General features: G+C 40.5%; 1 protein-coding gene across 1 annotated transcript; it reads right to left on the reverse strand.

The window, feature by feature from the left end:
• Positions 1 to 12,567: 12,567 nt before the first annotated feature.
• LOC136881906 (putative inorganic phosphate cotransporter) lies at positions 12,568 to 119,496 on the reverse strand. The gene is made up of 10 exons (XM_067154349.2): positions 119,352 to 119,496; positions 63,377 to 63,510; positions 55,051 to 55,281; positions 51,304 to 51,391; positions 40,481 to 40,710; positions 35,853 to 36,002; positions 30,397 to 30,529; positions 26,056 to 26,294; positions 18,973 to 19,099; positions 12,568 to 14,867 (listed from the first exon to the last, which is right to left on the reverse strand). The coding sequence occupies exons 1-10, from the start codon at positions 119,428 to 119,430 to the stop codon at positions 14,815 to 14,817; spliced, it is 1,464 nt and encodes a 487-aa protein (XP_067010450.1). The 5' UTR covers positions 119,431 to 119,496; the 3' UTR covers positions 12,568 to 14,814.
• Positions 119,497 to 144,179: the final 24,683 nt, after the last annotated feature.

Below are 144,179 nucleotides of genomic sequence, written 5' to 3' on the forward strand. Positions count from 1 at the left end.
GGCTCCTGGATCGATACTGAAACAGCTGCAAACAGCAGACACCTACGGAGGAAACTTATTGCCCGGTGTGCTTTACACAGGATCAGTGATGTAGTGTCACTGGAGCACTCCAGCACTGCTCTTCATGTATGGAATGGTGCTCGTGCACTGCAGTTTGTTAGAAACTGAAGTTGAACAGCTTTGCTACAGATTTAAAGTAAACTCCAGAAAGTTGAATGCTTATCGAAATTGAAAAAAAAAAAAAAAAAAAAAGTTTCCTGAGGACTTGATTCACTTAATAAATTGCCCACAACTTATCCCATGTAGTCCTGGAGAATGTGAATATATATTCAGCCGCATGAATCTGATTATATCTCCAACCAGGACACAGATTTTGATTTTGCAAGTTTCCTCATATTTTTTTAAATTTCAGGGGCCATTTTTAAGAGACTGCGATACAGCACCATATGTAATATTATCTTGGTTAACAAGTAAGCAAGCAGAAGACACAGGAACTTTGGTGACAAGAAATTTTCAGATGACAGCCAGCCAGCCATAAGACATCTACCGTAGAGCCTAAAACAGTGGTGTTTTGCCCTTCTGTGTCACTGGACTCTTCATTGGACTAATACACATTCAACAATATATTAGCCAGTGTCTTTGGAAATGCACTATTCTAACTGAAGAACCTTCATTGGTCTAATGGAGGTACTCTATCTCACGACAAGCCACATTCGAACAGATTTCAGGTACAGTGCCGGGTGTAGATGACCAGCTGTTAAACAGTTATACATGGACAGAATCGATCCATTTTCAGATAACTTTAACATTCCTGCAGTTAGTTATTTTATGCCCCTGTGTCCTTGTGCAGGCATATTTAACAGAATGTGGATTGTGGCATTCTGTAATTATTATATTTTACTTCCATCAGAATTATTTCATTAATAGTTTTGTATGTTGATAGTTGGGATGTACAGTATAGGTCCCTGAAATTTCTGCAGACTTCCTTTGATTCTCGACCAGGGTATTTTTCCATGACAGTTCTTTTTCCGTTCTTCTCTAATGTTTGTCACCACTTAAAGGTAAATTTTCCATCGTAGTCTCGTGAAAAAGTTTTTGACTGGATAATGAACACACAAAAACGCCAGGCCAAATTATAGGTTTACAAGCAAAGCACATTAAGTGAAAAATCTTACTTCTGAGAAAAACATATGAAAGCTTTCAGTAGTTTTTATTACCAGTTTCTCTGTTACCCCTTTCATTGACCTGTCTGTCTTGAGTGATGCTAGTAATGCCACAGTGGCGGCTCATGGCTGAAAAGTATGATGAAGAGCTATAACTCGTTCTGTTTCGAGTGACAGATTTAGGAACTAAGTGTTGTTTCTGGTTGTTTTGTACTCGTACCTGTGACTGGCGGAGGGTCCAGCACGTGACCAAAAAATATATACAGACCGGAGCGCTGTGTAACGTCATAGCACGGCAACCATGTGGCTGCCTTTGCTCTACAGTGCAAAGTACAGATAAGATCTGACCGGAAGACTAACAATTACGGAAGTGCGGCACCCTTGGGAAGAGCTGGACACTTAGTCATGTTTTCATTTACAACGCACAGCTGTTTACTGACCCTAGAAACCGAAAAAGTTATATTACCAACTGAAGGAAAAGCCTATTTAAATGTACATTTTCATTGAACTGTACAATATACAGGGCATCAGATATCGTATTTTGGTTTCTTCCCAAAGTCTTCAAATCTAGCTGGCATTTTATATGTTCTGCAGAGTCTGAGTGCTTATGTAAAGAACATGTTATGTTCAAAAGGGCTGAAAATCCTTCTTTATTCCAAACGTTATTTTTATTGCTAAAATGCAAGCAGGGCCAACAAAACAACATCTGTAGAGCTGGAGAGGAGCGCAACCATGGAAATTCCTTCAACCACGATCGTTTGAAACTAAGATTGTAAGATTTACTGGAATGTTTCACTTCTTTTGTAGCTCAAATTTGCAGTGATTCAGTAGGGCGAACAAAACTTAGAACTTCAGTTTGATCTTCGTTTCTCCAACGTGAAAATGGAGTTTCTAATAAAATACACACTATGTTATAAACAGGATACATGTTTAAATAAAACCGCGCAAAACTACGAATGAACCACGATGCGTAAGTACTCGTACTTCACACAGGATGACGCAGGGAAGACGGAAACATTCCGATCTTCCCGCAACTTCACTTGCACATTTCGCTATGAGTAAAGCATTTAAAGATAAAAATTTCATTGTTCCGTATTGAAAAGTATCACAGTTAAATTGAAATAATAAATATGGTAGTTCAACCTATTCAGTACAAGTAAATAAGAGATGTAGAGATTACATTCTTATTTAATTAAAAGTGGAAATGGTACCGGTTTCGACCCCAGTCTGGGTCATCATCAGCCGATTGTAACTCGAAAAACAATGCATAAGTAAGAAAGAAGTTAACGATCAAGTCCACACAATATCAGTTGAAGAGGCGATATAAAAATGACGGGGGTAGGCACTGTAAAATTCAGACGAAGTGGACGGAGACGCTATCTCCGTCAGCGTATGAAACTACAGCACTTGACGTTGTAAACACCGCGCTGATCTTCTGGAGCTTGCAAGTTACTTCGGTTGAGCTGCTCGTCTTCGGCTTCTTCATGACTTTAGATCTTCATATTTGGATTGTGTTGTGACTTTGTGCCTGACGGTGTATGCAGTCTGGCTCATTTAACTGTTCTCCGCTTTCGTGAACATTGTGAGACAGTGCCAAACATTGCGTGTGCCGTGCTGATGCTCGGAAGATTACGCATTACTTCTTTTAAGTGACTTACATTCCACTTCGCCTGAATTTTATATCGCCTCTTCAACTGATATTGTGTGGACTTGACCGTTAACTTCTTTCTTACTTATACATTGTTTTTCGAGTTACAATCGGCTGATGATGACCCAGACTGGGGTCGAAACCGGTACCATTTCCACTTTTAATTAAATGAGAATGTAATCTCTACATCTCTTATTTACTTGTATTGAATAGGTTGAACTACCATATTTATTATTTCAATTTAACTATGAGTAAAGCACACGGGTGACGTCACGGTTGTCATGGCAACCACCAAGGCCAAGCGGCACTTGGGAGGTAGAGCCAGCTGTTGAATCTCTCGTCTTCACTCAAGCTCACGCGCCGTATTGTGGGTGGCAGACAGCCGGCGCTTTGAGGAGTTCCCCCTCGTTCTCATCAAATGATGCGAGTTCGTGGTGCTTCAAACGCCGTACAAAAAACTTTTTCTTTCCTACTTCACCTGAAAAGCCGCCCCTGTAATGCCATTTCTTATGCAGCCAAGTCCCTGCTATGAATGGTGTGAAAATGTTGCTCATAGGGTCGGTTGATGCATGCATTTCAGTGGGCTTGGCAGACTGATATGTAATAGCAACTTCTGGCTCGAGGAAAGCAACGGGAAACTACCTCACTCCTCATTTCCCTAGTACACCTCTTCAGTGATGTCTAGGCCATGTATGACAGCTGGTGGCAGCACTGTTGAGGATCCAACCAGCCTTAGGGCTGTTGACTGAACATACATACATTTCCTCTCAGAATAATTTATTATCTTTAAAATAATGCAGTGGATTTGTTCGAGAGTATAGAATAGCGCTGTGTAGCTGAATTTGTAGCCTAGTTTACACGACGACGCTAGGTTTCACAACTAAGTTTCATAACTGGCTTTTACTTCAATGTGCATGCTTGAATTACAGTTGCAACACTAGCGACTTTCGCCTACCTACTTCCAGTTTTTCGTGAAACTAAACTAATAATTTCGAGGTTATAAACGTTTTGATCTATTAGTTGGCATGAAAATGAAATGGGAATTTAATGTACCGTACGGTACAGTGGTAGTCCAGGCGTCATTATAGGATTTTTAAAGTTGTAAATTTTAAAAATAAAATTGAACGCCTACTACACTTGAATCTGTTATGTAATGAATTACCGGTGCGGTACCTAATGTGGATGGACTGACGGTTAATGAACTCGAAAGTATTTTTCTTTCATAGAGCTGCATGTTCCAGGACCTAAACCTGGTCCCTTTGCATGTGTGTATCTGATGGTTTTTATTTAAGTTGAGAGAAACTCACCTAAGGTAGGTAAGTTTCTACTGACCTTAAAAATAGATCTATCGGGGAGAATTGTATCTGGTCATGTACAAAGTACCTACATGATCGGAATGGAAAACATAGCCACGGCCCTCGTGTTTTATGTCTGTTAGGCAATTTTGAAATTTGTAAAGTCTTTTAATCATACTGATGCCATGATCTTGAGGACCGGCGGGGATACGACGTAATACACCTGGAGTTGTCTTGTCTATAAATCCATACGGTATAAACCTGCGTATCGTCGGAATTTGTAGGGAGGTGCTAGTCTTCGTACAATCGTGGGGAGTTTGGTCGTAATGGACATGACCTTTTTTCTTTTCTTTTTTTTTGCACGGCCTGTAGTGCTCTAATATAGGCTACAGTAATTATGCCGTAGGGAAATATTCCCAGGCTTCGCAGCCGAACATTAGGATAGACCTAATGCAGGCTAGTTACAGCCTCCTTTTGACTTTGAACAAGCCGATGCCTGTCCTCGTGTCCTGTCTGGTCCTGTCCTACAGACTACGGACCTACACGAATGACGTCATCGCCTGGAAGACAAAGAATAGTAGAGTACCGGTACCTACCACAGTAAAAAGTCCGTTAGTAGCAAGGAAGAAATTTACCGTATATCGCTGTAGATTCCTTCCTGATCAGTTTTGACATTTGCAAACTGATTCCAGTACAGGTTACTGATTATACGTAAGTCACCAGAGTCAGCACCTGTTGATCTCAGAATCTCTATCAGCTTATTGTGCCTGACACAATCAAAAGCTTTTTTATAATCTATAAAACAGGCGTAGACATCAACATTCATATCTCTGCACCTCTGTAACAACACATTTAACGAGAAGAGTGCCTCACGTGTACCAATGCCATTTCGGAAACCGAACTGATTCTGATCCATGTGGGATTCACATTTTTTGTATATTATAGTGTGAATGATTCGCAAGAATATTTTGAGCACGTGAGACATCAAACTTATCATACGATAATCATCGCACTGAGACGAGTTAGGCTTCTTCGGTAGTGGTGTGAAGGTTGATTTCAGCCATTCTGATGGTATTTCTCCTGATACATATATTTGATTGAATAATGATGTTCAGATATTGAGGCCGGTAGATTCCTGTTCTGTTATTACTTTGAGAACTTCAGCGTACACACCGTCAGGTCCAGTTGCTTTACAATTTTTTTGAAGTTTTACGGCATGTACAACTTCACTTTTTGTTATTTCAGGGCTATTTTCATTTATTCTCTCGTCAGGTGAAGGAGGATCATTTCTGTCATCTTTGAAGAGATTTTCTATATATTCCTTCCATCGTTTGAGTTTCCCTTCCACACCCAAGATGATTTCATTATTGGCATCTCTCAAAATTTGACCATATCGTCTCCGTTTCAAACCAGCAAGTTCTTTCACTTTCTTATGCAAGTTAAAATAGCCGTGCTTCTCTTGAAGGATCTCAATTTCTTTACACCTGTCTGTCATCCATAATTCTCGGGCTTCCCTGCACTTTCTGCGTAGGCCTACAGCTTTGTTTAGAATTTTGTATTGAATGTGATCTGTATTTTTGTGCTTTCTCCTTTCATCCATAATTTCTAGAATTTCATCCGTCATCCAGCTCTGTCTTTTGATGTTGTTGCAGTGTCCAATTTCATTTTCCTGGATTTCAATCACACTATCTTTAATGGCGTTCCATGTGTATTCTACCTCTGATAATTCAGTGTATCTTATTAATTCCATCTTCTTTTCCAGTGCAGTTCCAACATTAGTTCTTACTTTGGGATCCAATAGTTTCTTAATATCTATATGCTTGGATGGTATAACATTTCTTTTAATTTTTTAAAACGTATCATTTTAAGGTCCATTACAACTGGATTGTGGTCACTAATTTACATCAGCGCCGGGATACGTCTTAACGAATGTCACATATTTCTTTAGTTGTTGCGTTACCAAAATGAAATCAATTTGATTTCTTATGATCTTTTCGTCGTTATCGGCGAGTGATCCATGTGTAAAGCCGCCGAGGAGGAAGTTTGAAGAATGTGTTAGAGACAAACAGATTGTGCTCCATACAGAACTGAACAAGTCTATCTCCTCTTATGTTACGTTCACCAAGACCATGGCTGCCTACAGTATTGCCTTCAATGCCAGCCCCTACTTTTGAGTTGAAATGACCCATGACCAATGTTATTTCTCCATTCTTAGTTATTTTCATAGCTTCCTCTAAGGTGTCACAGAATGCTTCTACTTCATCATCATCTTTATCGGCAGTTGGTGCATGGACCTGAATAACGTTCATGATCCGGTGTGATGTTTGTAACCTCAGCAACATTACTCTGTCACTAAGTGGTACAAAATCTAGAACTGAATTTGCGATCATTGATGAAATAAGCACAGCAACTCCATATCTGTGATTGGTGTCGGTTCCTCCCGAGAGGTACATATATCCGTCCTTCGTGTTCTGAATTCCTGATCCAGTCCATCTTACTGTTTAGTATGTATCTATTCTCTATTCCATAATCGTTTGTATCTTTTTTTATTTTCCTCGGCCTTTGGCATCGCCAGGTGTCGCTTACAACATCTGTGCGATAACCCCAATTGCTGTAAAGATGTGTAAGCATTTTAGATACCGTAATGCTGAAATGAAGTGCAGATCAAGAAACTGTAGTACCGGTATTCACATATCTCTCCACCAATGGCGTATACTGAAGGCTACCAAGGCTATCAGTGAAGCCCAAACCTCAAATGAGAATGATGGAAGTCTAAAGCACATTATAATGTAAGCATCTGACATATTATTCCATTTTGTCTTGAAACAGTGAGAAAAACGTTGCACGTATTTCTGAGAGCAAAGCATCGGGGACTGATATTGCAGCCCAGACTCTCGTCCTTGTCCCCTCGACTCGCCCCACGCGGCTTGCTGCAGTATATCGGATAGGAGTGGACACCGGGATGAGAGGTGTGCTAGGCTTCGGTCCGTCAGATCGCCACTGCTAACTAACAACCATGCGTTACTCATCGTAAATAATACCGGTAATACTAATAATAATAATAATAATAATAATAATAATAATAATAATAATAATAATAATAATAATAATAATAATAATAATAATAATAATAATAATAATGCATGGCATCTGTGTAGGCTTGGTGGTGGCCTAATGTGGATAAAATGAATGGCGAAGACGTCATAAATACCCAGTCCCCAAGCCAGCGGAGTTAACACTGTGAGGGAGTTGATTCTGAATATTGCGGCCATCGAACGAAAGGCAGGCATTCTATCCATTTAGCCACAAATTCGGACTTTAATTTCCTAAACCTTAGGCTACCATCTCGACTGATTAGGGGTTGAGCATTGGCCGTAGCAGTAGCAGAGGCCAGAACAGCAGCTTGTGAAGCTGCCTTAACAACACAGCAGGCTTCTCCATTGGCTATTGGCTGCAGCTCAAAACGCTGAAGGCTTGACGTTCATTAAACCAACCAATGAAAAGGGGTAACCTAAATCTAGTGGTAGCCCACGTCTGGATCCCAGCATACGCCACTGGTCTCCACAAAAATTATTCATGTAATTATTTTCATTAAATTAGTTGCGAAACCTAGTGTCGTCGCGTGAACTTGCCCATAATGTATTTTATACCTGAATGAAATTCCTCTTTTGAGACTTCGCAATAAAAATAGAAAATTAGGAAAATTCAGTAGGTACGCTAACCAAAATGACCTCTTACGTCTAATGGTTATCACCAGTGAATAGAGCGGAAAAAAAGGAAAAATCCACGTAGGGCAGTGTGAGAATTTTGAAAACTCAAAACTGAGAATATGTTTTGTTTGTAAACCCACGATATATTCAGTTCTGCAAAAATAAATTTTCATTGGCGGAAAAGATGAATTTAATGTAACAATAGTTTCTAAATAACTTCTGTCAGGGAATTATATTATTCTACCCCGACTGCACAACTTTGAATAGATGGCGCTGAGGTCTAAGATTCTGTTCAAGTGTTCGTGTGTTCGATACCTAACCTTCGGCCGTGCCTAACCAAATAAAGTATTTGACCTAACCTAGCCCGAGTGCCCGAGACGTCTGGAGAATTGCAATTCAAGATTCCACATCAGTTGCAGCTTTGTTCCAGCCCATCCCACTGTAGAACAAGACTGGAGTAGTGAAGTACAATGCGCTTCTTGGTCAGTTTTAAAGGTAAGCTGCCGCACATATTTTATTTGCCGTACTGAATTGTTATGCTTTGTTGTAAAGAGATGTAGCCTACTAATTTGCGGTTATGGAAACGGGAAGATTTGAGGTAAAAAAGTGCCGTTTTGCGCCAAAGCAATCCACCGAGTTTTTCGATAAGCAGCTAACACTGTGGATGCGAATGAATAACACCTCAGTGTTCATGACCCTGCTACCCTTCCTCATAGCACATACAAAGTCTCCACTACTTGCTGTGGCGCTATACAAATCGTTAGACGCGACGAGCGACATTCTGTGCGTATTTCCGCTGATGACTTTGTTAATAATTAAAGAAAATAAAAGAAAGAATTAGCTGATAAGACAACACGGCTTTTACAAATTGCCTTTTTTAAATAATTCCTAGTTTCAACCAGTTAAAATGGAATGGAAAAGTAATGTTTTCTTTACAAAGTGTGTGTGTGGGGGGGGGGGGGCTTCCCCCCCTCGCCCCCGCCCCTGGTCGGCATTGGAAAACGAACACAGCGAAAATTGTTCTGATGGACTGCATATTCATATGTGGCTGGGAGGCGTGACCAGTCTCAGGGAGAATGATGGATAGGAGGAGCATTCTGAGATACGACGTTTTTCCGGTGCAGCGACGATATGTACAGTATATGAGGTTATCTAAGGGTTGTAGTAAGGATGTAAAGGAGAGGGTGAATACATCTCTGGTAAGACCCCAGTTAGAGTATGGCTCCAGTGTATGTAACTGACACCAGGATTACTTGATACGAGATCCAAAGGAAAGCCATACAGTTTGTTTTGGGAGATTTCCGACAAAAGAGTAGTATTACAAAAATGTTGCAAACTTTGGCCTGGGAAGACTTGGGAGTAAGGAGACAAGATGCTCGACTACGTGGTCTGTTCCAAGCTGTCAGTGGAGAGATGGCGCTGAATGACATTAGTCGACGAATAAGCGTAGGTGGAGTTTTTAAAAGTAGGAATACCGGGCATAGCCTCCGTGGCGCTTCTCACCGCTGGGTTCCGTGGTTCAAATTCCAGTTACTCCATGTGAGATTTGTGCTAGAAAAAGTGGAGGTGGGGCAGGTTTTTCTCTGGGTACTCTGGTTTTCCCTGTCATCTTTCATTCCAGCAACACTCTCAAATATCATTTCATTTCATCTGTCAGTCATTAATCATTGCCCCAGAGGAGTGCGACAGGCTTCGGCAGATGGGGGCTTCATTCATTCCATTCCTGACCCAGTCAAATGACTGGAAACAGATTGTGGATTTTCATTTTCAGGAATACCGGGCGAGTTGGCCGCGTGGTAAGGAGCGCGCAGCTGTGAGCTTGCATCCGGGAGATAGTGGATTCGAGCCCCACTGTCGGCAGCCCTGAAGATGGTTTTCCGTAGTTTCCCATTTACACATCAGGCAAATGCTAGGGCTGTATCTTAATTAAGGTCACAGCCGCTTCCTTCCCACTCCTAGGCATTTCCTTTTCCATCGTCGCCATAAGACCTATCTGTGTTGGTGCGACGTAAAACAAATTGTAAAAAATAGTAGGAATGATCACAGTATGAAGATAAAGTTGGAATTCGAGAGGATAAATTGGGGCAAATATTCGTTTAGGGACTGGAATAATGTACCAAGAGAGATGTTCGATATATTTCCAACGTTTTTGAAATCATTTATTTTTATTGGCCACATTGGACCACTTGAGTCTTCCATGTACACATTTTCTTTGAAAGTTTGATTCTTCTTATCTGCCCAGTACTTCTTCATTCCTAATGATCGCAGTGCTCTTAATTCGTCTGAAATCTCTACAGGCTTTCTGTGCATAATTTCAGTTGAAAATTTGTGTTTCATAAGAAAGGTGGTAATTTTATTCTTGTTCTCTGCATCTGTAATTTCTAGTCCAACTATTTTGAGATAGTCTTAAATTTCTTTGATCCAATGCCCTTCTGTCTTCTTTCCCAGATTTCTCATCACTAGTTGTCGTAAAATCATGTTTTCTGGTAATCGTAAGATGTGAAAGAAATAAGAGATTCTTTTCTTCTTCATCATGCTTGTAACTGGGTCAATTTCTTGATAGACAGTTTCATTGGGGAGGATTCTTCAGACTCCTTCAACCTGGTACTTTTTATTTATGCAAGTTCTGATAATTCTTCTTTCATTTTAAATTTGGAACAAGGTTTCGCAAGCGTAAGTGGTTTCGGCCAAAGTTACAGTTTTGTAGTGTTGGATCTTAGTGTCTATTGACAAGCATTTTTTGTTATAAATTGACCAGGATAGAAATTGTGTTTTTTTTTTTTTTCATTTTGTTGGTTCTATTTATCCACCTTGCTTTCTCACGTAAGTGGTGCATAATGATTTCTCCAAGGTATTTAAATTGTAGAACTATGTTAATGTTTTGATCATTTATGATGACTTCGTTTATGTCAAGGGGTTTCATTCGCATGATCTCAGTTTTCTTAAAGGATATTTGTAATTTGTATTCAGTCAGCAGTATGTAAAGAGTGTTGGTTACAAGGATAACGTCCAGATAGAGGAAGTGACTAATACTAAAGAAGTATTAAAATTTACCTATGACAGCAATGATATTTACAGTAAGATACAAAAGTTGAAAACTAAAAAAGTAGCTGGAATTGATAAGGTTTTGGTGGATATACTAAAGACAGTGGGTTGGGATATAGTACCATATCTGAAGTACTTGTTTGATAACTTTTTGCATGAAGGAACTTTACCAGCTAAATGGAGAGTTGCTATAGTAGCCCCTGTATATAAAGGAAAGGGTGATAGACATAAAGCTGAAAATTGCAGGCCAGTCAGTTTGACATGCATTGTATGTAAGCTTTGGGAAAGCATTCTTTTTGATTATATAAGACATGTTTGCAAAATTAATAACTGGTTTGATAGAAGGCAGTTTGGGTTTAGGAAAGGTTATTTCACTGAAGCCCGACTTGTAGGATTCCAGCAAGATATAGCAGATATCCTGGATTCAGGAGGTCAATTGGACTGTATCGCGATTGACCTGTCTAAGATCATGGGAGACTACTGGTAAAAATGAGTGCAATTGGACTTGACAAAAGAGTGACTGAATGGGTGGCTCTGTTTCTAGAAAATAGAACTCAGAGAATTAGAGTAGGTGAAGCTTTATCTGTCCCTGTAATAATTAAGAGGGGAATTCCTCAAGGCAGTATTATTGGACCTTTAAGTTTTCTTATATATATCAATGATATGTGTAAAGAAATGGAATCAGAGATAAGGCTTTTTGCAGATGATGTTATTCTGTACAGAGTAATAAATAAGTTACAAGATTGTGAGCAACAGCAAAATGACTTAAGTGTTGTGAGATGGACAGTAAGCAATGGTATGATGATAAACGGGGATAAAAGTCAGGTTGTGAGTTTCACAATAGGAAAAGTCCTCTCAGTTTTAATCACTGCGTTTATGGGGTGAAAGTTCCCTTTGGGGATCATTGTAAATACCTAGGTATTACTATAAGGAAAGATCTTCATTGGGGGTAATCACATAAATATGATTGTAAATAAAGGGTACAGATCTCTGCACATGGTTATGAGGGTATTTAGGAGTTGTAGTAAGGATGTAAAGGAGAGAGCATATTTGTCTCTGGTGAGACCCCAACTAGAGTATGGTTCCAGTGTATGGGACCCTCACCAGGATTACTTGATTCAGGAACTGAAAAAAAAATCTGAAGAAAAGCAGCTCGATTTGTTCTGGGTGATTTCAGACAAAAGAGTAGCGTTACAAAAATGTTGCAAAGTTTGGGCTGGGAAGACTTGGGAGAAAGGAGACGAGCTGCTTGTTCCGAGCTGTCAGAGAAGAGATGGCGTGGGAGGACATCAGTAGACGAATAAGTCTGAGTGATGTGTTTAAAAGTAGGAAAGATCACAATATGAAGATAAAGTTGGAATTCAAGAGGACAAATTGGGGCAAATATTCGTTTATAGGAAGGGGAGTTAAGGATTGGAATAACTTACCAAGGGAGATGTTCAATAAATTTCCAATTTCTTTGCAATCATTTAAGAAAAGGCTAGGAAAACAACAGATAGGGAATCTGCCACCTGGGCGACTGCCCTAAATGCGGATCAGTATTGATTGATTGATTGATTGATAGACGTAATGTGATGCTTTTACTGATAACCGTGTGCTTTAGTGACCTAAAGTTCGATGTGAAGTATCCTACGGTATCATACAGGATTCACAATACTTACCTCTTTAAACATGGGAATAATTAATGTAGTAGTACACGAAGTGGGTACCTACAGGTACATATAACTTTATTTACAATATATACAAAATATAATGGTTTAAGTCTAAGAAATAGACTGATCTTCTTTGATTCAAAGTAATGAAGTACCGGTACACGATTAATTATACAAACTTCACTATATTCAGTAAAATACTCTCGTTTTCCATTAGCACAACTGTGTCATTTGTCATTTGGGAACTCGGATTGGCTCCTATCCGATTTCACCCATTCAGACCTGACTTTTCCCCCACTTGTTGCCTAAAAGATGATAATTTAGCTCAAATTTGATTTTCTGATTAGAGGCCCTCAGTTGCCAATCTCTTTCAAATGAATACATTTTAGTTTTCGATAATTATGTTCTGTCTATGGCAATAGAACAGTTGATATAGATGTTGATTCCCATAGGGAATCTGAAATATTTGTTCTGAATGAGTAAATTTTTAATACCATAAGGCAGAATACCTAGATAGATAGATTGGACGTTATAAATTTTCCAGCTAACTCATTCCTGGTTGCCAGTTTTCCCTATGGGAATCAACATGTATATCATCTGATGGCCAAGCAGGCATCAATTTTTGGTAATGAGACAAAGTCTCCCATAGTACATTGGCACTGCCGGTGGCTTCAATTAGCCTATGCAATTAGGTGTTCAGTTTGTTTTTGAGTCTTATGAGTAGGTCTTTAGAGAGAATTTTGTACACAACTGATAGTAAGGATATTTCCTCTGTAATGTTTAATGTCCATTTTGTCCCCTTTTTTGTGGAGTGGGTGAATAAGGGTACATTTCCAGTCTTCAGGAATTTTCTTCATAATCCAGATCTTCAAGAATTACTTGAATTTTCTTAGCTAGGTTTTCACCTCCTAATTAAAAAACCTAATTATTATTATTATTATTATTATTATTATTATTATTATTATTATTATTATTATTATTATTATTATTATTATTATTATTATTATTATTTAAAAAATTGCCATCACCTGATAGGCTGATGTAGCGAAGTCTTGTCCTTGAGGGTCCAGAACATTTTGAACAAGAGTGACGAAGGCAAGAGTCCGATAAAAGAAATTGCAGAAAAGAATGACATAATTATAGAAGTTTTTTTCTCTGTGATCTTCAGATACCAATCCACCTGAAGTCCAAGGTTTACAGGATTGTTGTTCGCCCAGTCACTCTGTATGGCTCTGAATGCTGGCCACCAACAGTCAAGCACGAGCAAGCACTTCATGTCATGGAGATGCGTGTGCTTTGTTGGTCACTTGGACTGACCCGGCTAGATTATGTCACCATCCTAGAAATCCGGAAAATCATGGGAGTTGCCCCGGTCGTAGACAAGATGCTTGAGACCCGATTTCGGTGGTATGGCTACGTAATGCATAGAGAAGGTTCATCTATTAAACAGATGGCCCTTTGCATCACGCCATCTGGAAATAGGCCACATGGTTGACCCAAGAAGCAGTGACTTGCTCGCCTTCAAGAAGACATGCGCTATGTTTATCTTGTTCCAAATGATGTGCTTAATAGAACCAAGTGGAGATTGACTTGCAAAACAGCGGACTCTGCTCCATTGCAGGATAAATGCAAAGAAGATGATGACTGTATGTTATTGGTAATTTAATGTTTAGATTTGGGGGGCAGGAAACGGGGGGGGGTGGGGTGGTGAAGAGGCCCTTTTCTCCCTTCACCCAAGACTCATCTCTGAATTATACTCGCCAGCGAGTGAATGTGTATGATGATGATGATGATAATGACTGGATTCTTGGTCTGAATGGGTAAATCAAGAGTTCACTGCATAATGACCTGCAGACTGCACCCTTAACCTTTTATGGGCTTATGGCTAGTAAATTAATATTTTGTACTCTTCTTACCCAGAGGATTATTCTGCTAAACTTAACACATCTTATAAACCTCCTTTATAATAATCAAAGGCAAAAGAGATGAAAGCTCCCAGGATTCAAAACCAAGTCCTCCAATCTCCACATGGAGAATGGAAGATTTGGAGAAAGGGTGACACACAGTATCGCATTTGGCTCTTTGGTGTTAAATTATGTCTCTGGAGACGTTATGCATTTTTGTTGTTCATAAAAATTGTTCTCCACTCGCTCCATTCCACTTCAACACATGCAGTTTATCACTGGTGAATACAAATGAATAATCCCTGCAGATCCTCCAGTCTTCTAAGCGTCTTAAGAATAAATAAGCAATAAAATTGCCGCGATATAGTTATTAGTTTCTTGGGCACTATATCCGTTGTCATTCTTTTTCTTTATCACTTCTAGATTCGGTTGTCTGATCCTTAACTGCATCTGAAACAGAAGGAAATAGAAATTAATGGCCTTATAGCATTCTACTGACAATGAAATTGCCACAAATGTTAGTTTCATTAGGTGGTAGTTGGCACTGGTGGTAGAGTGGGTAGCCTGTTAGCATCTTGTACCCAATATCCCAGTTGAGGTCAGTGAATTTCTGAAGAACCCTGTTTAAAACATTCTGGAGATTCACATTTTGCTCGATTCCCTCGGCATTCTAATCTGTCTTCACACATCTTCATTCTCGCTCACAGGAGCATCTGGTAGCAGGTAACTAGAGAATTAAACTTTGAAATTAATACATAAGTTACCCAGGCTGTGTCATCTCAGAACACTGGCAGTTGGGTAGGAGGTCGTACAATGATAGTAGTACTAATATTAGTATAAGCTGGAACAAAATACAGTGGATAGTACAGCTCAAAACAACACAAAATGTTCTTATGAACATATGCCGTACAGTTTATCGTTTCCAAGTTACAGACTTTCTCACTTTGAATGGGAAGTATTGGTAATAGCCTTACCTGGCACATCCCAAGATGGTGCACCAGCAGGGATACCAGATTCTAATACAAGAATTGCTCAGTGTATCCACCATATGCCTGAACAAACCACCTCATTGATTACAGTTTTTCAGTCTTGTGTTCATCTCATGTTAAATGACATTTCAGGGCAGTCCCAACATTCTTTTTGAAGCTTTAATAATTATCTTGAATAAACGTAAAAAAGCTAAAATCTCTCCTGCATCTCAAAAACTCTCCCTGCTAAACTCCTCCCTTTCTTTCTCGGGTCCTCCTCCTCCTCACTTCTACTGTTCTCCTTGGCTGACAGCTGATCCCACCTAACAGCCTAGCACACACTTTATTTACATTCTACATTCAATCTTCAATAAGCAGTAAGTCACATTTTTTTTATCCTTTGCATGATTTTCACTTGCTCATTCATTCTTTTTCTTTTCCTTTCTTCTCTTTTACTATGCTATACCTTTATATTCTTATTTGTTTTCTTTATAGATTAATAGAACGCCACACCTGTTTTTTGACGTCATTTTTTTCTGGCCATGTTGACTTAAAAAAGGAAACCCTATTTATACACTTTTATTCTTCCATCAAGTACGCTGCTTTAATTAATTCCCAGTGGTTGTCCTGAGTTTTTAACATTGTTAGATTTACATAAGAAGAATATTAGTCCCCAACATTCAAGAATTGATTCATGAAGAACCTAGACATACATTTTTTGAAAAAAAGACTTATAACCATTTTCATCAAGATGGACATTTTCATATGATACTTTTTGTTAATTTTAATTATTTTTAACTTTTCACCATACGTTTTTCTACTCATTGTTTTATATGAGGCTGAAGAAGGCCTAAATATTTGGCAGAAACATGTACCAAAGCTTTTTAATCATGACCTTTTAAGTGTGTTTTAATATAGGCTATATAGAACTGTATTGAACTAAGGTGAATTTTTACTTCTTTTTTTTTTTTTCTTTTTTTTTCTTTTTCAAGAGAATTTTGTATATTAGCCTCATTGATTGTCAGACATGTGCGAATGCTCCAAGCATTGCACATATTCGGTGGCAATCTTGTTCAACATGCTGGTGAACTACTGTAATGCCTGTAATGGCAGCCTGACTCCAAACTTAATCCTAAATATGAATTATCCCTCTCATTCTAACTAATAACTAGAACAGGCTTAGTTCATAAACAATTGACAGTAGAGCGTATGTGCATAGGGACAGTTCGTGTTTTATTTTTTTGGGGTGTACTATCCACCCCTCAGATTACTTCCCACATGTTTGGGAACACCCTGTGCACTTCTGTAATTTATTTACTTACTTTTAATTATTAAACTGCGCTGAGTGGTTCAGATGTACTTTGCTAACTTTTTGAACCCAAGTTGGGATTCCATCCAGACTCTGTCCGACTGTATATGAAGATACTGAAATATGCCAGCTTGCTATTGATAGATTTACCAACATGCGAAAGAACTCCTGTAGGGCAAAATTCTGACACCTTGTCATTGCCATGAATATACACTGCATGGTCAAAAGTCATGGCAAGGGGGGTCCCATTAGAAAATGTGCTATATATGACCATTGAGTGTTGCTGCTAGCTGTGGCATAGCTGAGCAGTCTGTCAGACACGTGTCGCGAGTTAACGGACTTTGAACGTGGGATGATCATCAGTGCATGGCGCATGGGTCATAGCATTGCTGAGATTACATGCAAATTCGGGTTTTGCAGAGAGAACATTTAACACCCGCGTAAATCGCCGCATGGGTAGACCACAGGTGTTTAACAGACGGACATTACATTGCCTCCACAGAACCACACTGGGTGCTCGATGGGCTACTGAGAGTCAGATTACCGCACATTTGAATGTTGGGAGTCAGGAATCCATTTCTACCAGAACTATAAGGAGGCAACTGCACCACAAAGGCTTCAACGAAAGCTATTTAAAAACTATGTAAAATGGTTTGTGTTGGGTCAACCTTGTCAGTACACTTTTTATAATTGAAAATATTTATTCATGTATGTTTCAGGAACATTGTGCATTCCCTTCATCAGTGAAGTCCAATCAAGGAATAAAAACAATATAACACTTATCTTTTGTTTAGCCCACTCATGTAATTTCGAATAGTCCATACAGGACCAAATCAAATACCTGTTACGATTAAATTTATCACCAGCCAATGACCAACTCGTGTCCCTTTGCTGACACCTTGACAAAAAGCTCAATGACGTGCATGGGGCTGCGAGGGCAGTGGACCATGGAAAAGTGGCGGCGTGTGGTATGGTCCGATGAATCCCAGTTCCAGTTGTATCGAGCTGATGGGTGCGTGAGAGTGTGGCGTATGCCCCATGAAGTTATGGATCCTGCATGTCAACAAGGTTATGTCCAGGCGGGAGGTGGCTCCATTCTGGTCTGGGCAGCATTTTCATTGTCACAATTAGGCCCCACTGTCCGGCTGCAGAGAGCACTGACAGGTAAACATTACGTGGACATTTTTTTCAGACCATCTGCATCCCTTTCTCGCCTTAGAGTACCCTAATGGAGATGCCATGTTTTAACAGGATGTCACTGCTCTGTGGTAACACGCAGGTTACCATGGAGTCAGATTTTGAGGTTACCATGGATCGGCCCTCCAGATCCCCCTGATCTTAATCCAGTAGAACATTTATGGGATGCTGTCGATGCTGGTGTACTATCCATGAACCCTGCACTAACTACGCAAGACCAATTGCGGACAGCAGTGCAGGATGCGTGGGTACAGATCCCTCCAGAATGATTCCAACACCTTGCAGAGTCAATGCCTCGCCATATTGCTGCTGTATTGAGGGCTCGCGGAGGAGCAATTTGTTATTAACATCACATTCAGTGTCTTCCCATGACTTTTGGCCATTCAGTGTAGTTAGTGGTATGTAAAATCAGTAACATTATTAATCATCCTCCACCTCCTTTCCCCTTATCCTGTTCCTGTCGGGTCGGGGCATTTATGCCACTTCTCCACATTCCTCTCTCCTTCCACTATTCCTCCTCCATCATTTTGACAGAGTCCAGGTTTCTCCTCCTTGCACTCCTCCTTATTGAATCAATCTGCCTGTTCCAGGTCTTCCTCTTGCATCTTTCCCTTGAACATCTCCATCATCTGTTTTGGTATTCTATTCTCCTCCACCCTCTTTACATATCCAAACCATCTTAGTTTATTCCTATCAATTCTCTCATTTAGGTTTTTATTCAGTCTTGCTTTCTAATACCTTCGTTTCTCACTCTGTCTTTCCTATCGTACTTCTTAGGTATTTCATTTTGCTGGCTTGAGTTCTTCTCTCCTTCCTACTTGTGACTGTCCAGGTCTATACCGGATAAGTCAGTATGGGTGTATAATACATGTTCCCATATTTTCAAGAGGGAAAATTCATGGCCTGGGCGCTTGGGGCCAGCAGTGTCCATTATTACTTTTATACATTATTTATTTACTACAGTAATATTATATCTATGGAGATTTAGTTTTGTATTGCTACTGGGAACACTTGGTCTTTCTAAAAGTGGCAGTTGTGCAATAAAAGAATTTAAAAAAATTTGCAGCAATAAATAATGTACCTTCAGGGTAGACTGGCTCGTTCCACGGCTGAACGGTACCTTTACCAAATAGGATGAAGATAAGATTACCGACAAAGTAGAACCCTGCCGAGACAAAGAAGACAACCCTCCACTGGTACTGTGATTCCTGGAAGAAGAAAGAAACATGTCATCCTTATCAAGTTTATCATCATTTAAGAACTTTTACCATTCACAGTCATATCACAACCCAATTCCCTATCATACACCAGGCATTAGATTAGGTTACCACACACAGGGGCAAATTAAGGCACAGGTCAGCTAGGCCATGGCTTAGGGCCAGTGTTGCCAACATGGTGGTTTTCCCACTAAATCTAGTTTTTCATACTTATGTCAGTGAATATTTTAATGGTTTTCCAAATAAAGTTTTATGCATTATGATATAAAGAGTACAATTATGTAACAGTTCAAATTTAAGTTCCTAGCATTGACCTGACCTAACCTAACCGCATGGCACTACAGCCCCTAAGGGCCTTGGCCTACCAAGCGACCTCTGCTCAGCCTGAAGACCTCAAGATTATGAGGTGTTGTGCGGTCAGCACAACAATTCCTCTCGGCCATTATTCTTAGCTTTCTAGACCCCTAGAGTTGCTAGTGCCATCCAAAGGCAAGCTGGGGAAGACCTGAACTGTAGGTGGAGGTGAAATGTAGGGAATTTCTTTAAAAATAACGGAGCAAGGAATGCTTCACTGCACCTTTCTTTCTTCTTTCATAGGTAAAGTGTCACTTCTTCAAGTGTGAAATTCACTTAAGGTTGTTATGGCGTCGATTTTTCTTCCTTATTCATGTAATTGGACGCCAGTGCTAAGATTAATATAACAGTTGGAAAAATATGTCCTTTGTGAAATGGTCTCAAAACATGAACACTGTTCATTTCTGGTGTAAAGTGATGAAATACTGTGATGCAAGTAAAATCAATCCATTTCAGGAACTGGCAACATTTGCACAGCTGCATTTAGTACTGCCATAGTCAGATGCAAAATTGGAGAGAATGTTTAGTCAGCAGAGCATTATTAAAACTAAAGGAGACCCAAAGTGAAGAATTTGCTTTTATCGATTTGGTCAGGACTAAGGAGAAACAATCAATGCTGCCATATGAAATAGCATACGAAGTATATAACACGTTGGGACTGTGTGTGTAGTTCACCTTTGAACTAAAATAATATACTTAATTTGCATATTGATATAGTATTTTCATAACTATCCGGCTCTATGGCTATATGGTTAGCGTGCTGGCCTTTGGTCAGAAGGGTCCCGGGTTCGATTCCCGGTAGGGTCGGAAATTTTAACCATCATTGGTTGATTTCGCCGGCTCGAGTGCTGGGTGTATGTGTTGTCTTCATCATCATTTCATCCTCATCACGACGGGCAGGTCGTCTACGGGCGTCAAATCAAAAGACCCTGCACCTGGCGAGCCGAACATGTCCTCGGACACTCCCGGCACCAAAAGCCATACGCCATTTCATTTTCATTTCGTAACTAAACAAAGTTTAAGAGGGTGAAGGACGGTGGGACTAGTGGTTTCTGGTGGTCTTCAAGTAGCCGTTTAGTGGGTAATCCTATTCCACTGTTGGCAACGCTGCTTAGAACCCCATGCTCGTTAGGATCTTGTATGAGACTCTGCATGCACTTTTCTATTTTTTTAAAAATATGTGGAGGTTACTTTTAGGTTTCATTTCCATTCTTCAATGCAGTTGTAATTATTATCCTATCTACTTCTAGCCAATGTTGTGAAAGAAGGCGTAGTCGTAACTACAATGCTATTTAAATGACAACACTGTTTAGAAAGTGGTGCTTATAAGCTATCGTTGCCTACTCCTGTTTTATTTGTTCGTGGCGTTGACCCCTGTAGATCTTTTGCCACTACTTTCACCAGTTGAGAGGAACCTGCGAGTAAGTGGAATTGCGGAAGTGTAAAGGGTTGAATGTGAGGAAAGGAGCATTAAGGACGACACAAACACCTGGTCCCCAGGCAAGGGATATTAATGCTTTACAATCAAAAACTCCTGACCCGGCCGGGAATGGAACCCGGCAACACCAGGTAACAGGTGGATGCATTGCCCCCCTACACGGCAGGGCCGGACTGCCTACTCCTGTAGTGCTGGGCAGCAAGAAATAAAGCAGGTGGATATGGCCCACAGTGATGCTACAGTTGAGTCTGGTTCAGTGTTCTCCCTAGGACCTCTCGGTTTTTTTTTCCTAGTTGCTTTACGTGCATAATATCTGGTGAATGAAACGCCCACGTTTCTTTCTACAGTCGTCTACATCTACAAGGGGCATTACATTTCCATGAAATTGTCATATGGGCCTATAGTTCACTCTTTTGAAAAGTTTTAGCAGCGATTCTGACCAACACCCCAATGTCTACCCCACGAACCTGCTATGCTGGCGTAGCAGGGGGAGAGGTGATACTCCCACATGACGCATCCCAGGTGGCGGATAGTAGGGTCCTAACCGGCTTGCCGGCGGACTTGAGGGAAATAAAATACCTCTCGCGGATCAAACACACAACCCCCTGTCGGTGGGGGACGCCGACGAAGAATACACCCACGGTATCCCTTGCCTGTCGTAAGAGGCGACCAAGGGATGATTGTCTTGCAACCATGAAACTACTTGTGTTTAGTACCATCATGCAGGGAACACCATGGGTTGCCTGTACTTGCGAGTAGTACCACTAAATTGGTACGGAATAGGTTTGTGATTAGTAGCAGTAAAGAGGCTGGCCTGGGGGTTTCCAGTACCCGTGTGTTGTACCCATGTGAGGAACACTGCGGGTCTGGGCGTAGCCTGTGAGTTGTACCGCTATATGAGCGGCACCGTGGGTCTGCGTTGCCTGCGATTAGTACCCACTATGTGAGGAACACCACGGGAATACCGATGCCCGTGATTAGTACACCTAGGTGGGGAACCTTATCGGTTTGCGTTGGCTATGAGTGGCGCCATTGTGTGAGAAACACCATAGGTCTGCGTTCCTTGTACGAAGTGCAATCCTTGTGAGTAGTGCCATCTTCTGTGGAACACCGTGGGTCTTGGCTACTTTTGATTAGTACCCCAACATGACACATGCCATGGTTCTACTTTACTCACGACATGTACCATTCTGTGGGGCCTTAGACGTGGATTTTGCACCCCTTTAGACATCAAGCATTATTGTGCTTTATAAGTGGTCCCTTGGTCAGTAATAATATTATTTATGATCTTTTTTTGAGTCTGATCCACTGGTTTTTGTTTGTTTGTTTTGTTTTTTGTTGGGTTCATGTTCATCCATTCATTCTTCATGACATTTTTTATTTTATTTTGGTCAGTGGATGAATTTGAATTTTTTGTTATTTCATTTCATACTATTAGAGGCCGATGACCTCGATGTTAGGCCCCTTTAAACAACAAGCATCATCATCATCATCATCATCATCGATGTCTACTAGTACTCGTTATCAAGAAAGATTTCTACACAACACATATTATGATAACTTAATCCGTATCGTCTTCAGTTTGACTATGCATATTTTAACCACCAGGCGAGTTGGCCTTACGGTTAGGAGCGCACAGCTGTGAGCTCGCATCCGGGAGATAGTGGGTTTGAATCCCACTGTTGGCAGCCCTGAAGATGGTTTTCCGTGGTTTCCCATTTTCACACCAGGCAAATGCTGAGGCTGTACCTTAATTAAGGCCATGGCTGTTTCCTTCCCATTCCTAGGCCTATCCTATCCCATCGTCGCCATAAGACCTATCTGTGTCGGTGCGACGTAAAACAAATATTAAAAAAAAAAAAAAATACCCTTATGTTTTATAAAAACAGATCTCACACCCAATACGCATGGTGTGTTACACTGATCCTTTTCCTTGACAGTCTTGGGTTCAGCACACTGGTCCCTAAGTGTTGCTTACTGTTCAAGCAATTATGAAGAAAATCCATTTCAGATTCAGACATGAAAATTTTTAAGAAATAATGTGATACAAAATTCTTTTAGACGAACATTTCAGTATTCTTTAAATTTGATTTTAATCTGTATATATATGTATTTAGTTATCCTTGTACTCTAAATATAAGGAACCACAGTGTCAATATTATTAAGTGTTTAACAGAATAGTTTATATAAATTCGATAAGGTCCTCAGACTAATTTTTGTTTTAGGACTGAATAAGCCTGATGATGCCCAGTAAAAGAGGGGCGAAACATGTACCTTAAAATTTGGTAATTTCTATGTTCATTTAACCACACAGCAAAGGATTGTATTGAATAGGTGGTATAATAAAATACTCCTTGTATAAACTTAGTGATAAAGTTGTTTTCAGTACGGAACAGTGATGAGAATAATGACTTGTAATGCAAGCTCACAGACGCGCGCCCCTAACCGCACGGCCAACTCGCCCGGTAGGACCTTTTTAATGGGCCCTGCCGTTTTCTACGGACCGCCCGGCTAACATAACCTAGATATGTGCTAGTTACATAATATTAATATATATTTGAGTCATTAGATGCTCCAGATTGCCGGTCCCGTGGTGTAGGGGTAGCGTGCCTGCCTCTTACCCCGAGGCCCCGGGTTCGATTCCCGGCCAGATCAGGGATTTTTACCTGGACCTGAGGGCTGGTTCGAGGTCCACTCAGCCTACGTGATTAGAATTGAGGAGCTATCTGAAGGTGAGATGGCGGCTCCGGTCTAGAAAGCCAAGAATAACGGCCGAGAGGATTCGTCGTGCTGACCACATGGCACCTCGTAATCTGCAGGTCTTCGGGCTGAGCAGCGGTCGCTTGGTAGGCCAATTCCCTTCAAGGGCTGTAGTGCCATGGGGTTTGGTTTTAGATGCTCCAAATTAAAATGTAAATACTGTAAAACTGTTTATTTAAATGAAAAAACTTCATTATTGTCAGCATGATTACATCAATTACATTGGAGTTTAAATGTTTAGCTTGACTTTCACGTAGTGTTGATTAAGTGGTGTCTGGAATCTCATCCGAGCACTCGATTTTACACCGTCACAAACCCGTATGGCATTCCACAGCAACTGAATGGTAAGACCCGGTGTTACATGATTATGAATGAGCAGTAGAACACTAGAAGTTCATAATACTCCAGTATGTCTTATTCCTGATAACACTAAAATAGTTTAATTTTGCACTTAATGTTTGCCTGTCTGATATTATTGTTAAGGCCCTGCAAGGAATAAATTGAAATTTGATCACATTCATATTTTTACGTAGTATTCCCTGCCTGACTACTCTTTCCTGCAACCCAGCTGACTAAAATTTCTGGGGAAAACACTGTGTATAATGATATATATATATCATGTGGTTGTACAAGAACACAAAAGTTTACAAATAATCAAATGGAAATATCCAAATTTGACAACCATTCCAGAGCACATAAGTACACCAGTTGAGTGCAGTGCATAACTTGTCATAAGCAGGGATTTGCAGTGATTCTTGTTATATCAGACAGGTAAATTATATTTTTCTTATAAACCTGTAACTATTTCAATACTTGAATTGTAGTCACTTCACAGTTGTGGTAAATGAAGTAAACAGCATGAGTTGCAGGAGATTTTGCAAAACTTATTCTGTTTCTCATTCTAGCAATGAGTGAACTTGAATGCAATGGTGGTATTACTTATATATATTAAAAAAAAAAAAACAGGAAAGAAAGAATGGTAATGTAGAAAATAATGAAGAAAGCTTTAAAGTTAGTAAAACCGGGCGAGTTGGCCGTGCGCGTAGAGGCGCGCGGCTGTGAGCTTGCATCCGGGAGATAGTAGGTTCGAATCCCACTATCGGCAGCCCTGAAGATGGTTTTCCGTGGTTTCCCATTTTCACACCAGGCAAATGCTGGGGCTGTACCTTAATTAAGGCCACGGCCGCTTCCTTCCAACTCCTAGGCCTTTCCTATCCCATCGTCGCCGTAAGACCTATCTGTGTCGGTGCGACGTAAAGCCCCTAGCAAAAAAAAAAAAAAAAAAGTTAGTAAACAGAACACAGTCAACATAAACTCGGAAAGAATGCTGACACTAGATTATCAAACTACTAGCAAGGTAAATTAGTGTCCTACACAAACTCTAAAGAAAGATGCTAAAGAAGGAACATACAAGCCTGGTAATAACCAACAGAGATCTGATTATATTATTCCCAGCCAGTATCGTAGTGAACCGAAGGTCTTTGAAGTGGGATCTTGCCCAGCCTACAACCTTACAGGGCCACCCTTGAAGTGACACAGGCTGACTTCCTCTGAGCGGACGTTGCTACCAAATGTTTTCTCTCCTCTATAATGACTTCTCCCCCTGTGGGTGGGGGCAGTGGAATAACACCCAGCGGTGTCCCCTGCCTGTCTAAGAGGTGACTAAAAGGGGCCCCAGGGGCTCATAACTTGGGAGTATGGGTTGGCAACCACGGGGACCTTAGCTGAGTCTTGGTATTGCTTCCACTTACTTGTGCCAAGCTCCTCACTTTCCTTTATCATATCCAAACTCCCGTGGTCAACTCTTGTTCTTTGCCGACCCCAGTGGTATTTGGTATCGAGCCCTAGGGAGTCTTTAATTTTCACTAACTTCGTGGCCCTTGTCTTTCTTTGGCCGATACTTCATGTTTCGAAGTGTCAGATCCCTTCCATTTTTTCCCCTCTGATTAGTGTTAATAGAGGATGGTTGCCCAGTTTTACAATTTTGCTTTATGTCACACTGACACAGATAGGTCTTATGGCGGCAATGGGATAGGAAGGGGCTGGCAGTGGGAAGTAAGTGACAGTGGCTTAAATTAAGGTACAGCCCCAGCATTTGCCTGGTGTGAAAATGGGAAACCACAAAAAAACCATCTTTAGGACTGTCGACAGTGGGGTTCACACCCACTATCTCCCGAATGCAAGCTCACACCGCATGGCCAACTTGCTCGGTGTGTGTGATATTGATGTACAAGAAGCTTGTACGAACATCTAGCTTCAGTGACCTGTAGATAGGACCCTAGCCAAAAGAGCAGAAATAGCAAGGTCACCTTAGCTCAATCGATGGAGTACTGGCTGCAAAATCCTACCTTTATAGATCACTACACTTTGTGTACACTGTTTCTGTGTAACGTACCTGATCAGTGACGACTATACCAACAAAGAGAGGACCAAGAATGGACATGATGTTGGCTAAAGCATTGGTGATCCCCATCATGGTGCCGGCGAAGTTGGGCGATATATCGATGTGGTTGAGCTGGAAACCGACGTAGGTAGCAGAGTTTACGCCTACTGCCACGGTGAGGAGTGCCACCGCTGCAGTGGAGTCGTCTGTGAAGGCTAGAGCTATGAGGGCAATGCCAGGCAGCCAGTGAGCTGCAACAGATAAACCAGTGTGTTTGTAACAAGAAAGGAAAGAATTGTAATGGACAAATACTTTTAAAGGTGTTTGAATAAATAAGCAAATGCACCTTTCCAGCTGGTGCAATTTTTACCAGTATTCAGCCAGGAAGCATATGGTTTTAATGGCAAGAATACCAAACTGACTCAACATTTTGAATGTTAGGTATTTCCAGGTGAACAAGTAAGAGCTCCAGTATTTATGTAGAAAGATCCTGGAGCTTGAGTTGTATATATTTTGACCATTCAGCGAATAATTACAACTTTCAACACTACCATATTTTAACATGGATCCTGGCAGTGAACTGGGTCTTTTTCCTGAATGTGAATACTTTACTAGTGGACCCGTGATGCTGCGCAGCATTCCTTACAAATAGGTCAAATAACTGGTCTTGATGTTCCTGTCGCAGTCGTATTGTTTTACCTTCCCTTTTCAGTAGTTTTATTAACATTTACTACCAGTACATAATAACTGATTCATTCGTAATGTAGTTTATAACACTTCTCTATGCTTCGTCCATTCGGCCGTATCTGGATCTTAACGTTTTCAAACGATCTTGCCCGAGATAGTGCAACATACATTTGGCCGCAGCTGAATACTGGTTTGGGTAATTAGACTACCCACTTTCTCAAGTGTTTATCCCTGCATTTTATTAATGGTCATACAGAAGGCTAGTTGAGTTGATACCTTCCCATCTGTACGTACTAAAATTGTTTACTATTAGCAGCATGTAAATTATTAGGAACATTCTGCCATCTGTTGAGTATATTCAGAAGCTGGTCAGAGAATCAAAGAGTATCTAGTAGAGAATAGTATTCTTCCATCATTAGAGGAAGCTTATACTCTGTGGCTTGTGTTAATGAAAGCATTAGTCAATGAATATTGAATTTTCACGACCGCATTGTAATCAAAACCGACTTTCAACTTATTAGGTCGTGTTACGTACATTTAGTACGTGTTGAAGAGACGTTAAGTACAGAACAAAAATGGCCAACCAGACACCAGTGGGATCCGAACCCACAACCTCCCGATTTCGCGTCGGTTGCTCTACCAATTGAGCTATGGTGGCCTAGGCCATCTTTATTCTGTTGGAAAGGATCTAAGCTACAGGTCTGGTACTACTACTACTACTACTACTACTACTACTACTACTACTACTACTACTACTACTACTACTACTACTACAGACAGACTACTAAAGACAGACACATACTGCTTGGACCTTAGTGTACAATATCTGATGATCGTTTTGAGATTTTGGATCTGTTCAGCTGTTGAGCGACCTTTTCTGAACCCTCCTTGGTATTCACCTATTTGATGTTCGACTTGTGCTTCCAAATGCACTAGGATGGCAAGTGATAGAATTTTGTAAGTCACGGGTAGCAAAGATATTCCTCTGTAGTTGTTGATGTTCTTCATGCTGCCTTTTTTGTGTAATGGATGGATCAAAGCTATTTTCCAATCTTCGGGTAGGGTCTCCTTGTTCCAAATTTCCTCTATTTGCTTTTGCAAGATATCAAGTGATTCCTCTGGGGCATATTTCCATAGTTCTGCTACTACTGAGTCTTCCCCCGGCGCTTTGTTATTTTTGAGATGGGCAATGTGGCGCTTGTTTTCATCTCTGTCGGGTGGTCTGGAATCTGGGTACCTGAGTAAGGGTTCCTTGGTCTCAATGGCGCTTTGCGGTTTAGAGCAATTAAGTAAATTCTTGAAGTAATCTGCCAGAATGCTGCAATTTTCTTCATTTGACATCGCCAGTGTGCCGTCCTTTCGCTCAAAGCATAGAGATGGTGGTTTATAGCCAGTGAGTTTGCGTTTGAAGGCTCTGTAGTACTCTCTGCTTTCATTCTTCCTAAAGTTTTGTTCTATCTTTTCAATGAGAGATTTTTCGTATTTACGTTTCTCAGTTCTGAACACCCTAGCTGCTTGGGCACGTTGGGTTTTGTAGGTTTCCCAATCATTGTCTGATTTTGTAGAGTAGTACTGTTTCCACGCATTGAGTCTTTCTTGGAGAACTGATTCGCAGGTACCATTCCACCAGGCATGCTTTTTGCTTCTCTTGATTTCTGCAACGTCTTTGGCGGCCTCAACAAGGAGACTTTTGGCGTTGTTAAAGTCACAGTCATTTGGTCTAGCCTTCTCCTGGAACTCCTCGACCCTTTGCCGAAGTTTATCATTGTCGAAGCGTGTGATCTGTTTGGTTGTCTTCCTTGTGTTTGCGGGAATTGGTTTGAATTTGATAAGAGACATATAATGATCTGAGGCCACATTGATGCCTTTCTTTACCTTGACATTCATAATCTCAGGGCTGTTTCTCCTGGAGATTGCAACATGATCAATTTGGAACTCTCCGAGAGCTTGGACGGGAGAACGCCAAGTCATTTGCTTTCTGGGTAGATGGCGAAAGTGGGTCGACATGACCTGCAGGTTGTGATTTTCGCAAATGGACACCAGTCTTTTGCCATTGGGATTGGTTCTTTTGTGAGCAGGGTAATTTCCTATAACTTTCTTGTACTTCTGTTCACGACCTAGTTGGGCATTGAAATCGCCCAAAAGAAGCTTGACATGGTGTTTGGGGATTTTGTTTAATTTTTCATCCAGTAGGTTCCAGAAATTATAAACTTTGTCTGAATCAGACTTGTTCTTATCGTTTGTAGGAGCATGTGCGTTAACTAGGGCATAGGTTTTGTTCGCGCATTTAATTGTGAGTATAGACAATCTGTCATTCACAGGTTCGAAATTTGCAACCGATTTAAGGATCTTGGTTCTAACAGCAAACGCGGTTCCAAGCATCACAGCTCCATTGAGGATTCCTCTTTGCGCTTTGCTCTTGAAAAATCGGTAGCCTTCGGATTAAAAAATCTCTTCATCTGGGTACCTTGTTTCCTGTAGGGCCATTATGGATATCTGATTTTCGTGAAGAGCTTTGGTGAGGGTTTTCAGCTTGCCAGTTTGCGTAAGTGAATTTATGTTGAAAGTTGCTAGAAAGGTTTTAGATTTTGGCCTGAGTTTTTGACTCTTCGGGGTATACCGAGACGCTCCAACTCGTCTCTTGCATGATGTCGAGTCTCCCCCAGAATCCGAACGAGACTCGTGCGCCGTGGCGTTCACGACGAGGGATTTATCCGAAGATTTACCCCCTGGGGTATGTTTCTTGAAATGTTGTGCCATCATGCTTTTTGACTTGACTTTGCTTTGGACGGGTACCCATCCTTTTACAACTAGGGTTGTTAGCCCTAGAGGTTGCCTCAAGATGTTTTCTGGCTTCTGGTCATTTACCAGTCTTTGCCCTAACCCTGGCAAGGGACCAGTTTTTTTTTCACGGTGGTATTTTATTTCCCTACTACCCTCTGACTCTGCTGGCGGCAGAGCCAGTGAGCTTCCCCAATTCCAATGGGACGCGCCCGATGGAGGTAACCGGTAAATCCCCACACGGGATATATATATTGATATTAATCAATATATATATTACACAATAGCGAAACATAGTACTGGCACATACCTGATTTTTGTATCATATGATTGTGTCAGCCATCCAAAATGAAGATGTTAATCAGAAAGTATATCTAATGTAGTTTAATTATACTACTCTTATGAAAAACATAAGAAATGTACAGACAAAACTTTTATGTTCAAGTTATACTAATAATCCCGCTCAAACAATAAAGATTAATTATTTAATGTGGTTATTTAAGCCACAAATACATTTGAAATAGAAAATTTACCTATTTGGGAATAGTTTGTTTTGGTGTAGTAGCCCTGAAAATATTGGGCAATGCACAGTCCAACTTTGGACTCCTTCCACCACTATCTAATTTCTTTTCGCAGTACAGGTGAATCATCAGTCTGCGTCTCTTCATGTAAATGAAAAATAAGCCCAAATTTTGGGAGAGGTGAAGTATTTCTATTGTTTGTATCTGGAGTAAAATAATGCAGCTAAAACTTTCATTTGAAAGTGACAACAAATAAAAATATTGCCCAAACTATCACTTGATATGCTATCTGGTTTGTAAGCAAAGTCTTTGTCACTGTCATGTACAGTATTTCTGAACTGGTAGTTGTTAAATACTGACTTACCTATGGTGTTGAATAGTTTTCTTGACGCTGCCAGTGACATCCAGTTCTTCTTCTGGATATAATCAGCTGCGAAGCTAAAGAAGAAGCTCATGATCCAACTGACCAAATAGGGCAGAGCTGATAGAAGACTGTTCTGGAGAAAGAAATGCAGAGAGAAGGATGGTTATTTTAAATTGGCCAGGTGAAATGCTACAGTTCTAAAATGGTAAATAAATATAGTGTCATATGCTATAAATTTCATTTTTGATCCGTATTAACAGTGACGATCAGATTGACAGTCATAATTGCCAACTCTGAAATGCTGGGCTGAGTGGCTCAGATGGTTGAGGCGCTGTCTTTCTGACCCCAATTTGGGAGGGTTTGGTCCTGGCTTAGTCTGGTGGTATTTGAAGGTGTTCAAATACATCAGCCCACGAACCTGCTACGCAGGCGTAGCAGGGGGAGAGATGATACTCCCACGTGGCGCGTCCCAGGTGGCGTATAGGGAGGTCCTAACCGGTTTGCCAGCGGACGTGAGGGAAACAAAACACCTCTCGCGGACCAAACACACTACCCCCTGTGGGTGGGGGACGCACATGTAGAATACACCCGCGGTATCCCCTGCCTGCCTGTCGTAAGAGGCGACTACAAGGGGCGACCAAGGGAGGATTGAATTAGAACCATGAAACTACTCTTGATTCGTACCATCATGCGGGGAACACCATGGGTTGCATGTACTTGCGAGTAGTATCACTAAATTGGTACGAAATAGGTTTGTGATTAGTTGCAGTAAAAAGCCTGGCCTGGTGGATTCTAGTACCCGTGCGTTGTACCCATGTGAGCAACACCGCGGGTCTGGGCGTAGCCTGTGAGTTGTACCGCTATATGAGCGGCACCGTGGGTCAGCGTTGCCTGTGACTGGTACCCACTATGTGAGGAACACCACGGGAATACCGGCGCCCGTGACTAGTACACCTAGGTGAGGAACCTTACCGGTTCACGTTGGCTGTGAGTGACGCCATTGTGTGAGAAACACCATAGGTCTGCGTTACCTGTACTAAGTACAATACTTGTGAGTAGTACCATCTTGTGTGGACCACCTTGAGTCTTCGCTACTTTTGATCAGTACCCCAAAATGACAAATACCATGGTTCTACTTTACTCACGACATTGTCGTTCTCTATATGCGATTTTCTATTTTACGCAATAAAAATATCACACGAGAACACTTTTACGTATTTCTAGAAACAACTTTATTATCACTACGAACTTATCCTGTCAGATGAAGAAAAACAATCACTCGTCTCTAAAAACAATCTACAAAAGAAAAAATATACATCTTTCACATCAGAGACCTAATGGTGCTGTTCCTTGACGCCATATTGGAAGTCTGTGTGTCCGTACGTCCGCACGTTATACGTCCATGGACACGAAACATAAATATAATAACATAATACTTTCGGCTCATCATAAAACTTCAAAATACGAGTATTGAAGGTTTTATCATAATTAGGATACCTGTCCTACGATAACATGTACCATTCTGTGGGGCCTTAGACGTGAATTTAGCACCCCTTCAGACATCAAGCATCATTGTGCTTTATAAATGGTCCCTTGTTTTTTTGTAGGATTCATGTCCATCCATTCATTCTTCATGACATTTTTTATTTTATTTTAGTCAGTGGATTAATTTAAATGTTTTGTTATTTCATTTCGTACCATTAAGGGCCGATGACCTCGATGTTAGGCCCCTTTAAACAACAAGCATCATCATCATTGTGCTTTATAAATGGTCCCTTGGTCAGTAATACTCTAATTAACTACCTTCTGTTTGCGTCTGATCCACTGGTTTTTTTTGTTTGTTTGTTTTTTTTGTTTGTTTTTGTTTTTGTTGGGTTCATGTCCATCCATTCATTCTTTATGGCATTTTTTATTTTATTTTGTTCAGTGGATTAATTTGAACTTTTGGTTATTTCATTTCGTACCATTAGGGGCTGATGGCCTCGATGTTAGGCCCCTTTAAACAACAATCATCATCATCATCATCATCATCAATACATCAGTCTCATGTTGGTAGATTTACTGGCATGTAAAAGAATTCCTGCAGGAATAAATTCTGGCACCTCAGCATCTCTGAAAACCATAAAAGTAGTTAGTGGGACGTAAAGCCAATAACATAATCATCCAGTGCTTATAGAGTCCACATATTCCTTTAGAAAATAATCTTCGGTTGCCTGCACAGTCACTCGTGCACCGCCTCAATCCTTCATCTTCATCTGAATGAAACACTTTCCTCCCAGTGCCACGTTGAGTCCCCAGAACATGTGGTAATCACTAGGGTTGAGGTCTGGTGAAATGGGGGATGTGGAAGACGCTTGGATCGACTCCACTCTTGGACGAATGTTATCATATTGATTAATATGCATCACCATATTGAATAGTCATTCATTGATGAATTTCAATAGGATTCACACCTTCACTACCTGCATGATAGACTGCTGGTCTTCTTTCATGCACGTCTGAAAGTAGGGTAGCTATTGTTACACTGCTACTTTAGTGGTGTTTGCTTGTCTACAAGGTGCTACCACCTGTAGGATGTTCTTTAATGCCTTTGGAACAGTATTGTTTAATAGACAGAATCCTGGCACAAAATTTAAAATTTTTATTAACACTTTTCAGGTTTTCATTAACTTGCCCTTGTAATAATAATATGGTCTCAGCTAGCTTGAGCAGACATTTTGATCTGATGCCATTTAGGCTGCCCACATGTAAATTTTGACGTTCTGTTTTTCTTTACTAGAGGGCAGAGATATGGTTTAGGCAAACTATGGCTGAGATGTTATTAATTTTGTCAGGTAAATGAGAAATGTGTCACCAGATATTATTAACATGCTAACATCATACATTATGGAATGTATTAAATGTATGCCATTCAAAAATCTAACTACCTCTGCTTGGTTTGAACACACAGTCTTTGGATCCCAGGCCAACACTACACCACTAACCCACAGACAGAACAACATAAGGAATGAAGATCTCTCTACTCTTTCATTGAAACCAGAACTTTCTCAGTCAATCGGTTCCAAAAATTAAAGGATTCAATAGAAGCATTAAATTTTGAACTACACATTCATAATCTTTAAAAATATTTTGTCTAGATAGAGTTTCTTAATGATAAGTACTCTGATTTAATAAGGTTTGAAATTATTTCATAGGATGTGTATCTAAAAATGTGAAATTTTTTAATTGTGGGGTGTCAGCTTTCCTCAAGAAGTCAAATCTCGATATTGGGTCTCGGATCATAATGACTCGTTTCATAATATAAAATGAGTTTCTTTAAACAATATCCACGTAATGAGTTGAACTAAAAATTAGATGTTGTTGGTATGTGCAGGTTTCATTGTAGTTCAAGATAAAATAAACAGAATGAGTTGGCCATGTGGTTAGGAGTGTGCAGCTGTGAGCTTGCATTCGGGAGATAGTGGGTTCGAACCCCACTGTCGGCAGCACTGAAGATGGTTTTCTGTGGTTTCCCATTTTCACCCCAGGCAAACACTGGGGCTGTACCACGGCTGCTTTCTTCCCATTCCTATCCCTTTCATACCCCATCGTCACCATAAGACCTGAGTTTCTATGAAACACTTTCCTGCCTTGTCAATACTTTACATTTTATTATAATTATCTACCATACATGGTGCCAAAACATCGAATTAAATCCTTGGACTTGATACATTTGTACAATACGGTCGTCAACAAAACAAATTATACATAAATCTTTAAATCGTTAAAATATTTCTTTGTGTCTAAACTGTGCACTTACACTTAGTATGTCATTTAGTAAAAACTTTAAAAATAGAATAATTTTCAAATTTCAAAGTTTTTACTAAACGATCAGACAGACTTTAGTCTTCAATGAACATCAGGTACTTGAAAAATTGAAAGCTAACTTAGATCAGATTACCAGGACTCACTTACTCCAACCGCATCAAAAATTGACTGTAATAAATCAGTTTATTGGCCCTACACTGATATACCCTTTCCAGACTGTTTCGGTTGAGAAAATTCCCAAATCAAGTCTGTTAAAAGCCGACAACATGATCAGAAGCGCACTTAAAGAAATTCTACAACTTCCGAGTGACACACCGAAAAGTATGATCTATGATATATTAACAATTTGTTGATTATTTTGATCCACCTTTGTATTGTATAGCATAGTTCAATACGGCCTAAAAATTAGATTAGTTACATGTAAAGTATGATCTATTCGAGCCACAAATATAAAGGGTTAGCACTAATGCGCGCTACTTGGGAACCGTACCTTCAACAGCTGAACATCAATCTTAAGCTAGAAGCTGTGAATGATTTGCACATAAATGCTGTTCGAAATTTCACAGTAATAAAAACTCGCTGCCTATCTGAACTTCAACTCAATAAAGAGACATCAACGAAATCTGTTAGACAACTGCGCGATATACTTAGAACACATGAATTTGAAGTTTGGTGTGCATATCCACAAAAAGGAAGAGGTGTTGAGTTATTTGCTCAAGTTCCTGCTGCTAATTCTTGGGTTACCAGAAGGGATGGTTTAACATGTTCGGAATGGAGGGAGATGTTGAAGATGACCACGATGGTTGCACCAGTACGTACTCTGCCGGGACGTTCTACCAGCACAGGCCACTGCAGACACTGCAGTGAGTATGAAACCTTACCACATGTGCTGGAGAGTTGCCCTCAAGGAGAACTGCTTAGGATCAAACGCCATAACATCATCATTAACCTGATTGCTAATGCTCTTCGTCTCAAAAATCTAGAAGTGTACGAAGAAGTCCACTGCATCGCCGAAGGAGGCAGCACTCGCAGGATTGATATTATAGCGATTGACAGACGGAGGAACGAAGCAGAAATTATTGATCCTACGGTACGCTTTGAATCTTCAGCCTCTCAGCCGACTGACGTAGACAATGAGAAAAAGGATATCTATAATCCAACCATCCCTTTCTTTCTTAAGTCGTATAAACTTAAAAAAATTACGGTGACTGGACTTTTCTTTGCCGCGAGGGGAACAATTCCCAAATTTTTTGTCACATGGCGACAAAAATATAAACTAGCGAGAAGTCTACAAGATGAGATAGTCGTCTCACTCATCAGATACTCTGTTTCGATTCTTCGTCACCATTTATATGGAATTCATGCCATGTAACATGGTTAATTGTAACCTATCATTTTTTAAAACATTAATCTTTTTTATCTTCCCTCAAAATTGTTATTGTGTATTATTCTGTGTCTTATGGCAAATTTAGGGTGTCCTGGATCAGACTAAATAAATAAAAAAAAATAAAAAAGTCAATACGGACAAGATTGTACCAACATGGTTAAAATAATCAAACATCAGACCTGGCTGTGTCGGTGTGACTGAAAACAGATTGTAAAAAGAAGAAAAAAGAGATAAAACATAAGAATTATAACTAGTCACTTACATCTTTTATGTCGAATTTAAGAACATAGCTCATGTAACTCGGCATCTCGGTCAGTAGTGTCCAGAAACCCCAGTTCTGTCCACAGTGGACGATAATAATGGACCACATGGGCAGTGATGTGAAGATGGCCTTCCAAGGAGTCGGCGGCTTCTGGAAACATGAAACAACATGCCAATAAACAGTTTGCTTTTGTAGTCAAAGAAATATGGCTGAAATATTGAACTTCTGGAGTTTTCCACTAATACATAGTCATATGAGAAATCCTCATGCATAATTCTGAGAATATTGGTCAGTTAGTTTCTGACTAATAGATGCTTTTATTGCATTGTACCAAGTAACACAGAAAATGCTCCTTATGTCACAGTTGTTGGTTTTAAGGTTGAAATTTTGACAGCTGCCCTTTAATTACTTAATGAATATATACTCTGGTTTTGTTGACGGACAAGAAATGTTCAATTTTGTTTTCTTTATAAAATTTGGAAAAAAGTAGTTCTTTGATATTTTAACAGCCAAAAGGAGGTAGCAATCTGACAATAATTCAATGCTTGCTGTGTAAGCTTATTACTTGAGACAGGAATAATATTATTATTATTATTATTTTTTTGCTAGGGGCTTTACGTTGCACCGACACAGATAGGTCTTATGGTGACGATGGGATAGGAAAGGCCTAGGAGTTGGAAGGAGGCGGCCGTGGCCTTAATTAAGGTACAGCCCCAGCATTTGCCTGGTGTGAAAATGGGAAACCACGGAAAACCATCTTCAGGGCTGCCGATAGTGGGATTCGAACCTACTATCTCCCGGATGCAAGCTTACAGCCGCACGCCTCTACGCGCACGGCCAACTCGCCCGGTAATAATATTATTTGTTAAACCATGCATGCATTTATAATCATTCCATTTAGGCCTTTATACTTGTATTTTCTAGACAGAAGATGTCTTGTTATCATATGACATAAGCTTCATGTTATCCATGTTGATGATTGCTTACTCCAATCTGTAATTACCACGAACCTGCTATGCAGGCGTAGCAGGGGGAGAGGTGATACTCCCACGTGGCGCGTCCCAGGTGGCGGATAGGGGGCCTCTTGATTCGTACCATCATGCGGGGAACACCATGGGTTGCATGTACTTGCGAGTTGTATCACTAAATTGGTACGAAATAGGTTTGTGATTAGTTGCAGTAAAAAGCCTGACCTAGTGGATTCCAGTACCCATGCGTTGTACCCATGTGAACAACACCGCGGGTCTGGACGTAGTCTGTGAGTTGTACCACTATATGAGCGGCATCGTGGGTCAGCGTTGCCTGTGATTGGTACCCACTATGTGAGGAACATCACGGGAATACCGGCGCCCGTGACTAGTACACCTAGGTGAGGAACCTTACCGGTTTGCGTTGGCTATGAGCGGCGCCATTGTGTGAGCAACACCATAGGTCTGCGTTCCCTGTACGAATTGCAATACTTGTGAGTAGTACCATCTTGTGTGGACCACCGTGAGTCTTCGCTACTTTTGATCAGTATCCCGAAATGACAAATACCATGGTTCTACTTTACTCGCGACATGTACCATTCTGTGGGGCCTTAGATGTGAATTTAGCACCCCTTCAGACATCAAGCATCATTGTGCTTAATAAATGGTCCCTTGGTCAGTAATACTGTAAGTAACTACCTTCTTTTTGAGTCTGATCCACTGTTTTTGTTTATTTGTTTGTTTGTTTTGTTTTTTTGTAGGGTTCATGTCCATTCATTCATTCATTCTTCATGACATTTTTATTTTGGTCAGTGGATGAATTTGAATTTTTTGTTATTTCATTTCGTACCATTAGGGGCTGATGACCTCGATGTTAGGCCCCTTTAAACAACAAGCAGCATCATCATCATCATCATCATCATCACCAATCTGTAATTCAAAGGAGGGGATGTTCCACCTCATCGATACAATAATTTTAGGTTTAATTATATTTTATATTTTAAAAAAACATTTCTCCAGGTACTTCGGTTTTCCCTGTCATCTTTCATTCCATCAACACTCACCAATATGATTTCATTTCATCTGTCAGTCATTAATCATTGCCCCAGAGGAGTGCGACAGGCTTTGGCAGCCGACACAATTCCTATCCTTGCCACTAGATGAAGGCTTCGTTCATTCCGTTCCTGACCTGGTCAAATGACTGGAAAAAGGCTGTGAATTTTCATTTAAAAAACCTACTAGAACTAGTTTTGCCCCTTTGATTGGGCCATCCTCAGATAGATACATGCATAATATTAAAGACTAAAATAGCACTCTTCAAAATGTGTTAAAAGATTGTGTTACTACCAAGTGGACTTACTGTATATGACCTTTCCATAATATCCTTACTACAAACCCTAAGTGTCCTGTATGGAGACATCTACAACCTTTATTTACAATCCCATTAGTGTGATACCCCAATGAAAATATTTCCTTATTATCACATAGGTTCTTACAGTGATCACAATGAGATACTTCCACTCCATCAACACTGTATTTAAAGGACTTCTCCTTTTGGTGAAACTTACAGCCTGACTTTTCACACCATTTACCAACATGCATTGTTCGTTGTGCACCTCACAATATTGTCGAAGTCTTTTTCAGTCACTTACAATCCTGTATCTTATTTATTACTCTCTACAGTATAACCTGACGAACCGTATTGCAAATCTATTCCTGAGCCTTTTGGGGAATCTTCTACCTGGCACACTAGCAAAGTCAACAGTAACTTAGAAGACAAAATACTGTGTAGTCGACATACTTTGTCCTTGTGGCAGCCTCCGCATGGGGGAAGTTGTAATAATAATAATAATAACATCCACAAAAATCCTTTTTTTTCAATGATGCAATGATTCTCTTTCTTTCTGAATGGTCAACAATGTCAGATCCTGTCCGTCCCTAACAATACTCGCCCTTATTGAACACTCTGTGGGTGAGGATGGTAGAATACATCCATGATATCCCCTCCCTGTAGTAAAAGACCTCTGAAACGGGAACCAGTAGCTCACAATTTGGAAGTGCAAACTGGCACACACATTTCACCTCCATGAGTCCAGCTTTTTTTTTTTTTCTTTTCTTTTTTCACTTGTGCCAGTCTCCCCAATTTAATCATTCCTGTCCAACCTCCCTTAGTGAGTTATTGTTTTCTTCTGACCCCAGCAGTATTAGGTTTATGAGGCTCGGAGAGCCATTCATTTTCCTGCAGTTCGTGGCGCTCTCCTTTCTTTTGCCGATAACTTCATTTTTTGAAATGTCATTCCTAAACAGTAATCAGCATTACAGCCTTACTGATTTTTCAAGGTTGTCAGTTTCTATCTATTTCTGAGATCACTCACACTTTCTGATAGAGCAACATTGTTAGATTCTACCAATTTCTGAGATTGTTCACCCTTACTAATGGGTGCCCAGTGTCAGATTCTATCAATTCCTGAGATTATTCACCCTTACTAATGGGTGCTCAGTGTCAGATTCTATCAATTCCTGAGATTATTCACCCTTACTAATGAGTGCTCAGTGTCAGATTCTATCAATTCCTGAGATTATTCACCCTTACTAATGAGTGCTCAGTGTCAGATTCTATCAATTCCTGAGATTGTTCACCCTTACTAATGAGTGCTCAGTGTCAGATTCTATCAATTCCTGAGATTATTCACCCTTACTAATGAGTGCTCAGTGTCAGATTCTATCAATTCCTGAGATTATTCACCCTTACTAATGGGTGCCCAGTGTCAGATTCTATCAATTCCTGAGATTATTCACCCTTACTAATGAGTGCTCAGTGTCAGATTCTATCAATTCCTGAGATTGTTCACCCTTACTAATGGGTACTCACTGTCAGATTCTATCAATTCCTGAGATTATTCACCCTTACTAATGAGTGCTCAGTGTCAGATTCTATCAATTCCTGAGATTATTCACCCTTACTAATGGGTGCTCAGTGTCAGATTCTATCAATTCCTGAGATTATTCACCCTTACTAATGGGTGCTCAGTGTCAGATTCTATCGATTCCTGAGATTATTCACCCTTACTAATGGGTGCTCAGTGTCAGATTCTATCAATTCCTGAGATTATTCACCCTTACTAATGGGTGCTCAGTGTCAGATTCTATCAATTCCTGAGATTATTCACCCTTACTAATGGGTGCTCAGTGTCAGATTCTATCAATTCCTGAGATTATTCACCCTTACTAATGGGTGCTCACTGTCACATTCTATCAATTCCTGAGATTATTCACCCTTACTGATGGGTGCTCACTGTCACATTCTATCGATTCCTGAGATTATTCACCCTTACTAATGGGTGCTCAGTGTCAGATTCTATTGATTCCTAAGATTATTCACCCTTACTAATGGGTGCTCAGTGTCAGATTTTATCGATTCCTGAGATTATTCACCCTTACTAATGGGTGCTCAGTGTCACATTCTATCGATTCCTAAGATTATTAATCCTTACTAATGGGTACTCAGTGTCAGATTTTATCGATTCCTAAGATTATTCACCCTTACTAATGGGTGCTCAGTGTCAGATTTTATCGATTCCTGAGATTATTCACCCTTACTGCTGAATTTTCTCTGGCCGATTCTATCAATTCCTGTGATTATTCCGCAAGTATACTCACTCTTATCGACGGGTCCACACTGTCGGATCCGATCGAATCCTCGATGTATTTCCTCTCAGCCTCTGAGATGAACGGGTGTTGTGATGGTCGGTTGGAACCCATGAAGAACCAGAGGACTGCCCAGGCAATACCCAGACCTCCAAAGACGTAGAAGACAGATGGCCAGCCGGCAGAACTGGGGATTAAGAGCCCACAGATAGGCATAGCTATGATAGTTCCCACCTGCGAACCTGAAAAAAAAAAAAAAAGGAACTCCAGTAAAGGAATTGTAATGTGGTGAATGTTATTTTTATTCTCAGAGAAAATACTATATAAACAGCCCGACTTGACTCCAGTCGTAAATGAGAGTTTTGACCTTTCGAACAATAAAGATGTGAGGAAATGGAGCTATTTAGCTCAACTCTGTTGGTCAATGGTAGAGTGGATCCCAAGATATTATCTTCAAATGGAAAGTACATGGTGACATGCATGCAGCTTAATGGGAGTTGAATGAAAATGCTTGTACACTGTAGCTGATACCATATTATTATTATATTATTATTAATGCGAAATACCACTCGCTCATCACGATTTCCCACAAACCAAATAACGAACCAACCTAACCCCATGGCACTACAGTCCTGAAAGGGCGTTGGTCTACCAAGCGACCGGTGCTCAGTCCGAGGGCCTGCAGATTACGAGGTGTCGTGTGGTCAGCATGACGAATCCTCTCGGCTGTTATTCTTGGCCTTCTAGACTGGGGCCGCTATCTCACCGTCAGATAACTCCTCAATAATCACGAAGGCTGAGTGGACCTCGAACCAGCTCTCAGATCCAGGTAAAAATCCCTGACATGGCCGGGAATCGAACCTGGGCCCTCCGGGTAAGAGACAGACACGCTACCTCTACACCACGGGGCCGGCACCATGGAACCGATGAGAGTGAAATTTGGCGTAGAGGTTCCTTTTAGATCATAAGTAACAGATAAGAACTAGATTTGAAAAGAAAAAAAATCCTTAAGGGTAAAAAATAATGGAGTAACAACCCGACAAAATGGCCGGTGTTTCTGAGTGATAGCTCGTGGGACTGCTATAATAGTTAATTGTTGTGCCACTTGATAGCGTTGGTAGGTCGCAAGGTTGGTATTTTTAGAATTTGCTTTAGGCCTACGTTGCACTGACACAAATAGGTCTTATGGCGACGATGGGACGGGAAAGCGCTAGGAGTGGGAAGGAAGCGACCATGGCCTTAATTGAGGTAGAGAGCCCGGTGTAAATATGGGAAACCACGAAAAACAATCTTCAGGGCTGCCGACAGTGGGGTTTGAACCCACTATCTCCCGAATGCAAGTCGCTCGGTTCGCAAAGTTGTATAGCAGTTAATTTTTATGCCGGTTGGTATGGTTTTGATAGGTTGTGGGCTGTTAGAATACCGTCGTTATTTTTTTAGTATGCTTGGAAGCGTTCGTATCTGTTGATGCACCTTTCTTTGTTGTGGCATTCAGACTGTATTTGGAGATGTAGCAGTTGGCAACTATGTTTCTTGTTTTGTTCTATAGGTTAAAAGTGAAGGAATCTACGTAATTTTTGTCGCAGAAATGTGATTTTCCATTATTTAAATATGTCTGCTAAATATGTATTTATTAAAATTCTTGCGCTGGCTATCACGGGGGATGGTATTTGCCGTTATCTTTGTTTTCTTTAAAAAAAAAAATATACGGCACAGATAAGAGATTAGAGTGCGTGTATTAAGTGCACGTATCTTCTCAGTTCACGCCGTATAGCACTGACTATAAGAGCAAGATTGGCTGAAGTAGAAAGAAGAGAATGTGAAATAACACAAAACTCGAAAAATAGAAGAAATCATGGGCACATTCTCGTGGTGGTTGTTTCTTATGTACAAAAGAAAGATTTTTCTTTCTTCTTTCTTTCTTTCTTTCTTAATCTGTTTACCTTCCAGGATTGGTTTTTCCTCGGACTCAACGAGGGATCCCACCTTTACTGCCTCAAGGGCAGTGTCCTGGAGGTGAGACTTTGGGTCGGGGATACAACTGGGGAGGATGCCCAGTACCTCGCCCAGGTGACCTCACCCACTATGCTGAACAGGGGCCTTGTGGGGTGGGGGGGATGGGAAGATTGGAAGGGATAGACAAGGAAGAGGGAAGGTGGCGGCCATGGCCTTAATTTAGGTACCATCCCGGCAGTTTCCTGGAGAAGTGGGAAACCGCGGAAAATAACTTCGAGGATGGCTGAGGTGGGAATCGAACCCACCTCTACTCAGTTGACCTCTCGAAGCTAAGTGGACCCCGTTCTAGTCCTCGTAGAGCCACTTTTCAAATTTCGTGGCAGAGTCGCTAACCACTACACCACAGAGGCGGACACAAAAGAAAGATTACTCTTTTATTTACACAACGGTCGTGCCCATCATAAGCTGAAAATAATTTGGTCGGAAATTATGACACTCTTCACAGAGCCCTCACGTTCAAGACACGCTGCAAGTTGAAAGTTTCCACCAGGAATAAGCTACTGAGAGAATTGGTTGGATCACAACCACAAACTGTACTGTTATTGTGCCACAGAGTATGCCTGGTCTGTTTGGTGCAACTGAACTTATGCCAAACAGGTGGACGTACTGTAGCTCTCAGTGAAACCTGCAAGTTTATAACAGGTTGCTTAAAGTTACTCCAGTCGAAAGGCTTTAAGCCCCATTCACAATGCAAACGTAACGTAACGTTAACTTAGAAGTTAGCGGCCATCTTATCTAATGGGTCCATTCAGAATGCGCCGACGCAAACTTAACTGCGAGTCCGTAAAATGAAGGGATTGCTAACTCCAAGCTCTTGCGGTTAATTTTACGTTAACTTTAAGAACCAGCCAATCAGAGCAGAGGTAAACATTGTGTGTTGTGCACGATATAATGGCTTCTTTCGACGAAACACCTGTAATTCTCTTTCAAAATAATATTTGTGTATAGGCTATGTATGATAGAAGGAAAAATAATTACAAATACGCTGTAGCGAAAAATAATAGGTGGAAATTAATATCCTGTAGTAATGAAATCTGACAATAAATGGCGGGAGACAAGCTCGCAGCGCTGGCAAACGGACGAGAGACAATCCCTGTCATAAATAAAATAGTGTCCCTGTATATTTCTTAACATTATGACGGACTACTAGTTTACGAAAACGATATCATCCAAACATCTCATCGGGGTGTGATAGATAGGGTCATAGATGTCGGTAAAGGAGACCTTACATTTCTTTTTTATTACAAAAGGGGAAGCAAATCGTAAGAAAGGCAAACAGTTCAGGTTTCATCCGCATGTCCTAAACGAACTGATGAGGGTCATTTCTTACAGTAGATTACCGAAATCGCCCTGAGATAACCTTCTTTGATTCAAGGGATGAACCCATTTTCTGCACCGTTGTTTAGATCGCCTTTTCAGGTACCGTAGGCCTACACAGCTCCCAGGAGCAAAGCAATAGATGTTTGAAGTAATATGGATTCCGCTACCACGTTGTTTGATTCCATCGAGGTATTGAAATATAAAACTGAGTGATAGCCCAAAACCTAACTTCCGTACTAAATAACATGGCAGTGTTTTGATTGGCTGCTGTGTACTCTTTACGTTAATGTTACGTTCCTCCATTGTGAATACCACAAATTTTACGTTAATTTTACGGTTACGTTAGGTCGTTAAGTTTACGGTTACGTTTGCATTGTGAATGGGGCCTTACTATCTCTCAAGAATGGCACCATCTTATGTTTGTAGAGAAGTGGCTGTAAAAGAGAGGTCCAAAGTCAAGCATGAAAGGGGAGAGACTTAAGTGCAGGAACAGTTTCCTCCGAACATGCAAAGTTAAGTCCCAGATGAAAGGGCTAGGTTACAGCTGTGGGAGATCAAGTTCTCCCAACTCTCAGGATCCATTCTGATAGAAAGCGAATTCTTACTACCTGGTCATTATGAGATTTGGATGGTTTGGAAAATGTTAAACAAGCTGTGGGCAAGTCCAGGGTCAGTTTGCATAGACAGAGCTACATCAATGCCGACAAGATAGTGTGAATGCAAAGAAGATCAAACCGTCAGGTGCCCGCTTCATTATTCGCTGTGTTCCATCTTCATGCAAAGATGCTCTTTTTCAAGCCAACCAGGTTACATTGGATGTAGCAGAGTTCTGGTCAAGAATAATATATTTTGTTTAAATGTGTATTACATCGGTCAACACGAATGTTTTGACTCTGTTCTCCGTATGTCTGACTAGTTCCTCTTGCCTAAAGCGAAGAGAAATCAATGGAATAATGGTTCTGAATTTGCTTTTGCACTCCTGGCATTGATTTTTTTAATGCTTGTTCTGACTTTTTACCCTAAGTTTGTTCCGGACGTCCAATAAAAGTCCTCTCCAGCCTTGAGGCTTAGATTAGAAAAGGCACGGTAAAACTGTCGCGGGGCCGATGACCTCGATGTTATACACCTTTAAACAACAAACATCATCATCATCAAACAAGAACTGTCGCGGAGCGAAAAAGAAAAAGCAGTTCAATCACCTCACGATTTCGAAATGGGATGTTGTATTTCTCCTCTGGATGTAAAATGCACAGTTCGTAGTGCCTCTGTTTTTCAGCAAAAACCTCTTCTTAGGATGAGATGGTTTGGGATTGGTTTCTTACTGTTTAGTAATTTATTATCAGAATGTGATATCTTACAATGCGGTTATTAATTGGCTTTATCAAATCGGATTGGAGATGTGGCGTTGTTGATGGTTATTGCATGGATTCCTGACATTTTCCGCATTGTACAAGTAGATTTCAAAGAATTATTTCATTTTTCCGCGTTATACAATAGCAGTAAGCTTCGCCGGGACAGACAGATACGTTTTATCATTGACCTGTCTGTCTCATCCTCAGCTTTGACAATATGAACACGTTTTACTGTATCAAACATAACAGGATGATACTACCAATCAAGTGAGCCAAAGTGTCTTTTTGTTTGTTTGTTTGTTTGCAAAACTCTCCTTCGATGAGAGAAACCTCTGAGGGTGAACCCAGGGTATTAGGGAGGAGGGGGGAAAGAAATTACCCCGGGTTCACCGCCCAGAGATTTTTTCACTCACACATTCACACAGGCCAGTGAAGAAGGTTATACAACGGCGATTTCCATGAAAGATACATGGCCGCTGTATCCGACACGGAAATCTAGAGATTCGAACCTCAGAAGTTCTCACTCCCAGTCGTATAACCAACACCGAAACCGCTCGGCCAAAGCAGCTAGGCGATGGGGAGGGGGCGAAGCGCAGGTACTTAGGTACAACCGGCGTTACTTCGTAGTAGCGCTACTAGAGGGCAGGCTATGCATTTCTCCGTCGGTTCTGAAGTGCGTTTAAAGATAAGGGAAATAAATCTTGGGAATATAGTTGTTCCCATTAACGGGGAGGCTACAACAGCAACATTATATAACCATAACATATTATTTTAGTGGTAACGAAATAACTTTATAAATTGCAACAATTTGACATGTTAAAAAAAAATCGAATCAAGAATGTGGAATGTATGTATGCATATTTATGAATGTAAACTTAGTAAAAACCGAGTGAGTGTGGGTTTGAACCTCGGTATAGGCAGCCCTGAAGATGGTTTTCTGTGGCTTCCCATTTTCACACCAGATAAATGCTGTACCTTAATTAAGGCCACGGTCGGTTGCTTCCCACCCCTAGCTTTTTCCTAGGTCATCGTGCGACCTATCTGTATCGGTGCAACGTAAAGCAGATTGTAATCAAAACTTGCTAAAACTTCTTTTTCATATGGCGTCTCCTTTTTTTTTCTTTTTTTCTACTGGGGGCGGGGGAAGAGCCCGAGTACATGTTCTGCTTGTCATAAAATTTAATTTACTCCTAAAATGAAGAATAATATTGCCGATTTCTTAAATCTCGATGATACGGGAAGAAATGGGTCACTAGCGCCAGCCTCTCACCTCTGAGTTCCGTGGTTCAAATCCCGGTCACTCCTTGTGAGATTTGTCTTGGACAAAGCGGAGTGGGACAGGTTTTTCTCCAGTTTTCCCTGTCATATTTCCTTCATTCATCTGTCATTAATAAATTATTGCACCAGAGGAGTGCATGGCTAAATCCAAAGTGCCGGCCTCACGTAAATAGAAATAATAATAATAATAATAATAATAATAATAATAATAATAATAATAATAATAATAATAATAATAATAATATGATGTTGAGGGTGATGATGATGATGATGATGATGATGATAAGGTTATATCCTTTAAAAAATGAAACCAATCTCAGTGCGAACGCTTGGTCAATAGTAAATTGTGATATTTTTCACCCAAACTTACGTCAATACCATTTTCATGGAATGCAAGCAAAAGACTTTTGAAATCATGATGCGTTTATCTCACACAGTTTTAGATAGGAGCCATATCTTAAAGGATGTTTGTAATTTACCATTGTGAATGGACCACTCTGTATATTCATATGAAACCTTGGATCACTGGAAAAAGGTTGATTCACGAGGCTGTTATCAGTTGATTGGAAACAGAAGTCAAGAGAAGATCGCTCAACTCCCACAAAACACTTATCAGTCATTCCTTATCTACACCTTCTTGAACACAGGTGACTTCGAAAGGAATAATACTGTGTGCCACAAAAGTTAGTGCACAGACCAGTTGATACGAGAGTTTTGTTGGAGTTGTTTTAGAACAGTTATACTGAAATTTTCTATGTAGTCAACTTCTAGAAAGTTTGCTTTCACTTACTTGTTCGTGGTTCCTCCCCTTAATCTGCCCTCTCATTGACAGAATTGCGTTTAGGATGATGAGGGAGTCCTTCATTATCACGCCTTTCATGGCCCTTTCCTTGTCTTTTACTCTGATACCTTCATTATTCATAGACAGGACCTCTTTCTTTCGCTGTTCTGATCTGAGTTATAACAGTCGATGGTTACTACTTAAACAATTACCGCAGCTACCCTCGGCGTTGGCCATCTCCAGTTGCCCGGGTGTAGTATACGAGCCCTGTCCATCTTTGTCCATGAATCACTGTTCTCTCATGATCTTCTCCCAATCTTGTCCTCTCTCCTAGACATTTCTCTTCTTCTATTTTCCTCTAGGTCTGACCACTGGTCATTTTCCTTTTACTTCTCTTTCATGTTCTCTTCTTGCAGTCCTGCTGGTACTCATTCTTCTTACATGGCCAAACCCCTTCAGTCTTGCTTTCTGGATCCTCCGAAGTAGAAAGTCTCCTATTCCCAGCACCTCTCGGACTTTTTTAATCCTGAACTTGCCCTTCCTGGTCTTCTGTATCACGGTGCGTAGGAACTTCATTTCTGCAGCTTGGAGTTTTGAGTTGTCCCGTTAACGTGGTAGTTTCCAAGCTATAGGCCTACGTGGGGATGGGTGCATAATATGATTTATATAATGTCATCTTTGCTTTTAATGTTACTTGTTTATCGCACAGCATTTGTCTTACTTGGTGGTTAAATAATAATAATTAATTATTATCGATTGGGAAAAATGAAACTGGCCTGGAAAACATTTACAATAGGACTAACGCGGGATTGGCACTTGTTAATGAACATCACAGAGGATGCTGGAAATGGTCTCATCTGAAGAAATGAAAGACTGAGAATGCTCCAGAAGTCCTGCCTCCACTTCACTCAGAAACCGTTGGCAGAACTCAACACGCGAAGGTTCGTCTGGACGCTTTAACGCATGCACAGCTGTAAATATGTAAGGATACAGATGCAACTCCTTTTTGATAATGCTTCGACACGACGATCTCTTAATTACCACTTGCACAAATGAAATGGCGTATGGCTTTTAGTGCCGGGAGTGTCCGAGGACAAGTTCGGCTCGCCAGATGCAGGTCTTTTGATTTGACACCCGCAGGCGACCTGCGCGTCTTGATGAGTATGGAATGATGCTGGAGACGACACATACACCCAGCCCCCGTGCCAGCGAAATTAACCAATTATGGTTAAAATTCCCGACCCTGCCGGAACCCCTGTGACCGAAGGGCAGCACGCTAACCATTTAGGCATGGAGCCGGACCCCACTTGCCTGAAATTTCCTCGCACTTCATTCCAGGCTTTCTTTCACTCGAGCAATGTTTTCTGATGTTCGAACTCTTTTCGGATAGTTACGGTTTTTATTTGCTACGGAACCCGTTTCACGTCATTTTGCTTCTAAGTTCTGCATTGCAGTTTTTGCTGGAGGTTTTGCCAAAACACTTCCAGTCTTAAACTCTTGCGCAAAACAGTTCCGCACCGGTTTTCCACGAATCGTGCTTCACATAACACTCGACAATGAGCACGCGCAGACATGTGACAGCAACTGATTGGTGCATCGAAATCACGGTTTCCAGCATTTCCTGTTCATTAACAAGGATCAATTGCGCGTCAGTCTTATAAATAATTTTTCGGGCCAGTTTTATTTTTTGCCCACCCGGTAGAATGGACACTGGAAGGTATAACAGTCTGCAATGAAGGTAAATAAATGAATTTCTTACTTTTACCTTAATTGACTTTTGTTCGGTTTCACATACCGCACTGTATATAAGTGAACAACAGTTATGTGTTTTCAAGAGAGTTTAATCCTGATGTAAACATGGTATGTCCACGCCTCCGCCAAAGAAATAGTTGCGATTCGCTGAGCGTGTAGTACCGACCTCCACCCCGTCAATGTCTCGTGTTCGGACGTACAGGGCTGCGCATCACATACGACAACAGTGCGAAGATCTGAACTTCTGAATAAACGACTAAACCTGGATTCTGTTCACTTAGTTTATTGAACACATTCACAATGCATTGCCTATGATCACTTCTGAGCGGTTTTCCTCTTTTGTGCTTCACTGCACGCGATGGGCCTACCTCTTGCTCCATTTCTCTCGCTATCACTACTGACATTGACTGCTTCTGCAAGATGCAACACCTTATCTCCACGCTGTGCAGCTTGGGACTTTCCCTCACTACGAGAAGCCTTCCTGTACTGCCTTCATTTCTCGTTATTTAATCACTATTTTATTAAACCAAAACCATATATATATCGGTATACATGACAACCATATTTTGATTACGTACTCTTCCAAAATCTCTAAATGTAATCAACTAAAATAAAATAAATGGGACGTACTACTTTTCTTCGAGTTCACATACAGTCGATTGAGTGCGATGGTTGCTTCTCCAATCAATTAAGTCCATGTCCACGTGCATAGGCAAGGTCAAATACAGTAGAGACAATGCGCGACACTTAACGGATTTAGCCTTGCTAAAATGGGAGACAATTCGACGGTGGCGCTCCTAGTGACTTGACCTGAAAAATCGCGCTAAATTCAAATATCAATGGAAATGTTTATACGGAAGTGGATAAATAAATTACGTCTAGAAAGAAAGTGTTATTGAGATATTAACTTCGAAGTTGCTAAGCAATTCTGGATAAATGAATGAAGAATTATTTAAAAGGTTATTCAAAGACTGAAATTAGACAAGATGTGAAATGGACTACTGTGAAATGGCTTGATCTTTCATTTATGCATTACTTTTTTAGCTTTAGCATTCCTGCCTGAACTCTTACGGTTGTACTTCTTTTTTTTTCTCATTTAAAAACATTGTATCATCACATTAAGACACTTGTCAATAAAAATATCGGCACATTCCTTACACATATGATGCAATTAATTAACATTTAATAGGTAGACAATGTTCCTCTTAACATGAAGCCTACTAACAGAAAGAAAATCTATAAAATCCCGGATTTAATCTGAGAAGAGGGATAAAAGAAAGAAAAGTATGAAAATGTTGTCGATAGTGATGCTTTGAGGAATATTTACGTACAATTAGAGTAAAAATGTAACAAACCCTTGGCTGCTAGTTGAGGATTTTTAAAGTCGCTGGCCTGGAAATGATCTGAACAGATCTTATAATTCTTATATAAGCGTAACGTCCCTTCTTTCTTGTACGTCTTATCCAAATCACTTCTGTAACATTTCAAAACCCACATATCACACCTACAACAACACATCGGTATTGAAGTTTAACTGCTGCACTATACAATAAAATATGCGTATTATATTTTAAGCCGGTTAAAATATGGGTCGAGCAGGTCAGAAGATTATGAAGTACTGTAAGGATCTCTGTCACTGGAAGAATATATTTGCAAACACAATATTACTTACATTTTCTTGTCACGAGGGAACTTGAAGAACGACCGCGCATTCTTCTCTACTTTATAGGTACTGCAGCCAAACACAACACATACCTTTCCCCTCATGTTGAGAGGAGATATCAAGGAATGACACACGCTACTATTTAATTATGTCAACTCACTGAAAACGCATAAATAACACCAAAAATTTCACATACCGGGCGAGTTGGCCGTGCGCGTAGAGGTGCGCGGCTGTGAGCTTGCATCCGGGAGATAGTAGGTTCGAATCCCACTATCGGTAGCCCTGAGGATGGTTTTCCGTGGTTTACCATTTTCACACCAGGCAAATGCTGGGGCTGTACCTTAATTAAGGCCACGGCCGCTTCCTTCTAACTCCTAGGCCTTTCCTATCCCATCGTCGCCATAAGACCTATCTGTGTCGGTGCGACGTAAAGCCCCTAGCAAAAAAAAAAAAAAAAAAAAAAAAAAAAAAAAAAAAAAAAACTTCACACAAAAATACACGTGCTCTTATGACAGAATCAGTAGTTTTCAGGTCTACTAGCTGGAGAGAGCTCCAATAGCTGTCCCTCGATACCTCGCTCAGTGTCGCGTATTGTCTCTACTGTATTCGGCAAGGTGCTCCGCCTATTTGTTTACATCAGGATTAAACTCTCGTGAAAAGCGGTATAACTCACCTGCGTACACGTAAGTAGCCATCCGCCCTCTCTCTTCGATAGGAGCCCATTTGGCCAGCAGGGTGTGTATGGACGGGAAGAGAACTCCCTGTAAAATAGATACAAGAAGTTTAGAAATGAGTAAGTCAGCGCAATCCTTTATCACGTCCTCACCGTGTGTTCCCGAACTCCGTAGCTCTTGCGAAAGGCAAGGGAATAAACAATTAAAAATTCTAACTACGTTCATTCTAACATTCACACAAGCTGGTTATATATGTAAGAGTTAATCTTGGCAAGACTGCTTGAAGAAGACTGAACAAGTACAGTTGGGTACTTATCAGTAGAAAGGTGCGAAGAGCCAATTTCAAAATTAAAACATCTTTTTGCCTCGAAAGGTGCAAAGGATCAAGAATCATAACATATCGTAGGCGCTGAGAAGACATTAAAAGATTCGTAAGACCACCAAAAGATGGCAGTGGTGCTGAGACCTAAAGCTCTTACAGAAGAATGGTTGCAATTTGCCATTCGTTTTTTTTCCTTTTTTTCAGTTAGTGGACGTAGCTTCTTTCCTTGTGATACTGATGTTGGTCTTACAGAGAAAAGGAAGGCAGTTACGTGAATAATTCCTTTGTTGACACAATTTGACAATATTTTGCACAATATCTACCTGCTGTCGTTATATTTATATTAGTTATTCATAGGTTTCACATTTTTTTTTTTTTTTGCTAGTTGCTTTACGTCGCACCGACACAGATCGGTCTTATGGCGACGATGGGACAAGGAAGGGCTAGGAGTGGGAAGGAAGCGGCCGCGGCCTTAATTAAGGTACAGCCCCAGCATTTGCCTGGTGTGAAAATGGGAAACCACGGAAAACCATTTTCAGGGCTGCCGATAGTGGGGTTCGAACCTACTATCTTCCGAATACTGGATACCGGCCACACTTAAGCGACTGCAGCTATCGAGCTCGGTTCACATTTTATTTGAGGAGGCCCCGAATGTTTATTTTGCCAGGTGGGCCTTCACTGCTTTAATGGTACAAAATGAGACGAAATGCAATGACAATTAAAAATACAAAATTCATCCGCTGATCAGAATTCAAAACGTGATGATGAAGAATGAATGGATGAATATGAATTTAAAACGATCAGTGGATCCGACCCGCAATGCCTCACCTCTCCAGAAACTATATTACTGACCAAGCGACTGCTTCCAAAGCACAATCCTGAATCGATGATGCTTGTTGTCTAAAGAGGTTCAAAATCCACGTCAACGGTCCAATGGTTCTTATCGCTAGAAAAATGAAATCATGGTAATTCTCAAGTTGCGGTACTAATCAAAAGTAGCGTGAACCTACGGTGTTCCAAACGTTATGGTTCTACTCACAAGTATTGTACGTCGAACAGGTAACGCAGACCTATGGTGTTTCTCACATAATGGCGCCATTCGTAGGGAACGCAAGCCCATAGTGTTTCTCACATAATGGCGCCATTCGTAGGAAACGCAAACCCATAGTGTTTCTCACATAATGGCGCATTCGTAGGGAACGCAAACCCATAGTGTTTCTCACATAATGGCGCCATTCGTAGGGAACGCAAACCCATAGTGTTTATCACATAGGTGTACTAATCACAGGGACTCGTACTATCCCGTGGTGTTCCTCACATAGTGGGTACTAATCACAGGCAACACCCAGAGACCCGTGGTGTTTCTCGAATAATGGTACAAATCACAGGCAACGTAAGCCCGTGATGTTCCGCATATAGTAGTACTAATCACAGGTACTGGAAATCCATAGTGAACGCTCTCTGCTGTTACTAATTACAAACCTATTGCGTACCTAACATAGTGATACTACTCGCAAGTAAAGACTACCCATGGTGTTTCCCGCGTGATGGTACTAATCACAAGTTTCATGGTTCTAATTCAATCATCACTTGGTCGCCTCTTTTAGTCATCTCTTGCGACAGGCAAGGGATACTGTGAGTGTATTCTTTGCGTCCACCACCCTGCAGGGCCCTGTTTCATAAAACTAACTAATAATATTAGCTAATAATATTATAACTCATAAAAATAATTATTAGTTAACCAAATTCTGTTTCATAAAGATTTACACATGACTAATAAAATATCTTCACTAATAATAATTAGTTCATTAGTCAGCTGATACAAATGGAGGTTAGAATCGGTCTGTTGCATATGTTCTTGGTTTGGGTTTGTTCCTAGCAGTAGGCTAATGCTTGACTACAACCGACTATTAATCCACATGTTCAAAAGGCTCACTGGATATTTTCGTTGTTGTGACTTCAATACATATGAAAATGGATAAAAGAAGTGAAAATAATGTGAGAGAAGAAAATTTCTTAGTGGAAAGTGATTGAGTTACAGCGTCAACTATTCGCAGCCTTTTGCACACTATCTCTCTCCTTGTTCCCTTTACTTTTTCATTTCATGTGCTCTTAAAAATCTCTGTTGAGAGCAAAATCTTTGTTTACTACCCCTGTTGGTGGAGGTGGTAGAATAACAGCCACGATATCCCCTGCCTGTTGTAAGAGGCGACTAAAAGGGGTCCCAGGGCTCTCAACTTGGGAGCGTGTGTTGGCGAACATGGGGCACTGAGATGAGGCCTGCCATTGCTTCAACTCACTTCTGTCAGGCTCATTTTCATCTACCATTCTGATCTCCCTTGTTCAGCTCTTGTTCTTTTCCGACCCTGACAGTATTATGTTGCGAGGCCGAGAGATTCTTTCATTTTCACGCCCTACGTGGCCCTTCTCTTTCTTTAGCCGATACCTTCATTTTTCAAAATGTTGGATCCTTTCCATTTTTCTATCTGATTAGTGTTATTATAGATGATGATTGCCTAGTTGTAGCCTACTTCCTCTTAAAACAATAGTCATCATCAGCATCATCTTGGTTTACTGGTGATATAAGCCACGATTTTAAAAGATACTTGGAGTGTCCGAGCAGAACTGCACTAGGGAAACACAATGATACTGTGTATCACTGCCAACCGGTGGAGTGCATTGCGAAGCTGCTAATTTAAGGTTATACTTCATTCCTTGCAGTGGAACGTTCTATTACCTACCAATCCTATCAAGCAAATACTCCAAAGTTATGTAATCTAACCTAAATCTCCCATTGTACCGGTATTCATATGTTTGTTACATGTCAGTACAGGCTGTTTTTGACGTAACATTTATTGAACGGTGAATACCTACACTCGTTCCTTATCACTATTTGAATCAGAGTCTACCATTTCAGTGATCTTCATGATTTTATTCCAAAATAGTAAAATACCGTTCACTTTGGTTTCACTAATAATATGAATTATTCGTCGCCATAAGACCTGTCTCTGTCGGTGCGACGTAAAGCAACTAGCAATAAATAAATAAATAAATAAATAAATAAATAAATAAATAAATAAATAAATAAATAAATAAATAAATAAATAAATAAATATGAATCATGAGTCAAAATACACTCATGGAAATAATCCTAATAATATGAGTAACTTTTATTAGTCATGTTGTCTATAAAACAATTTACTAATATTATTAGGAACATCTACTAATAATTTTGATTCATAAACTAATAACTAATATTATTAACTAATAATTTTATGAAACATAATACTAATATTATTAGTTAATATTATTGGTTTCTTACTAATAATATTAGTGAAAGATGTTTTATGAAACAGGGCCCTCAGGGGAAATATAAGAGCCCTGCAATGTAGTAGTCGTAATCACGGAGTCTGGTCGAACTCACCTGACTTAATCCTTGGACGACCCTCGAGGCGCAGACCAGGCCCCATCCTCCAACTGACGCCGCCAGCGGTGTCAGAATGGCAAAGAGAGAACCCACGATCAAGGAACCGAACATGAGGTACTTGGGACCAAACCTTTGAGCCAATTCTCCTCCAGGAACTTGTGTTACTACGTAGCCCCAGAAGAAGGAACTCAAGATGTTGGCTTTGCTGGTGTCGTCCCAGTCGTATTCCTGTGGACAACAAGGGGAATAATGAGCACTTTTAACATTTATAGAAATACTAGCAAGATACCCGTGCTTCGCTACGGTATTATACTGAAATTTATAATTGAATGCTTATTGTTTTAGATATATAATCCGCTGAAATTCGCGATCTGACTCGTTTTCTATTATTTTACAGCACGTTTCCTCCCATTTTCAATATTCCTTTCCAGCAATCGATTTCGTACTTCCCGGGCTAGGCTCAGGTATTCCTCCTGGTCAGTTGGGTCCGTAAATCTTTGCCATCTTTTCCTTTAATCATTTTTAATATGGATAAAATCCTTCAGGAGATCTGGCGTGGTGTCATATTGGGTGATTTGGCGGTACTGAACTCGCGGCTGGACTGCATTCTTAGTCTTTACCCGTCCAGGAGCCGTTGCCAGCGCGGTCCGCACATTTCACGACGGTCCGGAACATTATTATTATTATTATTATTATTATTATTATTATTATTATTATTATTATTATTATGTGTTGCTGGAATGGCTGATGACAGGGAAAACCGGAGTATCCGGAGAAAAACCTGTCCCGCCTCCGTTTTGTCCAGCACGAATGTCACATGGAGTGACCGGGATTTGAACCACGGAACCCAGCTTTGAGAGGCCGGCGCGGTGCTGCCTGAGCAACGGAGGATCCTTGTAAGTACATTAATAACAGTAAAATCAATTGGTCTCACCTCCTTCTATACCCCACCGCCGTTAAGTTTATTTACCGCCAACCCCCCCCCCCCCCCACAAAAAGAAATGAAAAGAAGGGTTGTTTCTTTATATTTAAGGGAGATTCCAAACACCAATGTTCACGTCTATTACCTTCAGTTTTGAGATATAAGTATCCCCATAAAAGTAATTTACTTTTTTCACTTCATTTCACACTACTCCCCCCCCCCCCAAGTGAACTTTCCCGAAAAAAATACTTGTTTCTTTAATAGTAAAGGATCTTCTAAATACCAATTATCATGACTCTAACTTCTTCAGTTTTTGATTTATGTGTCCTCATGAAAGGAATTCAACTCCTTTACACTCCCGCCCTCCAAGATGGTTTCCCGCCCAAAACGCGTTTTTCTTTGTTTTTAAAGGAGATCCAAATACGAATTTTCACATCTGTAATAACTTTAGTTTTTATTAGATGTATGTATTCTCATACAATTAAGCCAATTAATTTTTCAATTCTTTCGCACCCCCCCCCTCGCTTCATTGGATTTTAAGAGAATACGTGTAATTTTACTTTTAAAGCAGATTGAAAATATCAAATTTCACGTCTGTAAAATCTTCATTTTTGATATATCAGTAGCCTAATTAAAAGAATTCAACACCATTTTCAGTCACTTTAACCCCCCCCCCCCTCCACCCAGGTGATATTTCCGAAAACTAAAAATACACGTTTCTTTATGTTTAACAGAGATAAAAAAATACCATTTTTCACTTCTGTAACATGTTAAGTTTTTTAGATATACTGTAAAAATTCTCATTTCAAAATTTCACCCCTTTTGAGTTCCCCTTAAGTGGAGTTTTCAAAAACAAATCACCTATGTTTCTTTACATTTACAGGAGATTCCAAACACCCACCTTTTACGTCTGTAACATTTTACGTTTCCAAGATATTCTGTAGATATAGTCTTTTAAAAATTCACCCCAATTTGTCACTCCTGTTTAACCGCCATTAATTGGATTTTCCGAAAACAAAATATACGTGTTTCTTTATTTTTAAAGGAGATTCTAAATACCAATTTTCACATCTATAACCTTTAAAAGTTTTGAGATATAGATACACTCATTTTAAAATATTACCCCCTTTTCACCCCCTCCCTTAATAGGATTTTCCAGAAACAAAAAAATACGTGTTTCTTTATTTTTAAAGGAGATCCCAAACACCGATTTTCAGCTCTGTAATATCTTCAGTTTCTGAGATATAAGTAGCCTCATTAAAGGCATTCAACCCATTTTCCACCCCTTTTCACTCCTCCTATTGCGATTTTCCGAAAACAAAAAAATACGTGTTTCTTTATTTTTAATGAAGATTCTAAATACCAGTTTTTACATCTGCAAACTTTAAAAGTTTGGAGATAGAGATTCACTCATTTTAAAAATTCACCCCCTTTTCACCCTCCCATTAATTGGATTTTCCAAAAACAAAAAAATATGCGTTTCTTTATTTTTAAAAGAGATCAAAAGTACCAATTTTCAGGTCTGTAATATCTTCAGTTTCTGAGATATAAGTACCGGTATCCTGATTGAAGGCATTCAATCCATTTTCCCCCATTTTCACCCTTTTTCATCCCTCCTATTGGGGTTTTCAGAAAACAAAAAAATACGTGTATCCTTATTTTAAAAGAAGATTCTAAATACCAATTTTTACATCTGTAAACTTTTAAAGTTTTGAGATATAGATACACTCTTTTTAAAATTTCACCCCCCTTTTCACCCCCTTAGCGACGGAATATCAAAAAATCCTCTCTTAGCGAGCACCTACATCTTAATATGAATATATCCCCAAAATTTCATTTCTTTATGTCCAGTAGTTTTGGCTCGGCGATGATGAATCAGTCAGTCAGTCAGTCAGTCAGTCAGTCAGTCAGTCAGTCAGTCAGTCAGTCAGTCAGTCAGTCAGTCAGTCAGTCAGGACAAGTTATTTTATATATATAGATAACATTCTTTAATTGTTACTACGACTTTTATTATTATTATTATTATTATTATTATTATTATTATTATTATTATTATTATTATTATTATTGTATACTAGCTGGTATAGCTAGAAGTCCGCCTCCATGGCTGAAATTTTTAGTGTGTCACGAATTTGTTTCTCGGCCGTTCTAAGGATTTTAATTGTATATAGTTATGAATAAATACCTCCACATATGGTTAGCGTCAGGAAGGGCATCTGGCCGTAAAACTTGTCAGAATTCACATTAGTGCCGGCTCCAGATGATTGGGAAAGGGCCAGGGCCCGTTTTCAGTACACTTGTAATTCCGCCGTCAAATATCTGTGTTGGAATTATGTTCCATCTTTGCATTTTTTCTCTGCATTATGTTTAGTTGAAGCACTGTGGCTAGCGCTGGTACGAACAGGAGATTCCCCCCTCCCCACAGACGATTTTATGTCAGAGGTGCATCCCTATTGAAATTGCCCGGATGGGGGGGGGGGGGTTCCTTCATTATACAATAACGAGGAAAATGTAGAACTCGTATATTACTGAAATTAATATTTTACCGTGCATATTTTCATAAAAACGTCGGTAATAATAGGTACCTAGTTCCAAGTGCCTAATGGTTACTGATATTTTTATTGAACTTTGTAGTGAGTAACGGAAACATTTAATTGCTTACCGTACAATAAACTTTTCCAATGTTTACCATTCTCGTTATAACAACATAATTCAGAAAAATGATTTAAAATTTACGTTTTTCGGAGGGAGGGGGTAATTAACTTCTACCTTCTCCCCCGCCGGGTACTGACTGAAGTAAACACTAGTAGTTAAGCCCTATGACCGTTCTCACCTCACCTCCCCCTCCTCATTTCTTTCTGATTTCGCACCTTGGAAGGGGTCCACTATTGTATTGTTGGAACTAGCTGTTTGGTTTTGGCTGGCAGGCTGAAGCCTCGATGGCCAGTTGCATGTTTATGGTTGACAACCGAGTAGATCTTATGTTGGACTAAAACGAGTTTCAAATCGAAGTGCATCTGTATTTCCAGATCCTTCTGAGAGATTCAGGAGCGCATTCAAACTACTTTAGATTGATAATTATTTACATGAATTCAATAGGGACGGGGTGTTGGTACATTGTGTCGATGGTCTCAGAATCTCTGCTTCCAAAATACAAAAGCATATATTGTCATTTCATTTCTTATAATTGCACTTCAATCATCATCATCATCATCTGTTTACCCTCCAGGTTCGGTTTTTCCCTCGGACTTAGCGAGGGATCCCACCTCTACCGCCTCAAGGTCAGTGTCCTGGAGCTTCAGACTCTTGGTCGGGGGATACAACTGGGGAGTATGACCAGTACCTCGCCCAGGCGGCCTCACCTGCTATGCTGAACAGGGGCCTTGTGGAGGGATGGGAAGATTGGAAGGGATAGGCAAGGAAGAGGGAAGGAAGCGGCCGTGGCCTTAAGTTAGGTACCATCCCGGCATTCGCCTGGAGGAGAAGTGGGGAACCACGGAAAACCACTTCCAGGATGGCTGAGGTGGGAATCGAACCCACCTCTACTCAGTTGACCTCCCGAGGCTGAGTGGACCCCGTTCCAGCCCTCGTACCACTTTTCAAATTTCGTGGCAGAGCCGGGAATCGAACCCGGGCCTCCGGGGGTGGCAGCTAATCACGCTAACCACTACACCAGAGAGGCGGACATAATTGCACTTCAATACGGAACAAAAATAAAATTTATAGCTTATAATTAAGTTCCAACCTGTTAAAAGATTGGGGTATCGACTGACCACCAAAGGCGTGAAAACATTCACCCGTGGTTCAGCCCGCTTGTCGCTGCTGACTACCATCCTGGAAATTCAACCTCCTTCGTCAGTCTAGTTCATCGACGTGGTCAAGAGGGAAATACCGGTACATTTTAAGCTTTAAGCCACCCCTTGCCCCCTTTCCCGTTTGACCCCCAGTTTGTGACTGTATTTTGAGTAGAGCTGTTAGTTCTTTCTTTAAGCGTATATGTTAAAATTACCTTTTCTGCAATGAAGTTGAACGAAAGACCAATTTTATCTTACATTACTTTCTTGTTATAAGTGACTATTTAATATTAATATGACGGGGACGTGAAATGAATCCTCATGTACTACTTAGTGTATTGCAGGCACCATTGTAAAATTGGACTTGGCTTTAGCGTAATTTCAGGCAACATTCAAACTACTTTAGGTTGATCTTTATTTACGTGAATTCGGGTGTGTGTGTGTGTGTGTGTGTGTGTGTGTGTGTGTGTGTGTGTGTGTGTGTGCGAGCGCAAAATATCCCGCTAACCGTTACTACCATCCTGGAAACGTACACATGCCCATAGAATAATGTTTATTTCTGAAGATATCTGTAGAAAAGAATTGGCACAAGAAATGTATAAGTGCACTGGAATGTTTGAGACTGAAGGAATGTTGGAAGGTTTCGTAAATTATATCTGGCAGTGGTATGCTTTGTAAAGAGATCAGGATGTATGAGTGTTGTATTTGCGTGGAATGTAGGTAACTGATTTTGGGTCGTAAATTATTGAGCAGAAAGCTTAAAGATTAATGTAATTTGATGTGTTTTCTTTATACAAAATTTTCCAAAATCATATGTATAAACTGCAGGGTCTGTACAGGGAAATGCAACAAGGAAAACGGACTTAATGGACATAGGTCTAGAAACCAATCGTTTCAGAGATATGACGTAATTAACGTTTAAAACCGCCAAAACGTTGTTCATGGTTTGTGTTACAGGTACCAGTCTCCACACAGCATGTCAACCGCGTCTTGTATTTGTAGCGGCATTTGAAGCAGTCGTCACGACGCCCATACGCGGAATGAATGATCTGTGAGTCCATCCACATTAAATTCTTTCAGAATAGATTCAAGTGCAGTAGTTCGTTTGAATTTGTTTTTTAAATTCATATTAAAGTCTGAGAATGTGTTGAGGGGAAAACTCGATGCATCTCTTTTACGATTAGTTTTACATAAGAGTCGCTCGTGAATATTTTTTAGAATATCACCTACGAACTTTTTTGTTCTAGTCTATGCCTTTTACAGATAAATGCCCGTATTCACCAACGTTGCTGTTATCTTATATTTCCAAAATTCGGATAATGTCATTATCTCGAATAACGTTCACTTCTGTATTCACCACATAATTTATTATCTCGGTTTACCAAAACTAAGATTTCGTTTCAGTCTGAATATGAAACTTAAAATTTGCATACTGGCACTGGAAACAAATGACTACGTGCTTATGCTATTATAGAAATGTAATCAAGATTTTAACTGCGGTACGTTCGGTGTTTTGCAAATAATTTATAATAAATTATGTCCGCTATTGACCAGAATAGCTTGCTGTCATTTCTTGATGGATGCAGTACTTTTGCATTCATCTCTTGGCACAGGCCAGAGCGAAGTGTAGCTTCCACCGAAGCCCAGTCTCATCCATGGCTGTGATAATATGGAAGCTGCTGTAGTATCGGTGGTGCTGAGTAATGACATTCGGAGCGCATTGTGTGTTATGAAAGGTGTTGCTCATAGCGTCAGTCGGGCTGCAATAGCACTGCCTGACCCAGTGAGGAAAGCAATGGAAAACTACCTCACTCCTCCTCTTGCCTAGTACGCCTCATTTTGGTGCCGCCATTGGTTTTTTGTGGTTTTCCTATAACTGCATAGGCTTTGGTGGTGCTATTTGAGGATCCAACCAGCCTCTGGGATGATGTTCTAACAGACAGGCATTGACCAGAAACGAAGAAAAACTCCTAATATGACGTTCCGAAAGAAGGAATCGTTACTGAATTTCGTTTCAAAAAGCAAGAACGTCATAAATAAGATGAAAACAAATTATAGTCCACACACTGTATATTTCACTCAAACAATAAGGCAGTATTCTTGAGTTCTTCATTAAAAACTCATACCCAGTTGTGTACCATACACGATGTAAGCAATAATCGAGATTTTATCATGGGGCTACATATGTGTTGGGAATTCCAGGTTATGTTCGATCATGGATAACATTGACAGTGTCTAATCTTTATGTAACCTAAAATGTGATTCAAAATCAGTGTCATCGTAGGAAGTATGTAGCCTGTTATTTTTATCCACCCACGACATTTCTTACATAATCTTGGTCATATTCTCGTCGCTGTGATTTTCTCTTTCAGTTGAATATTCCAGCCTTCTAGGAGCTGCCATCTTGAAAGGCTATTATTGTAGATTTCCTATTTTACTTGCCAACCATTCTCCGGTAAATTTTAAACCGAGATAATGTTGTTGTTGAATATAAATTGCGCTATTATCTCGGTTTTCTTAGCTTTAAACAAAGATAAAAATTTTACTCGCGTTGGTGATAAAAAAAAGGGAAATATCAGCTCTAATCGCGTGGAACTTTATGTCCAAGAGCTGAAAACTTAACTCTATATGGGGAGTTGCTAAGGAAATCATCCTAGCAACGTTTAAAGGCTGCGTAAATCTGTCTGAACATTAACCTGATATTTGGGTTTTCTTATACCAAAAGGAAGTCGCTAATGCAGAGTAGAAATAATGTAAAAAATATAATAAAACTTTTAAAAGGCTACGATACGCTAGTGATTACAATCTTGAAACAACGCATAAAACATTTTTTACTGAAGAGATTTATAGAAAAAATTAGCATAAGAAAGATATAACTTGACTCAAATGTTTGAGACTGGAAGAATGTTGGATACATAAATCTAGTTTTGTAGGGAGTGTTGCGTGCCTAGTAGGGTTTTCAAAAGCCTGTACCCCTAATATTTATGCAACTCCTAAAACAGATACGTTGTTCAGCCACACGACACCTGTTACTGTACCTACTTGTTGATATCTACCTTAATACTCTGTACAAATGAATTTCTTAATCCTTTTATATGTATGTTCAGTCCGTCAGCGCTTCCGCTGGTGGGATCCTCAACAGCTCTGCCATCAGCTGTCATAGATGGCCTAGACATCACTGAAGAGGCGTACTAGGGAAATGGGGAGTGAGGTGGTTTCCCGTTGCTTTCCTCACCGAGCCAGAGTTGCTATTACATATCAGTCTGCCAAGTCCACTGAAATGCATCAACCGACCCTATGAGCAACATTTTCACACCATTCCTAGCAGGAATTGGCATTACTAACATACCTCAGTCACTTTCATACTGTCAAAGCCAAGGATAAGACAGAGACAGATCTATGAAAGTAACAAAAATTGCTCTAGCCTATACCAGAAGACATAGTGCACTGTAAACACTAGGTCCTGCCAGCAAAGGCATTGAATCCTTTTAGATATGTTTAATAAGAGTGGCACCTAAAAAGAACAGCTGTGGTGTGGTAAGAAAGGTCAAGCGCTAAACATGCGAAGGTGCCCCGAAGGTCATAATCGACCGAAACTGTGACTTACCGGGAAGTTGGCATTTTCTGTGTTGTTCATCATCGCTACGATACCCACAGACAGGTTGACTCGCAGTGCGTAGGCGAAAAGAAGACACAGGAACATGAGGAGGCCTTGAATATGCCTCACACCCAATAGAGGAACTGAAACATGGATAGATATAAATAATATTAATAGTAAATACTCAGGATTGAATTGTGAAGGAAACAAAGAAACGATTTCTAAACTACAAAGACCACACAGACTCACTTGGAACAGATATAATACAAAATCCATATCCCGAAATGGAAAATTAAGGCATTACAACACTAATCAAGCCTTAAGCACTATACACATCTGCAACGCTGATCATTGGGGGCAGATCATCGATTAAAGATGTAGATAAGCAAAAAAGAAAAATCTTAATGAAGATTTTTCGACCAGTCCGTACAGGGGGAATCTGGTTGATTAGGAAGTACCATGGCCTGTACCAACACTAAGAGAAAAATCTCATATATTTAGGAAAAGTCGTGTGAAATTTTACGAGCATATTTTCAGAATGAGTAATCAGAGATTGCCCAAAAGAATTCTGAACCTTGCGCTATCAATGAAAGTAAAAAATAATTTGCTGGTCGAAGTTGGAACAGATCTTCTGGAAATAGGCACCTCAGATGACATTGTATTAGACGGATGTAAGTTCAGAAAATTAGTTGACAATCACCACTTTATACGCCGTCCAAGCAATACCACCAACAAAACCTGGTCAGAAGATAGCAAGAAAAGCTACAGCGAGAGGATGAAGACGTTTAGGGAGAAGAAAATCGCAACGACAGCAGCTAAATGAGTTAAATAGTGCTCCTTAGTCGGGCTTAACGAAGAAAAATGTTGATAGATAAATAAATAAATACGTATTCATTATGGAGTGTTATAAGTTTCAGCGATCAGTCTACAAAACTGGAAACCAGAGACCATTTCAAGTAGTTGGCCTGTGTATTCTCCCAGGAATATAGTATAGTAAGTGGAATTGAATTAAGGTGCACCAAAACTAATGCAATGAGCTATATTTACATCTGCCTGTTTTCAGACAGTATTTGCAGTACGCGAGTGAAAGCTGGGTTGACTAAGGATATCTTGTTCATAAGTTAGAAGTAACAGACATGCAAGTGGCGAGAATGATTGCAGGTGCAAGCAGGCGGAAAGAATGGTAGGAGGCTACTCGAAATATGGAGATGGGGTTAAGTTAGGAATGAAAATGAAATGGCGTATGGCCTTTAGTGCCGGGAGTGTCCGAGGACATGTTCGGCTCGCCAGGTGCAGCAGGTCTTTTGATTTGACTCCCGTAGGCGACGACCTGGTCGTCGTGATGAGGATGAAGTGATGATGAAGACGAGACATACACCCAGCCCCCGTGTCAGGGAAATTAACCAATGATGGTTAAAATTCCCGACCCTGCCGGGAATCGAACCCAGGACCCTTGTGACCAAAGGCCAGCACGCTAACCATTTAGCCATGGAGCCGGACAGGTAGGAATGAATTCGATTGATGAAGCAGTAGGCAAAAACCGGCTTCAAGTGAGACAGCGTCACACTTGTAACGGCCTGTTGTTAAAAAATTAAGACTTTCAGAAAAAATCAGTCTGCATTAAAACTATAGGTCATCGCTTTGGGAAAGAAATATCTTCTTCTTTCTTAATCTGCTTACCCTCCAGGGTTGGCTTTTCCCTCGGACTCAGCGAGGGATCCCACCTCTACTGCCTCAAGAGCAGTGTCCTGGAGCGTGAGACATTGAGTCGGGGATACAACTGGGGAGGATGACCAGTACCTCGCCCAGGTGGCCTCACCTGCTATGCTGAACAGGGGCCTTGCGGGGGGATGAGAAGATTGGAAAGGCTAGACAAGGAAGAGGGAAGGAAGCGGCCGTGGCCTTAAGTTAGGTACCATCCCGGCATTTGCCTGGAGGAGAAGTGGGAAACCACGGAAAACCACTTCCAGGATGGCTGAGGTGGGAATCGAACCCACCTCTACTCAGTTGACCTCCCGAGGCTGGGTGGATCCCGTTCCAGCCCTCGCACCACTTTTCAAACTTGTTGGCAGAGTCGGGAATCGAACCCGGGTCTCCGGCGGTGGCAGCTAATCACACTAACCACTACACCACAGAGGCGGACGAAAGAAATATCACTAGATAAAATATGTTTATGTCCGGTTTCTTCAACGAATGTTAAGTGTTAACCAAACCAAACCAAACCAAACCAAACCAAACCAAACCCCATGGCACTGCAGCCCTTGAAGGGCCTTGGCCTACCAAGCGACCGCTGCTCAGCTCGAAGGCCTGCAGATTACGAGGTGTCGTGTGGTCAGCCCGACGAATCCTCTCGGCCGTTATTCTTGGCTTTCTAGACCGGGGCCGCTATCTCACCGTCAGATAGCTCCTCAATTCTAATCACGTAGACTGAGTGGACCTCGAACCAGCCCTCAGATCCAGGTAAAAATCCCTGACCTGGCGGGGAATCGAACCCGGGGCCTCCGGGTAAGAGTCAGGCACGCTACCCCTACACCACGGGGCCGGCGTTAAGTGTTAACACTGTTGCTAAATATAATTAAAACGGAATTTAACAAAATGACCGGTTCATCGTGAATTGTTAATAAGAAATTGTTAATACTTGTGTTAAATTAATGACACCAGCCCTGTATTAAACCTTTTAAACAGCTGTTAAAAATCAAAATTACAGCATTTAGAAAACGTATGGTTGAAGTTTCACCAACAACAGGAAAGGACTTCTAGAGTTGTCATAACAATGTTTTCTACGGATATACCTTATTACCAAAGCCATAATGAAGAAGATATGATACTAGAAAAATTCAAAATAGCCTAGGTTAGATTTTCACACGTATAGAAACTAATCAGCTTCTCCAGAGCAGCAGTTTCTTATATCTCTTAAAAGGTGAGGCCAGACCCTGCGGCCACCCGATTTCAACGAGCTTCAATGTACCTTTGTGGGGTGGGGGAACGACGACGACTCACTCAGCAGTAACTCATGTTAATACGCTTTCGTTTTCGAAAAATATGAGGTCAAATGTCATGATGCAGGATCCGCTTCGGATAACGTGTAGGTGACAGAACACTTAAAAGGCGATTATTTTTTTTTTTTTTTTTTTACTTAAACATATGAGGTCCGCAAACTAGAGTTACACCACAGTCAACCGGAGTGATGGCCTAGTGGTAAACGTAATCGCCTGCGAACCTCGAAGACGTGAGTTCCAATTATTATGCTTCAGACTCAGGTGTAGGCGACTATGTTCATGTGTACAAAGAAAGAGCGTGTAGAATTGTGCAAAGAGTTTCTTCTGCCATTGCAGCAAAGGGTAAGCCAATACATTGTTTTTCCGACAGAGAAGGAATGCCCGAAAATCAGTTCAAGACATATCTGTTATAGCATTTCTCCAGTGTTTTAGGAGTCCTAGATTGCACTCTTCTAATTTAAGAATATATTGATTCTGATATAACCATCCGTTCTTTTATTTTCAAATAAAATCTATAACAACGTTTATCTCGTATTCATTACAATAACGTTTTTGTTGCTTCTTCGCGGTCTCTATTAACCATAACCTATACTAAAATAGTGACAAAAATAACATTCAATTAAACCGCTCTGAGCGCTTTATGTAAAGAAACAAAAGACGCCCACCGTCAAACACGTTCAGAAATCTCACGGAAACGAGTTAATTTGTCTCTAACACTGCTCTACCAATTGTTTCGTAACAAGTTAGATACGTATTCGTAAAGAGGAGACTTTTAACCGAAGTGTTTAATAAATTGTTAGTTAACATTTGTTACGTGAAATTCCATGTTTCAGATTAACAAATGTTGAAATTTCACGATAGCAGCCCACGAACCACCTGTAGGCGTAAAACTTCTCTCTTGGAGGAGCTTGTTACACTTGCACACTTCTCCTGTTTTGCTTCTTGGCCCCTCAAGGGTATTGAGGGTTTTCAGTTCTTGAGATCTTGGTAATAACATGTTCTCTGATGCCAAGTTAAGTATCTGGTGTACCTAGAAAAACATCATTAATTCATGTCCATTACCATTGTTTATCTGCCTCTGCATCGTTAAAATCTCACAAATATGTTTGGAATGCGTACAGGTCGACACATATCACTATTTCTCACATACCGGCTTCATTTTGTAAACCAAGTAATGGATCAAACGTTTATAACCTTGAATTTTCTGATTAGTTTCATGAAAAATTGGAAATAACCGAAAGGTGTTAAGATTCCTAACTTAGTGTCGTAACTGCAATTCATGCATGCGCATTCAAGTAAGACAGTTGATGAAACTTAAAGCTAGTTTACACGATGACAAATTTCGGCCACTTCCAACTTTTTCGGAAAACTAAACTGGTGTTTCTGAGCTTATAAACGTTTTGCTCCGTTACTTGGTTTGCAAAATGAAGTGGGGATGTGAAGAAATATCTGGCAGTCCAGATGTGTTTATCGGATTTTACTGATGTGATTTTAAAAGCCCGCCTGGTGGCCACGATCACTACGGCGTTGGAGACTAAACGGCCTGACATCGTGGTTAACCGGTTGGTCGAAAAATTTTCACCATCAGAATGTTGGCCGGAAGGGTAGGGGAGGTGGTGGTATACATTTTCTAATAATTCGATTGCATGCCAAAAGCCTGGATTCAATTCCAAATCTCTCCACAGTGCTCATATGGAGTGAGGGCATATGACGCTGTTGATGGTGATTCGTCCGTCGGATGGGGACGTTAAGCCTGAGCAAACATCTTGGTGCTATTCGACAGGAGTAGGCTAAGTGCCGGCACCGGATTTCACCCTCTCCCCTCCTGCTGTCATAAATTACGCCATTCATTTAATCACATTAACTCCTCTGACGTCAGGAAGGGCATCCGGTCATAAAAACCCGCCACCACAGATTCATCATCTCGCCTCATACCCGACCCCGTAGGGAAACGGGACAAGGGTTGGACAAACAAACAATTATGTTATTTTAGAAATAAAGTCGAATGCACTATTGGTATTGAATCTCTTATGGAGGTTAGTAGATGGATGGACCAACGAGTTAGAAAGAAGGAATGGACTGACAATTGAACTCTGAAACAAAATTAATTCTGTTAGGAATACCTGCACGTATGAAGTTACAAACAGGATGATAGAGACTAGTTAGAAGTTCAGTAGTGGCACGGAATAAATTTATAAGCAGAGTAATTCCTTAGTTCAACACAGCTGATTTCCTCCTGGCGGAAAAAATTTCCAAAATAAGTTATCTAAATGATTTATTAACGTTTACGAAATATCACTTTAAGGCATAGAATTAGATATTTTCTTTTTAGATTCAGTCCTCCACAGTTATCTTCTTTCAGTCAAGTTCCAGGTCATTCTAAGTGTGATGTATTTATCCATTCCCCATTCCTTATTTATGTGTTTCTTTTCTCAGTCTTTAGTCACTGACAACACCTCTGTCACGACTATAGTTGCAGCAAGGATGCGAGCATCCATAATAATTAGATAATGCTGAAATAAAATGCAGAAGATATCATGAAACTACAGTAAGCACTAATGTCTCCATGTGACCAACCACCTATGCAATTACTTTCAAGAAATCAGTTTCATAAAATGAGTTACGAAACCTAGTTTCGTTGTGTAAACTATGCCAAATACAGTAGAGACAATACGCGACACTCAACGAGATATCGAGGGACAGCTATTAGAGCTCTCTCTAGCGGATTGACCTGAGAACTACTGATTCTATCATAAGAGCACGTGTATTTGTGTGTGAAGTTTTTGGTGTTATTTATGCGTTTTCAGTGAGTTGACATAATTAAATAGTGCGTGTGTCATTCCTTGATATCTCCTCTAAACATGAGGGGAAAGGTATGTGCTGTGTTTGACTGCAGTAACTATGAAGTAGAGAAGAATGCGCGGTCTTTCTTTCGCTACCATTGTGACAAGAAAATGTAAGTAATATTGTGTTTGCATATACATTCTTCCAGTGACAAAGAGATTTTTATAGTACTTAATAATCTTCTGACCTGCTCGACCCATATTTTAACTGGCTTAAAATATAATACGCATATTTTATTGTATAGTGCAGCAGTTAACCTTCAATACCGATGTGGTGTTCTAGGTGTGATCTGTGGGTTTTGAAAGTTATTTGGATAAGGTATACAAGAAAGAAGGGAACACAAGAATTATAAGATCTGTTCAGGTCATTTCCAGGCCAGCGACTTTAAAAATCCTCGACTATACAGCTAAGGGTATGTTTCATTTTTACTCTAATTGTACGTAAATATTCCTCAAAGCATCATTATCGACAATATTTTCATACTTTTCTTTCTTTTATCCCTCTTCTCAGATTAAAGTCGGGATTTTATAAATTTTCTTTCTGTTAGTAGGCTTCATGTTAAGAGGAAAATTGTCCAGCTTTTTTAAATGTTAATTCATTGCATCATGTGTGTAAGGAATGTGCCGATATTTTTATTGACAAGTGTTGTAATGTGATGATACAATGTTTTAAATGAAAAAAAAATCTAACCGTAAAAGTTCAGGCAGGAATGCTAAAGCAAAAAAAGTAATGCATAAATGAAAGATCAAGCCATTTCACAGCAGTCCGTTTCACATCTTGTTTATATGTCTAATTTCAGTCTTTAAGTAATAACCTTTTAAATAATTCTTCATTCATTTATCCAGAATTGCTTTAGCAACTTCGAAGTTAATATCTCAATAATACTTTCCTTCTAGGCGTAATTTATTTATCCATTTTCTTATTGCATTTCCATTGATATTTGAATTTAGCGCGACTTTTCAGGTCAAGTCACTAGGAGCGCCACCGTCGAATTGTCTCCCATTTTAACAAGGCTAAATCCGTTAAGTGTCGCGTATTGTCTCTACTGTATTTGACTCTGCTTAACATCCACTTTGCGGCATAATTCGAAAGCTGAAAGTCAGATGTCGCCAGATGTATTGTAGAAGGGAACGTACACATTACAATATGACTTTCCCGGCCCGGCAATTTATTGCACCTGGAGCGTAGAGAGGTGCGTGATTCCACTGTCGACAGCCCTAAAGATGATTTTCCGTGGTTTCCCATTTTCACACCAGACAAAGGTCACTGTCGCTACCTTCACAATCTTAGCCATTTGCAATCCTTGTGACGCCGACACGTCTTCAGACTCGGGAGTCATAATGGGAAAAGTGGTTGAATTTTCGAATTTGATATAAGTTAAATAATGGTGGCTCGGTGCCCTGGCACCAGCATTTCTGAAACGGTGCAGCTTGTTGCCTGATTTCATGTCGGTGTTGTGGCGCAACGGCGAGCAAATACGACACGTCGTCCAGCCGTGTGTTGACAAGGGCAAAGGCTGTCGCGTATTGTTCGGAGAGACTGCAGGGCCACAGTTCGAGAGATAGTCGAGAAATTGCAACGATATTCATGACTGCAGTGTTCCATAGCACTCGGTTCAGCGAAAAAACACTGCTGCGCATGGGTCTGCGGAGTCCGAAGACCTAGTCGCACCCCAATAATTATGACCACTCTGTCGATAGTAGTGCATAAGGTGGGGGTTGGGGGGTTACACACCGGACTGTGAGTGATTGGAAAAAGTAGCCTGATCCGATGAATACAGATTCCTGATTCATCACATCGCATGTCAAGCGCGTGTACGCTGATTACCAGCCGATCTGGTTGCACTGTTAGGCTGAGACAGGCTGATGGATGAGGTGTGATAGTCTTGGCGATGTTTTCATGGAACATTCCGGAGCCCATTATTCCGGCACACCAATCTTTGACAGCTGTGCGGTGTCTGGACTTTAATAAGAACAGTGTTACCTGCTTATGGGGACTAGTTCCAACAGGACCATGCACGATGCCACTCTGCTATGATTGTGAAGGACTGCTCCGAGAAACATGATAGGAATTTTACTTAAATGCTGTGACCCTGAAGTAATCCGGATATGAACCCAAATTAATATTTTTGATTTGACTTGACGAAGTGCGTTCGTGCTACATCACCACCGCCCCGCAGTGTACGCAGACTGGAAGAACTGTTATCACGCTAGTCGTATGGTGTACGTTCCGCCTTCTCGGTGAAACGATGACTCGAACCCGGGGCCCTCGGAACCGAAACCGGACATACGCCGTTACGTATCCATCACTAACTTTCGTGTCTTCTGTGAGTTTGCCAAGTGGCTCTTTCATATTCTTCAATAATTCCATTTGGAATCACAGTTCCATTTTCTTTATTTTTCCTAAAATTATATGGATTTTTACACATAAACTTTATTCATACCTATTTGAAGAGGCTTTTTAATACATTTTAAGGCCTATCCCCATATGTTAAAAATTGTTCAGTGCGAATCTTGTAAAATATAATTGATTAAAGGTGGGTACCCCAAATATCTTTTCCAACCAAATATTTGGTCGCCTGTTGCCTACGGTATTAAGATAACCGACGGTTTCCGATAAACCAAGTCGTAGTGTGATATATCACCTACCCATAACATTGTTATCAAAGTACTAACAACATAAAGATAAACGTTGTCACGTGTCAGTTTCTTGTACAGAACTTTACGTATTTTAGGTTGAAATTCTCAAAAATAACGGCGGAGCAGATAGTAGCTCGTAATATATAGACTTGACTACTCTAACGTAAACGGAATTGAGCTTAAATATAAAAAAAAACTATATTTCAGTCTGTACACTCTCTGACGTAAAGAAATAAAAAGAGAGAAATTCTTTCATACAAGGCATTCTCATCGCTTAGTATACGTCACCTACCGAAGCCAACTTTTGGGTGAATAATCGCATAGGAGTGTAGTCTTCAGAGCATACCTGCCAACTTCCCCGATTTAGGCGGGAAACTCCCGATTTTCGGCAGCTATTCCCGCCTCCCGATTATTTCTTCCGATTTTAGGTCATTTTTTGGTGAACTTCAAACATTTGTTTTCAAATCCCGCCATTTCAGCTTTGTACACCAGTGGCCGGAAGTCCTTCGCTCTTTGGCCACTTTTAAATTAAATATAGACGTTTATTAATACGAGAAATGCGCGCGAATGTGCGATATTTATTGAAACCTGTATATCGCGACGCGTATATCGATTGTAATCTCTCGTTCTCGCGTGCTATGTTCGTGTTCGTTCACATCAGTCTAGTCGATTCTAGAGACTAGTCGCTATATTTGGAGTTTTTTTAAAACGTAATTTAGTAACATAATTTCATACATCGACCAGTTACTTTTCTGGAGATTTCAGGAGCCATCTGGAGATGATTATGACGAATTTTAACTTATTACTTGATAAAAACAGCATTGCGCTAGGCATAATCGCGCGGGGGCGTGATGCAATATATTAATCTATTAATTTGCTAAGTAATGGTATCTAAGTGCATGACTGATTCACACGTGTGGAACATGAGTTCATACTATTTTGGGAAGGCTTATCAGAGACCGATCATCTCACTCGCATACTTCCTGTGTAGCCTCGTATAGCAACAGTCGGGGTTTGGGACAATAAGAATTGCAATATATACAGTACCCCTGGTACCCCTGTATTGCGCAAGACATGTAGAATAAGCAGTTTTGTCCAATTGTACCTTCTGATTTTTGGTTTTGTGAAGTTGGCAGGTATGAGAGTTGGCAACCGCTCTTAAAATGTCGTCCAACTTCTCTGCGGTTCGAGCAGTCCCTGGAAGGTGCACAAGTACAACCCGCTGTCGTGATTCTGAATGGGGTGAGACTGAAAACTTTAGGATACGTGCTTTGTATCTGTCTCAAAAAAATAACCGCCATTACACGGTTAGATCGGCTCGATCTTCAGCATTAAGCGAAACTAAGTGGCAAGTTTATGAAGAAGTTCACTGCTTGTCTTCTACGTGACCTTGTAGAAGAGCCAACATCTTTGCCATTCATCCAAGAAACGCACTGCTTTATTGTTAGACCCAACTATAAGTTCTGAAAGAGTCTCTGAGCAGGCGATTGAGGTTAATTAAAAAACAATATATTTTTTGAATGATTCCTCCGATATGTAAATGAACATAAAAACATCGGACTTGAACTATTGATCAGTTAATGGATTGTTATTTGATAGCAGTGATCCAAGTGTAATGGACTAGTATACCTTGGAAACAATTCTCTAACCCATGGGTAAACAGTGGAAATACCGAGCTTGATTAGCAGGTATTATTATTATTATTATTATTATTATTATTATTATTATTATTATTATTATTATTATTATTATTATTTACGTAGTTACGTACAGACTTTATTTGGTGTAAATCGTGGCTGTGTCATTTATTATTTGTGTGTTGTACGATCTGTCTTGTGTAACTAAACATGTGAGGTTATGTCACGATACATGTGCTGTATGTATATTAATAACACTTTATTTAATGTAAGAAAACGCAATTATTAATATATAATTTATTATTACCAAAAATATGATGTATAAATCCGATGTAATATTGTGCAACACAGGGTAAGATTCCAGAACAACGCATCTTTGTCACTTGAGTTTTATAGAACATTCTATCCATTTGTACATAGGTTATTGGAGACTCGAGAAGGTACGGTAATAGTACATTATGCAACAAGCCAGGCGCGGCTCCATAATACGATCTGCAGAGCTGCAGAACCACCACAATGAAAGTTATACATGAATATATAGCGATTAGCGATCCCATCCTTCATATTGAGTGTTTATATCGAGGCAAAGATCGATACCCATACAGCTGCTGGTGATCTGGCAACCCTGTTTAGAACTGTGAATGACAGAACATTAGGAGAGCACACTTAACTACAGCTTTTTTCCGATAGGTGGCTAAGGGTCGTCCATAAGGTTCTGCATGAACTGCACGCTTTGCAGTACGTCTGACCTATTCCCGTGACACGGCCTACTGGATCCCTCGCTGCGCTCCTTATACCGGCCTTGACAATCGCTTGTGAAGCCCAGCATAAAGCTGTAATTGGAAAGTTTTACCGTAATGCCGCTGGAGCGCTGACCTACTACCCACTGACAGGAAGCTGTATAACGCAAATTGCCGTATTTCCAGTTTATTTATATGGTTTTGCTGTCGTAAATGTTGGCAATGTGTTCGCAATGAGGTACTTGTTGGCTTGATATTGAGATCCGATAGTTATGCGCTAGTGAGTTTATTTTTTATTGTGTAGTGTGGTGATTATATTTTTTAAATTGTGTTTACAAATTTTGGAATTTGTGACATTCTTGTGCACCTTTTCGTACTTTGAGCAGTTATTTTATGGAAACAAGAACAAAGTGATTTCTCGCTGTAACTTCATCCTGAACAAGGATTTTAATTTATGGGCTAATTCGTTTTATAATGGTGTGGTGATTTGATTTTCTTGAACTGTGTTAGGAAATATTCGAATATATATTGCTGTGTGCCTTTTTTGTATTCCGAACAGGAAAAAAGGAGCAAAGTTACACTATCATTTCACGAATTCTCTGTAGACCAGGACAAAATTACGGAGTGGCTAAAAGCAGGTAGCACTCTCATCTTAGTTTTCCGTTTCTATTTCGGGTATTTACCCCTTCGTTCTTTCTTTCTTACTTACTCTGTTTACCCCCCCAGCGTTGGCTTTTCTCTCGGACTCAGTGAGGGATCCCACCTCTACCAGCTCAAGGGTAGTGTCCTGGAGCGTGAGACTGCGGGACGGGGGATACAACAGGGAAGAATGACCAGTACCTCGCCCAGGCGGCCGCAACTTCTATGCTGAACAGGGGCCCTGTGTTGGGGATGGGAAGATTGGAAGGCATAGAAAAGGAAGAGGGAAGGAACCGGCCGTGGCCTTAATTAAGGTACAGCCTGATGTGAACACGGTAAACCATCCCCAGGGCTGCCGACAGTGGAGTTCGAACCCACTGTCTCCCGGATGCAAGCTCACGGCTCACAGCTGCACGCCGCGCGGCCAACTTGTTCCACCCTACTGCATTTCAAGTAAAAATTATTGTTGAATTTAGCACGGCCAACTTGCCCGGTATTTAATATTCTAGTGAAAGGTATGAATGAAATATAATCTGAAAAAATATATATTGAAATTAAAATTTAAACATGTTTGAGTCAAAATATTTGTGTTATGCATACAACGAATATGGAAAAGTAAGACTTGAATGTTTTGTCCAGCCCCCTTCCTGAGAGCAGCGCTTGAAGAATTTTAAAACTCTAATTGAACAATGACTCTTATTCTCAATATTAACATCATAATACAAAAGTATTGTGGTAAGTTCTGCTATGTATCTGAATGCCATGATAATAAAAACGATTATTATTATTCCTCACAATTAAGGAACGTCAGTTGGACTACTCCATCCTGCGCAGTTGTTGTTTTGGCACATATCAATTAAAGTAGCATTTAGGATTAATCATTTTAACAATATTAGTCAATGTAACATACTATTTTATTCCCTAAATTAAGATACATCGGCAATCAGAGTCAATATTAGAACGTCAGCTGGACTAAGTCATCTCCCCGCAGTTTCATTTCACGACATCATTTTGGCAAATATCAACGAATGTAACCTTTAGGATTAATAATTTTAACAATATTAACCTATGTAACATTCTTCATAACTCTATATTACGATAAATCGGCAATCAAAGTCAATATATTTTCCATAAAGAAGTATGCATTTCTACCACAAATAGGTCGGCCGCCAGCGCCGCGTGTCGTGCTGTATAACTACTCCGATTACAGTGCGTGGACCCGATTGTCAAGGCCGGTAAGGAGCTAGCTAGAGCGACGCATCAAGTCGGCCGTGCCCGTGACGATAGAGTTAGTAAATAATACACCAGACAGCGCCACCGTCCGTGAGAGAATCGCTGTAGCGAACGAGCATGTTATAATCTCAGCTGTTTGGGAAAAATTCCCTCCATTGTACTCATCAGTGTAAACAGAGAACTTATAAAACTGTGTGGATATTGATATGGTTTAAAATTCTTACATGTCAACATTCTCAGATACTACAGTATAGTTGTGATGCTTCTGTTCAGTAGTAAGAAATCCCAAATAGCTTAAATACAGGATAAGTGCGTGATAAAAGAGGATGGTTGTGATTAAGTAGCACAATTTAATTTACTGTCCATGTTAAGGCTTCAAACAAAGTACCTTATGATTGGGGGTATGTATATTTTTCTGTCTTTGATGTAAATGACCAGAACTGCAGCAAAATTCTATCCAACGGCCGAAACCATTCTCTCGTACGAAGTAATAATGACTGTTTCTCCGTAATGGTAGTGAATTCTTCCGAGTTAGGTAGTCATGAAATTGAAAACAGAAACGCTAGTACCATCAGATGATGTTCCCCCTCCATTAAGAAAGCCGGCTGCCAAAGATGTATGCAGGTCTCGGAACCTTTGTAAATATGAATGTGTCGATAGGTCAACATTTTTTTCGATAAGTAGAAGGGGGGCTTTATTTTTTGTAACTTTTTAATTGTTGTTTTTGTACAAGTCAGTTATTTATATTGTCGATGTTCCTCGAAATCGGGGTCTTACAAATTGAGATGAACATCTACCTGTATTATTTCGGTACATTTTCGAGAACTTCACACTGACAGGACATGGAGTAAAGCGTTTCCGCGGGCGGGGAGGACGAATTCAAACGAGCTCAGCTGACACTTTCCGTATGCAATACGAATTTATATTTGTCTATTACACTTAATGCAATGGACTGGGTGTCACAGAGCAGAACCACCAACATTATTCAGCACGAGCCGCCTCTGCAATAAGCCTATAATAGCAATAATTCGCTCGTTTTATAATTTCCATTCGAGTGTCTTAATTACCATTATAGGCTTCTTCTTCACCCAAAATCTCTTCATCCTTTCACTAAGTGTTTTTCCTGAGTTCTTCTGTCCAGGTGTTAATAGTTACGGTGTTGTTTTCGTCTGCAAAATTGTGATTATCGATTATTGTTCGGAATTTACATCTATCCCGTATAATTTCCTCGGTGATGTTAATTTTCTGGAGGTCTGTTTCAATTTCACTAAGCCGGTTATTCTTGGTTTTTAATGAAAGGATAGTTTGAAAATTATTTGTCATTCTGTGCTCGCTCATTCTGAGAATATGCCCATATAATTTCAATGGCCTTTTTCTGGAGATGTGAGAGATTTTTTTCGGCATGGCAATATATTTCGTGAGATTTCCTTTTCATCCAGATTTCATCTCTAGAAACTGGGCCGAAAATATTACGTAGAAGTTTTCTTTCTTGCTTTTCTATGTTTTTATTAATCATCTACCACCCATGATTATGGTGTCCGATGCGTATAATGCTGCGGGTTTGATTATTGTATTATACGTTAAAGCCTTAGTTTTACTTTCCTAGATATTGATTTTGTGTTTTACAAATTCCAGGTAATTCGGTAGGCATTTTGTAATTTTTACATTCTCTCTTTATTTGCCCCACGTTCTAACCCAGAGGGTGGAATGACTTTTAGGTATTTAAACTTGTTTACATTAGAAACTTCACCGAATTTAGTTATCACAGGTTGTCCATATAAATATCGTGAGGCTCCTTCCATGTAATGTTTTCTCGTACGAGATTTGAAGTCCCGTTTTGATGGCAATTTCATGGAGTTTTTCAACTGAATGAATTGTTTCTTGCCTATTATTTGAGAGAACTGCAAACTGCAAAGGTCACACACTTCATTTGAATTCTATCTTTGAGTAGTCTGCCAAGGGTTACATTATTATTATTATTATTATTATTATTATTATTATTATTATTATTATTATTATCATCACCTTCGGTTTTAGGCGATTACGGAAGTGTGCTGAGCTCTTTATGGTAGGTGAATAAAGAGCACCTTTTTTTTAACGTCTCTTTCGGGAGTGTAAGGGTAGATGACAGCAGACGGGAGGTGGGTGGAGTGGGGGGGGGGTTGCGGGAGCGGTATTGTTGTCACTAGACTTACAGTACATAGTAATTTAAAATACACTTTCGTTGCAGGAACATACAGATGTTAACAGTAGAGCGTCGATAATCCAAAGAAATTGATGTTCAGCCCTGTTCAGAGTATCAATTCCTTCCGATTTTCGAATATAGAGCAAAAACGACACAGAAATAATGTTAACTACATACTTTGCTAGAAGAAAAAGCAGATTTAAAAAGTATTTGATTTTTTTAAAACTTTGCAGTCATGAATTCAGCCAATTTATAGCAGTCTCTAGAGCATTAAAAGCTTCAGCATGAGTAGGGTTTTCTTTATTCTCGTTTTCAGCTACGTTGTCACCTTCATTCTTTATTCTCTGTTACAGAAGTCAGAATTTCGTCATCGGTCAAAATTTGGTACAATAGCCGAAGACATTTTGGTCAATATTCAGCCATTCGTTGGCAGAGGGAGGGGTGGAACGGACATCCAGCCGTCTTCACTCCGCTGTACTGCGCAGGCGACCAGAGTTAGGAGGCAGACAGTGAACCAATCCCCCCTTTTTACAAACGCGCATACCCCGAAAAAGTCTATTTCGGTTTCGAAATTTCGATAGTTTAGATTATTGACGTTTGGATTATCGACGCTCTACTGTATATATTTTAGTATTCAGAAAAGCTTACTCAGGGAAGTTTAAAAAATATGTGATTTTTTGTTTTCGCTCATGCAAGTGCCCTTAAAGAACAAGTTACACATCGGCAAGTTGTATTGTAGGGGTATTTAGAAGATCGGATGTCACTCAGTGTGTGTTGCAAACACACTGTGCTGTGATGGCATTCAGTGAATCATTCTTCTACAAGCAAGAAAAAGCAAAAGTAAGCCACAGTAAAATAGTAGAACTACAGGGAAATACAGGGCATGGGCTATGTGGATGCAGCATGCAACCAGTCGTGTTGCTTGCCTGACGTCTCTTGATGCGTTCCTTGCAGAAGTGGCGTAGAGTCACTAAGTTGTTGGATACTGCGGGATCTGCTGTAGATTTCTGGTGATCTTCTCTGGAAGGCGATGCCGCCTGCTAAAAACATTATAACAGGACAATCTGTGAGGGCATAAACCTTCAGTTTACAAGAATAATTATTGTAACAGGACTGTTTTTCGAGAGTTAAGGTATGCCAGCTGTAAGTGATTGAATTAGTAACAGCAGTTGTCAACTTCACTCGTGATGTTGCGATAAACTTTTAGATCTTAGATTTTGAGGCAGTAATAGGTTGGAATGCAAACTTAATGAAGCGAGTAACCATTGTTCTGCCAATTAGAACCTCAAGAATTTACCTTACTCTCGCTACATTACGTAACAGCGGGTTAGACAACAATTCCTATAAACCAAATTAATTTGCATTCGAACCTGTTACCGCCTGAACATCCAGGCTCTTCCGGTAATAAACTAGCTACTTGTCTCCTTCTCTTCCCACACTAATTACCACTGCGTTTAGCGTACCATGTGTCCTTAAATTTCTATGAAGTCAGAGCTGGGTGTAGTGATATTGCACCGATCCAACTTCCAGAAACAAAATAAAAATATATGTTTCATGCATACAGCATTGCATACGTGCACAGGAGAATATACACAGTTCAAAAATTTAGGGGAACAGGTTTTTGAACAGGTATGCCATGCTCCACAAAACAATACCTTGCATCCAGGTATATTACCAACTAAACCTTTATTCTTTACCATTGAAGTATACTATACAACATTGATGGATTCGCGTTCATTTTCAGAACGCAAACGAAAATGTCCAAATAGGGGCGAAAACAAGTAGGTCACAGTCCACCAGAGTGGATTTTTATCACAGTTGGAGAGCTTCCGTATGGTGTATGTCCTCCTGCGTGGCATGCTCCGTTTCAGTCGATGGAGGTCACGTTGCGGTTTCAGGTCCCATTCTTCAATGAGAGCCTGTTCGAGGTGTTGGAGAGTCTGTGGTGGAAAAGAACGCCCATGAATACTTCTGTCAAGCCCATCCCACACATGCTCGATGGGATTAACGCCGGAACGCACTGCTGGCCATTCCATCTCTTGAATGTCCAGTTCTCGCAAGACAGCTCTGGTGATGCGCGCTATATGAGCCCTGGTATTGTCGTGCATGAGTACGAATTCAGGGCCAACACTGTATGCAGCAACCAACACATGCTGTAGCAGTATCTGATCGATGTACCCCGCAGCGGTAAGATTACCACGGACAACGACAAGATCCGTACGACCATCAATACTGATGCCACCCCACACTATCACAGAACCTTGTCCGAATCGGTCACCTTCCTGGACAACATTTGGCATGTACTGCTCACCACGGCGTCTCCATACACGTTGACGTCCATCACGCTGTGTCAGGGGAAATCTGGACTCGTCTGTGAAGAACACAGGTCTCCATTGGCGAAGTTGCCAGTTAACGTAAGTCCGGGCAAACAGAAGGCGAGCTGCGCGATGTTGCTGCGTTAAACGGGGCACTCGAACAGGACGTATGGGTTGTAAGGACACTTCTCTTAACCTGTTCATTACTGTCTGGTCAGACATCGTGACACCAGTGACCCTCCTGAGGTCTTGTTGCAGTTCTCTGGCAGTTGCTCAATGTCGCCGCAATGCACAGATGGTCAGATATCGGTCATCCTGTGGGGTTGACATGCGTCCACGACCTTCTCCAACCCTCCTTGTGAACTGGCCTGTCTCACTGTAGTGATTCCACAAGCGTTGAATAACTGACGGAGAGACATTGATATCCACAGCAACACGACGAAAAGTCCATCCTTCCTGGATCAAAGTGACGGCCCTTGAGACTTGAACCTCTTTAAGATATCTCACGGGACGTGCTGGTTGAAGTACAACGTGCTCGAATGACCGCAGTAATCCGTGTACCTCACAACGACGCACCGCTATTCAATTTGTTTTGAGGGGTCACCTGACAGTTTAATGCATGACTACGCCTACAGATGGAGTATAACTTCGATTTGACATACCCTGAGTAGCTAAGGTCTCAAGTTATGCTATACGACCATTGGAACCCCATATACTAAATTAACGTTTACACACCAGACGTTACAAAACACGTTCCCCCAATTTTTTTTGAACTGTGTACTTATTTGTTATAACTGCTTAATGATTTTACAAGTGTCCATTTACTTCTGCCTTGCAGACGAACTCGCTAAGTTTCGCTAGTGTATTAAAAACATGAATAATCCTTGATTTTTTGACTTTTCTTGCCGATCAGCTGGAGTGAACTGTTTAATTTTAAACAGTCAAACAAATGAAATGTTGTTTACCTCAGAGAATTCGTGAGCTAGGACATCCCTAAGGCAGTAGCTACAGTAATCGTACAGCTTTGTATATATCGATGCGTAAACCATTCAAAACTCTTAACATTTTGACTGATCCAAAAAATATAAATATATTTATTTAGAGAAATAATTTTAAAAATATTTTTTGGTAACTATCTATTAGTTTTGGAATGAAAAACCAGCGTATTAAAAAAATACATTGCGCTTTTCTTTCTTTCTTTCTTTCTTTCTTTCTTTCTTAATCTGCTTACCCTCCAGGGTTGGCTTTTCCCTCAGACTCAGCGAGGGATCCCATCTCTAGCGCCTCCAGGGCAGTGTCCTGGAGCTTGAGACTCTGGGTCGGGGATACAACTGGGGAGGATGACTAGTACCTCGCCCAGGCGGCCTCACCTGCTATGCTGAACAGGGGCCTTGCGGGGGAATGGGAAGACTGGAAGGGAAAGACAAGGAAGAAGGGAAAGAAGCGGCCGTGGCCTTAAGTTAGGTACCATCCCGGCATTTGCCTGGAGGAGAAGTGGGAAACCACGGAAAACCACTTCCAGGATGGCTGAGGTGGGAATCGAACCCACCTCTACTCAGTTGATCTCCCGAGGCTGAGTGGACCCCGTTCCAGCCCTCGTACCACTTTTCAAATTTCGTGGCAGAACCGGGAATCAAACCCGGACCTCCGGGGGTGACAGCTAATCACACTAACCACTACACCACAGAGGTGGCTTAGGAAAGGCCTAGGAGTTGAAAGGAAGTGGCCGTGGCTTTAATTAAGGTACAGCCCCAGCATTTGCCTGGTGTGAAAATGGGAAACCACGGAAAATCATATTCAGGGTTGCCGACATTGGGATTCGAACCCACTATCACATCTACATCCGAGCATCCGAGAATGCATGCAAGTGTGTCGAGAAATTCAGAAGAGTCCACGATTTCCCATTCTCAATTCCAGGCGAATGCTGGGACGGTACCTTTGGTAGACGGTGGCCGAATTATTTATAATTGCTGTCCTTAACTATCCTTTACGGAAAAGACATTCACGAAGAGTAAAAGGAATACTGTAAAAATAAAATTTAAAATATTATTTTCGATCCGGATAAACTGGAGATCCGGATTAATGAGGACCGGATAAACAAGGTTCTTGTGTACATACCTGACCCGGTCAAAGACTGGAAAAAAAGGTGGTTACGTCTCAAAACTCACGGGCTATAATTAGTAACAAATAGTATCAAAACTCACGACTTCAAACTGGTAGCTAAAGTAAACATTCTAATGAGTCTTAAAATTCACGAATCCGGACAGCAGGTGCCTGCGATGACTACAGGAGGGATGAGGTGCGCGGTGACTCACGCTTCCCTACAACTTATGTTTTTCCACCGACTTAGGGCAGTCACCCAGGTAGCAGATTGCCTATCTGTTGTTTATCTAGTGTCTTCTTAAATAATTTAAGAGCCTCTTGGGCCCCTTTTTAGTCGCTTCTTACGACAGGCAGGGGATACTGTGAATGTTATTCGCCCCCCCCCCCAACCCACGGGGGAAAAATAATGGTTAGTGAATTAGAGAGACCGAGGTGTAATATTATCATTATTTTAAAAATATTTTGCTGTTGTCTTAAAGTTAATATAATTAATTTCTTACCTTTCACATAAATTTATAATAGTGACGTGAGGCCTCCGGAGAGGTCTGGTGCAGGTCTTTAGAATTGACGTCGTATAGGCGACCTGCACGTCTGTGAGGATAAGGCCCTTCCGAAGATAAAGTCTAATGCTGAAGACGCCACGAATACCCAGTCCCCGAGCCATAGGTATTAACTAATGAAAGTTAAAATCTCCCACACGGACGGAAACCGAACCCGGGACCCCCTGGACCCCTTGGACTAAAGGCCAGCATGATAACCATTTATGCGTGCAGTCGAACGACATAACATTAAAGTAGGTATATTGTCCGCTGCTAGTTAAAAGAAACTGCCAGTTCGTAGTACTGGGGCTTAGTTCCATAATGCGGCCAGAAGGCGGCATTTACTTGAATAAGGAATTTTAGAGATATTAAAGGTCAAGACAGTTAATTCACTCATTTAGTTTCAACATTTGGAGATTCATTTGGAAAAAGGTGTATTTCTGATTTTCGTAAGCGTTCATCTATTCGCATCTATCTACCCGACACACTTAAACCGAAGAATAAATATCTATGACGCATCCTGTTATTCCGCGCGATATAACTGAATGATATTTGAAACTCATTCGATTATTTTATTTGATTATTCATTCGATTATTTAAATAATCGGATGGAAGTTATTTGATTATTAAAAGTATTCGATTATCCCATCACTAATAGGGTGGACATTTATCCATTCAAAGAAGGACTGGCCCTGGTCGTGAGTTTGAGACTGGCCCAGGTAGAGAAACTTGTTCTTACTAATCCTCTTTCTGGAATTCGTGAGTTTTAAGACTCGTGAGTTTTAAGACTCGTGAGTTTTGAGACTCGTGAGTTTTGAAACTCGTGAGTTTTGAGACGACACGAAAAAAGGTTGTAGGTCTTCATTTTCAATATACAGATAGATAAAATCTGAATGCAGGAACGTATAGAGCAAGGAAAATACTCCCTGAAACTGCATCAAACTCAATATTGTCCAGAGATGGACATTATACGTTTTGATTGGTTGCTCCTCATATAGACTTGATGATTTACGATCGTGGCCGCCAGACGGGCTGCTTCTTTGTTGAAATTGGTATGGCATTGAGTTAAGATTTGGACAGTTTACAGAGATGATTTCCGCATCGAACAGGCTGTGTAAGTAAAAACGTCAGCGGGACTAATCTCAGCTGACCATGGATTCGACATCATTTTTACACTCTCTTAGAAGGCTGTGACCTTGACGCTTCGGCTTTGTTTCTTTTATGACGTAGATAAAATCCAAGCCAACTGACAATCAACCTCTGGATTAAACTGTCTTAGAATACAGTAGCAATCAGTTTAGTGGGGAACTTTAAAGTAACACGCTGTGATAAGTTAGTTGCTTTATCATTGGAATCAAAACATTAAGTTCTAAAGGCTGTGGGAAATATCCAGCATCAATCAAATACGGCAAGCGGTGTTATCTGTGAATCAGATCGAAATCTGGCATCACGTGAAAAACAAAAGGGAGATACGGCAAACTGTTAAAATAATGATCACTTGATATTCATTGGACACAGCACCGTACAACTCACGTGATCATATAATGACATACGTTATCACATATCCATCGGTCGTTAGAGGCGCCAAGGTGTCATTACGCCGAGAAGATAAATTTCAGAGCCAGCCCTGTACAGTAATGTCTATTACTCAAAGGCTTCCCGTTTTCGAACCCTGCTCCGTTTAAGTATTTTAATCATGCACTGAGATATCGAACGAGGCTCCCTTAGCTTCGTGAGTTAATAATAATAATAATAATAATAATAATAATAATAATAATAATAATAATAATAATAATACATTCTGTTGATGTAATTGCATTCGGAAATTCCGAGATGCCGGAATTATGTCCCTCGGTATTTCTTTGTCGTGCTGGCGAATCTCTGGTTCACTCAGCACTGCGTGAGTTCATATAATAAATTTTATTGGTATTACACCCCGCTAACTATGTTTTTATAGTTTTCGAAGACGCCGAAGTGCCGGAACTTTGTCCCGCGGGAGTTCTTTTACGCGTCGGTAAATCTACCGACACGGGGCTGACCACCGGATTGAGCCAGGATCGAACAACTTGGGCTCAGAAAGCCATCGCCTTAACCGTCTGAGTCACTCAGCCCAGCACATGAGCTCAATGAGAGGAACGGACCCGGCCAAGAAAGTCAATCAGTGCGATTGAAGAAGATACTTAAACACCTTCAGTCCATCTAGAAGGATAGTGGTCACCTTGGCAGGCCAGTGTTCCTAATGGTGCATTAGATTACTATAGGCATGCACGAAGTGCTTCGTAAGTTCTAATAGAAGAGTAGACAGTTATATTTCGTAGATCTAGATAAGGGATATGCCTAGGTCACGGGGGGGGGGGGGCGGGAGGTGTTAACCATACTGAGGGATTAAGGGATCAAAGGTAAGTTATTGCAGACAAGTTGACAATCAAGCTGCACTGAGAATGAGTTCAAAGTAGTAACAGGGGTTACACAAGGCTATGATCTTACACCCTTATTGTTTATCACGTACTGTTCTTTATATTATTTCCTTAACTCTATACCAGGGCCTCTCAGGGTGCATGCGCGTGGTGCATGCACTGTGCACGGTGCAAGAGACGACTTGGCTTGGTCGAACAGAGTGCAGACCCCCCACTCCTCGATTTGGAGCAATAGCGCTTACTCTCTCTTTACTCACGCCTGTCTCGCTCGCTCCGCCTGTCTCCCTCTGCCCCACTTGCGCCGTAGCGCTCCAAATCCAGGCTGACTTGAGCCGAGCAGAGGCGAGTTGAGCCGAGCTTAGCCGAATAGCCCAGAGACGAAGCGTTGATCCGAGCCATGCCGAGCGGCAGCGATGCACAGTGCACGGAGCTCTTGCGCCTCTATCTGCACGCGTGAGATTTTGGGCGTTTGAGAGGCCCTGCTCTATACTATGACAAAGAGGGATTCAACTGAGTGGGAATGTAGTTAACAGCTTTGTTGTATGCTGACGACTGGCTCTCAACGGTAGGCAGTGCTGGAGGACTGCATTCGAATGTTAGGTTGAATAACAAACCTAGAACAGTGAATCATTTCAAGTACTTAGGATGTGTATTCTCTTGGTATGGTAGTGGATTAAATTAAATTACCGAGCAATTGGCTATGTGGTTTAGGTCACGGAGCTATCAGCTTGCATTCGGGTGATAGTCGATTCGAACCCCACTGTCGACAGCCCTGAATATGACTTTCCGTGGTATCTCATTTTCACACCAGGCAAATGGTGGAGCTGTGTCTGTATTAAGGCCACGGTCGCTTCCTTCCTACTCCTAGCCTTTTCCTATATCATCGTCACCGTAGGACCTATCTGTGTCGCTGCAACGTAAAGCAAATTGCAAAAAATAAAAATAAAAAAATCGCATCAGCGTGTAACAAGCCGAATGCAGTGAACTCACAGTCGTGATCAGCGGTATTCGGGTATTCTGCAAGAAAGAAGTGAGCTCCAAAATCAAATAATCTTTATACAGGTCTGTTTTTATATAGACTTTGCTACTGTAGAGGAGTGAAAGCTGGGTGGACTCATGGTATCTTATTCATGTGTTGGAAGTAAGGCATGAAAATAGCGGGAATGATTGCTGGCACAAGCAGGTGGCCCAATTATTTCTTGGAAGTAACGAAAATGTTGCACTTCGGAAGAAAAAGATCGTCAAGAATTCCAGCGACTTCAGGACCATTATTCTCGTCTCACATTCAGCGAAGTTCTTTCCAGACCCATATTGTCATACCCTTTTTTCTATTTTCTTCTCTATACAGCGAGCGATTTGGCCGTGCGGTTAAGGTGGCACAGCTGTCAGCTTTCATTCGGGAGATAGTGGGTATGAACCGCACAGTCGGCAGCCTTGAATAGGATTTTCCGTGGTTTCCCGTTTTCACACCAGGCACATGCTGGGATTGTACCTTTATTAAGGCCATAACTGCTTCCTTCCCACTTCTTGCCCCTTCCTGTCCAATCGTCACTGTAAGACCTATCTGTGTCGGTGTAGCTGTAAGGTACTAAAATCGCCGTTGAGTTTCGATGCAGCCTGTATGATTAACCCTCCGTATTCCTAGGCGACCAGCCATATGGTTTTATTCACAATAAATAATATCAGTATCACAATGCCCGTAAAGATAAAAATGAACAATGATTCTCTCATTTCGCCCTAAGTCAGAGTTGCGTCGCGGAACGTTGTCACCATACCCTAGTGCGGGAAAGTCTCTGACGTGTCCCACACCCGCATTTTCAGTATGCCAGTCAAAATATAGGTGCAGACTGACACCTGCCACAGCAGGCAACAATGGAACATATACAATATCCTTCTGGGAAGTGAAAAATTCCGTATTGAAGACCTCAAGATACATCTGCTTCTACCCAACACCAAAGCGTCCGAAAACCTATTAACATTACTACGAGGACGAAGAGAAGAAATTTTACCCAGAATTTACTGCCACAGGAACCATGGTTGATCGTATATGGACAATGGTCAATTTTGAGGCGAGGCATGTATTTACGAGAATGGCACGGTATGGTTTTCGCCACTTCATTTGTAAAAAAACTCATTGTATCATGAACCAACTATGACTTGTAAATATAAGCTATGTGGAAAGTTGTGCGTACGCTATCATTTGGAATTATGTATTAAAAGAACACAATCAGTAAGCGAGTATGCAACTCAAAGAAGCTCAGGAGGAAAAGAATACAAGTGTACATGCACGTAACTCTTGTGGAAAGTATTATGTTTTCTAAACTTTGCGTGGCTACTTGGCTGCAATTACATTATTATTATTATTATTATTATTATTATTATTATTATTATTATTATTATTATTATTATTATTATTATATGCGAATAAGCCTTCCTCTGTGCCCATATTTCTTTCATTCTTTTACTCTGGGCTTCCGTTATGTCTTCAGACCAGGTTGTTCCAGTCTTCTTCTTTGGTATTTCCTCTTGGTCAACTTGCCATTTACGAATTTCGGATCTGAAGATTACCCTGTTTTGGACATCAGCTGGTGTAATTCTGCCATTTTCAAATCGGTTTTAATTTCGCCAATCCATTTCATTGTGTCTGTTTTAGCCTTCCTCCTATTTTCATAGAATTCGAGTATAAGTCTGTCTGGATGCATTCTTTTAATGTGATCATAGTATCTTAGCCTGTGTTTTCTAATATATATCTTCTATCTATCTTAATCTGCTTACCCTCCAGGGTTGGTTTTTCCCTCGGACTCTGCTAGAGATCCCACCTCTACCGCCTCAAGGGCAGTGTCCTGGAGCTTCAGACTCTGGGTCGGGGATACAACTGGGGAGAATGACCAGTACCTCGCCCAGGCGGCCTCACTTGCTATGCTGAACAGGGGCGTTGGTGGAGGATGGGAAGATTGGAAGAGGGAAGGAAGCAGCCGTGGCCTTAAGTTAGGTACCATCCCGGCATTTGCCTGGAGGACAAGTGGGAAATCACAGAAAACCACTTCCAGGATGGTTGAGGTAGTAATCGAACCCGATTCGAATCTCCCGAGGCTGAGTGGACCCCGTTCCAGCCCTCGTACCACTTTTCAAATTTCGTGGCAGAGCCGGGAATCGAACTCGGGCCTCCGGGGGGGTGGCAGCTAATCACACTAACCACTACACCACAGAGGCGGACGTTTTCTAATATCACTGTGAATATTTGTGTATTGTTTGATTTCCTGTCTACCTCTAAGTTGGTATTGTCCGTTGGTGAGTTTGGGACCTAGAATTTTTCTTGTAATGTTGCGTTCCTTTTTCTCAATTTTTTCAGTGTCTGTTCAAAATTAGCGTCTCTGACCCATAAAGACATTCTGATTTTATTATTATTATTATTATTATTATTATTATTATTATTATTATTATTATTATTATTATTATGCAGAAATATCCAATATATCATCTTTGTGCTACTGTGTAACTTATCGGACTCTAATTTAATATAATGTTATTCGCTACTTGTGGAATATTTTGAACACGGGTAGGCGATCATGATAAGATAGGGGTTTCAAAAGACAACGATCACGTGATCTAAAGTTTATCTTATCTTCTTGAAGAATTCTGTTGACTCATTCCCTTTCAGGGCTTTAATTTGGCGGCTTTCTTTGGCTTCTAGATTGCGAATGATTGCCGGATTCCCCGCGATTTCAATAACAATCAAGATAACACCTTCTTAGTCTGCATAATATGCTCCTGTACGCCTACCTAAAAAGAGCAGTTTGCAAAATAATGTCGTTAACCCTGAATTGACCACAGTTCAAGGAATATTCCGTCGCAGAAGTCATTATGCCGCTGAGGGTTATGAAATATAATCCAAGACAGTTTCTTGTCACTTAAGGGAGCTTTATAACACGAGTCGTTAGATTTACGTCACGTTAAGGAAAGGCAGGGGCTTTATACTCCAGCAATAACGTCACTTGCTTCTCAAGAGGACAGCTGAGGTTCGAACCAGACTAACGAAAGTTGTATTTTTCAAATTAAAACCCTGTGGTTCCAGTTACCTGTGAAACTGGATGTCGTGTGGTTATGAGCACTGAAACCTTGTATGCTCTTTTCCTTAGCATCTTTTCTAACCTAATCTACGGTACTTCTTCTACCAGCATATATCACAACCCAACCTAACCGACCTAATTTATTCTACTCTCATATCCCAGCCTAACCTGCCGGGCTCAGTAAATCATGTTCGATCTCGTCTCGGTCCTTTGGATACGTCAGCTTTGCATCGCTAGATTTAATAGAACTCAGTGATACTTTTGCAGGGATCATTTCTGGCACCGGGGCAGTAAATGTAGCTAGTGGGCCGAAGAACCAATAATATTATTACTGACCTAACCTTACGTAACCTAAATTATCACGTTTCACCTAATCTAACTTACCTTGATCTCGCTAATCTTATCCTCACGTAACCAAACGTTATCGAACCTAATTTATCCTATGATTGCCAAAGTTAAGCTAGTTTAACTTACATTAACCAACCATTTCTGTCTCAACCTAACCCAATATAACTTATCCTACCCCACCTAACCTAATTCTATCATTACTTCATCTAACCTACCCTAATTTCTCCTGACCTAACCTAAATTACCCTATCCCCATCTAACTTCAACTAACCTGCGGACATCCTAACCAAACGTAGGCCTACATATTTCCGTTCTCACCTAACATTACCTAATTTATTCTGTCATATCCTAGCCCAACTTTTCGTTTTATCATGTCGCCTAACTTATCCTATCTTCATCTAATCAAATTTATGTCAACCTCATCTTTGAAATAATTCATCCAATCCTCGCCTAATCAAAAGTTTCCTGTCCTCACTTTACTAAACCTGACATTGGTAAATCGTATTGTTATTGCTGAACGTTCTCTAATCCTTTGATAAGATACGACCTGCATCGTGTCTAGTAAACCTTCCTGTCACTTAACTGACGTACGAGGTATGTTATCTCTAATTATCTTAATATTTCGTATTTTACCATTGATTTTCTGTTCCATTATTCCAGGGGGATTAAGACACGATTAGATATGCTGTTCAACATCTCCGCAGGCCTCTGCTCAAAAGGTTCCAGGAAATATACGACAGAGTTATCTGAATGCTAAAAATTTTCTTAAAAGTCTGTGCTGTGAGTAGAGCCTAGATGTTTAGGCAATGCGTAACATACAAGTATACTCTAGCCCGGATAACAGCTCTGCTATGAGGTTTGCATAACATTGGGGGCTCGGCCTATTAGAAACCCTAGAACAGGGGTTTCCAAATAGCGGCCCGCGCAGCCATATTTTGCGGCCCGCGAGAGCTTTTAAAAAGGATATTTTAAGAAATGTAAAGAAAATTTACAAAAATTGTATCATAAGTTGTTAAAAAATTAATCAATTTGTGTACTCTTTATAGACCAAAGTCAGAACTAATTCATTTTTTAATGTTATTTCCTGTTTTTAAGTATTCACTTGGGCTGAATAGATTATTTTTTATTAAACAAATTAAAATGCGAACTTCGGCGGAAGATGAGCCCTCACAAATGCCATTGCTAGGTCTTAACTATTATAAAAATGGCTATGGGCTCCATACCACTTCTCGAACTCCAGCCCAACCTCACTGTGGACTTTTTAGACAACGTAGCATGCAAATGAATACCAAGAAATACTGTAATTGTCATTGGTGTAAGAAGCGGTTTCAGTTCTTCGTTCTGGTTGGTACACAGTGCGGCATACTCGCAGACATTTTCAGTTTGTCATTCGGTACTTTTCTATTTTTTCATTTGTCAAATATTAATTCAAATGACCGACATTGCTGGGTGCTTGTTCTTCTTCCAAATTTAGTTGCCTTGGATATTTTAAATTTCGCTCTCTTATGCAAGTGTTTTAAGCAATTAAAATTATTACACCTTCCTTTCAATTGAACAATGCGTATTATTTCATGCTGGTACCCCTGTTCTATTTACAGAAATTTACGAACATTGGCGTATTAAAATGCGGCCCGCGATTATGCCTAAGTTTTCCATTGTGGCCCTCGAGCACTTACAAATTGGAAACCCCTGTCCTAGAAGTTATGTTACTCTCGCTACATTACGAAGAGCGGGCTAGTCTACACTTCCTACTAGCAAATGAGTTTGCATTCTAGCCTGTTACTGCATAAACAGCTGGTATCTAATTAGGAGTCACTGGTATTCTCGTTGTTTCGCCCTCTTAAAACTACAGTTACCAACACTACCATGGAATTCACTCCATGTAAGGGAAATGTAGTGTAACAGAAGAATGTTGACAGTGAATGTAGATGGCGAGAGAAAAATGATTTGGCGAAATTTTACCGAAAGAAGAAGAAATAAGTTGATAGGACACGTCTTACGACATCCGCGATTTCTTCAGTTGGTTTCTGAGAGAAGTTATCTCCCCTCTGGGTGGGAGCGGTAGAGTAACACCCACGGTATCCCCTGCCTGTTGTAAGGGGCGACTAAAAGGGGCCCCAAAGGCTCTTAACTTGGAAGCGTGGGTTGGCGGTCACGGGGCCCTCAGCTGAGTCGTGGCATTGCGTCTATACTTAATTGTGTCATGCCCTCTCTTTCACCTATCCTATCCGATCTCCCTTGGTCAACTCTTGTTCTTTTCTACCCCGGCGGTATTAGGTATCGAGGCCTAGGGATTCTTCGATTTTTACGCCCTTCCTGGCCTTTGTTTTTCTTTGGCCGATACCTTCATTTTTTAAAGTGTCGGATCCCTTTCATTTTTCCTCTGATTTGTGGTATTACAGGATGGCTGCCCATTTGTACTTCCTGTTAAAACAATCACCACCACCACCAACTGAGAGAACTTAGATGGTAAGAATGGAACGGGGAGTCCAGGACATGAATATGACAAATACATTAGATGTCCCCTGTGAGTGAGGGCAGTAGAATGCATCCACGGTGTCCCCTGCCTATCGTAAGAGGCAACTAAAAGGGGCCCCAGGGAGCGTAGGTTGGCGACCATGGGACTCTTAGCTGAGTTCTGGCATTGCTTCCACTTACTTGTGCCAGTCTCACTTTCATCTATCCTGTCGTACCTCCCTTGGTCAAATCTTGTTCTTTTCCGACCCCGACGTTATTAGGTTCGCGAAGCCTAGGGAGTCTTTCGTTATTACGCCCTTTGTGGCCCTTTTATTTCTTTAACCAATATATTCATTTCTCGAAGTGGCAGATCCTTTCCATTTTTTCGTCTAATTGGTGTTACTAGAGGATGGTTGCCTAGTTGCACTTCATCTTGAAATAATGACCACCACTGCCGCGAGATGTGGGATGCAGTAGTCGTGAATAGTTTAGCACAGGATGTTCAAAACGCACACCATTAGAAGACATTGGCTCGAAACATGTCACTGTGTTTCAGATCATTGTTCACATGTGTCAAGTCGTCCTATCACATCATCATACGTAGCTGCTCGATGACTATTCTTCCGTTATCGGGAGAGGGGTCATAAGTGCTTTTAAGATAAAACTAGTTGTCCACACGGCGAGTTGTTGACAGTGATAAGAGACACTTAACACTAACGGATCCCCGTGGAAACGTGTTCATAGCTGCAGATAGGATAGACACAATGGTAGGACGTCTAGACCAACAGTAAAGAAGGGAAGATAATGTCAGTTTACATTATCAATAAAGACTCTATCTATGTAAATTGAAGAGACTATAAAATATATTTTAACATATCTGTATTTCAAGCAGTAAAATCGTTCACTTTACAAGAAAGGATATCACATTTTGTTAGAATTTAATTACAACTTCATAGCCTACACACGAGTACATCTTCATTATAGATAATTATTCCTTTCAACGTTCAGTCTGCAAGCCTCTGTGAATTTACTAAACGGCTTTATTTATAACTAGTTCTGTGGCCTCGTTTAGTTCTATACCTCTTTAAATCGTTAGAAACCGAGTCTAACCATCGTCGTCTTGGTCTCCCTCTACTTCTCTTAAACTCCATAACAAAGTCCATTATTCTCCTAGGTAACCTATCCTCCTCCATTCGCTTCACATGATCCCACCACCGAAGCCGGTTTATGCATACAGCTTCATCCATCGATTTCATTCCTAACTTAGTCTTTATCTCCTCATTCCGAGTACCCTCCTGCCACTGTTCCTACCTGCTTGTACAAGCAATCATTCTCGCTGCTTTCACGTCTGTTACTTCTAACTTATGAATAAGATATCCTGAGTCCACCCAGCATTCACTTCCGTAAAGCAAAGTTGATCTGAAAACAGACCGATGTAAAGATAGCTTAGTGCAACTGTGAGCTTGCATCCGGGAGATAGTGGCTTCGAACCCTACTGTCGGCAGCCCTGAAGATGTTATTTTCCCATTTACACACCAGGCGAATTCTGTGGCTGTACCTTAATGAAGTTCACGGCCGCTTCCTTCCCACTCTTAGGCCTTTCCTTTCTTCAGTGTTTTTTTTTCTGAAAACCACGGACTTTCTTCAGGATCTATGTCACACATAGTGTGTCTGTTTTGTAAGTTTGCCAGCATCAGCTATCTTTAGGTCCTTATCAGTGGCCGTCAACAAGGAGGTACAGACTTTCTTCTTTCGCCTCAAGGAGAACAGGTGATTGGTCAGTCTGTTGGGAGACAGTCTTGCCACATAACCGTAGAAAACGACCCTCCTTTTCGTGGCACAGTCGGAGAGACTTTCTGTCTGGAAGTAGAGCTCTGAATTGTGACGTCTCCTTTATTTCCAATGTTTTCCTATTATTAGTCTATTTTTGTAGAGTTATCGTAATTAGTAGACTCGCACTTTTTGTCAGTAATGGGTTAGAATGCAAACTAATTTTGTTATTAAGAAGTAGCGCTCTTCCATAATGTAGCAAGAGTAACATAAATTCTAGGGTGGACCGTTCCCCTAAGGTTTATGCAAAGCTCATAGCATAACCGTTGTGCAGGGTAGACTATAGTTGTTACTCGCTTTGTACACTGTATAAATAAATAAATAAATAAATAAATAAATAAATAAATAAATAGATAAATTTACTTATTTAGGGCACATAGTTATGGTGTGAAATATTTCTAGTATACTCGTGAATGAGTGATCTCGGTCACGTGTAGAAGTTCTTAAGATTTTGATCATTTTTGAATACAAAATTCCTGTTCCGGGAGAGCGAGAAAATGGCTCTACGAAGCACCGACACATATAGGTCTTATGGCGACGATGGGATAGGAAAAGGCTAGGAGTTGGAAGGAAGCGGCCGTGGCCTTAATTAAGGTACAGCCCCAGCATTTGCCTGGTGTGAAAATGAGAAACCACGGAAAACCATCTTCAGGGCTGCCGACAGTGGAATTCGAACCCACTATCTCCCGGATGCAAGCTCACAGCTGCGCGCTCCTAACCGCCCTTACATTTCTACCGCACTGCTGTATCTCACTGTACTACTGTCAGCACTCGTCGAATAGACACGATTGCTTTCGACGAAAAAGAAAAATGGCTTATAGTCGATCCTATCGTCGAATTCGGGACAGATGTGACACAGGCAGTAGAAGTCGACAAAGCGAAAAATGGTATCAAATTTCCCTATAGGAAAATCAATTTATCATAATCATGTCTTTCAATAAATGAAACTCAATTTGTTAACGATTATTTAATTTGCATCTAACGAACCGCTTTCGAGAATCGTCTGTATTGAATTTGCAGTCTACAAGTGTAGGATTTAGTGCAGGGCCTCTCAAACGCCCAAAATCTCACGCGTGCAAATCGAGGTGCCAAAGCCCCGTGCACTGTGCATCGCTCCCGCTCGGCACGGCTCGGACCAACCCTTCGTCTCTGGGCTACTCGGCTAAGCTCGGCTCAACTCGGCTCAATTCGGCTCGGATTTGGAGCGCTACGCAGCAAGTTAGGACGAGGGAGACAGGGCTATTGCTCCAAATCGAGGAGTGGGGGGGTCTGCACTCTGGTCAACCAAGCGAAGTCGTCTTTTGCACCGTGCACAGTGCATGCACACTCAGAGGCCCTGATTTAGTGGATCGAAAGGCGGAAACTGGCTGAGAGCCTATGAAACTAACATGAATGAAATGAGTTCTCGATAGTATGATAAGATGACACCTCCTTGACAAAAGAGACTTCTATATGTCTTTCAGTCATGGACATCCATCAATACGTGGGTCGTGGGTCTTTAACGGTTGGAGCTCAGGAGGCACGGTTACCTATTTTGTTGTCGACTTCTGCAACACACTCAGAATCAACGAAGATGTCATCCATGCCATTATCTTCATTGCACTGAAGGCATCAACCAGGATACTGGGTTGTCATCCTCATGTTAAAGCGCTCAGTACGCCGTATATCACAACATATCTTCTTTGGTATTTATACTTCATTTCATTTGATTATAACTGATGTTACAATATTCTGGGATCTCGTGGTCACCTGTAATTTCAGGCAGATTACTAAATAATATGGGGCGTATCTAAACATTTCTAACGAAGGTCAGGCGGTGATTTCTATGTTCCTATGCTCTACAATGCGTTGTTACCGAGTTTCATGCGACGGAGTTTATAGGAGATGCTAAAAGTGTCCACCATGAGCAGCCTCAACATGGACTGGCAAAGTACAGCAGATTAAGGTCAGGGGACCGCGCAGGCCAGTGCACTGGACCTCGTCGCCCGTCGTGGGAAGGTGTTGTCCATAAACCAGTGTGCATGCGAACTGAAGTGCGCTGGAGGCACATCACGGCGCTGCGAACTGCTAGAGGCACATGTTCCAGTAGTACAGGCAGCGCGTCCCTCAAGGTTACATACGCTGGTCCATTCGGTCTTAGAGGTAGCATGTATGGCCCGATAAGTTGATCATGGATAATATCTGTCCACACATTGCGTGAAAAGCCCTGTTGACGATTCATGACAACAGTACCATGGGATTTTTCAACTGCTCACGTGTGTGTGATGCAAGTTTGATTCACGCGGCCTCGTCGGTGAGCAAAAGGAACGACGGACAACAAGAACATCAGTATGGTAGTGGATGTGTGCAATACCTGTTCCTCAGTACCAACGGGCTGTTGGATATTTGTTCTTAGGGACATTTTTTCTTGTTTTGGTTCCAGTAATCACCCACCGACGTTTGTTACAATTGATACCATGATTTGTATGGTTTTTAACCACTTAACGGACAGGCTTCCATTTACTTTTCAACATAATCTCAGTTTTTACACACATTTTCCCCACCATTCTACAAGCCTTAAAATTACTCTTTTGGTATAATTCCGTTTCGGCAGCCTGTAGACACTCTATATCATCCATCGTATCGCAGCAATGGCTTCCCACCTGCTTCTTTTTCTCTTTACAAAACAGATAAAATGATAGTCAGAGGGTGCCATGTCGAGGTGCGGCAAAACTTCCGACCTCATTTTCCTAATTTCCTCAATGGTGAACTGAGCAGAATGCACGACGGAACTTACTCCAATATTTGGACACTTTTATTATCCCCAGGTCCAGGGAATTCCACCCGAGGTGCTTAGATAAGCTTAATGATTTGGCATATGAATTTCTCATTAAAAATAAAATTGTGTTTTGAGTGTTTTTCGAAATTGCCCTTATGGGAGAAACTAAACAAAAGTCGTTCGTTAGAGGATGCTAATTACAGAAATTACAAGAATTTCTTTTTGTATTTCATATGCTTGACAAGAATGTCGTTAAAATAGTTTTGCGCGCTCCTCGTTTCATTTGTTTAATTTTTAGTTTTCTTCAAACGCGAACAGATGCCACTGAGATCGTTTTGCAGGATGCTGGACACGCATTTCATGACAATCGGGGTGGTTGTTACGATGTACCCAGTGGGTCCAATAAGAATATCTCCTGCCAGTTTTTGAATATTTTGTATGTGCATAAACAAATACTATGCAAGCAAAGCCGGTAGTTTAAAATACATGTATTTATGAAAAGGATTTCCTAGTGCGAGAGAGCAGGTCGTCATGGTTAATACTGCAGGTGGCCATGAAAACCGATAACGTTCCTGCGTTAAGTCGTTATCTTACGTATTCATTTGTTATGACAAGGGTTTTCCGTCAGTACAGCGGACTTTCCTTGGGGGTGACTAAACATCCGGCTTGAGTTTATATTTGATGTCGCTAACCGGAACGAACTCGACAGGCAAAATCACATGTTTTACATTTTAAGGTAATGTGTTGTTCTCAACATCAGCGTAAAATTCAAGGGGCTCAATATCATCCTCCTCCTGTGGGTGGGGGCGGTAGAATAACACCCACGTTATCCCCTGCCTGTCGTAGGAGACGACTAAAAGGCGCCTCAGGGGCGTGGGTTGGCGACCATGGGGCACTTAGCTGAGTCCTCGCATTGTTTTCGCTTACTTATGCCAGACTTCTCACTTTCATCTATCCTATATGACCTCCCTTGGACAACTCTTGTTCTTTTCCGACCCCAACGGTATTACAGTATTTTTAGGGAGTCTTTTCATCGTAACGCCTTTCGTAGCCATTGTCTTCCTTTGGGCGATACCTTCAGTTTTTGAAGTATCGGATCCCTTCAATTTTTCTCTCCCATTAGTGGTATATAGAGGATGGTTGCCTAATTGTACTTCCTCTTAAAAAATAATCACCTCCACCACCACCACCACCACTACCTTTCAACATCATCACAGGTACTCCCATCTGATCCCTGAAGATAACAAATCTCGAGTATTTGTATCATGTAAAGCTTCTTTATGAGTAAAGTCACTTCAGTTTCCGTCATATTATTTTCGTACGTTAGTTCCCTCTGACCAGCTTTGTAGCCGATTTAGGCTAAGGTGAAATGAAATTTCCACTTAACTCTTGCATCTATCATTATATCGCCCTGTTAATTCGACGTTTTGTGCAAACATTTCACTATTTTCCAAACTGGAGCCTAGTTCACTGTGGGTTTAAAGGTACCTGCCAATTATTTGAAATAACTCTGGTTTCTGCATGTCTGGTGTAGTTAATGTTAAACCGTGTCTGGTTCCTAACAGTGTTAGCTGACATGTCCATGGACAGTAAGTAGACAGTGAAAACCGCTAAGCACTACTTCGGGAGAGGCCGTGAATGATGTCAGAGTTCGAAGTTTCTTTAGATATGGTTTTCATAACCAGTCTAGACCCAAGAATACAATCATTAACTGGGTCAGTACAGTTAAATTAGTGCCAAGGATGGCAAGTGTGACCTTTAATTTAAGTGTATCTCTTCTGATAACGATATAATGACAATTCTCCCTCTCTTGAGAAGAGAATCATGCTACTGTGAAGAGTACGTGTTTGATTACTTTCTGTGAACTGCAAACTCTCTTTCACATAGAAATGGACGGGAAGTAAAAGTATTACCTAATATTGCGAGGAAATTATCGGCAACAAAAGTTCAGCTGAAATAATAGATCCCCCTATTTGACTTCAAGACACTATTTCACAACGTGAGGAAGTTGGCAGAGAAAAGAAAGCCGGCAGTTTTGAAGATCATATTATACCGTCAACAGAATCACCGTGAATTGCATATTCTTTGGAGCCAGAGGAACGATTCCCAAAGGATTTGTAAAGTGTAGGGAAACATATAAACTGGAAAAACAACTTCAAGATCAGATTGCAACATCCATTATACAATTTTCAGTAGCAATCGTTAGAATCCATCTGTATGGATATCACAGCACTTGAAATTTCGCTAAGAACCTGGGCTCGAAATTTATTATAGACGAATGTAAATCACTTGTGTAGTATTTTGTGTCTCGTGCCAAGCACATTTGTATTGTCACATTAAATTATTATTATTTCTCCGTTAGGGTCTTCTAGGGACCACGTGCCAATTTCAATCCTTCATCCTTTGTTGTTCCTTCTTCTTCCTCCAGTAGTCTTTCATCTTCTTCGTTTCCTCTCCGCTGATCATTTTGAGCCTGCTTTCTTTCCCTCCGGACCTTGGAACCCTTCTATTCTTAATACTTTATTTCTAAAAGTCTCTCTCAGTTGCTTCTTCTTATCTTATATTGTTTCTTTCCAAATATTTCTTGACTTCATGAGTCCAGGTTGTTGTTGACTTCTTTTTCCAAAGATATTTCAAGATCTACACTGAAGAAAATGGAAATTGCAACGCCCAGAAGGAGTGGTACTACATTACTGCAATTGAACATGCAGGACGAGTGTTCGGTTGTGCTTCGATGATTACACTTTCAGGTCCCTCTGACCGCAAGTTTTGACAACAATCAATACAGGATGTGCCCACCACGAGCTGCAATACATTGATGAATTCGTCGAGGCATGAAGTCAATAAGGCCCTGGTTCGCTTCCTGAGGAATTGTGGCCCATGCTTGCTGCACTGCACGGGTCAGTTGTTCCACAGTTGTTCCACAGTTGTGGTTGGCTGAGGACGGTTGGCCAGTTGTCGACCCATCATGTTCCACACATGCTCAATAGGACTGGGGTTCGGGGATCTGGCGGGCCATTCTAAGGTTGTGATGTCGTGGAGAGCTTATCTGGAGATGCGTGCAGTGTGAACCCGGGCATTGTCCTGCTGAAACATCCCATTAGTAATGTTCGCCATCATAGGGACAACCACTGGATTGAATACCCTATCAACGTACTGTCGAGCAGTCATAGTGCCCTCAACAAGCACTAATTGTGATTTCACATTAAAGCCAATGGCTCCTCAGACCATAATGCTTGGTGTTTTCCCTGTGTGCCTCTCGACAATAAGATCTGGGCGGCCCCTCTCCCCTGTACGTCGGTGCACACGATTCCGGCGATCACTGCGGGCAAGACAGAAGCGCGATTCATCACTAAAGACGACCCTATGCCATTCGTCGACCCACGTCGATCTTTCTCGACACCAGGCCAGCCTTACACGTCGCTGTTGTGGGATCAATGGAACACCTTCTGCAGGGACACGGGCTCGTAAGCCAGCTGCACGCAGGCGATTACCAACTGTTTGTTGTGTAAGGTGGGGTGCCACAGCTGCTCGAATTTGCGCTGCTGTTGCATGGGGTTCCATGCGGGTTATCCGAATGATGCGGCGATCCTCTCTCACAGTTATCTGTCACGCTGGGCCTGTGCCAGGTCTACGGTGTGGGTACGTTCATTTGACCACTGCTGCCATACACGTTGTACCGGAGATGCCTGTTGGTCAACACGTGCAGCGACAGTCGTTAGCGATAATCCGGCCTCACACAGCCTCATTATCCGAGCCCTCTCAAACGGCGACAGTTGTTGATAGCGTGCTCTTCTCCGTCGTCGAGGCATGTTTGACGGGGAACACTTCACAGCACAGACTGCAAGTCAACTACGCTACACCAGAATCTGTATACTGGAGTTGATTCCTCCGCAACCAATCACGTGGGGAGACCTGTAGCAACGATCCAATGGGTCTGAAACTTTGATCGTTTACATACTTACATGGCATCGTTCCATATCTTGAAAATAAACACAAACGACCAACGCGTTCATGGTGTTGCAATTTCAATTTTGTTAAGTGTATTTGGTTAACCTGTTGTCATCCTTTCTGTATAAAAAAAATCAGTCTCCTCTTCCGTGTTGATTCTGTTATGTTTTCTATGTTCCGATACATTTCATCATTACTTCTTGATTTCCGGAGTTCCACAGCTCTTAGCGGACCGAGTATTTTCCGTATCATTTCTTCTTTCCACTGCTTCTAAATTTATTCAACTTGTAACTCAGTGCTAGACATTCACACGCATATAGACATTCCGGTATGACTACTATGTTGTAATGTTGTATTTTGAAGTTTTTATATACGGTAAACTCTTTTTGTTGTAGATATTCCCGGTTATACCGTATGTATGCTCTTCCCATCTTGTGTATCATTTCTTCTACAGTGGGTTCTTCCAAACAGTTTTCTTGAATTGTATTATTATTATTATTATTATTATTATTATTATTATTATTATTATTATTATTATTATTATTATTATTATTATTATTATTATTATTATTATGTTCGGCTCGCCTGGCGCAGGTCTTTCTGTTTGACGACACTTCATTCTCGTCTCAATCTATCGTACTCGAACCGCCATCAGTGTTAGAGATATCGCCAACATCGCCGTCAACTTCCATTGCTTGCATACTTGTAGCAGGCTCTCACTCCAGTGTTGCTTTGAGTTTCTGTCCCTCCCGGAATTTTATAAAACGTTCCGTTGATAGCTTTCTGGGCTTCTAAGATTTAGAATTTGATGTTCCTTTATTATGTAGGCATTTAGGCCTACTGACTTATTGCGGAAATATTTACCATTTCCCCCAATATTTCATCATTCAGATCTTGCAAATTATTTTAATCTTTATGAATTCGGTGTGTTTAGCGTTTTTGTCCGTTAGAACGATCTAAACGCTTTAAAATGAACCCACCCGCGAGCTGCTCGTACAAGTTTACGTCGGGCTACACTCGTTTTACGCTGGCGGCGACACGTGACTTTATACTCATATTTGGAGACGATCATCTTTTGTATGATGCCTTCATTAATTCCAAGACGGCCATTTATTCTTTCCAGTGGTACACGAGGTCGGGTGCGAAGCAGGTATTCCACTAAAGTGTTAGATCTCAAAACGGATGCGGGCATTAATTAATTTCAACTCGTTAAATGACTGGTTAAGTTCTTCAGTGGACTTAAGACACTCGTGAATTAATATGTTCCCCATTTCCGTGCAACGGAATGGAGATATTGCTACCATTTTGGTTTTTTTTTCCACCAGCATAGCAGTGATAAGTTAGAAAAAAATGAGCGGTATTTTTTTACGTGCAAAAACGTAAGTGTTGCTTTTAATTCGCTGCAAGCCACAGGATTCCCCTCTTCCCAGCCCCATCCGTACCGATTTGTAAAACTTTTACGTTAAGAAATGTAAATTAGCAGGAAATTCGAAGAGGCAGGAATCTAGACTAGAGACGTCTGTCGTATTATTTGAGAGTTCTCGGATGCTACCAATGCATGGAAGTTAGGAGTAAGCCCCTCCTGTCTTCAGCTCCTGACTACGCTGTTTCATCCCCCATATTATCAATTCGCTATTGCAGTTCAGAGATACGAAGCCTGCCCAGGAAGTAAGCTTCGATGGGCTGTAAAAGGAAACTGTAACACAGTAATACATTACCTACTTTTTAAAGTATGCAACACCTTTGTTGAAGCTCTTGTTGTTGCGAGGCGCCTACTTTTGAATGCCTGTGTCATATGAGCGTGCCACCGAAGATCCGAACCACGGCATCTGCAGAAACTGACAAGAGAGTTCCTAAATTGTGAAGCTGCGGCTTGTCTCACACTTTTTACCATTTCAGGCGTAACCAGCGACGGTCGGTGTTCGTTGTGCCCATTTGTATATGGCCTTCTTTTGAATTTTATGCACCATTTTCTGACTATACTGGTCAAGTTCTTAAGTTAATGGAGTTAAGAGACTCGTGAATCAATATGATCCCCCTTTCCATGCAACGGAGATATTACTACCAGTTTTGGCTAAAAAAACTAGAACTGTAGATATTTTTTCTACCAGCACAGCAGTGATAAATTAGATAAATTCAGCGGTGATTTTTTACGTGTAAAAATTTAACGGTGTCGAGGCACACGGCGAATTTCTACAAGCGACATTTCAGGAAACTACAATTAGAAGAATGAGCAGCGGGTGGTAATTGCAAAAAGATGCACTTACCAGTGTCGAGCGGAACAGACTCTAGAGCAGAGGTGCTCACACTGGGTTTTTCATCCCTCAGGCACTCAGTGTGTAAGTGGGCGGGCGGGCGATCAGTGTGTACGCTTCAGCGTCAGCGACGTTATGATTACGTCACAGGCCGTGAAGGTCAACGGACGGTGAACGCTCATTTGAATACTAAGGGAACAGCTGAAACCGTTTATTGCGACGTATTGGATATAGCAGCGAAATCTAACGGTCGCCTTTAAATACTGTATTTAAAAAATCGCTTAAATCGTATAAAAAAGGCAAAGTTTGATCACATTTTCGGAGAAATGTATCTACTATAACGTCCAATGTTGATTTTGTTTGTAATGCGTTTGGGGATTGCCGACAGCAATGTAAAGCTTATTTTCGCTCTTGTTTTCAGTAGATTATAGATTTCAAATCAGTCTGCCCGTCAAACAGTAAAGGCAAGCCTCCTTGTGAAGATGTAGAAAAAAAAAAGTGAAAGTGAAAGTGTTTGATACTGAAGAAGAGAAGTCACGAAAAATATGGCGATTAGAGAATGGGGGAAACGAACATCAGCATCGCGAAGGAATCGGGTGTATCTCACTCAATGATTTCTACAATTTGTAAGGGCAGAGAGAACATCTCATTTATTAGCAAAGAAATGGAATGGCGTATGGCTTTTAGTGGCGGGAGTGTCCGAGGACATGTTCGGCTCGCCAGGTGCAGGTCTTTTGATATGACTCCCGTAAGCAACCTGCGCGTCGTGATGAGGATGAAATGTTGATGAAGACGACACATACACCCAGCCCCTTTGCCAGCGAAACTAACCAAGGATGTTTAAAATTCCCGACCCTGCCGGGAATCGAACCCGACACTCCTGTGATCAAAGGCCAACACGCTGACCATTTAGCTATGGAGCCAAGAGTGAGTGTGACATAGCTAATCAATTTACATTCTTGCTACTTCTTTCTTCGCTTATTATTTTACATTTTGCCGACATATTATTGCTGTAAGTACTGTGTAAACATTAGAAGAAAAATTCCTCTCGGTTCCACTACACAAACACTATATTTCAAACACAGTACTTATTTCTCTGATTTGTCTTGAAGTTTTAACTTTACTCCGTTAATTAACCATGTAAGTGTGCAGACTAAAACATACAGATATGACATTTTTAGCAAAGAGAAAAAGAAGAAAAGAACGGTTTGTCCGACTATCACCTATAACGACCGTTAATTGACGGTCCCTTCTGAGTCTTTATAACCGGCTCCATTTCCTTTCGTGTAGAGGGTCCTGGGTTCGATTCCCGCCGGGTCGGGGATTTTAACCTTAATTGGTTAATTCTAGTTGTTCAGGGGCTGGCTGTGTGTGGCGTTAGAAATCATCCTAGGTAGGGGCCCTGATCTTCACAGACATGCAGATCGCCTAATAGGCCGTCTACGAGAAAAAGACCCGCGCCAGACCTCTCCGGAGGCCATATGCGATTATTTATTTAATCGGCTTCGATTGCAGTTGTTTCTGTTCTTTTCAGGTACCTTGACCGGAAGCAATAGAGAATTTACCGGTACCTCAAAATATGTCCATACTCTACGCAGACGTGTTTTAGAGACACACACACACTTATACAGGGCAATTCAAAATGTTGGAACCGATTTCATAAATCTATTCTATGAAATCTAATGAACATATCATACTGTGAGAAATGCGCAAAGAAAGGCAAACTCTCAAAGTTTGGTTGAGTTTAGATTTCATCCCACGTGGTATCATTTTCAGCCGTTACGGGCGCGCAGGAAGCGAGTGAAGAAAATGGCTGCGGCTGGAGAGCAGAAGTCTTTCTGTGTGCTTGATTACCATGTAAACAAGTCTGTGATTAGTTTTTTTTTTTTTGCTAGGGGCTTTACGTCGCACCGACACAGATAGGTCTTATGGCGACGATCTCTGTGATTAGTGTTCAACGGCATTTCCGTACTAGGTACGGAGGAGAATCACCTACTGGAAAAGAGCCATTCGTGCGTGGTATGCAAAATTCAGAGACACGGGTTGCATCTGTAAGCGAAAGTCGACTGGCCGTCCTTCGACCGGGGAAGAGACAGTGGAACGTGTTCGCGCCAGTTTCGTGCTGAGTCCGCAGAAGTCCACCTACCGGGCATCGAGGCAACTTGAACTTCACAGGCAACTATTTGGCGCATTCTGCGAAAACATTTACGAATGAAACCCTATCGCTTGCAACTGGTGCAGGCCTTAAAAGACACTGATTATGCTGCTCGAGCGTCCTTCTGTGCTGATTTTCTCGCATTAATGGAGGAGGATGGGTTCTCCGAAAGAGTAATTTTCAGTGATAATGCAACTTTTCACCTTTGCGGGACTGAGAATAGACACAACGTAAGGATCTGGGGAACTTCTAATCCCCATCAAGTTGTGGAACATCAATGCGATTCTCCTAAGGTGAATGTATTTTGTGCCATTTCCCATGAGAAGGTTTATGGACCCTTTTTCTTTATTGAACTACTGTGACAGGAAATGTTTTTCTTGATATGCTGCAACAATAGCTCATGCTACAGCTCGAAGAGGATAGTGCAGATTTTATCCTTCAACTGGATGATGCTCCTTCGCATTACCATGGCAACGTTCGGAGCCATCTCAACGAGACACTTCCACAACGCTGCATCTCAGGAGGATCGAACTCTCATTCGTTGGCCACCGCGTTCCCCCGACTTAACCCCACGTGATTTCTTCTTATGGGGTTTCGTAAAGGATCATGTTTACGTACCACCTCTTCCACTAACATTGGACGACCTTCATGCCCGCATCACAGCAGCCATCGCAGAGATTGGCTGCGACACACTACACAAGGTTTGGCAGGAGATAGACTATCGGCTTGATGTATGTGGTGTTACGCGAGGTGCTTACATAGAACACTTGTGATATGACTGAAAAATCTTGGAGAGTTTACCGTTCTTAGCACATGTCTCACATTACGATATGTTTATTAGATTTCACAGAATAAATTTATGAAATCGGGTTCATCATTTTGAATTGCCCTGTATATAAGTAAAATAAGAGGTTTCTCTGTACATTGTTACGAAATTAAAGATAATGGTATTTATGTATTGGACAAAGAAATACACTCTTTAATTTTCGGTCATCTCTGTATGTATATATGTATGTATGTATGTATGTACGCGTATCCCGAGAAAACGGCTGAAGAGAATTTCATGAAAATCGGTATGTAAAGTCGGGGAATGAGCCACTACAATCTAAGCTATAAATAATTTTATTGACGCTGAGTGAAAGGGTACTTTACGGGAAGGCCTAAAATGTAATTCTCAGATATTTATGTTACTAATGGTCCTATCGATACATACAATGTAGCTACAGTTATATAGAATTAGATTTCTGAACGTACCGGCTATGATAAAAGATATTCATGAATTTGTATTTTGGTGAAGTCCATATCAACGCCGTCCATATCAACAGAATTGAATGAAAATCGGTATGCAGAGTCGGGGAGTAAAAGAAAATACAGTCTAGGCCCGATTAAATGGTAGTTTAGGTGAAGGCGCCTAAAGTTTAATTTTTAAATACCCATGTTATTGGTACTATTAAAACCTTACTACATAACAAAAGTTCTAGAGAATGCAATTTCCGATCATTTATGTTTTATTCAGTTTAACTATACCGACAATGATAAGAGTGGCATTCCAGAGTCGGAAGGAAAATGAATGTGAAGGCCTACAACAACCAGTTGTAACAGATAGTAACTATTTAGAGGCTAGCTTTTATCAATGGACGTCAGCTGATAAGTTGTAAATATTATTTTCAGAAACTCTGTGAACAGGGAAAGGCACATAGCTGTGCAAAAACAAGCATTACGCTTATTGAAGTATGTAAACTTATTAGGCTTTACTGAATGAATAACAGGAATTTTAACTTTTCTTAGTGGAAATTCTGCCGGCCCCGTGGTGTAGGGGTAAGCGTGCATGCCTCTCGCCCGGAGGCCCCGGGTTCGATTTCCGGCCAGGTCAGGGATTTTTCTCTCGACCTGAGGGCTGGTTCGAGGTCCACTCAGCCTACGTGATTAGAATTGAGGAGCTATCTGGCGGCGCCGGTCTCGAAAGCCCAGAATAACGGCCGAGAGGATGCGTCGTGCTGACCACACGGCTCAGGCCTTCGGGCTGAGCAGCGGTCGCTGGGCATGCCAAAGCCCTTTCAAGGGCGTTAAGTGCCGTGTTTTTTTTTAGTGGAAATTCTGTCATTCCAATCCAAGAAATTATAAATCGTAGCTTGCACGCTTCAACTCCGTACACTTGTACATTGTAAGATGAAACTTGTAACATGCCAGTTTTCTTTGAGTGTGTAAATATATGAAATCGAGCACAGTATAAATCAAACCCGAATATGTTTAAAACGTAGGTTTTTCTTGCGATTTTATTGTCAACTTTTATACTGTACTCGAGCATTTTGTTGAATGATATGATAGCTTCGCAGTGACTATCGAACGTCACTACTTCCCTCGTCTGGCTGAGACGTACGCCTGGTACGTAAGCTGTCCGCTTTTCAAACAAGCGAGCCCGCCTCAGTGAGTGGGCGCCCCGCTGAGCAACTCAGATCTAGAGAGAGAAAACGTAGATGCTAAGACACTACCTGACTTCGTATTAAACTAGAACGACAGTAGTATCATATCAGCTAGCTGAAACTACTGTCTTTATTAATTTGAACTCCCTCTGTGCACACGACATATTCACATTAAATGAAATTTACAACCGTGTCACGACACAGCCTACCCCATTGTTTAATGTAAGATTATTCCTTTGGGAACAAATCAGTGTACAAAGTAGACTTTTTCTAATGTTGGGCGTATGCTTATTTTACGATTCACAGCCTTCCCACAGCGAAACACATTGGTGTAGTGACATCAAAATCCATAGCTTCGTGAGAGCCGATACATAATGTTGCTGTCATATTATCCATGTTATTGTAATGAGGACGAGAGTTATTGCCACTCAAACAGCACGGTTTACCCAGACCATGGCGTCCGTATTAGTCATAGTTAAGGCGAGGATTTCGTCATAAATGCCTATTTTTATCCTAACCCAGAAATGTAGGCTCATAAGTCTAAAATCTGTTTCAGTCGATTTGTGAAGGAAATACGTGGGTTTTATAGTGCCAATAAATGCTTATTTCGAGCATCAATGCCTATTTTGAAGATATATGCATGTTAAGTGCCTAAAACGACAAATATTAAGTTTTTAAATCGTATTTTACACCCATCTTTACTTTGTTCGTTTTCTTTACCAGATAGCCGCTGAAAGCAAGCATTCTTTGCAAGTAGCTACTGAAAACAAGCACTTAAATGTGATTAAAGGACTCCAGTGGTCTTTCCGTCCTCTGATTCTGCTTGGAGCGAGCTGGTCTTTAATCTGCACCCTGCACTGGCCAACCCCAAGATTTTCAGCGGTCTAACGTACATTTCTTCCAAGTTCTTACAGCTACCTTCCAAAATAAAGCAGCTGGAAGAGAGAAAATTACCTCTTGGTGAAGGCTATAGGGATTGTTCGTAAGATGGAAGCGACCACTGCTAATCTTAATGGAGCGAGCTAATCTTAATGGAGCGATAGGAAATGAGATAACTGCTAAATTCCACAGTGTAATGCAGAAGAATCCCGGCTGGAAGGATGGTTTGAGCATTGCTGCTATTCTCGAAGGGAAGGACGTAGCACCACCACCAAGTTTTACCCCACCAGAGCTAGCTAATCTTACAAACTGTCCCCTGACCTCATGTGAAGTGGAAAGGCAATTTTCTCAATTTAAAAATACAGGGTCTTTATTTATGCTTGGCAAGTACTTTCTCACTCGACCTTGGTCGCCGATGACAGGCCGCGACCGGCCACTGGCCGCGCGGTTTCCGGAACTTCCTCCAGCTGCCGAGAGCTGAGATCCGAGATAGTAGGGTGTTCAACGATGCTTCTGCGTACTGTATGTCGTATTGTATAGTGTTTTATTGTGATTGTGTATGGTGCTGTAATGTATGTGAAATATTCGTTACGTGAAAGTGTATCTCTGCACAGTACTTACATTCAAGTGCAGAAAATCGTGCGCTAGGACGAGACAAAAGTTTCGAACGAAATTTCCAGGGAGACCCGTTCCTATCAATCGGACAATAAAACAACTGGCCAAGACATTCAAACCAACAGGTTCAGTAAACAATAAAAATAGACTAAAGGTCGTTATCTCCTTACTGAAGCGTGTCTGGTACGAAGATTATAAGTAAAAATCTGTGGCCCCCTCGTAGCCCAGATTTAACGGCATGTGATTTTTATTTCTGGGGAATATTAAAAAATGTAGTTTATGGGAACAACCCTCACACACTAGGTGAACTTAAAAACAATATAAGAGCTGCAATTGCATCCATCAGTGCTGAAGAACTTGGTAGAGAAACCGAAAACTTCATTAGGAGATGCTGATTATGTTTGGCAGCACATGGGGAACGTTTTCAGCATAAACTGTAAACATGATGAGTAAAATGCATGATAATGATTTTGAGCACCATATTCTGCCGTACATACGCACGCGCGGTAGCCGGCAACTGAACCGTCACTGGCAGCCAAGGTCGAGCGAGAAAGTCCTTGCCAAGCATAAATAAAGACCCTGTATATTAGCCGACAAGAGGAAAAGTTATACTGTTCAAAATTTGGAACAATATCTGGTGTCTATTGTAACATGGGCTATTTAAAATGTCCTGTTGACATAATTATTGTTTAGGAGAGATAACTTACTTCTTACTTTCATCTTTTCCTGATTTTGGTGACCACTTGCTCCTTGGCGTAAAACATTTAGCTGAGAACGAAGTGGCATGGGTAATTTTAGTTATAAGGAGACGGTATACTCGGGTCGGTTTGTAATGCCTATTTTTTGTTGCAATTTTAGTGCCGTCCGACTCGTTGGCTGAACGATCAGGGTACTGGCCTTCGGTTCAGGGGTCCCGGGTTCGATTCCCGGCCGGGTCGGGGATTTTAACCTTAATTGATTAATTCCAATGGCACGGGGGCTGGGTGTATGTGTTGTCTTCATCATCATTTCATCCTCATCACACCGCGCAGGTCGCCTACGGGAGTCAAATAGAAAGACCTGCACCTGGTGAGCCGAACCCGGCCTGGGATATCCCGGCACTAAAAGCCATACGACATTTCATTTCAGTGCCTATTTTGCGACTTTTAAAGTGCGCATTTTCCTGCCTATTTTGGGTATTTTTGTTCTTATAAATCCTCGCCCTAGTCATAGTACCAGGTACATAACCCATATTCATGGTCTTTAGAATGGGAGTTGTACGAGACGCTCTGTCAAGGATACAGGTAGCGGGCGAGTTGGCCGTGCGCGTAGAGGCGCGTGGCTGTGAGCTTGCATCCGGGAGATAGTAGGTTCGAGTCCCACTATCGGCAGCCCTGAAGATGGTTTTCCGTGGTTTCCCATTTTCACACCAGGCAAATGCTGGGGCTGTACCTTGATTAAGACCACGGCCACTTCCTTCCAACTCCTAGGCCTTTCCTATCCCATCGTCGCCATAAGACCTATCTGTGTCGGTGCGACGTAAAGCCACTAGCAAAAAAAAAAAAAAAAAAAAAAAGGATACAGGTCTCCATGGAACACTTGGGAACCCCTGCTCCTCCATAATGCTGATATATTCCACGCTTCTCCTCTGACATACTCGTAAAGAAAGACGCCGTCGCGATTTCCACAATTGCAGAGTGACTGTCATGTAATGAAGGACAAGTTACAGGAAATACTAAAATGTGTTTCACTCTGTCGGTTGTCAAGGTAACGAGAGCATTCCTGAGACAACCGCAAAGAGTGACGTACCAGGAGACGACAGCCTATTCACTTTACGAAGGGCAAACACTGCTGGCTTACAACATTGATAGATTTGCTGGCACATAGAATAAAGTATCATTACAAGAGAAAAATCCCAACATTATGGCCTATAAGTGGTTCAAATAACGTAATATATATTATTATTACTAGGGACTGCCTAGCCGAGGTGGTGAAGGCGTGCTCAGTTCACCCTGATGGGGTATGGGTTCGATTCCTCATCAGGAAGTCGAAAAATTAAGAAACAAGAAGATTTCCACTTAGGTTCGAAGAACACGAACGAAGCGAAGAAAAAGGAAAGGAAATACGGATAGAAATTAAATAAAAAACCCAGGAGAAACAGAAAGAAATCTAGGATGAAGGTGGAAAGTGTCACGACGTCTACTCAAATTCACCATCATCTTCTGATGTCCGTGACCCCTTATCAGAACCTGATGCATTTGAAGACTCTGACAGTAATACGTCATTGTATTTTCCACTACTGGTGTACATCAAGACCTTTCATTCCATCCAAAGTAAATATTTTTATACTACCGTACTTGTACTTTTGTTAACACTTGAATAGAACTATTATCATTACGGGTGACTAACTTTTTATTTAAAGCCTTTGTTTCCCAATAGCTGCATTAGACTCTACAACTTGGGGAACTCCACTGTGTTCCGGGAAGCACTAATTAGTGTCACTATAATTAAAAGACGAGACAAGAGAAAAGCAGATTTGCAATTCTTCTTCTTTGAGTAATTCAGTCGAATGAGTTGTTTGCCCCTGCGACGAGTCTTCTCCAACTAGGTCGATCCTGTGCAGTACGTTTTGCGTCTGCATAGCTCCTGCATCATGAGTTCACAAGAAATGTCATCATGAATATCTTTCTTGGTCTTCCACCAGGGCGTTTCCCTGAAATTTTACCTTCCAAAATATTCATCAACACATTCCTATGTCGTGTCCCATCAAAGAAAGTTGTATCTTTTTCTTCTTCTGGACAATGTTCAATACCTCAGTGTTGGTCTTCTTCTCCACCCAACTTATCCGTTGCAGCCGATGCCAACACCACATCTCAAAGGCTTCTAGTCTCTTAATATCACTCTTGGTTAACATTCAGGTCTCAGCACAATACAGTGCAACAGACCAACATTCAAGTTCAGTTAAACTTTAATGCCTAGCGTTGCAACACTGTACAGAGGAAGTTACGCGATTACTTCATATCTTACTCTGAATTTCCACCAAGCAATCAGAAGCTGAGAAATAACAGTTAATATAAGGAATGAAATGAAGAGAGAGATTATGATTAAAAGGTTTAGTAGCTGTTTTTGTTGCTGTTCTAAGGAATAGCTCATAGTAGGCTGTATTAAATTCAGCCGCTAGAGTTATGCACGTTTTTTTTTCCCTTCACAATTTGCTTTACGTCTCACCGACACATAGATAGGTCCTTTGGCGACGATGGGATAGGAAAGGGCTAGGAGTGGGAAGGAATCGACCGTGGCTTAAATTAAGATACTGCTCCAGCATCTGCCTGATGTGAAAGTGGTGCAACCACGAGACACCATCTTCAGAGCTGCCGACAGTGGGGTTCGAACCCACTATCTCCATGCAAGCTGAAAGGTACGCATTTTGCTGTGTTCGTTGGTGCAAGCATTCTCCTCATCTTACTGCTTTGATAGAAAGCTTATACGAAAATAATAGCGTCCAATCCAAGCTGGACTGTGACTTATCAGAGGCCTTCAGTGTCAAAAGGAGTCCCCCTGTGGGTGGGGGCGGTAGAATAATACCCACGGTATCCCCTGCGACTAGAAGGAGCCCCAGGAGATCTGAAATTTGGAGCATAGGTTGCGTCCATGGGGTCCTTACCTGAGTCTTGGCACTGCTTTCAGTTACTTGTGCCAGGCTCCTCACTTTCATCTATCCTATCCGACCTGCCTTGGTCAAGTCTTGTTCTTTTCCGACCCCGACGGTATTAGAGCACTCGAGGCCTAGGGAGTCTTTGATTTTCACGCCTTTCGTGCTCCTTGTCTTCCTTTGGCCGATACCTTCATTTTTCGAAGTGTCTGATTCCTTGCATTTTTCCTCTATGATTAGTGTTACATAGAGGATGGTTGCCTAGTCGTACTTTCTCTTAAAACACTAATCACCACCACCACCACCACCACCACCTGTCGAAAGGAGTGAAGCAAATTTGCATTCTCTCTCTCTCTCTCTCTCCGCCGTCCTGCTATTCAACATATACGGGGGAATACACCATGAGAGTGTCACTTGGAGGGCACGGAATCTATGTTTTGCTGATGATACTATTCTACTGGCAAACAGTGAAGATGAACTTGCTGCTAGCTTGGATTGGAAGTAAATCGCAGCAAAACTGAGGTAAAAAATGAAATAGCGTATGGCTTTTTAGTGCCGGGAGTGTCCGAGGACAAGTTCGGCTCGCCAGGTGCAAGTCTTTTTAATTTACCCCCGTAGGTGACCTGCGCGTCGTGATGGGGATGAAATGATGATGAAGACGAGACAGACAGCCGGTTCCCGTGCCAGCGGAATTAACCAATTATGGTTAAAATTCCCAACCCTGCCGGGTATCGAACCCGGGACCCATGTGACCAAAGGCCAGCACGCTAACCATTTAGCCATGGAGCCGGAAAAAACTAAGGTGATGATTGTTGCTGGAGGAAGGAAGTTCCAATTCAATTGGACGTCTAGTAGGCCTAGCTGTTGTTAATGAATTTGTTTATCTTGGTTCCTTGCAGAGCAATACAGGCAACTGCAAGACATAAGTCTGAAGAAGAATTGCTTTTGGAAACGTAGCTGTGGACAAGGTCCAAACGATTTGGCGTGACCGAGCAGTCGGTAGAAACATAAAAGAAACGTCTGGTTTGTGTCTTGGTGTTTTCGGTCTTCTTCTATGGCTGTGAATCATGGAGGGTGAAGGTCAAGAAAAAATAGGCGCACTGGTGCCTTTGAAATGTGGTGTTGGCAGAGGATTTTACGAATACTTTGGACAGAGAGAAGATCTTACTTATCCATAACGGCAGAGCTTGGTATCCCGAAGAGACTTTTAACTCTCGTTACGCAGAGAACCCTGCAGTTTTTAGGACTCCTTGAAAGTAGCGAAAATAGCATTGAAAACCCAGTTGTCCAAGGAAAAGTAACTAGGATCATCGCACACGTTGGATAGACCAGGTCAAAGACGAAACCCACGCACCTCTTCGAATGACAATCCGGAAAGCAGAAAACCGCAAATAATGGCGACTGCTGGTGGACTGGGGTGGACTGTACTTGAATAGTAAACATAAGATCACGATATGACTGATGAAGGAAGGCATAGGAGGATGAATGACTCGACTAGGGAACGTAAAAGCGGCAGAGAGATGAGTGCGGCCTTGGTTTTTATTGATTTCAAGGGAAGAAAGTTTTTATTGATTTCAAGTGGAACGGGCTACAAACGCTTGTTGCAAACAGAGAGTTATGTTAGCACTCACTTCATTCACAGAAGCTTACGCGCTGATTGATGTAGCTGGTTGTAATTGAAGTATTTATTGTATAGCAGATATAGAAAATGTTAAACTCATTATTGACCTGATTGCGTTTGAATAAAATACTACTTATCCCTTCCATGTTGTGTATAAGCATAGCTGGTCGACCTACAGAGGAATACTGCGCTTAGAGTAACTAGAAATTATCATGTGTTTATAGGGGTTTGTGCCATCCGTAATAAATATCAAACGAATCAGACTAATGGTCATTTACCGACGAATTCAAACCGAACTTGCAGGTACTTGGTGATTTTGTATCCCTGGGTTCAGTCTACAGCCCTGCACGACAGAATATGAAATATTATGACGCCTGGTTGTATAGGCAAACCGCCACACGTTTCTGAGAAGCAGTATTGCATACTACAACAGAGTATGAAGGATCCAGCCGAATCTGTTTATGTTCGATCATTTCTGTATCCTCGGGTAATTTATTTTCCGTTTAATCATACCACCACCACCATTATTATGAGTGAAAACTATTTTGTTTTCATTTATTATACACTAGTTATAGCCGAACACACCCGACACAAAATTATACGATAGATAGATAGATAGATAGATTAATTAGTAAAATTATTTTTGTTAATACAATGAGAATACAAAAAGTGTAACTTATTTAAATCTTTAAGAACAAGATATAACATTAATCTTACAGTAACTGGTTAGGAATGGCAAATTCATGTGAACACAATCTATGTCGTACCCCGTAAACACACAAGAAACATATTAAATTGTAAAAATGACCCGCAAGTCTTCAGAAATTCTCGTATAATGAAATAGCTCAACCAATTTGTAAGAAAGACAAAAACATAATTTCTGTACGTAGTTGTCCATGTTAGTTACGCGATATTGAACTACTGCATTTGGCTGTCTTCTGTGTTGTTTCTTAAGCCAGGCCATTTTAAGTGGGCAGCACCCATGCTGGACACAGGGTTCACAGCGGTGAGAAGAGATCGAAAGAATTAAAACAATCAGTCTTTAAGACAATAATACAACAAGGTGAAACTCTCCTATTTTTCTTCTGAATTTATCCCCTGTGGGTGGGAGCGGCAGAATAACACCCACGGTATCCCCTGCCTGTCGTAAGAGCCGACTAAAATGGACCCTAAGTGCTCTAAACTTGGGAGCGTGGGCTGGTGATCACGGGGCCCTTACGTGAGTCCTGGCATTGTTTCCACTTGTGCCAGGCTCCTCAATTTCAACTCTCCTATCCGACCTCCCTTGGTTCCTTTCCGACCCCGGCGGTATTACGTTTGTGAATTGTAGGGAGTTTTTCATTTTCTCGCCCTTGGTGGCCCTTGTCGGATCCCTTTCATTGTTTCTTTCTGATTAGTTTTGTTTAGGGGTGGTTACCTAGTTGTAGCCTACTTCCTCTTAAAACAATAATCACCACCACCACCATCTCCCAGCCATAAGAAATATTCATGACATTAAACGTCATTCGTGGATATCGGTTTGCACACAGCCGGATGTGGTTCTATCGTCAGCCTACCAGGTTATTCAAGTATCTCATCGTCCCGGTTGATACATGTCTTAACAGTTCTGGTGATTACTTTCGAGATGCGAAATGTTTTGGTATACTTTTTGGCAGGTGGCCCCTCAGAGAATGCCACGTTTATAGTTCTATAAGAGCATCCTCAGATTCTATTAAATCACTTACTTTGTACTGTATGCACGCAAGATTGTTTACATTGTGTAAACTTGGCACTGGTTATGAATAATTATGAACACGTGTAATTAACATTTGAATGTGAACATTGCAAGGGGAACCACAGGGAGTAGCAAGCATGCAGCGGTCAGAATGCACTAAGAGATTCAGAAAACATGTTCACAATTATAAAAGAGTTGAGCACAGAATTTTAACACTCCGTCGTTGCTATTACGGTATTATTATTATTATTATACACATTTTATTTTGCTGAGAAAATTAATACGAGGACCAATAAATCATGGACTGAAGAGCGGAGGAAAATGTTAAGAAGAGATTTTTGGAGAAGAAAAAAAAATAGCGTTAGCTAAATAAGTTCTATTGCGCTCCACAGATGGCATTACGCTGTTAATAATAATAATAATAATAATAATAATAATAATAATAATAATAATAATAATAATAATAATAATAATTATTATTATTATTATTATTTTACGTCCCTCTAACTACGGTTTTCGCAGACGCCGAGGTGCCGAAAATTTTGTCCCGCAGTGTTCTTTAACGTGCCAGTAAATATGCCGAGACGAGGCTGACGGTATTTGAGCATCTTCTAATACCATCGGACTGAGCCAGAATCGAACCTGCCGAGCTGGGATTAGAAGGCCAGCGTTCTACTATCCGAGCTACTCAGTCCGTCTCATGACATTTGATAGAATCAAAGGCTGTTTTTAAACAACGAAACCTGTAATTCACTTTATAAAATGTTTACTAGTGTTTACTAGTGTTAGTCCCTTTGGCTGAATGACCATGGTACTGCTCTTCAGTTCAGACGGTGCCGGGTTCGATTTCCAGTCACGCCATTTTAATTGTCTATGGCTCGGAGACTGGGTATTTGTCGTAATATACACTTGCCCATCTACATAAAACACATCACGCTGCCAAACTCCACAGAACTTGCCGTTACGGGAACCTTGATATCTCGAATCACTTCGGGAGCTACATTTTATTTCGAATGATCGAAATTTTGAGATCTAGAGAATGCAGTTTTTGAGCATGCAAGCACATAATTGAATCATATGTATCTGCGGGCTTATACTGAATACATTAAGAGTATTTAAAAATATACAAACTATTTTACGGCATCACTTTTTTTGCTATTTGCTGTAAGTCGCACTGACACAGGTATTATGGCGACGATGGGATAGGAAAGGCCTAGGAATGGGAAGGAAGCGGCCGTGGCTTTAATTAAGGTACAGTCCCAGCATTTGCCTGGTGTGAAAATGGGAAATCACGGAAAACAATCCTCAGGGCTGCCGACAGTGGGATTCGAACCCACTATCTCCCGGATGCAAGCTAACAGCTGCGCCCTAACCGCACGGCCAATTCGCCCGGTGCTTTAATTATAACCCTTATTATAGTAACTTATTAGAAGACAGGATACAGTACGTACACTAGTGAAACACCTTTGGAAAACATCCGTTAATTTCTTCTGTTTGTTACTGTTAACCTTTCCTCCCTTCACATAGAAACTTCTGCCAGTACCACGCAGCGGAGATTCGTAAATGGAGCTTGTCATCCGCGACTTCGGGGGTTGCTTTCGTACGTGACCGGTAATTAATTCACACCCGGGAAACAGCGAGGCTTCGCCGGTTTTCCGATCACAAGAAGTGTTAGTTCTTCGGTTCCCATCATATTAACTCCCAGCATCATTGTAACCCCCCCCCCCCCTTTTTTTTTTTTTTACTTGTTAACTGTTCCTCACAAACCACAAATGCCGTACTGTACAGGTTATGTTTCACAAAATTCGAGTTATAGAGTATTATTTTGCTTCAAGGGAGGAAATGTTTCCTTCGAGAAATCGAGTAATCGAGAGATAAATAGGCGTGAAGAATAGTAGGACAAACGGCCGGGAAATTTAAGTTACTTCGAGATACTGGAAATTCGAGATATCTAGGTTCGACTGTATCTATTGTACCCTATTGTCACTTTGCACGGAAATTATAAGGGCCATTTTGTAGAATCAGTTGAAATAGTTCCTTCATTTTTACAATTTGTACGTAGAGGAATTGCCACTTGATATCATTTAGCAGCAGTTTATTTTGTTGAGTGTAAGACAACGCAGCTCTGGCCGTCTCTTGCAACACCGCACCAAATTATTTTAAAATAATTCCAGGAATTAAAATTGATAACAAAGTATCATATTTTAATTACAAAATGATACTTTTCTGCTGTGTAGTGCGCCTGAGGTCGTATTGTGCACAAATTTTGCAGAACCGTTAGCTGTTGTCACAATTTATTCGACAACAGTTCGATAACCAATTAAAGTTGATGTAGTAACAATCAATTGACTCAATTTCGAACGAGCTCCCTTTGCGTGAAGTTAATAATGGGCTAATCACTTGTGCGGTTTGATATTTTTCAAACTTTATTTGAACAGTTTTGGATTTAATTTTGTTTGTAAGTTATATTTTTCTGTGTTGTAATGTACTTCGGTATCGGTTACAGAGTATAGTTCTGTGGTTACTGAGAAATGAAACGAATTAAACTCAACTACGAACAAGTAAGTGGTTCGTGGTTGGCAGTTCAGCAGCTAAGCCGTGAAACTACGGAGGTAGTCGAATGAAACCTATTTAGTAATAATCTTCAATAACGAATAATCCCTTTGTTCATATAGCCTATAACCTAACACAATATTGCATTATTTCTACCAGCGGTAATTAAATTTATATTAAGTTTTTCATGGGTTTTATATTTTATTTGAGGGGGCCTGAATTTGTATTTTGGCAGGCGGGCCGGTATCACAGTCATTACATCAGGTAGGGCATCCGGCTGTAGAACTAGGCCTAATCTAAATCAGAGATGACCTCAGATAATCTGAGAGAAAAGGCCAGCCAGAAAAGAGAAAGAAAAAACTTCCAAGGTTATGTTAACTAAATCGACGCTGAAAAGCCGTAACGAAATAAAGGAAGGTATTTTTAAAACTCACGCTTAGCTGACGCAGTTCCATACTCTTTATTAGAAGGTGTCTGCTTCTCAGCATCCGTTGCGTTTACTTCGGTAGCCATGTTTGTTTCCGTTAGGTCGAGCTCCACGCGACACACGATCAAAACAGAGCCGCTGCTTGAGGCTTCCAGTCACTGACTGTCCACGCTTGTGTGTAGCCTTCATATTTTATTATGGCTCTCCCGTTGTTATCTGGCTGCCGTCACGAGCAGCTGACCGCGTAGCGACGCCCCGCTATCTCTGTTAGCTCATTCCTGGAATATTCTTCTTTAATGACCCAGAGAGTATGATACAAGTGGAAGAAATGGAATTTCACTGAAGTATTTGATTTAAAAAAAAAACAGTTATAGCGCTGGGTTTTCTCGATCGAAGTTAGCGGGATCGATTCTGCTTCATTCCGGTGTAGGGTTGTCAAATTTTAAAGTTGAAAATATGAGATGTTTGAAAATCCCCCAAAAAACTATTTTTTAATTCGTCCATAGAAAACGAAATACACACTTTAACTTGTTAGATACAGTTATACTACAGACTATCTGTTTAATATTTCAAATTTGACTTGGCTGCATTAACAAAATCAAGATTGGATTTCTAAATATGAAAAAATGTTTTACAAGAATAATTTATATTTACGACAGAACTCTCTTGTTTCTTGCATCTCACCATTTATGATTCATTACTGAAAACTCTTTCAATATGAGCACTTGAGCTCGAAATGCTCATGAGAAAAAAGACGAGTTTCTCTAATTGTGCCCACAAATGCAATTTTAAATATGAAATATGGTCACATATTTGACATATACATTGACAAACACCTGATCAGAACTGGAAGCTTATAAATAACAATCGAATGTCCAAATTTAATGGTTAGTATGGAATTTGGCATCAGTTTTATCGAGAAAAGGGATTGGTTTTTATATCCATATGTAATTTTTAAAAAAGCGCATAAAATATTTACGGGAGGTTTCTTTTGAAATACGGGAGACGGAGATTTGAAACAATAAGACTGAAATACGGGAAATCGTCAAGAAATACGGGAGGTGGCCTCCCTAGTCAGGTGGTATTAGATGCTCAAAAACGCCAGCCTCGTGTTCGTAGATGTATCGCTACATTAATAATAATTGTATAAAAAACCAAACCCCATGGCACTGCAGCCCTTGAAGAGCATTGGCCTCCCAAGCGACCGCTGCTCAGCATGAGGAATCCTCTCGGCCGTTATTCTTGGCTTTCTAGACCGGGACGCTATCTCACCGTAAGAGAGCTGCTCATTTCTAATCACGTAGGCTGAGTGGACCTCGAACCAGCCCTCAGGTCCAGATAAAAATCCCTGGCTTGGCCGGGAATCGAACCCGAAGCCTCCGGGTATAATAATAATAATAATAATAATAATAATAATAATAATTAATAATAATAATAATTCACGTTATGGCTTGCTGGGACCTCGTGTCAATTTCAATTCCTCAAATGCTATACCCTGTATGCGTGCAAATGTTTCGGTGAAAAAGAACCAACGAACACTCGAGATTACCTTTTGTTTTCGCCATTACAACGCTAATATTGCCATGTACTTCGCGAAATGCTATGATAATCTCATTTCATGGCATCAGCGAACCCAAAAATCACTCACCAAACATGAACGCGTGGTTTAAAAGACAAACAATTCATGGATATCGTTAATACCACCAACCACTGCCTCTATCAGTCATCATGTACTTATAGCACACCGTCTATAGCCCAAGAGTTTTAAGACATAAATCACTGGTTTACTGTCCGACTCGTTGGCTGAACGGTCAGCGTACTGGCCTTCGGTTCAGAGGGTCCCGGGTTCGAATCCCGGCCGGGTCGGGGATTTTAACCTTAATTGGTTAATTCCAATGGTCCGGGGGCTGGGTGTATGTGTTGTCTTCATCATCATTTCATCCTCATCACGACGCGCAGGTCGCCTACGGGAGTCAAATAGAAAGACCTACACCTTCCTGGGATATCCCGGCACTAAAAGCCATACGACATTTCATTTCATTTTACTGGTTTACTCGGTATCCTTGAACAAGGCTATTATCGCTGCATACACTGCCACAATACATATCCTTTATAGATTATGTAATACCGCGTCAATAATAATACCACTCTAGAACTCTGGACGTCAGAGGGGAAACAATCGACTATTTTGAGGTTTATATCATTTTAGTCGTATCTTCTTATGGGTGCACTATTGTATGTTTCACAGGAATGAAGATAACTAATGTGATGCGTATTATCGTATGTGAAAGGAGAACCCAGCGATAACCAATGGTAAATTAATATACAACACTTTCAGCCTTCTGCCATCCGCTTACGATAATTTATCAAGGTCAGAACTGTCGATTTGACCTGCCTTAAAGGTAGCAAAATATGCACCGCAGCTTCTTTCTGCTCTCCTGTAAAGTTAGTGAAATGTCTTAAGATATTTACCTCTGACGTTCAGAACTGAGCGGCCTAAGTCGACACGTGTTTTTGCAAAAGAAATGACCCGAGGTTAAGTACTCTCACACTCGGCGGAAGAACAGCATCGCGAACGAGCAACGCATGGATGATTTATTATGTTATACTTGACAATCAATCAATCAATCAATCAATCAATCAATCAATCAATCAATCAATCAATCAATCAATCAATCAATCAATCAATCAATCAATCAATCAATCAATCAATCAATCAATCAATCATCCTGATCTGCATTTAATGCAGTCGCCCAAGTTGTTTTCCTAGCCTTTTCTTAAATTATCGTAAAGAATTTGGAAATTTGTTGAAATTTATCTCCCTTGTTTAGTTATTGCACTTCCCATAAAGGGATATTTGCCCCAGTTTGTCCTCTTGAATTCCAACTTTCAAAAACACCAATCGAAGTTATTCGTCTATTAATGTCATTCTATGCCATCTCCCCACTGACAGCTCAGAACATGCAAGTTAGTCGTCTGCCGGGCTAAGTGGCTCAGACGGTTGATGCGCTGGCCTTCTGACCCCAACTTGGCAGGTTTGAAAATGCTCAAATACGTCAGCGTCGTGTCGATAGATTTACTAGACCGTAAAAGAACTCCTGAGGTACTAAATTCCGGCAACCTCGGCGTCTCCGAAAACCGTAGAAGTAGTTCGTGGGACGTAAAGCAAATAAATTATTATTATTATTATTATTATTATTATTATTATTACCTCTTAGTCGAGCAGCTCGTCTCCTTTCTCCCAAGTCTTCCCAGCCCAAACTTCGCAACATTTTTGTAACGCTACTCTTTTATCGGAAATCAGCCAGAACAAAACAAGCTGCGTTTCTTTGGATTGTTTCCAGTTCTTGAATCAAGTAATCCGGGGGAGGGTCCCATACACTGGAAACATACTCTAGTTGGGGTTTTACCAGAGACTTATAATTATGCTCTCTCCTTTACATCCTTACTACAACCCCTAAATACCCTCATAACCATGTGCAGAGATCTGTACCATTTATTTACAATCATATTTATGTGATTACCCCAATGATGATCTTTCCTTATAGTAACACCTAGATATTTACAGTGATCCGCGAAAGGAACTTTCACCCCATCAACGCAGTAATTAAACCTGAAAGGACTCTTGCTATTAGTGAAACAACCTGACTTTTAACCCCGTTTATCATCATACCATTGCCTATTGCCCATCTCACAACATTACCGAGGTCATAACATACGTGGATATGTTTACAGGCGTAGCAAGGAGGGCTCAAAACCTGTACATTAGGCAGTATATTTTCAATTTTCAGCTGGGCAAATACATCATTGTACGATATTGCCTATGCAATTCCTAGTAGTCAACTGTCTATATGTTACACGTCCGAGCGGAAGAACAACGATCAGTACTCGACAAAAGACAGACACGAGTCAAACCTTATCGTAGCAGTGGACGTTTATTTGCTTACATACCGCACTCTTCCATGCTACTCGTAAACTATCAGGCCGTCGAACCTAGGAAATACACTGACTGACAGAGCAAATGCAACACCAAGAAGGAGTGGTCAGAACTTTATGCCAATTGCAGGGTAGACTAACGTCACTGAGGTATGCTCATGATGTGAAATGCGCCGCTGTGCTGCGCACGTAGCGAACGATAAATGGGACACGGCGTTGGCGAATGGCCCACTTCGTACCGTGATTTCTCAGCCGACAGTCATTGTAGAACGTGTTGTCGTGTGCCACAGGACACGTGTATAGCTAAGAATGCCAGGCCGCCGTCAACGGAGGCATTTCCAGCAGACAGACGACTTTACGAGGGGTATGGTGATCGGGCTGAGAAGGGCAGGTTGGTCGCTTCGTCAAATCGCAGCCGATACCCATAGGGATGTGTCCACGGTGCAGCGCCTGTGGCGAAGATGGTTGGCGCAGGGACATGTGGCACGTGCGAGGGGTCCAGGCGCAGCCCGAGTGACGTCAGCACGCGAGGATCGGCGCATCCGCCGCCAAGCGGTGGCAGCCCCGCACGCCACGTCAACCGCCATTCTTCAGCATGTGCAAGGCACCCTGGCTGTTCCAATATCGACCAGAACAATTTCCCGTCGATTGGTTGAAGGAGGCCTGCATTCCCGGCGTCCGCTCAGAAGACTACCATTGACTCCACAGCATAGACGTGCACGCCTGGCATGGTGCCGGGCTAGAGCGACTTGGATGAGGGAATGGCGGAACGTCGTGTTCTCCGATGAGTCACGCTTCTGTTCTGTCAGTGATAGTCACCGCAGACGAGTGTGGCGTCGGCGTGGAGAAAGGTCAAATCCGGCAGTAACTGTGGAGCGCCCTACCGCTAGACAACGCGGCATCATGGTTTGGGGCGCTATTGCGTATGATTCCACGTCACCTCTAGTGCGTATTCAAGGCACGTTAAATGCCCACCGCTACGTGCAGCATGTGCTGCGGCCGGTGGCACTCCCGTATCTTCAGGGGCTGCCCAATGCTCTGTTTCAGCAGGATAATGCCCGCCCACACACTGCTCGCATCTCCCAACAGGCTCTACGAGGTGTACAGATGCTTCCATGGCCAGCGTACTCTCCGGATCTCTCACCAATCGAACACGTGTGGGATCTCATTGGACGCCGTTTGCAAACTCTGCCCCAGCCTCGTACGGACGACCAACTGTGGCAAATGGTTGACAGAGAATGGAGAACCATCCCTCAGGACACCATCCGCACTCTTATTGACTCTGTACCTCGACGTGTTTCTGCGTGCATCGCCGCTCGCGGTGGTCCTACATCCTACATCCTACTGAGTCGATGCCGTGCGTATTGTGTAACCTGCATATCGGTTTGAAATAAACATCAATTATTCGTCCGTGCCGTCTCTGTTTTTTCCCCAACTTTCATCCCTTTCGAAGCACTCCTCCTTGGTGTTGCATTGTCACTGTCAGTCAGTGTACTTCAACTGTACGACTAACTCGTCCCTCTGAAGCTTACCTGGGTTACTCGCTATTAGACGGCGCGCCTCCACAAGTTTCAATGTTAAATAAACAACATTGAGTATCCATTCGGGCACATACGGTTTTAATTTTCAGCTACCCACATGCCATATTTGAACGAAATCGCCAACTTTCCTTGTCAGAATTTCGTCGCTTGTTCCTTGATGAAACATAAGCAAAATTAACAGCATCCCTGTATGTATCTCTTAGGAAGTTCTTCGAGCTCACTTTAGATTTTTATTTGGACTGACGTTCCTTCCTACTAATTACACAACCATAAATAACATTGATTGACAATGTGTAGTAAGATCACACGCGCTTTTACCTCATTTATCTGAAACCCGATAGAAATCAGGGCTATTTGTATTGTGACATTATCAAGCACTTAAACAATATTCAACAGACTCCCTCATTGGAGCAAAGAATAGAATAGTAGGTTTGGAAGCCTTACATCTTTAGCTACTTCTACCGTCTGTTGGTGATTAATAATCTACTAAGAACATGAGTGAGTCGTAGTTCAGGGCATAAACCACAATAATTCAACAGCAGGAAGATACTCAAAAGGTTAAGCAATGTTAAACCATGAAGAAGAACTAGGGAACAAATGTTAGACTAAAATGGAATGGCGTATGGCTTTTAGTATAGGGGGTGTCAGAGGCCAAGTTCGGCTCGCTAGATGCAGGTCTTTTGATTTGATGTCCGAGGCGACTTGCGCGTTGTGATGAGGATGAAATGATGATGAAGACAACGTATACATCCAGCCACCATGCCAGCGGAATTAACCAATTACGGTTAAAATTCCCGACCCTGTCGGAAATCGAATCCGGGAGCCATGTAGCGAAAGGCCAGTACACTAACCATTTAGCCATGGAGCCGAACTGGACTGCAATATGGTGTAGTAACTCCTCGAAATATCCCGCATCACGACAGTGTATGAAGGGTTGCTTAATAAACTGGATTTTCTTTAAGACCCCCTGATTCTCATGCAATCTTTCTCACATCAGTGTAGTGCGGGCTGCATTATTGGACCAAGATGGGCTAAATGTCTTTATGGACGGAATGCCAAAACGGATTCAAACCGATAAATGTACTACCCAACATTAACGATAACGTGCATTGAACTTCCACGTCAAGTGGGACAAATAACTGCGAAGAAAAAAACTTGAGAGCGTTAAAATCTGAATGTTTTATTTTAACGAATGCAATAAAGGCGTTTTAATGTTACATAAATCATGTTCATTATTCACAGTATTATTGAGCTTATTTTATTTCTATTCCAACGTTAAAAAAAACCATTTGAATATGTCAAAATATGTCTGTGCTTTTGGTTTCAGCAGTTGAATAAATGGGTATTGTCAAATTAATTGGGGGGGGGGGGGGAATTATAAAGTAACAAAACATTAATACAGAATTCTGATTAAGAAAATTTGTGCTAGCTCCTAGCTGTAAGTTCGATGGTCTTGAAAATGTATGGATTCTCCCAAAAATAATGGTGTTTATAATAATATTGAATATTAAACACAATGTGTACAAACGATTTTAAAATAGAGAAATTTACTCTCTATACAAAGTTTCACCTTTAGCATGACAAAGAGGAAGTGTTCTTTGTGTGCAGTCGAACTGGTGGTATAGTGAACAACATGAGCCAGAGATTTAACAAACACAATCGCTGGATACCTGGAGGAAACCTTTCTTGTTACAAATGTGGTGATGAAAGCCTTGAATTGCTCCTCTCGTATAGAGGTTGATTTCCATTCATCGTTGTTCATGGCAGGAGTATTAAAGAATTCTGGGTCTATTTCTGCAGTTTTCTGGAGCGTTGCCTACGCTATAATAGAAGGCCTGGACAAGCCGACACATTTCTGGGCGAACGATGTAGTTCAGGCAATGGCCGCTTGGATCGCGTTTATGTTCTATTGTTCTCATGTTCTGTCTATATCCTTATATTGAATATTCATACAATAACGCGAAATAATACATTTTTATTATCATTATGTTCCGTGTGAATGAGATATAAATATACAAAACAAATTAGAATACATTACACTTCATAGAGTTCTTTCTTTTGCACTTGTTTATCACAAAGGAGTAAAGAATAGGGAAATAGGCCTAAATAGAAGTACTGACCCGATTTTTCCCTAATTCTATAATTTCAACACTTGTCTGCTCAGAGGCTTGATCTTGAATTTGTTTAATAAATCACAGTCATTGGTCACTTTCTTTGCGTTATTATCAAGAACAGGCCTGAAAAATGTAAGTATAACGTATGTGATGTGTGCTTGATCACAGTCGCGGCACTGAAACGTCTTTTTAAACTTTGGAGCGGTACGGAATTTCAGCTTTCGGAAAGTTTACATTTTCCGAGATATCCTAACGCCCGCGTTGTAAATATTAATACATTTTTAATAAGAAGAATTTGCAACGGCACTTTGTCGGGGAGGCAGAATTCCCCTCACAGTACTTACACCGTAATCTGATTCGACAAAGTGCAAGCTACATGTTCTGGAGTTATCATTAGGAGCCGGAAGAGATACTTTTCTGCTGCCCTGTCCAGAAATAGCAGGCCTCCATTTCTCCCGTAAACTCGGATCTTTAGAAAAAAAGATGAAAATGTATATTTGTGTATATTTGTTCGCTGTGTCAGATGTGCAGTTAGGCACGCAAAATTAACCATCATAATAATGTTAATAATAAATAATGTTATTAGCTTTACGTCCCACTAACTACTTTTTCGGTTTTCGGAGACGCCGAGGTGCCGGAATTTTGTCCCGCAGGAGTTCTTTTTACGTGCCATTAAATCTACCGGCAGGAGGCTGACGTATTTGAGCACCTTCAAATACCACCGGATTGAGCCAGGATCGAACCTGCCAAGTTGGGGTCGGAAGGCCAGCGCCTCAACCGTCTGACTCACTCAGCCCGGCAATAAACCATCTTAACCTACAGAATGGAAAGAGAAACTTGACGGTAATTAGCCCCAGGGGCTCTGAAATTTTGAACGTGTGTTGGCAACCACGGGGCCCTTAACTGAGTCCTGGCATTTCTTCCACTTACTTGTGCCAGGCTCCTGGCTTTCATATATCCTATCCGACCTTCCTTGGTCAACTCTAGTTCTTTGCCGACCCCTACGCTATTAGGTTTCCGAGGGCTAGGGAGTCTTTTATTTTCACGCCCTTCGTGGCCCTTGTCTTCCTTTGGCCGATACTTTCATTTTTCGAAGTGTCGGACCCCTTCCAGTTTTTCTCTCTGATTAGTGTTATATAGAGGATGGTTGCCTAGTTGTACTTTCTCTTAAAACAATAATCACCACCACCACCTTGACGATAATTTGGAAGCACATAACTAAACAAATGTTACTGTAAATGCATCTCAGCAACCATCCATATATTGCAAATCGTGAGACCAAATAAATTAAAAACGACAAAACTCTTCATATTTCACGTTAGATAAGGCCTTACCGTATAAAATAAAGTTTAATATATTATTTCTTCTTATAAAACATGTTGCAGTAACACATATCATCATAGAATTCACGCCAAACAATAGAACATAAACGCGAACCTAGCGGTGGAAAAGAGAAAAACTATTAACCCGCTTTTAATGCAAGAAATTGGCTTTCTGTCCAGGCCTTCTAGTATCTAGTAGGCTTTGTCTGGAGTCGTTCATCCAGGAACCTTTTGGTAGCTGGGGTTGCTGTCAGATTGTAAGTTGCAAGCTGTCCACTTCATGGCCGTATCGATGAGTTTAATCAACAAATTAATCTAAAAAGCCACCTAATCGATACTATACTATACTATAAAGTATCGATTAGGTGGCTTTTTAGATTAATTTGTTAGTATCGATTAGGTGGCTTTTTAGATTAATTTGTAGATTGTAAGTTGTCATCAAGTCTTCTATGAAGGAAGATGTTCCTGCTAGCTGGTATACAAGTGAATTTGGTGAAACCTTTGAGGTGCCGAGTGATCTTACGTAGCTGACTTTAGTTCTGTCCAAAGTTTTCATGTTATCTCAATTGCATACGATGTTACCGCTGCAAGTTTCAGCTTGAATAATTACATTGCTGTTCTTAGCGAAATAAATTTGAGACTGCGATTGTATTTAATATATCACAATGGTCGAGCTTCCACAAGCAGTGAGTAGCTACTCAACAAGTCGTCAGCAATGCACCGCATGCACTGCAATATCCTGTACTGAAGTTAAGATGCATATAAAATTTCACTTTTAGACAATTACAAAAAGGGCCCTTAAGTTTTGTAAATGAAGTATATTTACTGCTTTCAGTATTCGGGAGATAGTAGGTTCGAACCCCACTGTCGGCAGCCCTGAAGATGGTTTCCCGTGGTTTCCCATGTTCACACCAGGCAAATGCTGGGGCTAGCGCCTAGCGTTGCCATATGGCAACGATTTTCGCACCTTTTTCTTTCAATGCTGTAGGCAACAAGAAATAATCTGGAAGATTGTGGTGTCATCCGACAGTTAGAGAAGAGTTTGTAGAATCTAGTAATCATGTTTATTTCATTTTAAAATCTATTGTTCTGACACAAAGACTGGTGGACTCTTGGTTATTTTAAGATTCCTGCGAAATGACTGCCGGCTTCACGTACGAAGGATATAAAATCTATAAGTGAAGTTCTTTCATTGGATTATGTTTACAGTAGGGTTGTCCTGGTGATGAAGATGATGGGGCTTGTTGATAATTTCTCTCTGGAATGTTATGTGTCAGTGCTGAAATGAAGCTTGTAAATAATTAAAGAATTGGGATTAGTTACGATGGTGAAGGTGTGTTACCAGAGGACGGAGTGCCTTTTCTGTCTACTGATGCAAGATCTGTTTCAATACCCGATGCTGCGAAAGAGCGGATAACTGATAGAAGAAATAATAAATCAAATAAAAAACTAAGATAGACCGATGGGGCTGGTTTAAATATTGGGTGACTGTTGACATTTCCGGAGCCTAGTTATAGCAAGTGAAAATCCATGACTGTTGTTGACATTTTTGAATTGTTTACAGATAACCAGCTGATCGAACATTTAGTTCGAGAGTCTAAAATGTATGGGGTATTTTTAAATTGTACGGACCCACAAATAACTTCTGATGAAATTCGTTGCTTTGTCGCCATACTTTTCATTTCTGGATATAATACGTTGCCCTCCAAGCATTATTATTGGGACACGCAGGATGATATGAAGACAGTGAAAGATTGTCATTCTCTATCTCTGTGGCTAACGCGCAAGTATTGAGGGTGGGCTTTTATATGCCTCCGAAAGTATAGACTAATAGTTTGTAACTACATCTGAAGTTCTTTGATTCTTCTTTTTAGTATTTTTTATTTTATTCTATTGTTCCAGTGAGTGTTTTATTTTGACAGGCAATGAACTGTACATATGTGTCTATATACTGTAAACAAATATTTTCTCCTTTGTTCAATAATTCTATTTTTTTACCGTGATGTGAATAAAAACTGATATTCCATATTCTTACAATAAATAATGCTAAGATATTTCAACATTGTTATTGCACGAAAACGAAAAAAAAAAAACCACTTTGCAACCTAAATTCGACTTTCAAAACTCATTGTTTAAAAGTAGGTAGTGCAATCGCCTAGCGTTACCATATGGCAACGTCAAATATCTTATGACCTAGCGATTCTAAAATTCTGAAACTTGTTTTATTAGTTTATTTTGGTCTCAAACATGCGGCAAAACACAATAAGTCAGCAAATCTCAGGAAAAAATAAATTCAGGCACTAATGGGTTAATTAAGACCACGGCCGCTTCCTTCCCACTCCTAGCCCTTCCCTGTCCCATCGTCGCCATAAGACCTATCTGTGTCGGTGCGACGTAAAGCAACTAGCAAAAATAAAAAATAAAAAATATATATATTTACTGCTTTGAAGAGGAAACCGCAGTGACTTGCAAAAATAATATATCTGTTTTCAGAATGGGTAAAAAAACTAAATTCTTAAAATGGTTATTATTGTATTTTATATAATACTAGCTGTTGCCCACGGCTTCGCTCGCGAGGATTTCTTAAGTTGATAAAAAGGAGATTAGAAATGCCAATTTTCACGCCTGTAACATGTTAAGTTTGAGATATACTGTAGATATACTAATTTTTTTTTAAAAAACTCCTTGGCTGAGAGTTCATCGTTGAGACCTTCGGTTCACAGAGTTCCTGTTTCGATTCCGGGCTGGGTCGGATATTTTAATCGCGTGTGATTAATTCTTCTGGCTCGAGAACAGGTTGTTCGTATTTGTCCCAACACTCTCTTCTCCATATTCACTGAACACACCACATTACCAACGACAACAGGAACACGCAATAGTAATTACATCCCTACACACATACACGCGCGCGCGCGCGCGCGCGCGCGGGGTTGGCGTCAGGAAGGGCATCCAGCCGTAAAACAGCATCAATCCACATGTGCGAGACAGTTCGCACCCGCGAATCTAAAACCCCTTAAGTCGATTTTCCAGAAAAAAGTGCGTTCATTTATTTTTAAAAGATATTCCAATTACGGCCTACCAATTTTAACGTCTGTAACCTTTTTTTGTTATTGGCTTTACGTCGCACCGACACAGATATGTCTTATGGCGACGATGGGACAGGAAAGGGCTAGGACTGGGAGGGAAGCGGCCGTGGCCTTAATTAAGGTACAGCCCCAGCATTTGCCTGGCTTAAAAATGGGAAACCACGGAAAACCATCGTCAGGGCTACCAACAGTGGGATTCAAACCCATTATCTCCCGGATGCAAGCTCACAGCCGCGTGCCCCTGACGGCACGACCAACTCGCTGCCGACAGTGGGGTTCGAACCTCCTATCTCCCGAATACTGGACACTGGCTGCACTTAAGCGACTGCAGCTATCGAGCTCGGTAAATGTCTGTAACATCTTCCAGATTAGCCATTACATACAAACAAACTTTACAACCTAATATATTAAGTATAGATTATCTTTACATTTGTGAAGAAATGAAGGGCCTATCTTTGATATGTAATATTTTTGTAAAGAGATGAATATAGTTTATTTTTCCAACAGTCAACATTTAATTTAATGAGCACTGTTGAACTGAGTAAGCTGATGTTGTGCAGAAATAAAATTTGCCAACTGCTTAATTTTTCTAAAATATTGTCTCAAATTTTAAGGAATACTCTATTTTTGCAGTTGGTTTGTTGAATTAATGCAAAGTTATTATGCTTGCTATGTGAATTGGGTTCACTTTATGGTGTTCAGTGTCCACGAGCCATGTACTTCACAAGTAGTATCCCCTGATTTGCCTGCATTGAAGTCAGAAATTGGATTTGAATAATGTTAACAATAGTGAACAGCAAAGTAATAACTTACCTCTGATCAACTCTCTCTCTCTCTCTCTCTCTTTTTTTTTTTTTTTTCTGTACATCAGTTAGCATGTTAATCCCATAACCAGCAAACATTACTTGTACTTCTAATGGATTAGACTGAGTATTTTCCTCTTTAAGGGTTTGCTTTGGCTTGATCTACAGTTTCTTTTATTGCCTTCTTGCACCCTATCCTGAACGAAGTTCCTCTCTCAGGCAAAAAGTTATGATTGACTTGCACCACTAATGGAATCACAGTTTTCACCCTAATCCACTCAGCTGTACCACGTTCAACCTGTGAGCTGCTTTATTAACATAAAAAAGCACAATTGATTCAGTTATTTAAACCACATGTGACATTTTTGAGTTAGACTTGTATCCATATAGAGTACACCAGGATGCATCATTTGGTACAGAAATCATGCATGTATTTCATCTTTAAACATAATTTTATGAGTTTTGAATTTTCTGGTTACTGCAGCAATAATACATGTGTAGCACATCTATTATTTCTGCAGTAAATGGGAATTGTATGTTTCATTATTAACTTGAGTAGTTAATTAAAATTACTTGGGGTTAGTTGTAGTGTGTGTTAAAATTAATGATGTCTTCCTTTAGTGATTCTGATTCAGAAGTTGTAGTAAAAAATGCGAAAGGGTGTAATAACTGAAGATAAATATCACAGAAATATCATTTGAAATGCAAGGGTGAAAGGTACGGTACTGCTTACAAGTGATATAAAGGCAAAGATATTCCTGGAAGGGTTCAAGATTTATGTGTGTGCAAATGTGCCAGCAAATGTTATTCCAGTCACAAAAGAAACTAAGAGTGATTTATGGACTTACTTTTATACCATGGGAAGTAAAAATGTACAAGATACATATTTATAGAGCCTGATTGAGAAGAGAGAGTGTAAACAGAGGCATAAGATGCCAAAACCTCAAGAAACAGAAGAGGAAGGTGAAGCAGGTCCTAGCAAAGCTATTCCCAATTCTGGACATAAGGTGAAGAGTCACTTCTTTACTTACCATATGAAGATAGATGAGAAAATTGAAGAGGTATGTAAACCTACCTTTATAAAATTGCATGGCATTACTGCAAAACAGAGTTCACAGACTTTGTAATCTACTTGTTGCTGGGAACAGTCGTAAAGATCTAAGAGGGATGAACTGAAGTGGTAATGCTATTTCTGGTGAGATTTGTGTAATGATTCTTAATCACATTTCCAAATTTGAAGTTGGAGAATCGCTATGCTAGTTTGTTTACGCCGCACCTCATCATGACGCGCAAGTCACCTACGGGTGTCAAATCAAAAGACCTGCATCTGGCGAGCCGAACATGTCCTCGGACACTCCCGGCACTAAAAGCCATACGCCATTTCATTTCATTGTAGCAGTATGATGATATCTCAGTTGTAAAATCATTTTTCTGTGAGAATAATATGAATTTGTTTCAGTGTTCATACAAAAATAAAGGTACTCATTTTATCAGTTAGGGAACATATTTATTCCAACATTTTTCTCTAATAACAGAATTCCCCTCAGAGAAGGTACAAAACAGGTATCAAAATGTTCTCTTAAGAATCTTTCTTTTTGAACAACACATAACTCGTCACAATACAAACAGTGCTCATAGAGAATTAGAATTTCTAAATTGTATGGTTTAATTCCTTTGCCATTTTCATGGGCACTGGGTGGAAGGGCTATCAGATCTATGATTTTTAATAACATCTTCTAGCAGTTGAACTTTGTTGTCAGTATGCTTAGATTTTAGAATGATTCCTCAACAATTATATGTCGTAATCTGAAGAGAATGCAAAAAATGCGCAACATATAACTTAACACACATTGTCCTTACAAGTGATTCAGTGGCTTTTACACACACTGCTGTTGCCACTTCCTTAAAATAAATAGCGAAATCTTTGTTCTCTTAGTTGATAATTGAAGGAAAATATTAATAATAATAATAATAATAATAATAATAATAATAATAATAATAATTGTGAGCTGAATTTTAGGTTATGTAATGTTATGTGACGAATTTAAGATATCAAGAGAGTAATTTATCTTCCCTCTTTTGAGTGAAGCATCACAATTGCTCAAGCTCATTACAGCGTGTCTGCTAATAACAGTGCATTTTAGAGATGTATTTCACCATTAGAAATAAGATACCGAATGCCTTTACAATTTATAAGTTTCATTTTCCGTATTGATTGGATTCAATGTATAGACAAGAAAAGTGAGTCTACACATTGCCTTTACAATGACGTTAATATGCAGACTTGATGTAGAGGATGGTAAAATTTCACAAAGGAGCGATCGGAATATTAGATCAGAAGACGAAGAAGTGGTGGTTTTGTGTATTTGTTATGATTTGTTCTGGGCGATTATGAAAATGTTGCAAACTTTGGTCTGGGAAGACTTGGGAGTAAGGAGACAAGCTGCTTGACTAAACTGTATGTCTTACTTTTTACAAACTGTAGTTTATTCTCCACCTAATCAATACAGAGTTTTACTCTATTACTGTTCTCTTGTAATGTATATTTTACTATGTTCCATGGTGAGACTACCCATAATGAAAATGAAAATCCACAACCTGTTTCCAGTCATCCGACCGGGCCAGGAATGGAATGAATGGAGCCCCCATCTAGTGGCGAGGGTAGGAATTGTGCCGACTGCCAAAGCCTGTCGCACTGCTCTGGGGCAATGATTAATGAATTGGGGTCGATGACCTTCGATGTTAGGCCCCTTAAAACAACAAGCATCATCAGCATCATGATTAATGAATGACAAATGAAATGATATTGGAGAGTGTTGCTGGAATGAATTATGACAGGGAAAACCGGAGTACCCAGAGAATAACCTGTCCCGCCTTTACTTTGTCCAGCACAAATCTCTCATGGAAGGACCGGGATTTGAACCACGGAACCCAGCGGTGAGAGGCAGGTATGCTGCTGCCTGAGCCACAGAAGCTCACGAGGACTACCAATAGACAATGGTATTTTACGTCACCCTTATCAGATAAAAGTGCAGTTTTGGATGCAGCTATACCAAAATCATTTTTAAGTTTCATTAATTTTGTGATCTACTAGATTTTATCACAAATCCACTAGACCATTATCAAGTGTCTAATGTTTGGACTTTTAAATATGTTAATGTATTTTAGGTATTTGTATTTGTAGTCCTAACTCAGGAGGATTAACCCCCTTTTGTTTATGATGACACTATGTCCTTCTAATTCCAATTTTTATGATGTATAGCTGAGGATGACCGCTATGAAGGCCAAAACTAGTACTGTTTGAGAGTAAAACTATGTATTGATTAGGTGGAGAATAAATTAAAGTTTGTAAAAAGTAAGTCATATCTGTCAATACGGGCCTAACCATGAAATTTATTGCTTATTTCCTGTACGTTCCGAGCTGTCATTGTAGAAATCGCGTGGAATGAAATTAGTAGACGGATAAGCTTGAGTGGAGCGTTTATAAGTAGGAAAGATCTATATGAAGATAAAGTTGGATCACAAATTCAAATATTCATTTATAGAAATAGGAATTAGGGATTGGAGTAATTTATCAAGGGAGATGTTCGATAAATTTCCAATTTCTTTGAAATAATGTAAGAAGAAAATTAGGTAACCTGTCATCTGGGTGACAACCCTAAATGCAGATGAGTGGCAAATGAATGAGTAATGAGTATGGCTACATTTTACTGTAATATTAGGGTGCAAAATGTGTAAATATTTATTCAACAAAAATAGCCAAAATAGATATCATTAGAACGATAACATGCAGGTCTAATATCAAAAACAGGCAGATTTAAGTTACGTTTTCATGAAGCTCTAATGCATGGGCCAACAACACGTCTATCATAGTCTACTGATAGTTGGAACAGATTTAGATCGTAGCTTTGGGGGATAAGGGATTGGGGAGAGGAGAGAGAGAGAGAGGAGGGGTGGGGGCCTAGGTTTCCAGAAAATATTCAGTTCCCCCCCACTTTAAATCTCTATGCAAGCACTAAGAGAAATTTGTATTGCATTGTGACTTTCACTTGTATATTTATGGACAGGTTCTGCAATGACTGAAAATATTATTTCCCTCACATGCATTTTGTGATATTAATTCATGATGTGATCACAACTTCTATTACCTGACGTGATATATTTTATGATGTGCACAGCAGTAAATGAATTAGTTATGCCGAGTTAAATATTAGGTTGTCCTAACTTGCGGGAAGTAAAATGATTAAAAACCCCAAATATGTAATTTTATGTACCGGTATAATAACAAGGGAAAATATATAATCGTCATCATTAGTGTATCCTGCAAGCAATCCAGATAGGATATTTTATGACAGATTTGCCTCCATTTTGCTCTATCTTGATATACTTTTTGTTTTATTATAGTTCCCCAATTTTCTTGTCTAGTTTCTATTGTCGAATTGGTCTTTTCTCCTGTATATTCCTATCCAGGTACAATCTTGGTATTTGGTTCTCCCTCATCCTTTTCACCTGCTCAAACCACTTGAGCCATGCAGCAGTCTGTCTCTTTGCCATTCACACATTTAATCTTCTGCATGGCTGACCATAGAAACTTCATTTCACATGCTTGCTCAGTTCTCCTGAATTAATTACACAGCTCTGTAGGCTGTATGTCATAAGAAGCAACATAGTCTGTTTGGCTCTCACAGGAACTCCCTTGTCCCATCCACACTTAGTGGAAGAACTTTAATTCCTTTCTTACTCTATTTTGTACTTCACTTTGGTACCTCCATCACTTGATATTATAATTTCCAGGTAATTGAAGGGTTCCACATATTCAGTTTGGCAGATTTTCTTTAAAAAGTTGCTTTACATCGCACCAACACAGACAGGTCTTATGGTGACGATGGGACAGGAAATGACTAGGAGTGGGAAGGAAGCGGCCATGGCCTTAATTAAGGTACAGCCCCAGCATTTGCCTGGAGTGAAAATAGAAAATCATCTTCAGGGCTGCCGACAGTGCGGTTTGAACCCACTATCTCCCGAATATCAATAAATATGTCTTAGAGCTGGAGGTCATCTGAAAATTTGTGTGACGAAATAGCGTCGTGTAAAACAAAAATGTGTGACGGAAGTGTAACCTAATAACTGTGCAGGCTATGATGTAAAGTACGGATGGACAGTCAGACAATGTTACCAAGCAACCTTGCAGGCAATGTCTTGCGGCAGTCATGTGAAATAGGCAGCTGTTAATGGATGGCCATGACAGATCGACATTTGAGGCATATTTATGATCATTTGATTTTCCCACAGGGAAATTTCACACCATTTTCCTCTCTTTCTAGCATAAGGTTGCACTGGGTAGATGTCCTCTTTATACATACTGCTACAATCTTGCTCTTACTTACTGTCCGCCAGTACTCATTAAAATAATATGTAATAGTATGTGTTAATACGTAAAATTATATTTCAGTGTATCGATGGTATTAACCCAGATGGAAATTCTAAGTTCCCATGGAGGGAATTAGATTCTTTTCCACCAATAGAGCATATCAAAAATCAGATCAAAAATTAGATGGATGGCTTTTCCGGCGTTTGCTCTATTAACCAGCGTTTCGTCTTAGGTCTGACACTAGACTCTTCAGAGTGGGATGTGTCAGACCCTACCCACTGACGCTGGGGTGTATGCAGGTGAACTTATCAGAAGCTTATTTATGAAGCACAGTCTGATAACTGCATACGGGAGATAAAACTCCACAATGGAATTAATGCCCGCCTAGCAATTCCAAATGGAAATTCTAAGTTCCCATGGAGGGAATTCACCTGCATACACCCCAGCGTCAGTGGGTAGGGTCTGACACATCCCACTCTGAAGAGTCTAGTGTCAGACCTAAGACGAAACACTGGTTAATAGAGCAAACGCCGGAAAAGCCATCCATCTAATTTTTGATCTGATTTTTGATATGCTCTATTGGTGGAAAAGAATCTAATTCCCTCCATGGGAACTTAGAATTTCCATTTGGAATTGCTAGACGGGCATTAATTCCATTGTGGAGTTTTATCTCCCGTATGCAGTTATCAGACTGTGCTTCATAAATAAGCTTCTGATAAGTTCACCTGCATACATCCCAGCGTCAGTGGGTAGGGTCTGACACATCCCACTCTGAAGAGTCTAGTGTCAGACCTAAGACAAAACGCTGGTTAATAGAGCAAACGCCGGAAAAGCCATCCATCTAATTTTTGATCTGTATTAACCCAGTTCGTAAAGATTTTGAATTTATTGATGGGCAGGATGAGAGGAATAGGACATAATTACATACAAATCCTAGCCCTTGTAACGAGTTAACTGGTGATAGTGGTCATAGTTTTCGAGACTGTATTTACAAGGTGCAAAACCACATTGTCATCCGTCCATATCAATCAGGAAGATCACAAAGGTGAGCATCGAAAGGAAAAGGGCGTGAACAAACTATCGATAAAAGAATTGTGGAGAAAAGTAATCTTAAAGAGTGGGGAGAGAGTTTGTAGAAAGCCCTAATATTGCTGAGCCAGAAGACAACTAAATGTGATGGTGTACAATGTCCTACAGTAAGCCCTTAAAACTTAACAAAAACATTACACAGACCGACTGGTGTTATTAGTTGAGGTGTGCTTTCTCTACTCTGCTGCCAGTTGTTTCCACTAGATAGCATTACTGCTGCAATTACAAAAATTTAATCTATCAATGACACGAGTACAACAACCAGTATACCATAAAAATTTATCAGAAACTTGTACATCAAAATTAAATTGTCACATAATTCCCAAGACATATTTTTCATCACTTTTGCCTGAGGAATGTCCTGTTTAAAACACTGCCTACTTCGACCCTGTGCTTTGAAAGGATCACAAACAACCTGATTGCCAACACGATTAATTACAACAGTCACAAAGGTGCCTAGTAATATGGTGATAGTAAAATAGATATCTATATCAGATTGTGATAGCCGTTGTGCTTCACTACTGCCTTTCTCTCGTCCAGCAACTGTCCAAGGGCAGGAAGAGAACCTGTGAAGAAGGAAAAAATTCAATGAATATATAGATTTCAATTTTTGTACATATTTTCTTCTTAAACTATCAACAAGGGGCGTGGTAGTTGAGTGACATCATTACTGGCCAGGGCACATGTAGGCATAGTGCCATCCCTGGGCAGTGCTAAAATTTGCTGCCCTTACTTTCAGAAACAAGTACATTTATATAAGCAGCTATACACAGGTCACGTTTAAATTATATTTAAAATAGCAACCCGTCTCAGTGTCGCTCAGGAGCAATTTTCAATTTATGGTGATTAACAGGAGCAGGTATTGATTTTTTCATTTCTGTTTTCTAATATATATGTTGACAGCAATTGCTGGAGATTGTCTCATGCATTCAGTGGAGATTTACAGAAATTGTGGAAAATTCTCTCAGTTTATAAATTTCATTGTAATAGTCCATACTGACTAATTCAATTTGATTCAGAGAAAGTTTCTACCCTTTAATACTTACTTCTTTTCCTATATCACATAGTACTAATACATAGGGATAGCAGACGTGTCTTTTTAGTAAGTTTCCTCTCTTATGTGAGACATCTGCAGCTAAAAATACATTTAAAAATGACACAGATAATAAAACATGTGTTAAAACACTATAAAATTAAAACAAATTAAACATTAATAATATTCTTGTTATGAGCGTTTGTCATTTCTTCTTCTTCTAGATATTGAAGTGCTCTTGTCCTTGGCACTGTTTAGTGATGTAGTGGATTTAATTTGAGGCTTCTAATGTAAGCCCTGTTGCTGTTGGTTTTGAATTCTAGAGGAACAGTCTATTACTGTTTGGCAGGGGAGACTCATCTCTAATACAATAGTTGAAGTTTGGTATTTTCTTCTTAAACTATCAACAAGGGGTCTGGTAGTTGAGTGACAAAACAAAAGGGTTTATGACAAAACATTGCTACAGTGAGGTAGAGGTATTGGAATGGTTTCAAATACTGACCTCCCCGCTGGTCCCATGAGCTTGCGCGGATGGGTGGGTGGGTGGGTGGCTGGCTTACTGTTCATATTGGGTAGCTGGCTAGTTGAAAGGATGAGAAGGGGAACGTAACAGAGCGGAAATTAGGAGTGGTATTATGGTAAGTGTAACTAGCCCTTAGTGGGAGTTTGCATACTTTTTAGTATCTTTTTTTTTTTTTTTTGTTACATTTTACTGTGGATCTATGTTTGAAATTTCATTTAAGAGTATGTTTATATTTTATGTGATTTCATTTATGTTGAAATTAGGGTTTTGTTTCTGGTATAATTCTGTGTAAATTAATTCAAAGATATTAATTTTTTTTTACGGTATGTAAAATAGTTCGGTCCTTCTCTATTGTGGTTAATTTATGGTTAAAATCTACCATATGTGAATTCATGGCTGAGTATTTATGTGTTCTTGATATCGTATTAACGAGTTTCTGCCCATTTGTCTGACTTACGAAGTTTTGCATTGTGAACATTTTGATCTGTATATTCTGGAATTCAGACATCTTATTTTGTGTTATGCTGTGGTGGTTGTAAATTGTCTATTGGTATTATTTGTGTGGAGCGCTATTTTGAAATTAAGTCTTTTAAAGATATTGGTGACATGAGGATATTTTCATTGTTGAATGTGAAGGTAGCAAAGTTCTTGTTATGCTTCTATTCTGTTTTGAGTTGTGGTTGAGATTTTTTATTTTGTTTATTAATCCATCAATGCAGCCTTTTGTGTATCTGTTGCTAATTGCAGTTTTGTATATAATGTTGATTTCTTTTTTGTAGGTCCTTCTTTTTTTCTGACAGAGAAATGCTGTATGCTCTATTGAGCATACTTAGAAATGAACTTATTTTTTCTTTCTTTCTTTGCTTTTCCTGGGAGGCACAAGTCCTTTTTTGTAGTGCTGAGGGCTTGGGTTGGTTTCCTATGTACTGTTGATGATGAATGAAGTTTCTTATTGTTTTCAGTTTTCAATGTAAATTGTATGTATGGATCTATGTTATTTAGTTGGTGTAACATGTCAGTGTTGTTGTTACTTTTTCTGGTCTATTATCACATATATGTCCTATATATCTCAACCATAGTACTATTCCTTTGATGTTGTCTAATATTTTGATGTTGTCTTAATATTACAGTGTATGTTTTTCTAAATGGTCTATGTTAATTTTGGCAAGAATTCTGGATTTGGTATATTTTATGGTTGAAAGAAATAATTATTGAGAGTGAAGTCTAGGGTATTCATAAATTCATGTATTTTTTGGTTTCTTAGTTTGCTTTTTGCATTAATTTTTTTCTAATTATGTTAAATGTTTCTTTTACTGGGACTTAAGAATACACGTTTGTTACATCAAAGGAATTTATAGTATAAGAGGGTCTTAGTTCAATGATTTTTGTGGCATTGGAAAGTTCTGCTAAGCTTTTTTATATGTCTTATTTTGCATCATATAGTATTCTTGTAGAAAATTATAGATGAATTGTGATATTTTGTAGGTGAGGCTATTTCTAAACTTTATTATTGGTCTGATGGGAATGTCTTCATTTTGTATTTTGGGTAGAACTCTAGCTGCTGATAATCTGGGATTCATATTGATTAACTTGGGTATTTTGTTGTCATTAAGGATGAAGCTTGTATTTTTTAATAATTGTTTGTGTTTCTTTTGTACAGTATGGTATTTGTAGGATCTCTATTGATTTTGATGAATGTGTTATTTGAAAAGAATGATTGTTTTCTTCTATGTAGTCTTTGTCTTATGCATAATAACTGTAACATTGCTTTTGTCTGCTTTAGTAATTACCAGGTTGTTATCTTTGATTTTTTTTGTTTTAGATTGGCTTTTGGGTTTTGAAAAGTTCTGGTTTCTCTTAACATATTTTATTTCATTTTATTTATCTTCTGGTATTTGTGATATGACTTGTTCTATTTCTGCAATAGTGGTGATATATATTTTTTGTTGATAATAACTTGGCTAATTATGCTTCAGGTTCTTTGTTGAAAACCTGTAATTATCCTTCAAAATGATGTCAGATAAATTTTTAGTTGGTGGGTGAAAAGTTAGATTGGCTTTGATATTATAAAAAAAATATTGTGGATTTATTAATTTCTTCCAAGCTAAGATTGATTAACCTTTTATCCAGAGTTTCCTGTTTTTTAGTTAATATTTTATGTAGTTTGATATTGGCGTGTGTTTGGAATGAATCCCACTCTAGAGAGACCATCAGAGAGGCTGCATTTAAATGGACATTATATAATTTTGAATTTAATAGAGTTTGTTACCTATATAAAAATTTGATTTCATTCTTAATCCATATACTCTTGGTTTTTTCTTGTATTGATTTTTGCCATTTTGCACGATTTCCTCTGTGCTGATTTAAAACAATTTTGAACGAGTTGTTGGTTCAGACATTGCTTTAAGAAATTTGCCAATTTTTGAAATTTTTATTTGAAGATTTAGAAAGGTGTTGGATCGACTTTTGCCTGGTTGGCTGGAATACAATTTATACATTTCACTGTAATGGTCCATATTGACTGTATTCAACTTGATACAGGGATAGTTTCCACCTTTCAATTATTTATTTTCCTATATCACGTAGAACTAAGTATTGAAAGATATAAACTATCTCTGAATCAAAATATGGCTTCCGATTGAGATAGCTAGAAATAAAATTCAGGAAACTCAATCGTCAAAAGTTACCAGTGTTTCGCCCAGAGTGCGGCATAGCTATCTCAATCGGAAGCCATATTTTGGTCATGCTAGCCCAGGAGGGCAATATAAGTGGAGATGCAATTCTCCCCTAGTACGTCGGCACTGCATTGTGCTTATCACATGAATGGCTTGCAGTGGTGTCGCTACCGGCGTGCTAGCCGGCCAGTGTCTTGGAAAAGGTGCGGTATCCAACTGATGAGCCCATGCCGCACTCTGGGCGAAACACTGGTAACTTTTGACGATTGAGTTTCCTGAATTTTATTTCTATCTCTGAATCAAGTTGAATTAGTCAATACAGACCATTACATTGAAATTTATAAATTATATTCCAGCCAACCGGGCACAAAAAACCCTTCCAACACTGTTTATATCTTCAAATAAATATCCAGAAATTTGCAAAGATATACATTTCTTGAAACAATATCTAAACCAACAGTTGGTCCCAAAATTTTAAAACTCAGCACAGAGGAAACCATGCATGTCAAAATGGTAGGGAACAACACAAGAAAAAAACCAATAGCGTTTGGATTAAGAATGAAATAACATTTTTGTATAGGAAACAAACTCGATTAAATTCAAAATTATATACTGCCCACTTAAAAGCAGGCTCCCTGATGGTTACTTTAAAATGGGATTCATTCCAGAATCACACCAATATCAAACTACATAAAACATCAACTAAAAATCAGGAAACACTGGATAAAAGGTAATCTTAGGTCGGAAAAAAGATTTAAACCCACAATAAAGAACAATGTTTTAATAATATCAAAACCAACCTAACTTTTCACCCATTAACTAAAAATTTAACTAACATAATTTTAGAGGATAAAGAACTTCAGGTTCTCAACAAAGGCCCACACCATAACTGGCAAAGTTCTTATCCAAAAAAAAAAATCTCACCACTATTGCAGAAATAGAACTAGTCATATCACAAATACCAAAAGATAAATGAAATGAAATATGTTAAAAAAACCTCCAGAACATTTCAAAAACCAGAAACCAAGCAACCCAATATTCCACCCAAATAACCAACAATCTAAAACAAAAAATCAATGACAACAACCTGGTAATTACTAAAGCAGGTAAAGGCAATGTTACAGTTATTATACATAAGAGATTTTATAGAAAATCAAGATCATTCTTTTCAGGTAACACATTCATCAAAAACTATAAATAAAGATCCCAGAAATACTATATAAAAGTAACACAAACTATTATTAAAAAATACAAGCTTCATCCTTAGTGACAACAAAATATTTAAGTTAATATGAATCCCAGTTTACCAGTAGCTAGAGATCTACCCAAAATACAAAAAGAT

This window comes from Anabrus simplex, chromosome 10 (genome assembly GCF_040414725.1).
Source record: "Anabrus simplex isolate iqAnaSimp1 chromosome 10, ASM4041472v1, whole genome shotgun sequence".
Lineage (NCBI taxonomy): Eukaryota > Metazoa > Arthropoda > Insecta > Orthoptera > Tettigoniidae > Anabrus > Anabrus simplex.

Bases quoted from the DNA above. Each gene is read 5' to 3' on its own strand.
- LOC136881906 (XM_067154349.2), bottom strand. From the start codon at position 119,430: ATGGCTACCGAAGTAAACGCAACGGATGCTGAGAAGCAGACACCTTCT. The intron at 40,711-51,303 runs GTGAGTTATACC...TTTTTTTTTCAG, and splicing joins GGCTACTTACGTGTACGCAG to GTTCGCAGGTGGGAACTATC. The intron at 26,295-30,396 runs GTAAGTCAGTAT...TATCTGTTGCAG, and splicing joins AAAACTATTCAACACCATAG to CTCACTGGCTGCCTGGCATT.